Source organism: Cinclus cinclus, chromosome 3 (genome assembly GCF_963662255.1).
Source record: "Cinclus cinclus chromosome 3, bCinCin1.1, whole genome shotgun sequence".
Classification (NCBI taxonomy): Eukaryota; Metazoa; Chordata; class Aves; order Passeriformes; family Cinclidae; genus Cinclus; species Cinclus cinclus.
The window spans coordinates 2,682,467-2,826,645 of NC_085048.1; the positions used below are offsets into that span (position 1 = coordinate 2,682,467).

General features: G+C 45.4%; 2 protein-coding genes across 3 annotated transcripts; both read right to left on the reverse strand.

Annotated features, from left to right (window-relative positions):
* Nucleotides 1-47,335: 47,335 nt before the first annotated feature.
* On the reverse strand, nucleotides 47,336-50,395 carry SOX7 (SRY-box transcription factor 7). Its single transcript, XM_062488384.1, has 2 exons — nucleotides 50,170-50,395; nucleotides 47,336-48,237 (listed from the first exon to the last, which is right to left on the reverse strand). Exons 1-2 carry the CDS (start codon nucleotides 50,393-50,395, stop codon nucleotides 47,336-47,338), a joined length of 1,128 nt encoding a protein of 375 aa, XP_062344368.1.
* A 7,774-nt stretch (nucleotides 50,396-58,169) lies between these two features.
* On the reverse strand, nucleotides 58,170-118,344 carry PINX1 (PIN2 (TERF1) interacting telomerase inhibitor 1). 2 transcript variants are annotated; one of them, XM_062489601.1, is made up of 7 exons: nucleotides 117,687-118,344; nucleotides 112,587-112,696; nucleotides 110,772-110,864; nucleotides 110,351-110,429; nucleotides 106,514-106,606; nucleotides 103,939-104,015; nucleotides 58,170-59,326 (listed from the first exon to the last, which is right to left on the reverse strand). In XM_062489601.1, the coding sequence occupies exons 1-7, from the start codon at nucleotides 117,751-117,753 to the stop codon at nucleotides 58,730-58,732; spliced, it is 1,116 nt and encodes a 371-aa protein (XP_062345585.1). In that variant the 5' UTR covers nucleotides 117,754-118,344; the 3' UTR covers nucleotides 58,170-58,729. The 2 variants fall into 2 exon arrangements, with proteins under 2 accessions (XP_062345585.1, XP_062345586.1); XM_062489602.1 differs by lacking the exon at nucleotides 117,687-118,344 and adding an exon at nucleotides 113,523-113,639.
* Between the last annotated feature and the right edge of the window lie 25,835 nt (nucleotides 118,345-144,179).

Genomic DNA, 144,179 nt, shown 5'->3' on the forward strand with positions numbered 1-144,179 from the left:
AAAACTTTCCAGAATGGAGTCAAAAGAGCATTTGATGGAGAAGATAACCTATAATCATTCTTTTTATTGAGATATCCGCTCAGTTCTTTTCTTAGTGTAGAACTGATGTTCTCAGTAAAAACTGGGATATACGTGTTTCCCAACAGTCTCATCAGCTAATGGATGCAAAGTCCTGTATTTGTGTTTGATAATATCTAAATATCTGTAGTACTTTGTAACTAGTATGTGAAAACTTTGGCCTAGCTTAATTTACTAGTCTCTGTCAGTCTTCCTATGTTCTATCACTGATAAAGAGGGTCCAACAGGCAAAATGTACCCCCATCCCACAGGCCTCATAAGACAATCAGATTTAGATGAATGAATGAGTTGCATCCAGGATTGTCTATATTTTAGTGGAAAAATGTGCACAGAGTTTCACTGGCCAGTTAATTGCCTGTCGATGTTAACTTAAATAACAAATTTCTCTATTTGGGCAATAAATCCAATTATTTCCATTTAATCACCTGGAAAACACCAATGAGGGGCTTGACCTGAAAAATAAAAACCTTTATGAATTACACTTCTTTTCTTGCTAGAAATTTAACTGATTTTGCTTACCTAAAATTGAATAAAATTTTTCTCCAGTCCCATAGTCATAAAATTTATAGGCAAGGAAAATCTTGGTTGATTTGGAAAAATGGGCTATTTGCCCTGATGAAATGAGTGTTAAAATACTTCACATCTACTTTCTTCAGTGGGACTAGGATTTCCTAGTAGGAAATCTGCTTGGTGTTTAGGATTAAAAATACTGGTTCCACCTCACTCAAGGTTTCAGGAGCTAGAAAGAAAATGCAAATATGTAAATACCTATAGAACCAAACTGGATATACTTCCATGGGAATTGGGGCTTTAAAATTCTCAGATTCTATGATTTACCTTTGAGTTATGATTGAATTAAACTTAGAGGTTTACTGGAAAATTTTGTGGACTATAAAAGGAAGAAATCACTTTTCTCTGCTTTTTCAAATCAATACTCCATGAATGGAACACAAAACAAGCCTGTTCCATGCATGCCTAAGTTTATACCCACATAGAAATTTGTAATTTTAATGCATCCTGAATTTACTCAACAAAATGTTAATAATAATAAAATGTAGCAGATCAAAGCAGAGCCACTGGGACAAGGTGATTTAACTCATTTTAGGATTTAAATTTAGATCAGGAATTACAGTAGTAGGAGAAACAAAAGGAGATGGAAGAGCAAACACTCTGAGGTCTATGAACATCTTTTCCATTGATGGAAGGTTGATTAACATGGAGGATAGGAGATTTTTCCCTTTTTTTTGTGTTTGGTTGTCAAGAATTCAAGGAAAAACTGGCTGGAAAAGAGACATTGTTATTAAATGCTGCAAATTTTGTTACTCTGAGCTGGACAAATGCAAAGTCAATCCATCAGCAGTCCAGATGCATTGCTTAGGAATTATTCTGCTGATCTGTCAAAATATGGGAATAAATATCAAAAGTTACTGTTCCATTCAATCCCAGCCCTCTTTCCCAGACAGATCTCTGTGCTAAGTCAAGGGGGAAAAAATTACATAGATAAGTGGGAAAAAAGAAGTTTATAAAATTATTTAAAGAGAATCTGAATTATTCTTCAAAGAGAATAATGCAAGAATAAAGGAAATACCCAAGAAATATGAAACATCCAGATAGCTTTGCATGATCATGGAAGAATGGAAACTTCTTTCCATTGTCGTTAACAGAAATGCAAATTTAAGTATAAAGACAAGATGTGCAGTTAAAACTAAACTCCAGCACCACTGGAAGGAGTTTATTTCAGGAAAGCTCAAAATTGTGTGTTGAATTAATTATTTTCATTCCTCAGTGAAACAATTATATCTGATAAAAACTCAGAAACAATCATCTGTATCAGAAACAGAGGTCTCGAAGCTGAGCTATGACAAAAAACTTAGAAGATGAACAGGGATAGATTAGAGAATCCATGTGAAAGGAAAAAATTGGAAAATCCAAGACAGTGAATTTTTGGTGGTTTAAGAGCTTTGCACCCAAGCCCAGAGTAGAAGGAAACTGTTAAATGAACTGTAGTGAACAGTTTGAAAATTGGAGGTTAATTACTAAAATTAATAATGGTCAAAAAACTCACTGTAAAAAATTCCCAGGAAAGGTATTAATAATCACATATCTCCTAATTATGGGGAAGATGATGATGTTGCTGAGGTTGGACCCCTTGTTACCTATCACTGTGATATTCTGCACAGGAATTAAAGGAGTGAAAATGAAATTATTAAGGTATAGAAAATAAATTTCTTATTGACAAAACAGTAATTAAAATTTTCATATTAAAAAAATAGAATCTGAAGGGGGCTTGGAGAGATTTAGTGATGGCATTTGACCCCACGCCCTCATTTCTGCTGATGGAAAACATGGAGAGGTTGGAAAAGACTTCCAAGATCATTGAGTTGAAGATGATGTGTTTACAGAGTGCATGTTTAGAACATATCTCACCTAAAATATTGGTGTTTATAATGACTAGAAGCAAAATTGTGAGGAATTACAAGGGGAACATTAAGACTGCACTAAGAAGTAAAAGGCAATACTTTTCTATTGAGAAATCAGTGAAAATTCTCAAAAATTGAAGAAGAGGAAGCTGCTATCTGTTCATAAGATTGTCATGTCCATCTGGACTGGAGTCCAAATCTTGAAAACTGGAGGAATCAGTGGCAAAGTCAGCTATCCATAGATTATAAAATATCTTGTCAGCAGGATTTGGTTTGCATGGAAGCTCTTTCCAGACTGGTGGGAATAGCAGGAAGCTCTGTGATAAGGCACAGTGCTTCCACCAGGAAGGACAGCTTAAATGATCCTCTCCCTCTCTCTCTCTCCCCTTCCTACTGCACATTCCTCTCCCCATGCCAGGTAAAAATGAGTTTATTGCAAAACATTCCTGCATTTTTCCCCCTCCTGGATAAAGGGTCATTTGAACCTGGGTTATTTCAGCCACCTGGCTCAGAAAGTGACACCACAAGTGGTTGTGGTTTTACCACTGAGGAACTGGCACTCAGACCTGTAAAGCTGGGAAAAGCGGCAAAGGAGCTGAGAATCTCCATTCACTGCAGGGACAGGGACAAGTCAGGATAACTCAAAAGATCCCTTCAAAAAAAAAAATGGAGGTAAAGCTTAGTTAGCTAAAATGAGATGGAGAAGAAGTCAAGAGAATCTCAGGTTTGTCAGGAAATTCCTTTGAGAATAGAAGAATGTAGGGATTGCCATGCCCTGAATTTATTATAAGAATTCCCCCCATCTCCCCAGCAGATTCACTAATTCATCAATGCAAAAGTGTCTCTCGATCCCATTCAAACCTTAATTTTTTATGCATTAGTTGGTTATCTTATCTTTTCTCTGCTGAGGATCCCATGTCCCTGTTCTGTGGGGAACGGTGCAACCACAAGGTGCTACCTAAGGGCCACCTTATTCTGTTGAATTCCCAGCTGTCAGGTATGGAAAAGTTGAAAGTCTCTCTGCTGGGACATGCCTCCCCAAAAAAAGTTGAGAAACACTATAACTAGACAGGGTTTTGCATCTGACTGCAAAACATTAAAGCTCCTATTGACCCAAAACAATATTTGGCATGAAGTTCTTGAATGGCTGAACAAGATTCTTGTACATCAAACTATTGTGTAATTAATGGGAAAGCGATTAATGTAACAAAGCCTGAAGGATTAAGGTAATGTGGATAAACTTTTGGACCCGTGAGCTAAAGGATTTGCATCACAAGGAACATGATGGCTCCTGTTTGACCAACTGACCAGCATGAGAGATATTTACCTTCTTCCCATCAACAGTGTAGAGCTTCTTCACCGGGAACTGCAGGATCTCCGTGATCTCATCCAGGAGCGTTTTGAAACTCCGGGCATTTCTGCGGTTCAGGATGATGGAGCGCCGAAATCCACTTTCCCCATTCTTAACCAGAGTGATTTTCTTGGGTATTCTGGGGCCATGGTGAGTGAAAGGTGTGGAATAATCTTCCAGCTTGCTCTCCTGAGCCGCTCTCCTCACGGTGCTGGAGGGGCGGCTGTTCCGCGGCGGCGCCGGCCGGTGCCCACCGGAGGTGATGCTGATGGGCTTCACAAACTTCTTGTCAGAGCACAGGTAGCACCCTCCATCCTCCAGCTGGTCCAGCTCACTGATGCAGTGTATTCCTTGTGGGGTGGTGATGGTCCGGACTCCAAATGGCAGCGGGACCCGATGGGAGAGGTCATCCATGAGCGCATTGAAGCTCTTGAAGCTCCGCTGGTTGATGGCCATCTTGACTCCTGCAAACTGAGGGTCTCCACTCTTGAAGAAGGTTATTTTTTTGGCCGGAGGGACCTTGGTGAGGGTGCTGGCCCGAGCCACGGAGGGGAGGGGTGGCTCATAGTTGTAGGAGCTGGTGGTTGACAGGTGGTCAGCAGGCACCTGAGTCATCCCTCTTGCTTAAAGGTAACTACAAAGAGAAGGAAAAACAGAGTGGGGTTTGTTGGAGCCTGGAAGGATCAGAGCCTGACTGGTGTGAGAGCAAGGTCTGTGCTCCTCACAACAGCTCCATCATGAGCAGATTGTACCAGTGACTCTTAGGAATTCAGGTACAGGGAAGCACAGCAAGGAGAGCATCCATAACCCTGCTCCTCACAGTCCAACCCTCCTGATCCTGCAGATTCCAGTGGGAATCCAGTCAGTGTCAGTCACCCCTGAGGCACAAAAAGTATGAGTCAGACTCCAAGCAAAACCCACAAAAAGTGCATTGTTTTCCTTTGGAGTTTTGTCTCTTCCTTGCTTATATTTTTGAGGTTTTCTCTGAAATTGTCAGAGCCAGTGATTACTTCAGCTTTATTTTTACAAGCACAGAACTGAGATTCTCATGTAACCCCTTAACCCCGTGGACAGGAGCACAACAAAAACCAAAACAAAGTTGAATTTCTTCATGTTGTGATTACATTTTGTTGCACATAATCAGTCCTGATCTCACTGAGGGACAGAGCAATCTGGTTTTAGAACAGGCCATGCCATAATGTGCTGAGTTCTGGATGAAAAATTTCTGGCAGTTATGCAAACAAAGAACAAATAACACAAGACATCAAATAGAACTACAAAACTTGTTTCTCCTAAAGAGTGGGAAAACTGGAGATCGTTTGGGATCATCTGAACGATTTTTGTTGGTGTCCTTCACTTTAAAAGAGAAACTTCATTTAGATTTTGATGTTTCAGTCTGGTGGTTGCATGCCACATTTTCAACACAAGTGATTTTAATTTTATTGTCCTGATGAAGACAAGACTCTTTGTTACTTGCCCTTAACAAATCCATTGTCATGGAAATTCACACCTCACATGGAATGAAACTATTATGCCCGTAAAAGAAGACACTTTGATTTTGACATGAAAAAAATAAAAAAAGGATTAACACTATTTTTACGACTGCTAAAATATTGGCTGTAATGAGCACAACACATTTATTTCATGAATGTGAGCAGTGATTCCCCAGTTTACTCTGAGTTAATTACTCAGTCTTCAATGGAGACTCTAAAACTGGCACTTAGATAAGTCATCTTCAGGTCATTGATCTGCTCACAGATAGAAAATTTGAATTGCTAGTAAGGAATCAGTAGAATTGTAACTTGCAGAAGCAGGTTCTGGCCACAAACACCTCCATCCAATTTATTTTCCAAATTCTGCTCTTAGTTGATATCAGTTTTCTATGGTAACTTTCAAAAAACACCTTACAAGAAAGAACATTTTTCAGTACTCACAAATGAATTAGAAAACATATAATAAATACAGACAAATACATATAAATGTATTTATAATGAAATGGTTCCTTCAGTTTGCTCCTGGTTGCCTCTCTTGCAGCAGTTGAATGAAGTTCTTGTTTGAATAATTGTGATAATCATGAGAATGAATTTGGTGCCCACAGCCATTAATGGGAATTTTGTCATTGTTGGAGCATTCAAAAAGCTGTAAATGCTGAATTTCTCTATATTTTAGAGCAAAATCATTCTATTCTTACCATGGTACCCACAAGTGAAATGTTTGTGCATGTTGTACTACAGCAAATGCTGCAAAATAAATGGAAGTTTGAGCTCAGCTAGGTGAGAAAAGATATTAGGCATCATTTGAAAAAACATTATTGCGACAAATCCCTGAATCCCTGCCCTTTTTTTTAATTATTTTTTTTTTTAGCATCCAGGCACACCCCAAAGATTTCAGTATGATTTACTCTTTCCGCGTACACACTTCACCAAGCAATTATTCACTTATTTATTTCCCAGTTAAAGGTCAATCCATTACTCCAACTCATCATTTCCTTGGAAAAATTATCTCATTTCTCTATTTTCCAACAGGTTCCAGAAAGGTGGGCTCAACTTTTTCTTTACAAGCCCCACACTGGACCTCTCAAACAGCAACAGCATCATTTCCAAACAAGTCCATTATCCAAACTGTAGTTGCTGGACAAATGGTAATGAACAATATGCTGACTGCATTTCCAGAAATCTAAACTGCTTCCCAAGGATTTATTGTACATTTTTCAAGGTTTACATCATACTGTAAGAAGTACAGAAAAAAATGAAATACAGGACAAACCATAACGCGCTTCCCCAGTACTACTTTCCTTGGGGAATAATTTCATAGGATTGTTATGGGATTTAAAGGAATATTATTCCTTGAGTTTTGGGTGATAGAACTGATTACCCATCCCAACCTAGAGGGTCTGACAGATCTGCTCTTCCTATGCCATATATCCACTAAAAAAAGGGAAATATTAACAGTTCCCATACAGAGAAATTTAACATTTTCCATTTGAGGGCCCTGAGTTGGAAGGGAACTCTGCTATTAATCTGCAAATTAAAATGCTCATCTTGCCCAAATACACCTTTTTAGAGAAATAAGTCTCAATGCATATTTTTGTACTTACATTGAAATACTTCATCCCTCTGGCTCAAGATGACTTTTTCTTACAGAATATCCAAGGGATTAAAAGTAAAATCAACCAAATAATAATGATTTAGAAAAGCAACACATCCAACCAGCCACCTACGGGATCAAACACACTGGAAAAGGCAGGGAAAAATGTTAACAGGTTACCTGCTGTCAATCAAGCTGGCCTCAAAATGACTTAGCACAGCTTGGAGGGTTAAGCAGGGCTGTGTTGCTAAGGATAGAAAGAAAAGCTACCTAAGCTGCTGGAGAGGGCTCTCAAATCCACTGGGGTTTTAGCCACAATTTGTCCAATCCCTCTCTTCCTTGTGGCCATGTAACTCCAGTATAAATCTGACTCCGCTCTGAAATCACACCAGTACAACGGGAAATGTAATCCAGTGTATATTCCTCTCTTAACTAAAGGCCTGCAGACACCTGGAAAGCTTTCCTGCTCTCAACCCATTCATTAAAATGCTTTGGAATCTTATTTATCATTTGGCAACTCCAGGGAAATCAATGGGACTGGAGTAAGGATGATGGTGGCTCTGAAGGATTTGTGTGGGTCTGTCACTTCTCACCAGGTTGATAGTCCCTTACTCAGGACAGAGATGGGTGAGATACATAACTTTTTCAGGGAAGTATTAACAGGTAAGTCTGGAGAGTCCTAACCCCAAAATTTTCAAGTTCATGGCAGATGTCAAAGTCACAGTCTCAGAATGATGCTTGACAGCTGGATCATTGGGATTTGAGCATGAAATAGGGACAGACAAGCAAGTGAATGAAAAATAATGGGAAATTACTTGTTCTGTCATCATTCACCTGTAAGAGCCTTGCTGTTTTGTCTCTCAGTTCCAACTTGCAAAAAAAGAAATGCAAACAAAACACATACACAAACACAAACACATACAACAACAACAACAACAAAATAATTTTGATTTAGGTATAAAATCAGTGAGAAATCTCACTCCTGCATGGACTGGAATTCTTGAAGATTGGACCTGATGATCTTGGAGGTCTTTTCCAACCTTAGTGGCTGTGGTTCTGTGATTCCATTACTTCCACAGCCTGTGCACCTTTCTCACTCCCAGCACTAAGAATATTCTTTTGAAGAAACAAATTACTTGCAGACAGATCAGGGTCATAAAGGGTTTCTGTTACAAAGGCAGCGATCAGGGGAACCTGCAAGAATAAATTCAGCAAGGTTTACATCTCAGATCAGTAACAGGAATCTTGTGAATGTAATGCCAGTGTAGGAGCCATTACAGTGCTCTTCATACAGCACTGCTTTTCCAGCTGTGGACACATCTTTGAGGGTCCAGAGGCCATTCCTGTGGGATCCTTGACCCAGAGGACCAAGGCCATCTCTTCCTAAGCTTGCATTGAGTATCAGAAGTCACAGCTCTACAGGATAATTTGTAGAAGTCCATCCATGGGAAAGACTGAACCCATCATGGAGGCCTTTCTACACACTCAGGGCTGTGCCAGGGAGCTGGTCCTTGTTTTTCAATTTCCATCACAGTTTGAAATGAAATCGCAAAAAGACTAAAGTGTAACAGTCAGGGAAGTCCTGGACTTCTCAACCCTATCAAACCTCTGTTGTTTGAATTCACACAGAGGAAGCTGTGTGACCCCTTACCCAAAACCTAATGGAATGGTTTGGGTGGGAAGGGACATTAAATATCCTCTCATTCCACCCACTGCCATGGGCAGGGACACCTTCCACTGTCCCAGGTTGCTCCAAGCCCTGTCCAGCCTGTCCTTGGACACTTGCAAGGATCCAGGGACAGCCACAGCTTCTCTGGGCACCCTGTGCCAGGACCTCACCACCCTCATAATCAAAAATTCCTTCCCAGTATCCCATCCATCCCTGCCCTCTGGAAGTGGGAAGCCATTCCCTGTGTCCTGTCCCTCCTGTTCCTTGTCCAAAGCCCCTCTCCAGCTCTCCTGGAGGACCCCTTCACTTGCAGCACTAACATCTGTTCACATCAGCCTTCTGTCCCTTGCACTGCTCTTACCCTGGAAAGTTTTTTCCCCTCCTTCTCTCTATTGGGGGTGTAGCAGAAGTAGAGGAAACCAAGTGTCACCTAGAAAGTGCCTGAGCAAGCTGTCCAAGGAAGGAGAGCTGTCAGGGAATGTGACTCCATGAATGGAACACCAGGTCTATAACCACTGCTCAAGACCTTAAAGAGGAGCTTCTTGACTTGACTTAAAGACTTTAAATTATCAAGAATCCATTCCATCCAGCAGTGACAGCTCGTTAATCCCACTTAATAATAAAAATCTGTGTCTTTCCCCTCACCTGAACAGTCCCAGCGTCAATTTTTTTATGACTTTTCTTGCTTAATCAGGGTGCAGAATTTTGCTGGAAATTTCTCTTCCCGTACAACTAATTGTAGCTTCTACTTCTGCAAAGTCATTTCTTGCAGAAGAAAAAATTACAAACCACCACTAACATTTCAATTGCAGCTGGTTGAAAACTTCAGGTTTGTCTTCCAGGGAAATCATAAACAAAATGATTTCATGTGGAATTTTTCCCAGAGTAGGTGAGAGTTTCTAGCTAGGAAAATTAATCTGTTTGAAGAATAAACCGTGGGGGTTTTTTTCTAGAAAAAAGCTCACTTATTTTGCCCTGTGCTCTTTTTGATAAAGAAAAATACTTTTTAAATATCAAAGTGATCTTAATTAACGAGGAGTATTTATGGTCTGAACAAGACAAAGTAACATACAGAAAATTACAAACTTGGAGAAATTTGATTCATAAAAAGATAAAAGCATTGAATTGGAAAGCAGATTATCTATTTGCCTATGAATATATAATAATTATAAAAAAAAAGTAGAGCAAAATAGATAGAATACATATTTTCTCCTCAATTAAATTTTTACTTAAATTACTTGGAAAGGGTTATCAAAAGGACTTTAAGTTTTCATTGTTTGGGAAGAAGATTTCTGATAGCCAATGTGTCATTCTATTCCATGGATGAATGAGCCTTAACCATTCCTTGCTTTTCCTCACCCAAGTCCTTGTCGGAGCTGGTCTTAAACCCAAGGAAAATCACCTCCAGGTAGAACAGTGTTGGAGATTTCAGGGATTGACACCATTCCTTGAACCTCACTGCTGGATCAGAAAGGAAGCTGGAGATGCAAACTCTGTCTTCTGTGCCAAAAATCTTGATTTGGCAGCACCTACAGCTTAGAACATTTTCATCAAGTATTTTCTGGGAGAGTTTGGATTCACTGTATCATTTATTTCTTTTCCTTCTTTTCTGGGATTTTGTCAGGAATTTGCAGAGTAGTTGGATGAGTAAAGGCTCCATCTCTGGAAACATTCATGGGCAGGTTGGATGGAGCTCTGAGCAAGCAGGTCCAGTGGAGTGTTCCCTGCCCATGGCAGAGGGCTAGAATTATGTGATCTTCAAGGTCCCTTCTATGATTCTAGGAGTGCATGATGTGGATAGAGATTGATAAGAGCACTGAAATTGTTGAACCTGGAGAAGGACTTGGAAACATCCACATCCTTGTCTATAACTACCTAGGGCATGGAAAAATTAGAAAAGACCTCTGAGACCATCAAGTCCAAGCTGTGACTGATCCCCACCTTGTCACCCAGCCCAGAGCACTGAGTGTCATTTCCAGACCTTCCTTGGGCACCTCCAGGGATGGGGACTCCAAACCTCCCTAGGCAGCCCCAAGGACATTGTGAGAGGATCCAACAGCAGTGGCCATGCTTGGTTGCTTCAGAGCCTACATTATTTAGCTCCAGCAACAGGGTAGAAATACCTCTAGGATCAGGGACAAAGCTTTTGCTTCAGAGGGTATTTCTAGTGCTGAAGCCAGGCATTTCCCAGTAATATTGTTATAGGTTATCAGCACTGCCCCTTACTCACATTTCTGGCAATATTGGGGAAAATAACTTTGTATTTCCTTCTGAGGTGAAGTTTGATACCCAACCTGCTCTGCATGTTTGTACCAGGAAATTGATAAACAGAGGTACTATTTCTCTTCTCTCTAATAACGGGGGATAGGACCTGAGGGAATGGTTGGAACTGTGTCAGGGGGAGGTTTAGGTTGGATATCAGAAAAGGTTCTTCCCCAAGACAGTAGTTGGGCACTGGAACAGCCCCAAGGCTGCCAGAGCTCCAGGAGCATTTGGACAATGCTCTCAGGCACAGGATGGCATTGGGCAGGGCCAGGAGTTGGATCAATGATTTCTGTGGGTCCCTTCTATCTCAGGAGATTCTGTGATTCCATGATTCTATTCATCAGACAGAGGAGAGAGCATGGCAAAACTGGAGCAGCTTGCCCAACTCAAACCTAAAATTGTACAATTAATTACACGAAAGGAGCATGATCCCAAAACCACACATGGATCACAGAGATGAGGAATGAGCCAAGAAGATGTTAGCTGTTCTTTTGCCTCTCCACAGAAACTGTCTGGTAGGGATGTCCCTAGATTACATGACCACAGCCACACAAGGTGGCTCCTTGTACCTCCCACCTCTCATCCCAGCTAAGAGGAGGAGCTCAGGCACACAAGGAGTTTATAGAGAAGCAGCTGAGATCTCCTAAGCTGGTGAGCTCCTCTGTAACAGATGGAAGCAGCTGAGAAAGTTCAGCATCCAGGGAAACAAACCCTGGACTTTGGAGTGAGAAGCTGAAAAACCAGAAATATGCACAAAACTCAGGACCTGAGGCAAGCCATGCCTAAAAATTGCTACCCAAAAAAACCTATTGCTGAATGAAGAGAGTCTCCACGAGCCTTGGAGATGTTTCAATCTGCAGCTGGATCTGGCCTGGCAGCTCAAGGCTGTATGTCAGGAGAAGGAACTCACCACAGATCCCAGAAACCTCAGCAGATGGAAGGTTTTTTATTTTCCCGGTTTCTACAAAAAACCCCTCCAGTCCTTCCTCAGGACACCAGGAAACCTTACAAATACACAGACACTTTATTGCCCAGACCTCTGGACTTCAGCATGTGGCTCTCCCTATGTCCAACAACCATTTGCATCCCAGTGCCTCTATCTCTGTAAGGCACAAGTCATTTTCCTCTACAGCACCATCATTTCCCTATTTTCCATTTTCAATAAGACATTTACTTGAGATTATTAAACCTTTGAATGAAACATTGGCTTTTTTTTCCTCAGTATATATCTCATTTTTCTGACCATTGTTAACATTTCCAGGCTCCTTTATATGATTTCTCTTTCCTTTCTTATACCCTCAGCTCTTTTTTTTTATTATCAATTTTGATTTTCAATTATATGTCTTTTATACTCTTAAAAAATTATTTTAAAATATATTAAATCAAATCAGCTCCCTCCACATTCCAACACCTATATCCTTTCTCTCTCACTTTTTCAATGTGGATTATTGAATCCATGGACAGCATTTATTCATCCAACAATGTCTCTTTCTGAAATGCTTTTAAATAATTTTCCAAGGCAAATCCAGCACTGTGCAAAATCTGATAAACAGTAGAAACAGTGAAATTTTTCTGGAATCATGTTTATCTGGCCTTTTGTCTGGAATTCTTCTGCCCTACAGCTGCACTCTTATTTAGGTCTCAACATTTGCTCCATTGTATTCGAAGACATAATGTCTCACCTGGAATGACTCCTTTTGGCTTGGAGCAATAAGAGAAAAAAATTATCAGGGATATTATCCTATTTTTTTCTCCTTTATTCATCCCAGTTCATATCAGCTGCCTTTGGGTAGTGACAGAGTTGGTTTCTCAATTCATGCTCTAACATCCAACTTGTCAACATCAGCAAAAGCTGATCTGTGTTCTTTCCACTTTTTTTTCCCAAGAATTCCTCCATTTGCTCTTCACCAATACCATTCTTTTATAGCAACTTTCTTCCTCGCTTCAAATCCTGTCCAAACCACTCTCTTAGAGTTTTCTTCTTTGGGAGATTTTTTTTTAATGTGTTCAGTAACTCAGCCCATTTTGAATTATTGCCCTCCTTATTAATTTATTATTAGTCCTACTTTTTCTGCTGCTTTTCCCTCTACCCCCAAGATTTATATCCTCCCAGTTCTTACTTATCCTTGATATTAGTTCATGTCAGCAAAACTTTGACCTCTCATGCAGAGCAGCATTGCTAATACAGGCACCCTGGCCAAAGTCTCAATTTGGAATTTTCTGTGATTTTTGCTTGCCTACACTTTTAGCACAATTAAACCGTTCTCAATTTCCCTCATCTATTGAATCCCAGAGCCAGACTCTGATCAGATGAGCCAGCAAGAGCTCACAGGAGCTCCTGGGATCTCTTGGGATTGAACACCTGCTCTGTCCGGGCACTGTGCAGGAGCTAAGGGACAATGCTTCCCCTCCACTGCCAGCTGTGGGACAATGGGGGGTATTTCTGACACAAATGCTCCTTCCCAGATGTTTTGGAGCCCTTCTGGGAGGACAAAGTGTCCTGGTGAGGTCATACAGTCACTTGTGGCCCCACAACTGCTCAACCCTAAACGGGGTCAGGGAGATGGTGTGAAGCCAGGGAGCTGGGACAAGGATCAGTCAGTGCCTGGATAATGTGAGGCTAATAAATCCCACTGGGAAGGGTGCTGGAGGCTGGATGTGATGTCTCTAATGACTGCAGAATTCCAGCTCTCCTTCAGAGCACCAGAAAGATGCGATGTCTTTCATCCCTGTGTTCAACTCATGGAATGGTTTGGGTTGGAAGGGACCTTAAAGCTCAGCCAGTTCCACCCCCTCTGATGGGCAGGGACACCTCCCACTATCCCAGCTTGCTCCAAGTCCCATCCAACCTGGCCTTGGACACTTCCAGGGATTTAGAGACAGACACAGCTTCTCTGTGAAACCTGTGCCAGGGCCTGTGCACCCTCACAGCCAAGAATTCCTTCCCAAAATCCCATCTATCCCTGCCCTCTGGCAGTGGGAAGCCATTCCCTGTGTCCTGTCCCTCCATCCCTTGTCCCCAGTCCCTCTCCAGCTCTCCTGGAGCCCCTTTAGGCTCTGGCAGGGGCTCTGAGCTCTCCCTGGATCCTTCTGTTCTCCAGGTGAATACCCCCAGCTCTCCCAGCCTGGCTCCAGAGAGCCAGGATGCCCCTGGAGCATCTCCATGGCCTCCTTTGGACTCATTCCAGCAGATCCATGTCCTTAGTCCTGAACTGAAGTCTCAAATGAAGTCTATCATTGAACTATCGCTTCTCTCCACTGTCTGGAAAAGAAGCTCAAGGTGATGAACACAGAAGGTTACAATAAGGTTGTTTCATCCTTTGTGTCTCATTCCCTGTGTCCTGGCTCTAAATTATGAGAAACGAGTGCTTGAATGGATCCTTGTTGACCCTTCAAAGAACATGTTTAAAATATATATTTTTAAAATTTGATTGAAAAGAACTACTGAGAATGAGCACCTGAAGTACTGAGAAGGAAGGGGGGAAAAAAGCTCCCAAAAAGAACTGCATTTCCTCCAGAACTGACCCTTCAAATAGCATTCCTTTGATATTCTTGAGAGATGAGAAAGTAAAAAAAAAAAATTAAATTAAAGTTTTGCTTCACCTTAATTACTCCTTCAAAACATTTGAAAGAACGCTTGAAAAAGAATAGAAGTGTCATATTGAGACATAGTTCTGGTTCTTTAAAAGATTCGACATCTGAACTAGTGATTTAAAACCAAAACAGTTAAAATAGTCACCTCCTGCTCCTCCTCCACGTTAGCTTCAGAACTGAGATCCAGTTCTCCTTCACAGCAAGGGACACCACATTTTTGACACTTGGCCTGCTCTGCTGCCTTCACCCCAGGGTAGGACCTGAATGTCCTAGTGCTTCTTCCTCATCCTCATTCCCTCCCTGCTGACATCATGATCCCTGTGATGTCAGATGGTGACACCAGCCGTGATATTCTTGGTGTCAGGTGCAACTCTCCACTGCTGGGTCTTTCCTTTCCTTCCTGAGCTTTCTCAGAGTTGGTTCTGTCAACACTTTTCACAGAATCACAGAATAATCTGGGTTGGGAGGGACCTCTGGAGGTGCTCCAGTCCTACCACACCACCAGGGCAGGATCACCTTGGAGCAGGTGACAAAGGAACTCATCCAGGTGGGTTTGGAATGCCTCTAGAGAGGAAAACTCCATGAAATCCCTGGGGAGCCTTTTATCACAGTTAAAAGAACGCCTCCTTATCTCCCACCACAGCTCCTCCCTCCCTGCTGGATTAACCCACAACTCACCTAAGCTCACGACCTCCGTGTCATGTTCAACACCTTCATCTCCTTCACACCAAACACTCCCATCTGGACTGTTGCCAAATCTTACACACTCCTGGCTGAAACTGCTCCCAAACCCCCTGCCATCCCTTCCTGTAAAACACCTGTTTCTGAGTGACCTTATCTCAGCCCACATAAACTTCTGACAGTTTTCACGATATTATACAAGATCCATTCCAAATCCTGCCTACAAAATTCTTCACTTCTGCGGTCACAGAATCCCAGAATCATTCAGGTCGGAAAAGACCTCTCCAAGATCACTGAGTCCAACCTGTCACCAAACACCATCTCCTCAAGGAGATCACAGCACTGAGTGTCACATCCAGTCGTTTACTGACCATTCCCAGGGGTGAGGACTCCACCACCTTCCAGTGCTTAACCTCCTGCTTTTTCCCATGTTTTCACCTTTGCCCTTACCATGCTCAGCTGATCTGAAGATCTTTCTTGCTCCTGCCTGTCCTGAGGACTGCAAGGGTTGGCCAATCCAGCTCATACCTCTAAATCCATGAAACAAGCAAGTGAAGGTTTAGGGAGAGATACAGTCCTTGCTGCCATTCACCTCCTTTCCCTGGCTTCACACTCATCCCAAAAACACAGATGATCTGAAACATGTCAGAGTTAAAGCTAAGCTTATATAACACTGCAGTGATCACTCGGCTCCTCAGCTCCACCATTTCCCATCTTATATCAGATCCTGACCTGAATTCAGATGGGAACGCTGTCCTTTTCTCACTCAAAGGCAGATGTGATAACGAATAGCATGATTATTTATTAAGAGGCTTTGCATGCCTTTGAGAAATCTTGAAGTGATAGTGGGTTGAAAGGGGTGAGTGAATCGCCAGCAGCATGGGAATAGGTCTGGAAAAGTACTGCAAAAAATACCTGGGATTATCTGTGCTGATTTTTTTTTCCCATGGGTTGGCCAAGGGCCACATTTTTCTGACTTCAGTGTTCACTTTGCCTGAACTTTAATGGCAAGGGCACCTGCCAAATGTGCTCGTGGGCTCGCTGAGGTGTTCGTGGAGGGCAAGTCAGAACTCCCTCCCTGCCAGGCCTCGTGGCCACATCTCAGTGACACGAAATTGGCTTGTGCAGTCAAGAATCGAGGATGACACCTGGTGAATAAGTCTGGTCAGCTAATGCAGAAAGAATGCAAAATGCAAGAGAAACCTGGGAGCAGTTGGTATGGGACAACTTCAAACAAACTTTTGATGCAGCTGGGAATGTTCCCAGAAGTAGGGCAAAAAGTTCCACCAGGCTGTTGTAACTTATTGAAGCAGCTGTAGTGGCCTCATTATTCTTAGGTGCAGTTTTAGTACCGAAAGTTGCTGCAAATGTGTTTCTTCCTAGTAACTCTTGATCAAATATTCTACATTTAGGTCACAGAATCGTTTAGGTTGGAAAAGCCTTCAAATATCATCGAGTCCAACAATTCCTCCAGTACTGCCAAGGCCACCTCTGTCCCATGTCCCCAAATGCCACAACCACAAGGCTTTTAAGTCCCTGCAGGGATGGGGACTCCACCACTGCCCTGGGCAGCTGTGCCAGGGTTGGACAACCCTGTGGGGTGAAGAAATTGTTCCTATTCTCTGATCTCAACCTCTCCTGGCACACCTTGAGGCTGTTCCCTCTCATCCTGTCTCTGTTCCCTGAGAGCAGAACTAGACCCTCACTCTGGCTGTCCCCTCCTGTCAGGGAGTTGTGCAGAGCCACAAGGTCCCCCCTGAGCCTCCTTTTCTCCAGGCTGAGCCCCTTTCCCAGCTCCCTCAGCCACTCCTGGGGCTCCACTTCCCCAGTTTACAACTTTGCAGGTTATTTTTATTACCTGCCAGAGCCCCACTGCTCTCTCAGGCAGGGTTTCCTCTGCTATCACTCCCAGAACTACCCAGTTGAACCCAGCACAGAAACTGGAGTTTAACTGGCACCTGTACACATGATTCCATCAGGCAACAAAGAGTCCTTTTCCAATTCTGACAACTTTACTGGCTGCACCTGGGTAAAAAAAAAAAAAAAACAATTAAAAAAACCCCATGTTTGCTTAAAGAGTAAAACTGGCACAACGTGGCTCTGGGATGAGCATGGTGTCTGTTGAGCAAGCAGGTATAATTTCTACAGATTTATTGGTCTGTTTGATTCCGGCAGTGCTCCAAGGCTGGATGGGGAATGCACATGTTGGGACCCAGACATGGCCAGGCAGCACAGGCCCAGGCCTGCTGGCAGGAACAGACTTGCTGTGATCAGGTGTGAGCACACAGGGAGTCACTTCTGCTCTTGGGGTGCTACAGCGTGAGCCAGCCTCCCTTTGCTGGCAAACATCCAGGTCGTGCTGCATTGCCATCACTGGGTCATGGAACCATAGAATCATCAGGGCTGAAAGACCTTCAAGATCATCCAGTCTAACTATCAGCCCAGCACTGCCACTGTAACCCCTAAACCACATCAGCCAGATTCAGATCCTCTTAAAACCTCCAGTGATGGTGACTCCTTAAACACCTCCCTGGACAACCCCTTTCAATGCCTGACCACCCAAACAGTGAAAATATTTTTTTTCTCATATTTAATCTGAATCTCCCCTGTCTCATCTTAAGGCCATTTCCTCTGGTCCTCTCAGTGCAGTCATGGTAGGAGAGACTGACCCTACCTCACTGCAGCCTCCTGTCAGGGAGTTGGAGGGGGTGATGAGGATGCCCCTGAGCCTCCTCTTCAGATCGTGGAATCAGAATGGTTTGGGTTGGAAGGGACCTTAAACCTCATCCAGTTCCACCTCCTGCCATGGGTGGGGACACCTCCCATTATCCCAGGCTGCCCCAAGACCCATCCAACCTAGCTTTGGGCACTTCCAGGGATTCAGGGACAGACAGATCTTCTGTGGGAAACCTGTGCCAGTTCTTGATCATCACAGCCAGGAGTTTCTTCCTAACTTCTAATCTAAATCTATATTCTTTCAGCTGTCCCTCCATCCCTTGTCCCCAGTCCCTCTCCAGCTCTCCTGGAGCCCTTTTAGGCTCTGGAAGGGGCTCTGAGCTCTCCCTGGATCCTTCTCTTCTCCAAATTCTCCACTCTCCCCATATCCATGAATGGATCCTTCCAAGCACATGGTGGATGCTGAGATCCAGCTGAAATCCAGCACATACCACAGAAAGTTTGGGGAGCCTGAAGGGTTTAGGGTCTCCTCATCTCAGAGCTGTGGAGACAGAAACCTAAGTGATAGTCATAAAGTCCTGGAATAGTTTGGGTTGGAAGGCACCTTAAAGCTCATCCTGTTCCATCCTCTGCCATGGGCAGGGACACCTGCCACTATCCCACATTGATCCAAACCCTGTTAAACCAGGCCTTGGACACTTTGAGGACTGGGTATCCACAGTTTTTCAGAGCATGAGACAGAAAACACAGACAAAGGCTAAAGGGAAAATTGAGGTTCTGGTGGATCAAGTAATTTGCCCAGTACCACTTGCTCAGCCATTGGGACAGCAGTAGGAGCACAACCTTTGTCCCCTTGGCCCTGATATTTTGATTTACATTTCTGCATTGAAGCAAAGAGAGAGACACAAACCCAATATCTGACACAACTGCACCGTTTCCAGGTGAGCTGCTTGGAAACATCCATGGGAGGTTTTTCTCTCCCTTCCCCACAGCCCACCTCTCCCTCTAATCCCTGAAGCAGACACAGGACCCTTCTCATGCCATCCAGGGCACCAACTTCAGTGGAGACACTGAAAAAAGTCAGGCAACAAACTCGACTTCCATGCCCTGCAGGAAGAGGAAAACTGAGGGTAGCACTGGACAACCACAAGCCTGCAGGATGTTGCCAATTTTGGGAGGTTTTGGAGAGAAGCACCAGAGTGATTGAGGGGTTGGTGAGATGAAGGAGGGAGAAAACAAAATGTTGAAAGAACTAAATATACACTGCTTGGCCAACTAATACCCAAGGGAAAATTCAAGAGCTGGCAGGCAGGAGGGAGCCAAGAGCCAAGGAAGAAGTGGATCTCCATTGCTGAGAGCTCACAGCCCTTGGAAGTGAAAAATGAGGAATGACTGGGAGCCAGGAGATAAGTTAGGCTGAGGGGAAGCAGAGGAGTGGAGGCACTGCACAGAGAGATGAAATCAAGTCCTTTCTGGAACAACATTTCTGGCAGCAGCCAGGCACCAGGGTCCTGATTTTCTCCTGCATTTTTCATTCACTAAGTGGTCAAAATGTTAAGGCTCTAATTCTTCCTCTTCCCAGGCGTGCAGAGGAACAGGTTAATGTAGAGCAAGAGGGTAAAAATAGATGTGATAGGATAAAACTGAGAAAAGGGCAAGTGAGGTCATTTAGATTGGAATAATCTTCAAATGAAGGAGCGGAAGCTCCTTCCCACAGGTTATTTAAAACTAGACTGAGTGGGGAAAAAGAGATTGTTTTGTTTTTTAGCAGGGGGGAAAGAATCACACTGTGAATGGAAGAGATTAAAAGATGCATTTTTTTATCTCAAAGAAATTATTTTAAATATATTTAAATTACCTAAGCCTTATAAATGTCATTTTAGACTCAAATGTGCAGTTTGTGCCTCTTCTGCATTAATGGGTACAAATTACTTGTAACAACTGATAGCAATAAAACTTGCCTCTTGGTCAATGGTTTGTGTTTCTTCAAAGCAAAATAAGAAGACAGCCACAATTACAGGTGAATAAATTAAAAGAGAGGAGAAAAAGACCTACTGAAGTCCCAGAGGACAGCCTAGGGACATGCTTCATGGGGAAAAACCCCCAAATCAAAAAAGCAGCAAGAGGTGGGAACATTATCTTGTGCCCTCTGTTGCTGTAAGGAGCAATTTGGGGGGAGTAGAAGATGCAGAAGGTAAAATCAATCACCAGCACAACCAGTAGTTCATAATGGCTGCAGCCAGGCCAAGAAATCGGAGTTTCAGATGTTCAAAAGCAAACACAAATCTTGATCCAAACCCTAGACGAGTCACAGAGGTGCAGAAATTCCCAGATGAGGGGTATGGCCACCAGAAAACATCCTTCTAACAGGCAGGTGGAACCAGCTGGGTTTTCAGCAGAGGTAACCATGGACTGCCAGGTTCTTCTCTTCAAAGTCTCAGTGGGATGCTGACCTGTGGCCTCCTGGTGAATTTATATCAGTTCTCACCTTCCCTTCTGTTTTAATTCAGTTTATGTAGTCCTGCCATGAGCTTCTCAACACAATGTGAAAATATCAGAAAGCAAAGGACCTACAGGATGAAATTCAATGCCATTTTCTATTCAAATGGTCACATTTGATGATCTTAATGATCCTTATGCCACAAACAGTATGAATCTCTGTTCAGCCCAAGAAATGAATTCATTTTTTAATAGTAATTCATTAAAGAACTGTCAAGGCTTAATGAGACTCATATTAGCCAAAAAAACACAAGGCCCCCTTTTAGCTTGTGCTTAGAGAGACTGAGGGGCTGCCAAGAAAAGAAAAGGGGGAAAACAGCCTTGTCGTTATTCCGTTCTTACAGAGAAAAATCAGAGCAAAAATTCTGGTTTAGACTCCAGCTGGGGTTGTGGTGACAGTGACATCTCTCCCATCAGGGCCTGGAGCAAACCTGGCTCCCTGCCTGGGCAGCACTGCTTAAAATGAACAGAAGTCCCCTATTCATGCACAGGAGCATGGATCTTCTTATGGGATTGATCCACTCAATCTCCTGCTGCCCCTAAATAGCAGCAGAGACTTGAAGTGGCCGCAGCAAGTTGCATCAGGAAAACCAGAATCCAGCTCTGGTCAGAAAGGAGACCTGTTTGCCTGGGAAATGCCTCAAAAAGGATGGACCCAGAGCCCACTGCAAAGCCTCCCAGGAAAACACAAACACAGCCCTTGGAGGCCTTCCAGGGATAACATCTGCATTGCTCAACAGAACAAAGTACGGCCACCAGCTTTGGCTTGTTCCCATCAGAACCTTTCCCTGTAAGCAGAATTCCTGTTATTCACAGGCACCTATTTCTCCCACGTAACCAACAACATCTCAATTTCCTAGTAAGAAACAAACTAAAAAGCATAACAGAGCTGCTGAAAAAATACAATCAGCACTAACATCAGTCCTCCAGCACCTCCCTTGTCATTCCTTTTCCCAGTGTTGCTTCAAAAGCTCGTAGGGGGACAGGAAGAGGCAGGTTCCACTCACCACAGCGAAGGTAATCCAGGTACATAGCTTTGCTCAGGTCAATAATCCATCCCAGGTCAGGCCTTCCTCGAGCGCTGACGGTGGAGATCAAAAGCCAAGCGAAGAACTCCTCTGGCTCCTACTGCTCAGCCCCGCGACGCTCCTGTTCCGTCCCTGCCTGCACAGGGAGCTGGGCCCCCACCTCCCTTCCTAAAACTTTACATCTCTGCCCTTCCCGCAGCTCTCCCCACTGCCAGGTGCTCCCATTCTCCACCACTTCTCCAGATAACAAAGCCAGCAGGCTCCTCTGCCAAGGGGAGCTGCTTGGAATGGGATTAGGATGAGCAGAAAGGAGCTTACAGCTGGGCACCATCTGCGGTGACGATGATTAACTAATGAGGTTTTAGAGTTTCGGGTTGTTTTTTTTTCCTCTTGTTCCCCATGCAGGTTTGGTGACGGAGAGTTTTGCATCACTGTGAGCAGCGTGGTCTCTGCTGCTCACCCAGTCTGACCCAGTGTCCCCTCCTCTGCCCACACGTATTCCAGCCAGGAGCTGGAGCACAGGGAAAACTGGCTCCTGGTGGCAAAGGCTTTCCTGCCTTCTCTGATCACCGAACACATGTTTTAAGTCTCCAGCCTCTGATATGCAATAATTAAATCAGATTAAGTGAATGCAAAAGCCTCTCCAATCCTGAAAAAAAAGTCTCATGGATGGCAAAAAGAAAAATTCAGTATCCAGGACAAAGTTTCAAATGTTTCATCAGGGACTCTTAAATTGTATTATAACTTATAAGAAATGAGAAAAATCACCCTAGAGAGTTGAGGGTAAGCATTCTTCTTCCTTCATTAGTTTCATCCTTTCAGTGAAGAAGAGGCATATTCAGATTCTGGTATTTTTCCCCACAGTAAGTGGGGACCCAAATGTCCTAATGCCGAGCTCAACACCCTCACTCCAGAGGCCTCCATGCCAAAACTCTTGTGTTTTCTTAAGCTTGGCTTAATAAATTGCCATTTGGGCACTGAAGAAGTTCCCCAGGGAATGGGCAGGACCCCAAAGCTGCAGAGCTCCAGGAGAGTTTGGACAATGCTCTCAGGGATGCACAGGGTGGGATTGTTGAGGTGCCCGTGCAGGGCCAAAGGTTGGATCCGTGATCTTTGTGGGTTCTGACCAACTCAGGATATTCTGTGATTCCATGATTCACCCTCAAGAATGACTTAATCTCTCCAGGGAATAAGTGGAATTTGAGATTTTAGTTCAGATGCTGACCTCTGGAATGGACAGCTGGAATTACATGGGATGGGTGCATCCTCTCATTGTGCATACAGGAGGATAAGTACTTTCCAAAAATCTTTCTGCATCCTGGAGAGTGAAAACTGACTGCAGCACAGAACAACTATCACAGAATCCTAGAACAGTCTGGATTGTGAGGGATCTTAAAGCTCATCTTATTCTACTCCCTGCTATGGTCAGGGACACCTTCCACTATCCCAGGTTGCTCCAAGCAATATAATAAGTGGTACTATTCCTTCCAGGGCAAGACAGACATCCCTGGAATTCCTGCTTTAGAGAGAGCTGAGCCATTTTCCAGGCCCTGTTGACCACATCTCCTCCAGGAGGAACATCATCATATACAAAACAAATGCAGTAGAAGCATGAACAGTTCAATATTTGAGTTTATTCAATGAATCCTATAATCCTAAATGAGGATGGGCTGTGAATAAAAAGTCCCAGCAATTCTTACCTACATTCAGGTGCTTCTGTTTCTTCTAGGGGGAAACAGGGAAAGCTCAACCAGCTCTGAATTATCCCTGCAAGTCACTCTTGCCCTACTGATGACAGACTGGAGGCTGCCTGCAATCATCCAATGGTTGTAACCACAGAAAAATCTAAAATTCTGCACGATTGGCCCAAAATAACACCGCAAAAAGATGAGGCCACAAGAAGTGCGGTGTAAAAGGATTCTCCCTTAGTGTGTTACACTCCCACCTCCTTCCTCGCCCCATCCCCTCTGAGACTCAAAAAAAGGAGCTGATTTCAGCCATGTGTGAGGATTCCACACGTTGCAGGCTGCAACTGCAGGCAGGTGTCATGTTAAATCTCACAAGGGATTGGTGGCTGTTTAGCATCAGAACAGGGGGAATCTCTCCAGCTTTACCTCATGCAATGGCTTCAGCACCTAAAGCTGCACACGATCAGCTTGACCTCACGCTGCCATGCTTGACTGGGGTTTTTTCCAAAAGGAGATTACACAGAGTTGCTCCAAGTGGGATTTTCCAGCATTTTTCTCCTCCGAGACACTCTCAATAATTAATTGCGTTTTGGCAGCCTCTCTGGATTATTTTACCTGTAAATCTCTGTGTAACTTCAAGGCATTAATGAAAATAGACTCACCCACGAAGGTGGCTGAGTAGTTTTTATTAAGTGTTAAGGGAGAACGCAGGGGGAAAAAGGCATTTTGTAAAATGTGTTAGGCTTGAAAAAACTCCTGCTGGGACCACTGCTCAAATTCAAGGCTGAACCCCAGTAAAGTCTACAGGGGAGAGAAAACACCACAGTGGATAACTATTAACCCAGATTTCAGCCTTTTTAATTAATTAAAGCTGTAGGTCCCAGCCCCTCACCACAGTGGCTGTTCTGACACTATCTTCTTCTCAGAGAAAGAGTTCTGTAAGATCTTCAGCTCAAACATCCAGTGAACATGACACAGCAGCAGGTCATGCAACAAACCCCGGGGTCTCCTTTTCTAATCCCCTCCTCCCCTACTGAACACCTCTTGCCCCTCAAGGAGAAATTTGCTGACTGACAGACAGGGAGAACCTAATCCCTTTGACTCCCATAAACCCCTCCTTATGTTTGGATATTATTAGCACCTGTTTCTAATCCATTACTGAAAGGTTTTACACTTAACAGTGAAATTACCAAGGGTGTTGGGTGTCACTCAGAAAAACTGGGATTATTTTGGGGAAATCACTTAGTCTCTGTTCCCATAGGAATATGAGCCAGCCCCTCATTTCCAGGAGATGTTTAACCTCCTCCTGTGTTTTCATCTTCTGAACTGGGCCTCACTTTCTCCCTATGGAATTATTTTCCATGTAGCGAAAGAACCTCAGTCCCAGCCTCCCAGAGGTGTTCATCAAGAGGTGACTCTGTTGCCCAGGAAAAGAGAAAAAGCCTAGACCTCCCTGTGTCAGTGATTATTTTCTGCTCTCTACCAAAATACTTTCCAGAGCAAATTAAGTTCTTATTGTGTCTATGGCAGCACATCAGAATTGTACAATTTTAGGCAGACTGCACTTAAGGACTGCTTTGCTCAGATGATCCCAATAGTGGGTGACCAACTTGTAGGAGGTATAAAAGCCTGGGTGTTACCAAGACTGTCCTGATCTACTTGAAGATGTTCCTGTTTATTGCAGGGGGTTGGACTTGATGAACCTTGAAGGTCCCTTCCAACCCAAACCATTCCATGGTTCTATTCTACATGGAGGGGAGTCAAGAAACTTGAGAAATGCAGCTTCAGGCAGTCTCCCCTTTACCATCAGACTGAAGTTATTTCTTTGCCAAATCTCTCCTCTCTCCTCACCAAACACACATCCTGCTTCAGCCTTGCTGGGTCACTTGAGAAAGCTCTTCATTTGCTCTGGAATTTTATAAAAATAGAAACACCTGAAAACCAAACAAGCCAGAAAACCATGTTTTGTCCTGAATTGCAGCTGTATAAATTCATTAAGCTGTGTGGGTCAGTGAAAGAAAGGTGGTTGGGCACTGAACAGGCTCTCTGGGGAATGGCCAGGGTCCCAAGGCTGCCAGAGCTCCAGGAGTGTTTGGACAATGCTCTGAGCCACAGGGTGGGATTGTTGGGATGTCCTGTGTAGGGTCAGGAGTAAGAGACCAAAAAACACTGGTCTCAAAACACTGACTGTGTGGAGGTTTGACTGGCAGGACAGTGACATTACCTTGCTTTTGTCCATCACAGATGTAAGAGACCACAGATGTGGGATGCTCGAGCACCTCCCAGACCTCAACTCCTGCCTGGCCCCCTCTTTAAAACCAGCCCCAGGTTCCCCAGAGTGGTCTGAGCAGAACCCTCCACCAGCAATAGCTCTTCCAGGTGAGCCTGAAGGAGAGCTGGAGCTTTGCCAGGCTTGGCTGCACTCATCTCATCTCTGCACAGCATCTGCCATCTCCTCACTGTCTTGGTGCTGGGACACGAGCAGCAGGGTGACACCCCTGCCCTGGCCATGCTCTCAGTGTGGTGGGCTCTGAGATCAGAATCTCACCTTGCTGTTAGGAGCCAGCTGAGCCTTGCTGGGCTGAGGATAATTCTCTGGCCTTGCCACAGTTTTACCTGCAATGGGTAATTCAATTTCAGGACTGCATTTTTTCAACTTCCAAGGGGCAGCAGGTGCAAGGAACCCTGGGTGCACTGCACAACACAAGCACAGGAGATGAGAGACCTTTTGTCCTAATCCCCTTGGACCCAAAATTGGTCTAAGAGAGAAGTAACTGCCTTACGTGCTGAGGCATTAATGGATTAGCACTAAGAGCATTAGGGACTCGATTAATGATGCAATCCTCCATGCCCCTGCCCACCACATTGCCAGTCTTTAAAGGGCTCCATCCTTGCCTGCTCCTTATGCCTTCCAGAACTCATTTCTCATCCTGAAAGAATCACAGAATCATAGAATGTTGGATCCCAGAAAACTGGGATTTTGGAACTTTCTGTGCTTTCTGTCACTGACCCCCTGGAGATCACTGCTTTTGACCTGAGGCCTTGGAGAAGGCTTCCAAATTTGAGTGATGAAGTTGGGATCACTGGTGTGTAGTTAAAATAGAAGTGTGTAATTTCACATGGTGAAAGGTTTTAAGTTTGAGGATTTTATAATATAGTAGTAAGTATGGGACAAAAGAGAATATTTTGAGTGTTGCCTCCTTTCTTCCTTCTTCATGCTTTCAGGTAGTAGCTTTTTGGCTGGACAATTAGTGCTGCACTGCAGATCACAGAAGTTTAGTTATTGGGTCAAAAGTATAAATAATATAAGTGTTAATTCTCTATTAGACTGTTTAGCTTTAAGAGACCTCGTAACTAGCTAAGTTCCCCTCCATTTTGCTCACTTTTAATTGGTAGCTAGAAGTGTTGCAGAACTCTCTGTACTTCAAATAAAATTTAATAAACAACCAAACCCGAACATGAAAAAATTAATCTCCTTTGTGTTTTTTAATCCTAACTCTAAATAAAAGCAGGGGAAAAAAAAGAAAAAGAAAAAACAACCTATGAACAAGCCACTAATTAAGTAGTACAAGTAACACCTTTACAAGTGGTGCCCTGTGTGAGGATGGAACTCACAACCTTCAGATTGAGACTGAGAATTGGTTTGGGTTGGAAGGGATCTTAAAGATCAACTCTTTTCACACCCCTGCCACTGGCAGGGACATCTTCCCACTATCCCAGGTTGCTCCAAGCCCTGTCCAACCTGGCCTTGGACACTTCCAGGGATCCAGCAGCAGCCACAGCTTCTCTGGGAAACCTGTGCCAGGGCCTCCCCACCCTCACAGGGAAGGATTTATTCCTAATAATCCATCTAATCCTCCCCTCTGGCAGTTTGGAGCCATTCTTCCTTGTCCTGTCACTCCATGCTCTTGTAAAAATTCCCTCTCCATCTTTCCTGTAGGTTCCCTTCAGGAAGTTGTCAATTAGATCACCCAAAATCTGCACCTACACTCAAAAACAGACATTTGCCAGCTTGGTGTCTCCCATTCTCCTCAGGGGATACAATTGCCCAGCAGGAATCAGCTGCTGTGGTTGATTGCTGTAGCCATAACCCAACACTTCCACTTTCAGGTCTTACCTTCAGTCCAAAGAGAATTTCTGCAATGCAGAGCTTTTAATGGCTCGTTCTTTTTCACAATTTCAGCTGCATCAGCCTGAATTCATCTAACCAAGCTGTAAGTATTTATAGAACAGATGGAGATCTTCCTTAGGGAAGATATTTGCTGGGAAAAACTCAGGCCATGCAGGGGAGGTGGGAGAAATGTGGAAATATCTGTATTCTGAAGAATGATGCAACTTCCTTAAATCTTAAACTGAAGATCTGGCCTATCGTGTCAGCACATGGGGAAACCTCTCCCGCTCATCCAGGAGCTGCTTGTTTGAGCACTTTAACATCCAAAATATGGTGATGGAAATAATGAGTAGGAAGTTTAAAACTCTGGTGCTCTCCTGGCTGTGCCACAGATTGGGAATGTTTTAGAAAATCCTCTAAACCTGGGACACAGACTCTTATTTCATCTCACCTGATCAGCAGCCATGGTTAACCAAAGGATGTAGGAGTTGAAGACAACTTTGGAGAATGCTGGAGTGTGTCCTGTGTTGTCTGGGATTGTCACACAGATGACCACAGGAAGCTGGGAAAGGAAACGTGGGTAATAATCTCAGAATTCAGAAAAAAACACTACAGGTTTTTTTGGTGCAGAGTGTTTGGGTGATGACAACCAGGATTTGCTTGCTCAAGCATTTTCATACCTTGGTTTTTAGGATGCAATACTACTACAGGACGGGAAGGTGACATCTCTACCAGGAAATCAGTCAGTGCTTGGAGTAATTTTCTGGTCCTGATGACAAGTGTCAGGGCTGGCAATGCCCACGGTATTCAATTTCCTCCAAAATTAAGTGAATGCTTCCTGTCTGGGATCAGGGATGGGCTTTGGTACCAGTTTGGGCCAGACCTGGGATTGTGGTAAAACAGTTTCTACAGACCAGTTAACCCAGTGCTTGTCCCTGACTGTTCTTCTCAGAGTCATCATTTTGCTGGATTCAGAGAGCAGAAAAAGGCTGGAGACTAAAGGAAAGCCAGGAACATGATGGAGAGGGTGGAGAACCTTGAGGAAAAGGAAATCTGACTCTGGTCAGGGTCTCAAGCGCCAGAGGGGATGTGAATCAGGGCAGAAACACTTCCCCAGGGAAATGACACTGTGTGTAAAAGTGGAGGTTCCTTCCCTACCCACCACCCAACTCTGGTCCTCTTGGAAAAGCTTTCAGGGCATGAGATGTAGAGATTTTAATCACAACTGTGGGACTTGACACCTCCAGGGAAAGTGGCTTGGATTTCTCCTGGCTTTGCTGAAAAGGGAAATGCTTTAAAACTCCCTAGCAAGACAATGTCACAGGATGCACCGTGTGTCCTTTTGGGCTTCAAAATCCACTCTCCCAACTACTTCACTCTGCTCTTCCCAGGCACTCTCTCATTTATTTTTTTCCCCTCCCTTTCACTATTCTTTCACCTTCAAGAATGAATTTATTTTCTTTTCCCTGGAAGTAGCCATTAGTGAGTGCCAATAGTTTTCTAACAGGGTTCCAGATCTTTGCTCTGGCTTCCCAAAAGCCTCTTGCAGAGCCTGGACACCTCCCAAGCACAAAAGGTGCCACTGCAACCAGATTTGGGATCTTCAGTGCTGTCTTCTACAACAGCACTGAGGAAGATGTAAAGCTCCTCAAGGAGATGGAGAGCCATTCTTTTTTGGGTCAACATGAGGTGTTTGGCTGTTGTGTCTCCTGAAGTGAGGGGAAATGGGGAGAGCAGATGGGAAAGATGCCTCCAGAGAGGTTTTACAGAAAGAGTGTGGAGTGTTTAGTTCAAAATCCAGGCCATAGAGGGTGGATGCCCATGGGAGGGAGTTTGGAACGAGATGGTCTCGAAGATGGTCACACAGAATTAATTAGGCTGGAAAACAACTTTGAGATCATCGAGTTCCACCTGCGACCAAACACCAGCATGTCAACCAGACCATGGCACTGAGTGCCACACATCCGGTCTTTTCTTAAACACCTCCAGGGATGGTGACCCCACCACCTCCCAGGGCAACCCGTTCCAATGCCCGATCACCATTTCCATGAGGAAATTCCTAATGTCCAACCTAAATCTCCCCTGATGCAGCTTAAGGGCTGTGTCCTCTTGTCTTAACCCCAAACCATTCAATGTTGTTTCAGAGAGGAAGTGTAAATTTCCATGGCAGGCTGAGAGTGGCCCCAGGCTGGGATAAGCCCGGGAGGGAAGGGTTTGTTGGAGCTGTGGTTGCTGGGGACACCAGGAGCAGTCATGCTCTGGGTGAAGTGTCTGGGAGCACAGCCCTGCAGAACGAGTCTGGTGGGGTTGCTGGTGCGTTCACACTGCTGTGACTGGTATGAAATCCTGCCCTCACCCTACCTCCCAGTGAGCTGTGAAGAGCTTCCCTGTGTTGTAATAGGGATGACAACATCCATCTGTGCCCTGCTAAGCACGGATCTGAGAATGGCAAGGAAAACATCCCCGTGGTGCTGAGCTGGAGGGGTCCTGCCCACGGCCCCTGCACGTCTCTGAGTACCTGTGGTTTGTGCTGCAAGGGGGTCTGCTCAACACGCACACACTTCCCATACAGAGATCCTTGAGGATTTGCTCCTGGGTAAAACTGACTCTTTAACTCCAGCTTTGCACTCAGGTCTTTTTGTTTTACTTCCTTGTCCCAGCCTTTCTCCCAGCCTTTCCAGAGTACATTTACACCATGACAGAAACGAAAAATTAAATAAAATCCCCAAGACTTCAGTCCCCTCTGTGGCACTAAAAAATACTGCTGCTGATTTTGTTTGTATCTTATATTGCTTTGGACTTAGAGATTGTCTTGGGCATCAGGTCTGGATACAGACTCTCCATCACAGAAGCGTTGACCTGATCAGATTAAAGATGAAGGAGCTACTGTGGCTTTGCATCATTAAAATAAATCCAAAATTCATCCTCTCACTTGATGCTGATTATTATATTCATCTTGGGCATTACAGTCTGTCCAGTGGAGAGAAATTTGCTCTACTGTGTAGAGTTTGCAGAAGCCTGGATATACCACTGCTGCAAATCCCAGGGCAGGTGGGTTCTTCCCAGAGAACAAGGCTTGCCTTTGCACTTTTTCTCTTCCAAATGCCGTGTCTTGATCTGCTGAGCCTCCATCCCTGGTGCTGTAAGAATGTCACCACCTTGCCCAGTTCTGACTCTCCACTGAAGTGGTCCCAACTCTTTAATGAGAGGTGGGATGATTCTAAATGGAGCATTTTCTACTCCCTTCCAGTAGTGGAGTCCCCCGAGGATCATTGGGAATGCACTGGTAATTTTAGGGAATGAGTTAGCCCTGAAGTGTGTCTGTGCCTGTGCACGGATAACCTGACTGCTGACTTGAGTCACTGGGAACATTGGCTCCCTCTAAACCCAGTGTCAAATTCCTCTTGGGTTTCAGCATGACCTTGCACCACTCTCAGGAGCAAATCCCAGGTGTGGATCAGGAGTCAGCACAGGTCCACCCTGTTTTGAAGGCTGAACTTGACAGGATGGACATGTCCAAACCATGGCAGGTGGATGAAGTCCCAGAGAATGGAAAAGGCACTATTTTATAGATATTGCAATAAAGGGTTTTTTAATGGTGCCTCGGTTGTTTTGTGGGTTGTTGAATAAGAATATCTTAGGCACAGACAGATAAAAGTATCCTGAGGGCTTCCCTCTGCAAGAGCCTCAGTTTTCTTATGTAATGTCTTCAGACTGAATCCACTCAGTCCTTCAGTGCTTTGAAGTATCTGCACAGTTAGGACCATTTAAAACCATCAGCAGTTTGATTCTCTCTCCCCTGCACTCCAAATAATTCCGAATTAACACTTCCCTTGTTTGTCTGTGAGGTAACAGAGCAGCTTCACAGCACGGGTGTGCCCCAGCTCTGCTCTCTGTGGTGATGGGGAGATCACCTCTGACCCTGGAGCCTGGTGGGAGCTTCATTGGAACTCCCTTGGAGCTCACCTCACCTCCAGGGCTGGGCAGGACAGGTGCAGCTGGAGCCATGTCCAGGCTCCTCACAGAATCACGGAGCAGTGAGGAGCAGAAGGAAACTCAGGTGTCTGATCCAAAACCCAATTCAAAGTCAGATGCAAGTTCAGGGCCATACTCAGCAATATTTTATCTCCAAGCATGGACGCCCCCCAGCATCTCTGGGTCACCCCTCTCATTTTTTATTCTTTTCATGGTGGGTTTTCCTCATCTTCAATCCCCTAATGTCTAACTGGGATTTCTGGTCTTGCTATTAAAGTCAATTGTCTCTTTTCCTTTCACTCTGGACATCCAAGGAAAATCTGATTCTACATGCTCTTCACTCTCCCACAGCTGAACAAACCCAGATCCCCCAGCCTCTGCTTCTAAATCCTGCTCTTTATCTCCCTAAACATGTCAGTATATATAAATAAATAAATAATTTATATATATTATAAGTGTCTATGTATATGTATATGTATATGTATATGTATATGTATATGTATATGTATATGTATACCCTGACCTTCTATCTGACTCTCTTCAGTTTGTGAATCCTCTCCCCGTGGAAAAGCTCAAAACTGACAAGTCTCTGACCAGGCACAGTATTCTGGATGTGTCCCACACGTAGCAAAGCCTCCCATAAAAAGGAGAAAAGTCTTCTATGACACTCTGGTGTTGTTCTGTTAGCCCCCATTGCACCCCAGAAGGTGTAATAAGGATTCTCCTCCTCTTGGAATCTTTCATATCCATCTCCTTGGTATTTTGAATTTTTACCTTATTTAATTTGATGTGTGTAAGGCAGGAATCAGACCCAAGCTAAGAGAAAGGTGAGGATGAGCATTTTTCCCTACATGCCTCCATGGAGAATGAGAACAGAGCAAGTGATGAGAGGAGCCAGTGATGCTCCATCAATCAATTCAAAAGATTTCCACAACACAGCTGGGTGAGAAAACATCTCCTGCACTGAATGGAGAGGAAAGAGGGAATCGTGCTACAGCACCATGGAATTTTGCAGAATATTCTGGTTTTCTTCCCATCTCACCCACATTTGGGAGGTGGTCCATGTCCATGGCATGGCTAAAGAGAAATAACACGGGTTGTGCTGATGCTGGGTTAAACCTTTGCCCACTAAACTTTTAGGGCTCCTCCAAAATAAAATTAAGATGCCACTAATTCATAACTTGACACAGAGTTGGTTCCTCTCCCTAAAAAATGTGCTGGGACCTTCTAAGTCCTAAGGATCGCTCTGGAGGTGCAGGGCAGAGCTGAAGGGAAGGTAGCAGCCTGTCCTGGATCAGGCCTTGCTCAGGGAAGCCAGATGAGATATTTTGATGGTTACAAAGCTGTTTAATCATAAGATAACATACGCAGCCTGTTCACACAAATTAGGGTGGGTCCTGTTTGCATAATGTTGATTCTAGAGACAAATTAATCTCACAGACTACTTGTTGCTGCTGCAGATTTTATCCATTCAGCATATTTGATACGGGATCAGCTCTCAGGCTGAGGAAATTGTCACAGGGTGAATTTTGAGAGGGAGGGAAAAGGGAAAAGCATCTGGATTTCACTGTGGTAGTTGGTCCTGGATTGCTTGGTTTAGGAGGAATTTACCCCAGGCTTTATAACTTGAAGGGGATCTTTGCTTCTTGCTGATGTTCCTAATTAAAAGATGCTTAATAATCATTCACCCCTTATTTATTTTGCAAATAACACAAATTCAGTCATGGATCAAACATCCCACCCCCAACCCTTCACCAGGTGCCTCTTGCCTCACTGATCTCCCAATTCTTATTAAAAAGTGTCCATTCAGTACTTTCCCAGCACTACACAGGATCAGGACACCAATTCTCAAGCATTCCCTTTGAAATAAAAATCTATTGAGGACATCCACTGCTTCTTCAACAATTAATTAAATTTTAATTAAACGTCACTAAGAAATTACATCTCCCTTTGCAGCCAGCTGGGTCAGGAAGGGCCAAGGGGCATTTTGACAGAGCTGCAGCTTTTCTCAGCTTTCCAAGGGGAGGGATCTATGCTGATTCATTCATAATCAGCCCACTGAATAATGCATGAGATGCTAATAAAGTCCAAAGTCCTGCAGAGGAGACAGGATGTACTTCCATGACTGCTTTCTTCTTGAGAGGAGGTGGAGAGATGGCAATTAAAAAAAAAGTAATTTTCAGTTTAAGAAACAAGGATGGAAAGCACAGTCTTGGAGACTTTGTGAGTTCCTGATGAATTTCTGGAGGTGCATTTTTTTGGGAGTAGTTTCAGAAACCGCCTTGTGGGCTCTGACTCTGGTACTGCACTTCCTCTGCTGTAGCAGAAGTGTTAAATACTTGAAAATAAATCCTGAGGCAGCTCTTGCTCTCACACATCCCCACAAACACAGGGACTGGTGGAGGGGGCAATGGAGAATGTGGAGTCCTGGGAGTGAGAGAAGCTCTGGGGAGTCAAGAGCAAAGAAAATTGGGAGTTGGAGAGCTCTATCCCCTCTACAAGCCTAGGAATTGTCCCTGTTTAGAAGGGTTTTTAAACAGAAATCCTGAGGTTAATAGCTGTAACCACAGTGCATGGCTTTGATTACATGAATTTTAAGCCACCCTAAATTATTTCATATTTAGAGAGCACAAAGGCTCTTTCTGCTTTGCTCTAGTGAGTGAAATCTCCAGTGAGAGGCTGAAAGACAAAAGTCATCTGGAGCACAAGAAGCTCAAAGTTTCCAGCAGCCAGTGTTTAGATGAAAAAGGAGATGAGTGAAAAGTAGAAACATAAAATTTCTGGTTAATTCCCTGATCCGTGATGTCTTCCTGCAAAGGAAAGGCAGGATGATCAGTCTCTGGGGCGAGGCTCATTAAACTGTCCAGTTCTGGGATCCTCAGCACAGGCAATGGAGCTGTTTCAGTGATTTTGGAGGAGGCCACGGAGCTGCTCCAAGGGCTGGAGCCCCTCTGGAGCCAGGCTGGGAGAGCTGGGGGTGTTCACCTGGAGAACAGAAGGATCCAGGGAGAGCTCAGAGCCCCTGCCAGAGCCTAAAGGGGCTCCAGGAGAGCTGGAGAGGGACTGGGGACAAGGGATGGAGGGACAGGACACAGGGAATGGCTTCCCACTGCCAGAGGGCAGGGATGGATGGGATATTGGGAAGAAAGGAGATTTAGACTGGATATTAGGAGAAGTGTGCTCCCTGAGAGGGTTGTCAAGCCCTGGCACACCCTGCCAGGCTCTTTATGTGTTGGGATTCACTGAACTGCAGGAAACACCCAGGAGCTGGAGAAATCCAAGCTCTTGCTTCCCTTTACACCTTCTGGAGAATAAAAGTGAAGAATGGAGTAAGAACGAAGGTTGCTTTTCAAAAGGACAAGTTGCCTTATTTAAAAAGCACTGTATAAAACATTCTGACCATGTCTGGAGATTGTCAGTTCTCCTCTTGGACTAGAGGCAACTTAAATTAGCTGAGACCTGGATTTTTTGGTAATTCATTTTTCATCAAACCAGGAATTTTCAAGTCACCAGTTCTGGAGCACTGTTGTCCCATCTGATAGAGAGATAAAGCATCAAAATGTTTTTTTTTCTTGGAAAACCAGAACAGTCCCAGTGTATTCCTGTACAGATTTTGGGAGCTTGCATTTCCTAGGGTGATTCCCAACAGGCAATATAAGCATACCATCCTAAAATCTTTAATATTATGATTATGTGGGCAGAAAATAAACATAATAAAATCATAGAATCATAAAAGGGTTTGGGTTGGAAGAAACTATAAAAGACATAGGCAGGGAGACCTTCACCTAGAACATTTAGACAACTAATGGAGATAAAGCTCTGAGTTTCCACAATTCATGTGGGATAAACAGCGCCCTACATTTTATTCTGTGCTCACAGAATCCATAGAATCCTTAAGGTTGGAGAAGACTTCCAAGATGGTGATCACAAGACAGATGCTGAGGTTTAGCCTGTCATTTCCACTACAAGGGAATTCACCAATGCTGTGCACAAATCAGAAGCAGGGGCTGGATCTCCAGGCTTCAGTTCCCCAGAAATAATATTGTTCCTTGTCTGCTGGGAGATTTGTTCAAAGCTGCAGGATCTGGGGACTTCAGTCCTGCAAGGTGTTTTGCTGTATAAATGCACAAAGAAAGCAGACTCCACTTTTACTCCTGAACCTATAATTGCAAAAGGTTGGAGAGTAGCAGCCAGGCACTTTGCACAACAATAACCTGTTCCTCTTCATCCCACAGGATCCCTGAAAGATTTTTCATGCCTAGGCAGGATGAGGCGTACCCAGTCAATTCCTGGTCTCACCCCCTAACCCCATTCCCGGGACATGACTCACTTTTGGACATCCATCCCAAAGAAAGTCCAGGAATGAGCCTCCAAGTGAAATCAGTGGGCATCAGGCTCCTCCAGCCTCCTGTAATTAAGCTGTGTCAGATATTCCCCACCAAAAAGGCACCGAGGGAATGCTGGGTTTAATCACCACATCAGTTTATCCAACACTTCCCCAATGGGCTGGGCTGGGCTTTTGCCAGGTTTTGCCATGGATCTTCCTTCCTAGACAAATATTTCCATGCTAACAGCTTCGTTTCCCAAGGCTCAGCCTATTCCTACAGACATTTCTCCCTCAAGACCCTGAGCTCTCTCCAACTCGTTCGCGTCACCTTGGAGGAAAGCAACAACAGCATGTGCTCACTTTAGGGTCTTGCAGGGAATAATAGATGTTCCCAGGTCCCTTAAGAGAGGAATTATCATCCCAGCACTGCTGACAGGTTGGACAGAGCTCACTGGGGTTAAGGGACCTGGCAGAAGGTGTGGAATGATTCACTGGCAGGAGCAAAATCATGTAAAGTCAGAGATCTGGTTCCATTCCTAATTATTCTCTTCCATTAACATAATGCGGACTGCAGAGTTAGGAAGCAGATCCCTGTTTCCCTTCAGCTTCCAAAAATATTTTTTATGACTATTCCCTGATTCTATAAAAGTCTTTATCCAGTTTGATTTAAGGGACAGGCAAAATCAGCAACAAACAACTGGAGAATCCCAGTTGTTCTCCCAGCTGAGGTTCTCATCTTTCTTTCCTCAATAAAAGAAAAAAATCCTTTCAGAAAAAAAATAAATCTTATTAAAACCTTCTCCTTTTTTTTCTTAGAGGGAAAATCACTTTATTTCAGTTTTACCTTTGTTTAATTGAGAATAGTAATCTATCAATTTTATTGAAAATCTCTTATTTTTAATCACAGTTATACACCTGAATATAGTTAATATTAAAGCAGAAAAGGTTTAAATTACAGAATCACTGGGCTGCAACAGATCTTTGAAGATCATCTACTCTGACCCCTACAACTAAATAAGTCTTCAAAGTGGTAGAATCTGGTGATGAAGATGAAGTTGAACTTGACCAAGAAACTGTTAAGTACAGCTAATGGAAAGGAAAAAGTAGAGAACATGAAAAATAAAATTCTATGGATGTTTTGGGGACAGTTTGGCTATTGCTATGAAAAACATTTAAAAAAATAAAACTTATTTAAAAATATCAAACAATCCCACTCTGACTGGTCCCTCATCACTTCTATTTTTCTTTTCTACAAGAAGAACTTGAAAAGTTGCATAAAATACACTTTTTTTTTTAAAGTGTGCTTAAGGGAAACAAAGCAAAACTCTAATTTTTCCTTAAGTTACTGGGCTTTTTATTTTTTCCTTAGAAGGATGTTTTCTGCAAGGAAATCATCAATGGAAAATGTTTGACCAGCTGTACCCTTATCTGCAGATCTGGAAGCACAGGCAATACATGGAAATCCCCACCTCACTCGAAGTTTCAAGGGGGTGACTGGTTTTTTTGTGCTCGTGCCTCTTTCGATGTGAATAAGTGCTCCAGTATTCGCTTTTGTTTGCTATCCATCCACTCCAGCCCAAGGGAAAACACAGGGAAATTTCACCTTGTGCAGGATCCCGGCGCAGGGACCCGCGGAGTCTGTGCCGGGACAGTTTTGTGCAGTCCCCTGAACAAGGCTTTGGTTTTGGCTCCTTCTGGAGCCTTCAGGGAATTGGAATCTGGAGATCAACTTGCAGCTTGCAGGAAATAACAGAGACAAACCCGGGTATGTCTCGATGTGGACTGGACGTCGCTCCTTTGCGCTCCTGGCTTGGGTTTGAATCTGCTGGGGGAGCCCAAATGATCCCAGCCATGGGTCAGGAGTCAGCACGGCCCAAGGTCTATTCCTGATGGTTGTTCAGATGCAGCCACCTTGCTCTGGAGAGAGTTTTGACCAGACCAGGACAACTGGTCATCAAGCAGAGGATGGGCACATGTTCATATGAGAAGCTGTGTCTTTCCCTGGATCCCTGGAAGTGTCCAAGGGCAAGCTGGAGGAGGCTTGGAGCAACCTGGAATAATGGAAGGTGTCCCTGCCCATGGCAGGGGGTTGAACTGGGTGATCTTCAAGGTCCCTTCTAATCCTCACCCCTCTGATTCTAAGACTTGTCATGGATAGAAAGGGATCTAGTTTTGTTTGCCATCCATTACACTTGGTCCCTTTTGCAGAACTTTGATTGTGGGAATTAATCTGAGGGTGAATTCTAATTCCTGACCACTCTACCTCCTGTTCATATCCTACAAAGGGATTGTAGTGCAAAATCTTCCTGCTCTTCCAGGAGAGCAGCAGGGAAATTTTAAGTTGTTCAGCCTAGAGAAGAGAAGACCCTGGAGGATCTTCTTCCAGGAGAACGGCATTCAGCAGGAGTGGCAAGAGCAGAATGTCTGTTCAGTTTGGCTTTTCTTCCTAGTCTGAACTGGATTTCCACCTCTTGATTTCCACCTCTGGCCTGCATTTCTACCTCTGGCTTTATTTCATACCGCAGCCATGAAGTGTTGATAACACTTTGGGGGAATAAAGCTGCCCCAAAAGCCCAGACAGACAGACAGACAGACAGACACACACACACACACACACACACACACACACACACACACACACACAAAGAGACAGACTTGCTTGGGCTTGCACTGCAGGCTCTCCGCCCGGGAGCAAATCACTTGGGAAATTTAATTAAAGTTTAATGAGGCACTTTGATTGCTGGGCCGTACGCCTGCTGGAATTAATGTACAATGAAGGGGTGTCTCGTCACGCTGCTGGCAGGAGCTGGCAGTAGCTGGCAAGTTCATGTAGAGCCAAGCATGTCATCCTAAATCACCTTTTGAACCCGGGAAGGCAGCAGGGACGAGCAGCCAGGAAGGTCTGATGGGTCATTTAGTACAGCAGGTCCTTCACAGGGGAGTCCCATACCTCCGAGAAATTCCCTTGGAGTGGATTTTGGGACTTTTCAGGAGGTTGGGGATGGAAGGCAGGCAGGGTGGTGGGGGGGGTCTGGGTTGTGGGTTTCCTTCTCTTCTTTCCCTTGAACAAAAGAAGGGAAGGGGAGCCTGGGTTGGAGGGAGCTCTGGTATGGGAAATCCTGGGAGAGTTGGAACCTCCATGGATCCTCTACAGGACCACGGTGCCGAGATACCCAACCTTTTGTTTCTAGTGGAGATGTGGGTTCTGTTTCAAGTGATCTGTCACAGTTCCCATATGGGATCTCCAGAGGCCCCTTAGAATTCTGTGAGAATCACAGGACCACAGAATATTCTGAGTTGAAAGGGACCCACAAGGATCCTCAAGCCAAACTTCCCACACAGGAATCACATCCACAACCATAGCATTATTGGCACCATGTTCCAACCAACTGAAATGAAAACTGCACCAGGATGGATTTGACCTCCAAATCAGAGTGGAGACAGCTGGACACACCTGGGAGTTAAATCCCACCTTTAATCACTGATCAGGCTTGGCCAGTGAAGACACTGGGAAGGGAACTGGCTGGCCTTGTTAAAACTTAAATATTGAGTGGATGCACCTAAATCTGCCTGAGCTGAAGAGTGGTCCAGGGAGGGAGAAAAGTTCATTGTGATGCTGTAACCACGAGATCAGTGCCTTCCAATGCACTGTCACATCCTGGGAATTCCTGCAACTCCAGCTCTCCTGCAATGCCTGGCACTTGGAAGGAGCAGGGAGGTTGCACAAACAAGCTCCAGCCTGGACTTTCCTGCTCCTGGAGCACTTGGTTCTGCAACTGCAACACATCTTCCATCTTCCTGGGCATGGGGGAGGGAAGCAGGAATGTTTTCTAAGGTGGTAAAAGCCCAGCAGACAAATCCACACTCCAGAAGAACCCATCAAGGAATAGGAGCAGGGTCACAGGCTTCCCAATGACCTTCTAATTGTTTACGGTGATTTTGGCCCAGATCAAGTGGCAGGGATGCAACCACTGCTCAGGTAAGGTTCAAGGTTTGCAAAGGCCAGGGGTCATTCCCAGGACACTCTTTGTGTGCTGTCATCCTCTATTGAGAGGCTGAGAGGATGAACCAGTTGGATTCAGAGCTGATCCCTTAATTTTCCTGAACAGGTGCATCCATGAGGGTGGTTGGAGCCTCTGGAACCATCAGGGCATCGAGGCACAGTCAGAGGCTGTCACCTCCCTCAGGCCAGCGCTGAAGAGGATAAGAATCACAGAATCCTGGAATTATCAAAGATCCTGATTTGGAAGGGACTTGCAAAGATCATCCAGTCCAACCCCTGGCCCTGCACAAACACCCCAACAATCCCACCCTGTGCATCCCTGAGAGCACTGTGCAGACACTCCTGGAGCTCTGGCAGCTTTGGGAATGTCACCATTCCCTGGGGAGCTGTTCCAGTGCCTGACACCTTCTGGGGAAGAACGTTTTCCTGATACCCAACCTAAAAGGACAAGTGAGACATGGACTCTGCTGAGAGTTCCAGCGGACTGCTGAGAGCGGTGGGAAAGGAAACCAAGGGATGCAGCTTTCTCTAAGCCCTATGTCCTCTGTACACACACGCACACACACACACACACAAACAAACACGTATAAAATCATAAAATACAAGAACGGCTTGGGTTGGAAGAGACCTTAAAGCTCATCTCATTCCACACCTTCCATTAGACCAGGTTTCTTCCTTATATTTAATCTAAATCTACTCTCTTTTAGTTTAAAACAATTACAATTTTTCCTATCATGATGGCTTTACTAAAAAGTTTGAACTCATTTTTATTATATATATATATATATATATACATTTATATATATATATATATATATATATATATATATATATATATATATAAGGATCCCTTATACATATATATATATACATGTATGTGTCATATCTCCTGTATGTGTATATTTTATATATATGTATATCTCTTTATATATTTATTTATATTTTATTTTTTTATAGATGTATATTTGGTATGTCCAGTAAATGAGAAGGGTAGACTTGGGAGTACCCATCTGTTTATATTACATATATATACATATAATATTCTTATATATAAACACACACATACATATAGCTATATCTATCAGCAATATTTATCTACATCTATATTTATGTCTGTATCTATTTTTATATCTATGTCTATATCTATATCTGTATCTGTACAGAGATATAGATATAGATATAGATATAGATATAGATATAGATATAGATATAGATATACATATACATATACATATACATATACCTATACATGTGTGGGCTTTTTTTATTATTATTTGTATTTTTTTAATCTACAGTAAATGTGAGGGGGAGAGTTGGAAATGTCTGAGTGGTGTCCATCACAACCACGTGAAGCTCTGGACAAGAAGATTGAGAGGAGAAAATCAAGTAGATGGTCCCAGGTCAGAGGTGCTGAGGAGCCTCTTTTAAATTCAGGTTTTTGGCATCCTCCCTGAATTTTGGCCAAGGCCCAAAAGGGCAGTGTGAAGATTCTTCCCTCGACAGGGAAGAAAATCCGTCCTTTCCGACTCCAACATAATGAAAAAAAAAAAAACAAACAAAAACCCACAAGCTGTGTTTTGCTTCCCAAAACAAATAAAACGGGGTGATGGCGGTGGTGGACAAGGATTTTTGGTGGCCCTGGCATCCCTTGATCCCCAGTCCCACTCCCTGGGATGCTGGGAGGAGCAGCGGGATCGTGACTCAGCCCCACATGAGCCGGTTTCCTTCCTGCACCGCCAAGCCTGGCCTTCTGATGTTTTGTTTGTGGAGCTCTGGGGGCCAAGTGGGAGCTCCTGGAAATCAAAGGGAAAGAACAAAATCTCAGGCTGGCTGAGGCGGGGTGCGGTGTCCTGGCTGGATGGGACACGGGGGAATTCGGGGTGCTAAGGGAAGAGGGGTGGGATGCACTGGAGGAGGGCACAGGTCATTGTTCCAGCATGAAACTTGTTAAACCAAAATTCTTCCCGAAGGCAGCAGTGCTCCCTGGATGTCCTTCAGGTGTTGGTGGGAGCCCTCATGGGTTCCTCAGGCTCAGAGGAGGAAGGACAGGGCTTTTCCTCTCTCCTTTCTTCTCAGGTTGTCCTCCAGTCCTCTCTTGGACCTACGGGGTGGGTGATGGGACCTCCAGCAGTCTTTTGGATTGAGATGGGGGGGGGGGGGGGGGGGGTGGTGGGGGGCAGCTCAGCTCTCATTAAGCACCCTGGACAGGAGATTGCCAGATTTTGAATCTAATTTCAGATTTCTCCCTGTTGATACCAAAGACAAAACTCTCCATGAAAAGCTGTTCAATATCTGGACCCATCCAAATCAGGTGACCACATCCAAACCCTCACCAGGAATGTCCTCAATGTCCCTGTTCTTGGCCTGGGAAAGGACTTGTGGTCTGGGCATGGCTGTGCTGGGATCTGGCATAATTTCAGTGGGAATGGTAACACTTCAGGGCTGGGGTCTTCCCTTTCCTAATTTTTTGACCAGTCTAAGTCTAGTGCAGGTCTCTCCATGTCCCTTACATCATCCAGAGGTGGCCCTGGACATGTACCAGCCCTCAGGCAGTGCGCAGGTTCTGGCTTGAGCCTTGGAGATGTTCCCAGAAGGGTTTTAGGAGAGCACAGTTACAATCTGAAGAGGAGGCTCTGGCCAGCACTGGATTCTACTTATTCATTGCAAAAAATATGGAGAAAATCCATGTTTTCCTCATTCCCTTCATACCCACTGCATAACTTCCCCCTCCTCCCCAGCCAGCTGGGCTGCCAGACCCAACTCTGCCACTGTCCTCCCTCTGCCATCATGTCTGATTCCCTGGATGACAGAAGTGGGCAGGATAATTCTGATGTCCAGCTGTTGGGGCTGCTGTGGTTGGCCTTGGCTCTGGCTTTGAAGGGGCTCACCTGCAGGATGAGGAGAAATCCTACCTGGGGGCTGGATCTGCTCCAGGTGATGAGCTGGGTTGAGCCATGGTAACCCTGGATTGATGATGAGCATCATCCCACAGTGCTGAGCGTGAACTATCCATTCTCAAGCTCTTCAGACCAATCCTATCTCTGCCTTGGCACATCCCCATGCAGCCCCAGCGAGCAGGGAGAGACCCCCAGCCTGCCCACAGCCCACCTTGTTCCCCATCACTCTCCTCACCCCTGTTTTCCTATTCCCAGCATTTACCCTGCTGCACGTAGCCCTGGGGGAGCCAGAGGATTGTACACAGAGGGAGAAGTTATTTTTCCTTGACATAAACATCCAAGCCTTTCCTCGGCCCCTTCTCTTGAAAAGTGGAGGTAGGACTTGGACTCATAACATCCGGCAGGAGGGGTTGGCCTTATCTGCCAGGAAACACTCAGCTCCAGATACATCCTCCCCTGCTCCCGGCACCCCAAGCAGCTCCCATTGGCAGTGCTGGGCAGGAAACCACTCAGCAGCTTGTCTCATTCCCTCCTCTGGAGAGATGGGAGGGAGGGCCTGATCCTGCCCTCCCTGCTGTGGGGTGTAGCGGGGTTTGGAGTCAGGGTGGGGTAGGGTGAAAAAAAGGATGGAGGAGAAGGTGAAAAAAAGTGTGGAGGAAAGGGGATTTATGATGTGGGGATTTGGGGGGGGTTGGCTGTGTTGAGGGTCTCTCTAGGTTCTGTCACTGATTTGCAGGCTGAGCTCGGTCCAGTCACTTCTCCCCCTTCTCTGCCTCTACTTCCCTCACCTGGTTCTGCCTTGAAAAATCAGGGATAATTATTATCTCCCAGCTGATTTTGTAGCAAGATCCCGATCACTCACATGGGGCAGGGACCCCTTGTGCTAAAGGCACCACAAGCACTTGAGTCTGCTCAGATTCTGGGGAAGAGACAGGTCACATCCCAGCACTGGTCGGAAAAAGAGCAGGAGGGAAGGAAGAATTTATCTGTTTTACAGACAGGGAAACTGAGGCACGGAACATCCACATGACTGTTTGTCACCCCTGCCCAGTGGCACTGGGACAAGCAGAGAGAGGACAGAGAAGTCACCACCTGCTCAAGGGATGTAGAGGAAATCGTCCAGAGCATGACACACACAGCAGCTCCTGGCCAGCCCAAATCCCAGCTATCCGGGAAGGTGACCTCATCCCTGCTCCCCACGCCCAGCACCATGACCTGCATGGCCATGGGGGCAAGGACTGGCCAAGGCCACAGGACCCCGGGGCAGAGGGTTCACACCCTGGTCACCTCGTGGCAAGGCGATACCCCTGTCCTGGTCCAAGCTGACATCCCCGAGCAGGAGCCCAAATGTGGTGTGAGGCTGTTTTATCCCTTCCTGCAGCCCTGATTTGATTTTCCTGCTGGTTCCCAGGCTGGGGACAGCAGGCCACAGACCACAGGACTCCTCAGCATGCACAGAGACAGCCATGGGCTCCTGGATTTGGGATGGGGAGGGAGGAGAAACATGCCCAGGACTGATGCAGAACGAGTCCTGATTGGGGTGGAGACCTTCCCCAACATCCATAAACAGTGATGGCCAGCAGTCTTTCATATGTATATCCACTTTCCAAGCAAAACCCACTCATTCCCACCTCCACCAGCCACTTGCTCCCTGCAGAAACGCCCCACATCCCAAAAAATTGCCGTGGGTAGAGGGGATTGACCCGTAGCATCTCATTTTCCATGCCACCAGAAGAAGGGGCGGATGGTTCTGCTCCTGAATTCCATCTCAGCAGTGTCCTGGAGGTGGGAGCCGGCTGCTCCCGGCGCTGGGCGTGTGCCCAGATCCGGCCGTGGCTCCCAGGGAGCCGCACCTCGCCTTGGCTGCGGCTCCCAACGCCCTCGGGGGGCCCCGGATCCCCGTTGGGGCCTGTAGCTGTTCCTGGCGTGCAGAGAGCACAGGGACAAGCTCCCACCTCTCCTCACGTGGCTCCGGGTTGAGCAAGTGGGGACAGGCTTTGCTGGCGGGGCTCTCCGTTTATCCTTGGGGATGGGGTGTGTGGAGAAGCCCCTTTTCCTGGGGAAGTCAGAGTCTTGGAGATGTTGGGAGCTCTTGGAGAGGGGTTTGTTTCCACCAGCCCTGCATGGGATGGAAGCAAGGAGGGAAAAGGCTTATAGGGGGGTGCAGTTGATCCTGTTGTTCCTAGGGGTATTGGAATAAGGAGAAGGACCTGTAGGAGCAGCCAAGGTCCTGTGGGAGAAAGGGTCCTATAGGGTAAGAATGTGACATCCCAGATCAGGCTGGTGGCAATAGACAGAGCTGAATTTCTGGGGGGGGCTGGGACAGCTGAACCTCTTCCCCAAGGGAATTTCACTGTTCTCATCTGCCTCTCGGGCCTGGGGCACCACAGGGACTGCAGGGAGAGATGGAGAAGGGAAAAGCGGGACTTCTCCAGCCCCACTCCTGCTCCTGGCATGGTCCCACATGAGTCAATGCTGCTGGGTAGAGAGGCCAAACAGGATCCTGGCACCTCCCTCCCTCCCTCCCTCCCTCTCTCCCTCCCTCCCTCCAGCTCCAAAATCCTCTTGCAAGAGTCACGTTTGGGCTGAGCCAACACAGTACCTGGGGCTGGCAGGACACCCAAAGGTATCCATTCCTTTTCCCCTAAAAAAGAAAGGCCAAGGGTCAGTTGGGATGCCTGAGAGGTAGAAGAAAGAAGAGGCAGGATAGAAGAGCTGAATCCAGGGCATATGAGTGGGAGATGGAGGAGCACAGGACAGGAGCAGGCTGGTGTCTCCCCAAATGCTCACACAGCCTCCACCTTCTGGGACCATGGGCTCCATGGATCAGAGATGTCATCTGTGGGACAGGATTGGGTTGGATTGGGTTGGGTGAACTCTGAAGACCCCTCCCAGACACCACACATTGGTGGCATCACAAAGTCCACTTGGAAATGTGCTCCTCCACTTTTTGGGGCCAAGCAGGAGGACCCGGCGTGGGAGAGCACTGCTTTGGCAGGTGTTTACCCTGCCTTGGGTCCCCAGAGGTCTCATCCAGCTCTGACAACTCTGGGATTCTCTGTGCATTGCTTGACCTCAAGGACAACAAGGACTGCCTGATTTAATGTCTGGCAAGAGCAGGCTGTGATGTTTTTTTCCACGGACAACAACATGGATTAAGATTTTCTCTTTGCTGGCCAGGCCTGAAGACCATCACTCAACATCATCTTCATATGGCTCCCCAAATTTGACCCCCACACATTTCTGAGGCCTCATTACCTCAAAATGCACCTGAAACCAGAGCCCTTTTCAAGGTCCCCACACTGTGGAGCACCTTAAAAGGTGAATCAGCCCAAACTGTGAAAGAAAAGAGAGCCTTAAATGTGACTAAAACCCACGCTCCAGGCACTGGCACTCACTCCATAAATTGCCAACGTCATTTTTGCTCACCAAGACACCAAAGGCAAAGCTCTTGACTTCACTGTAATATGGAACAGGATTACAAAGATCATATCTGAGAGATGGCAAAAGCAGTATCAAGGCCAGCACAGTGACCTGAGCCCTGAGATGCTCCACAAAAAGTGAGGGCAAGCACTCATCATGCCCTGAATCCATTTGTTAGAAAGTAATCCACAATCTGTAAATATATCCACAGATCTTTGTTTTATTTATAAAAAAATGAAAGTAGAAAAATTTGGCTAAAAATACCAACAACAATGACAACAACAAAAATACAAAAATATAGCACTTGCACGGGAAATGTTTCTGTTTTGAAAACTGTTGTCAATAGCGACAGCAATTTAAATCATTGAACAGTCATCATATAAAAACATATTTATTTAAATTAAATATTTTATGCAAACTCGTATCTACACTCATTCAAAATGCATAGATTCACACAGAAGAGATGGAATGTATTAGCTTAAAAACCGGTGAACTTTTGGGGTTATTTTCTAAGTTTTCTTTGCAATTATTATTAATACATTTTGGGGACTGTAACCAGGAAATCATAACCATGTTACTAACTAATCATTACCAAGTGCCATACAGTAAACACTAAGATTAACCATGTCATATAACTGATTTAAAATAAAGCTTCATCTTTATGGAAAGGAAGAGAATTCGAGCAATACAAAATCCGAGGTGTGGGGGGGGGGGAGGAATAATGGAAGGAATAAATCAATGTACAGCTTTATTACAAGCAATAAAACGCCAGAGTTAAGAGAGGCATTGGGCACTGTGGCTCCAAACACAGAACCTTCCCCTTCAAAGGATGTTTGATTAAAAAAGTGTCTGCTACATCATCACCTCTTGGCCAAAACGTTCATCCCAGAACCTGCTCCCAGGGGTGGATGCCGGCCGGATCCTGCCTTTCCAAGCCCTGATCTTACCCCGCTCCAGAACAGGCTTAGCACCCTTGGAGCTGGCTATCCCTCTCCTGGCTGGTATCCCATCCCCTCTGGGGTTTCCTGAGGGATGAAGCCCCCAATCCATGCTCTGGGGTAGGGGATGGGGGCTTTAATCCCCATTGGAGTGGTCAGGCAGGTCAGGGTGGCTGCAGCAACGCCGCCACCAGAACCCAGAAACAGCTCATAGACCTTCACCAAAATCTTCTCTTCTCCCATCCCTGCTTTTCCCCCTTTCAGGGGGAAATTCAGACCTGATGTTTGTTTGGACCTGACTCCAAAGCAGAGCTGGGGATGCCCCAGAATGAGGGGCAGCCTTGTTGCGCTCCCAGGAGCATCCCCGCTTTGGAAAAGAGACTTGGCCAAAGGGCTTTGGTGTCAGGAAGTGTCCCCTGGCCACAGTCGGAACAGAGCACTCCAGGCTTTGCACGGTGGTGACCCAACAACCCAAATCCTTTACCTACAGCACCGAGGAGACTCCAGGGCCCTGTGGTTCTGTCTAGGTCACCCTGAGGGGCTGTGGGCGATGTCACCAGGGATCAACGCCTCGGAACAGTGTCGGGTCCTTCCTCGGCCGGTCCAGGCGGCCCCGGCTGGGCTCCTAAGACACGCTGTAGTTATTGTAGTAGGTGGCCGTGGCATCAGCCAGGACGGAGATGAGGCTGTTCTCAGAGCTGTGGGAGCTGCCGGATGCTGGGACGTGCCCATTGGCCAAGGCCCCGCCGTGGTGGTCACCGTGGCCAGGGTTGTTGAGATACTGGTCAAACTCATTGCGGTCCATCTCCCCCAGCAGCTCCGCTTGGCTCAGCTGGTCCAAGGTGTCGAAGCCGTGGTGGTCAGGCGGTGGGGAGAGCTGGCCCAAGTGGGCATGGAGGTTGGGAGGGGGCAGGGAGGGGAAGGCGGGTGTATAGTAGCTGGGAGGAGGAGGAGGAGGAGGAAGGGGAGGGCAGCTGGAGGCCGGGGGAATCATGCAGGTGGCCGGCTGCGGCATGGGGCTGAGCGGGTGGTGGCCGCAGGGCAGGGAGCCTCCCGCGTACTCCGGGGAGAAGGTGGCACCGGCGAGGTGGGAGCGGTGATGCTCCTCGGGGCAGGGCGATGAGAAGAAGCTCTGCTCGGGGTCTATGGCATCCAGGGGGGACATCTCCGGCGGGGTGGGCAGCCCGTAGGGATAAGTGTCCACGCTGGTGCTGCTGCCGCTGCCCGGAGCATCCCGGTACCCCCGCACAGCCGGCAGCCCCGGGCGGGGTGGGTACTCACCCGGGCCCTCTTTGTCCCCCCCGGCCCGGCTGCAGGTCCGCTTCTCCGGCACAGAGTTCTGGTCCCGTGTCAGGCTGCCCAGCAGAAAGCCGGGATCCACCCGCTTCCCGATGCGCTTGACCTGCTTCTTCCGACGGGGCCGGTACTTGTAGTTGGGATAATCTTGCATGTGCTTCACCCGCAGCCGCTCGGCCTCCTCCACGTAGGGACGCTTCTGAGACAGGCTCAGCGCTTTCCAGGACTTCCCTGAAACGGAGGACACGCTCCCTTAGCACCCGCAGCCTCCCAAGGGTGCCCGATATCCCACCTGGCACGCGCAGAGGATGCGTCCCAAAAACCCCGCAGGAAGACGAGGCGGCAGCGGGTGGGAGAAGAGGGGGGGAATTGAGGCTGCTATAGGGTCTCTGCTCTGACTCCCTTCATCCCAAGTCCCCACACAAGGTGGGTTTAGGGTTAGTATCAAAGAAATCCAGGCAGATGAACTCTCACAGATCCATGGGCTGGGAAAGAGAGCCTGGCTGTGAAGCAGGGACAGCCAAGGCTGTGCCTGGCTGAGCAGAGGGTCAGGACGTGGTGTCCTTTAAGGTGCCCCAGCCTGTGCCCTGCCAGGACTTGCACCAGGGCACAAGGAGACCTGGGCACTGTGACAGCTGGTGTGGATGGTGGAAGGTGTCCCTGCCCATGGCAGGGGGATGGATTCGATGGTCTTTAAGCTCTCTTCCAACCCAAACCGTTCCATGATTCCATAATTCTATGACCTCACTCCTCCCTGTTTGAGATAAAATGTCCCCAAGACATAGGACAGAAAAGCAGCATTGGGCAGGGAGGTTTTATCCTACAGTGAGGCTGTCCCAGGCTGCTCCTCAGGGTGAGGGGGAGAGATGAGGATACAGATCAAAGCCTTTGATGCCTTCCCATGGCCTGAGACAGCAGAAATAACACTAATAAGCTGAGATGCTGCATGGCAAAGCAGCAAGGAGAAAACCTAAACCACCAAAGAAAACACCACAGAGCTGTCCAGGGAAACACAAACTTTGGATAAGAGGTTGGGCAGTAAAGCTGTGTTGCAATTCGAGCAGCTCTTTCTCAAGCTGTCTGGGCCGATAATTTTGGTTTGCTCTCTTGGTTTCACATCAAAATGGGGATTGGGAGAAAAGGAGAAATAGTGGATGCGGAGTGGGAAACAAAAGTGTGTTCAAAATGGGTTGTGATCTCCCAAAAGTAACAGCAGAAATACACACATACACAACCCAGCCATGTAATACTGGGACAAAGTGGGACAGCAAGGACAGGCCAGAAAAATTTGGGGGTCCCTCCTTGCACAGCAGGGCAGCACCCTCAGGGTTTGCAGCAGAGGGGCGGCAGGGTGCCTGTCCCCTGGGATGCAGGACATCATCAGGCTTTGCACCCTGAGGAGTGGCTGCAAACCTGGAGTGTGGGATAGTTTTGGGGTGAGCACCCCGTGGGTGATAGGGTGGGTGCACAGTGCTGCTCCCGGGGTGCAGAACTCCATCAGCCCCAGGGTGCTGCACCCGGGCTGGCTTTGCACCCCAAAAACGGCCAGGTAGGTGTAGGGGTGCCCTCCTGCTGTGTGCCAGACCGGGTCCCCACCTGGGCAGGGTTGGCACCCCCAGGGATGTCCAGTGGCGCCAGCATTCCCAATCCGTGGTGCTGCATCTGGACGGGATTTGCACTCCGGGATGACAGAGTGGGTGCACGGTGCCCACCCCGGGACACTGGATCCGGACGGGATTTGCACCCCAGGAATGGCCGGAGAGTGCCTGGATCCCCACCCCAATGCACTGAATCCCGACGGGCTTTTCACTCCAGGGACCGCAGGTGGGTGCCTGGGGACCAAGCCCGGAGCGCTGGATCCGAATGTGCGTCCCATGCCCGGTTGGGTGCCTGGGTGCCTCCCCCGGGCCGCTGGATCCGGGCAGGGCTTGCACCCCCGGGAATGCCCTGGCGAACTATTGGGTACCGAATGCGAACAAGATCTGCGCCCGCAGGGATCTCCGGTGGGTGCCCCCGGGCACTGAATCCCGAAGGCATTTGCACCTGGATGGGTGGGTGCTCACCCCGGAGCGCCGGATCCGGGCAGGGTTTGCACCCCAGGGGATGTCCGGGTGGGTCCCCGACCTCCCCCCTCCCCAAACCCGCGCCCACCGCGCTCCTCACCGAGCATCTTGCTGAGCTCCGCGTTGTGCAGGTCGGGGTTCTGCACCGCCAGCCTCTTCCTCTCGTCCTTCGCCCACACCATGAACGCGTTCATGGGCCGGCGGATGCGGCTCTCGGAGCCCTTCTCTCCCTGCGACGCCCGGGGGGGTGGCCCTGGGGACAGCCCCTCGCCCGCGTCCCCCTCCAGCCGCTCCGGCCAGGGGAATGTGCTGAGCAGCGCAGCCATGACCCCCCCCCCCCCCCCCCGGCCCCGCCGCGCTGCCCTCGGGGTCCCCGCGCAGTCCCAGCCTCCTGCCCGGCCTCTCCCGTATTTATGAGCTCCTTGGAAAAAGCCTCCTCCAATGACACCGAAGGGACTCGCTGCTCCTCCTTGTTTGCAAACTCCTCAGCCCCGGCCGGGATGGTGCTGGGAGAAAACTTCTCCCCACCCTCTGCCCGGCATCCCCCGGGGAAACAGCACCCCCAAACCCCCACCTTTCTCCTTCCCACACCCCCTTCCCCCCTCTTTTATTATTATTTTTCCTTATTTTGCCCTCTGAATGGGAGTGAAGAGAGAGCTGGAGATGTCCCGCCCCCAAACAGCCCCGCTGCCTCCCTGCTCCTCAGAGACCTTAACATTTTAAAGGCTGGGGGGGCGGGGGGGTATCACAGAGAGAGGAGATAAAGGCACTGAAAACTTGGAAAGAAAAGGAAAATGGCACCGAAAGGAAGATCCCACTGAGGTGCAAAAAGCCCCTCCCCAGGCTTTGACAAGCTGCAGGACCCTCTTTGCCAAGGGAAATCAAGGCACGGATCCCACGGGCAGGGACACCTTTCCCCCACTTCTCCTGCTTTAACCCCCAGCCCAGGCTGTGCTTTGCCCATCCCATGTGGGTTTTCACCTCAAATTTCCAGGTCCCCTTGCATGGGATGGAAACTGGGACAACATGAACATGCTGGTGGGTGCTTGTCCAGCCTGGTCGGAATCCTAAGGGAGCTTTTAGGGGAAAACAAGGCCGGGATGGGGCTGGGCACAGCTCAAAGACGTTGAAACATTCCCAGTCAGTCCCCACTGCCCATCTTTGGACACTGGGAGACAAAGGATCTTTTCCTTGCTGCTGCTCTTTATGGAGTGCTGCCCCATCCCAAAAAGGCTGGTGGGATGGAAGTCCCAAAGCCACACAATTGTGCTCCCCACTAATCCCAGCTGGGTGTTCACGAAGGTGGGAAAGTCATCCAAGCAGCATTCCTCTCACTAGGACAAAGGATTTCCAGGAAGGTGATGGCACCGAAAATCCCCATCTGGCTGCCCTTTCCCGGCTCATTCCTGCAACCTGCCCCGGGGAATATATTTGATGTCTGGATTCTTTTATGATTTTGACCCGCGGGCATGGGGCTGCGGGGCTGCAGCGGCTCCGCTTTTCTGCCCGTGGGTTTCCTCTCCGTGCTGCCAGAAAAGCGGCGGGACGGGGTGCGGGATGGGCGGGCGCTTCCTGGGGCTGGCCAAGACTGCCCCATCTGACCCCAAGCCAGGGGGGAAAAGCCCGGTGCAGATCCCAGGCCGGGGAGCTGGGGCAGGTTTCCCACGTGCCTGGGTGTTCCTATTGACTCTTGTCAGATTAGGAGTGATGGAGAGAGCGCATGTAAACGTGAGCCGGGCAGGATCCGCCTGGGCTTCCTGGTCTCTCCCTTCCCTCTGCTCTGGCTCTGGTTTCTTGTGGATTGCAGCGATTTTAGGGTCAGGAGAGCTGGAATCTGCCAACTTCGCTCGCAGCAGAAGCAGCATCTGCCCTCCCCGAGTTTTTCCCCGGGACTGAACTAAAACCCTGCGGAAGCAACAACATTTTCCAAAGGAACTGATTAAATCTATTAAGCTATTTACAAGTGGGTTCCATCAGAACTGTGTTATCTGGGAATACAACAGGAAGGCAACTTCTCTTAAATCTAAAAGGCGCAGGAGATTTCCTGGTCTCGGGACAGATTTATAAACCCTTTCTACACACACACACAAATACACACACACACACACACGGAAGAGCTGTCTTTTATCTGGGGTTTGGAGCCGGGCACGCTCCTGGGGACAGCTTGTTCTGTCCCAGCAGCTCCAGATCTCTCCCAAAGTCCCGTCTCACGCCTTGAAGTGCCGGGATGGGGCAGGGAGGGAGGATGCCAAATTCTCCACCCTGCCCTCACAGGTCTCCCCCGGTGCATTTTGCAGGCTGGAGCTGCTGCAGAGGTTGGCAGCGAGAATTTGGGAAGAACATCCTTAATTTTGTTCAGTTCCCGTTAGGAAGGGTGGAAATGCCCTGAAAAAGAGGCTGGCAGGGGTTGCAAGGTTTTATCTTGAATGGGGTGGTACTTTGGGTATGGTGAATATGTTGCATGGCTCACTTTTACCTTTTAACCCTCAGGATGCTCAGGAGCTGGATATCATGAATATAAAAACACCTCTGTTGAGGCCCCAGAGACCAGGAATTTTAAGCAGTAGCAGCAGAATTTCCTCTCCTGGGAAAAGGAAAAAAGATGGATGAGTTCCATTTGATCCCTTTTGCAGCATTGCTTCCACCTTGTCCTGTGTTTCCACACTTTTCAGGATGGATGGAAAGGTCTGGGAGAGGATAAAACCCTGAGCAAGGACAGGACCTGCACCACCTCCTGCCTCTGCTGCCAAAGCCTGGAAGCTCTCGGAGCACCTCTCCGGGTGTTCCCGATCCTCATTATTCCCTCCACATCCTTGGAGTAACATTTGACCTCCCAAAGGTACCACAGGGGTCAACTCGTGGCTTTTCAAAACCTCCTGAGACACAATCTGGGGCTCCTGTGTGGTTATAGCACAAAGAAATCCGGCAGAATATTCCTCGTTTGGATTTCCTCCCTTCCCAGGGCCCCCACACAGAATTTTAAGTGCAAACACTGCTGCTATTATTAATAACCACTTTTTTTTTTTCCCCTTCTTCCCCTCTCCTGCAGCACCTGGCATTCTGATGGCATTAGTAGGGAGGGTTTCATTCTGCACCCTGCCTAAAATGCTGGTCAAACCTGTCCTGTCGGAAGCTCCCACGTTACATAAAGGAGGCTGGGGCCATGTGAAAATGCCACCTCTTAATTGCCACCGGATCGGGGTAATTAGTCTGGAAAAACCTCGGGATTACCTGTTTTTTTTTTTTGGTTTTTTTTTTTTTTTTTTGTGTGTGTCTGTGTGTGTGTGTGCTCACCTTCCCTGCTCTGCTGCGAGGCTTCACCTGTATCTGGGGCACAGGAAGCAGCAGAGCTCTCCCAGGGCTTTGGGAACAGGGAAATTACGGCGAAAAGCCGCGAGCGAAAATAGACGGAGCAGACAAAGGGGGGAAGAAAGCTTTGTTCTCCCCCATTTTCACGGATGGGGAACAGTGGCAACAACTCCCATGGGCCAGGCAGAAAATGAGTGGCTGAACCCTACATGGAACGACCATCTCTTTAAAAATATCCCTTTTTTTCTTTTTCTTTTTTTTTGGAGGTGGGGAGGTGGATCCGACATCTGGAATTTTACCCCTGCAAAGGGAGGGTTTATTTTCACTCCCCCCAACCCTCCCACTTCACACCCCACCAACCTTCAGGGAGATTAAAATACGTGAGAAAATGCAAATCCTAAATTAGCTCAATATTCACATGTTCCTTAATTATTGATGAAACTCCTGGCTCCCAAGGGAAGTTTTTGCAGAGAGAGCTGGGGGTTCCCAGCAGAAGATTCCCTCAGTGCTGCAGTTCCCAGCTCTGCCCACCACCCATCATCCCGGATTCCAAAAGGTTTTCCCCAGGGATTTCTACCTGGACCATTTATTTTCTAGGTAAAAAACCCCAGAGCTTTCCCATTATACAAAAAAAAAAAAAAAAAAAGCAGAAAACCTCCCCCTTCCACCCCCCAAAATGCTAAATTTTTCAGCATGGTGCTGAATATTTCTGCTCTTACCACTTTTAAATTGCAGTTTCAAGGTTACAAAAACATATATTTTAGTGCCTTTAGTTTAAAAGTAACTACGAAGAGTTTCCCTCTTACAGCTTTAAATTTATAAAGATGGATTAAGATAAGAAAAACACGTATTTGAGTGATTCAGAAGCAGAATTTCACTTGCTGAGTAATGGAGCTTCAATTTGTTGTACAATATTCCCACTTCTGCCACCACAAAATTGTGCGTTCCTCAGTCCCACATCACTAAAATTTTGCTGATCCAAGAAAAAATGGGTTTATCCTTGGATGGAACAGGTACAGAGCTAAAAACCTTGGTTATTGTCCCAAGCTCTGAGCTCTGATCCTTCCTGGGGGTTCCTGCCCAGGAATGAGGGGGGATTAGGTAATGGCTTTGGATGCCCACAACCCTCACCCTGCATCCAATAGGACACACCATTCCCAGATGTTTTTTCCAGCCAGGTGTGATGCTGGGCAGTGTTTCCAATAGACTTTGTGTGGTTTCCCTCTCTTCTTGGAGCTTCCTTCCTTCCCTCAGCCTTGGCAAGTTCGGAGGTTCTGTGATGTAAATTGTGCCTTTTGAAGGGGGATGCTGCAACAACTTCGGGCTGGTGTGTTTAAACGGGAGAAAATTGGTTAATTACGCTGATGAATGCAGCTAATTGTCCTTGCTGAGAGCTGAGGAGCTGGAGGCAGAGAGCACCAGTGCAGCTGAAGAGAGAACTGCAGCCATGGACATGATGCTGAGCTGTCCCCAAATACTCCAGAGCCACAGAATGGTTTAGGGTGGAAAAATCCCTGAGAGATCATTGAGTCCAGCCATCCCCCAGCACTGCCGAGTCCACCTCTGAACCACGTCCCCAAGTGCCACATCCACAGGGCTTTGAAATCCCTGCAGGGATGGGGACTCCTCCACTGCCATGGGAAGCTCCTTCCAATGCCTGACCACCCTTTCCATGGAGAAATCCCTCCTGATGTCCAGCCTGAGCCTCTCCTGGCACAGCTTGAGGCCATTTCCTCTCCTCCTGTCCCTGTTCCCTGGGAGCAGAGCCCTGACCCCCCTGGCTGTCCCCTCCTGTCAGGGAGTTGTTCAGAGCCACAAGGTCCCCCCTGAGCCTCCTTTTCTCCAGGCTGAGCCCCTTTCCCAGCTCTGCTCCCTTCCCTGGACATGCTCCAGCCCCTTCAGTTCTCAAAAGTCACAAAGCAGCTGCTTCTCAGCGGACTCAAATTCACTTAAACACAAATACAGGTGGTTCTGAAATCTTTAATGGTGTCTTGCATTTATGCTCTAAAAACCCTGGTTGTTACTAAGGGGCACTTGGGGACAACATGGGCCAGTGGTGGCCTTGGCTGTGCTGAGGAAATGGTCCCAGAGGGCTTTTCCTACCTCAGCAATTCCATGATTCTACAATTCTCCCTCTGCTTTATGCTGGCTGTGTGTGAAGCATCAGAACTGGAACATCTTGGGAGGAATTGCAAGGAATTCTGCCTTTACCTCATGTCTGGGCTGTCACTTGGGGTGCTCCAGCGCCATCTCCCACCTCTGGCTCCAAGAAAAGCTCCACAGTCAGACAAAATTCCAAAAGCCCGTGAAGTTCATGCAGATTTGGTGTTCCACAATGGTACCAGGACTATTTTCCCATGGTCTCTACTTCCCAGAGTAGTTTGGTACATGCAGGTGTTTACAAGCACAATTCAACCTCCATTATTGCTGCTCTAACATTGCACTTGCCAATCACGTCCTTGGCCATGGATCCCGCAGCGAATTCCGAGCCTCAAAGCCAAGAACAGCCCCTATCCCTGCAAAGAATGCAACAGCTCAGGAGAAACCAGTGTTGGAAAGCTCCCAAAGCAAAAAGGAAAATTTCCTTCAGTCACTGCTGACCTGGGGTTACCAAAACTGAAAACATTTTAATATCTGTGCTGCTCATGTCTCGCTCCCCGCTCAGGAGCGGCAGCAGAGCAGGGGAGTCTCATTTTCCTTGGTGTCCAGGTAATTTCACTGGGAGCCACCTCATTCTGTGAGTACAATGGATGAATTTATAACAAAAGGCCTCGGAGTTTGAAAGTCAGATTTTCGCGGAAATGAAACCAAGTCGTTCCTTTGTGCTCACATTCTGCTAATTCCACCATCTGGGCACTGACGTAATTCTTTTTCTTGTGCTTTCTAAAAAAGGCCTTCTTGCCAAACCCAGAGTTGGGTTAAAACCGAGCTCAAAACCCACTAGAAACAAAAACCCAAATATATATATATGTAATTTATTACTCTGAAACATGTTCCTCTTGTTCCAGTCATCCATTTCACTGGACAGTATCTGGTATGAAGAGCTTCTCATTGAGTAATGCTGACCACAAACACAGAGCAGAGCAGTTAAATCAATTGCTTCTGTCAAATACAAGCAATTTATGATTTATGATTATTTATTTATTATGATTTTCCCCTCCTACAACCACATGCAGAGCTTGGGACACATTAAAATTCCCCATTTCCCGGGATAAAGTGCTGTGCATTTATTGCAGAAATAGAGAATCTTCCATTGGTAGCTGATTCTTCCATCTGAGCCAGATTTAAGTCTTGGGTATCCTGAATTTAACAGGAGCAACAGTGCAAATTTAAAGGTTTATTCCTGGTTTTATTCTTCCTGTAACTGACACTGGAATGTGGCCAAGCACCCACAAGAATCAGCACACAGAAACACATGAAAATTCACACAGGGAACAAACTAACAAGCCCAGCAGCATTTGGAGAAGGAAACCTTATTCCTTGACTAGCACCTTTTAAAACTGAAATCCCAGAGAGGCTATAAAGTTTAGTTGGCTTAAGAGTTAAAAAATAATAATTGCAAACAATCAGGCTTTTGGATTCTAATAATAAAAATTGACTTGTGGTGAGCAGGAAATCAGGAGGGATGCTTCAGTTTAACATAAAACATTTTTTGCTGTCTTCTTTCTATTGAGGAGATGATTTTTTCACCTCAAGCATGGAGTTTCCTCCCAATTTGACAACAACTGATGGTATTTGGTGGTATTTCACTTAAGGAAGCCAGGGACAAGCAGATTATGGTGAATAATAATTGTACAGCCTGAAAAGGAGATGCAACAGAGGTTAAAACCCCTGGCATGTGAAATCCAGGGAAAGGCATCTTGTTCTCCCATACAAGAAGTGAAACTTCATTTTCCTGCAGTGAATGAGCATGTCCAGAGGGCAGGGAAAATAAGGTGCTTTGGAAACCAAGAGATCTTAAAAAAGTAGGAGTTGAGCTGCAACCAAAGCATCCATGTGGTCTGGGTGCTGCAGATGGAACTTCCTCCACTGCACAATAAAGGCAGCTTAAGGAAATTTTTTTCCCTATTAACATCTGCATCTTGACAATGCTCCTCAGACCATGTTAAGCAACTCTGCTGAGCTGAGACAATATAAAAATGTACCCATTTTCTTCAGCAGAGCAGCCAATGGGATGTTTTAGATTTACACTGATGAAACCCAGCCTGGATGAAATGAGCAGCTCATGGATTTGGATTCTGGATTCTGCCAGGATAACTGGCTGGTGTTCAGGGTTCTGCTGTCAGTTTACTGTGGCCAAAGAAATATCAGGACAAGATACCAGGAAGGTGAATCCTTCTTCCCAGCCCCCCACTTCCAAGCCCACCCATCTCTTCTGACAGCTCTGAGTGACATTAAAATGCCAAAATTCATGCTGAATGTTTCAGATCTCCCACAAAACTGCTTGTGGCAGTGCCCAGTTCCAGCATTCCTTATTTCCAGGCTTACAATGAGAAACGAGCTCTAGTTTGGTTAGAAATCCAAAATGCAATTTTTCAATGTGTGATTTGCAATAGCAGTCTGACTGTGCTTTTAAAATCTATTGGTCTCCCAGTTTCAGGAAAAATACCTTGCTCTATCCACTCGGCTTTCTGGACTCCAGAGGATCCTGACTATTGCCTGGAAATCAAAGATTTAGGTATGGTTAATAAATGATAAGGTTAATACACATTTCCTTTTGCTTTGGTGCAAAGTTACAGTCGTTCAACAATGATTTGGAGGCACAGGGAGGTCTTTTTATTTAATCCTTTAGTGCTGACACTCAGGAGCAAACTTTTAATCAGAGTACACATTTTGGGAAGAAACAACATTCATTTTATATGTAAAAAGAGACGAATGTAAAAATTAGACACCACTTTGCAAAAATAAATGAAAAAACACAGACAGCTTTGCAAACTCCCTTCTGCTTCCAGAAGCAGAGCTGGGCTTGCACAAGTGAAAACAATTTTAATAAAAAGACAGTACTAAGGTGATTTTCAATTTTTTTTTTCCTGGACTGAAAACATCACAGTCAGTGTGAAGCAGGAGAAAGTCATTCCCTGTCTTCCACATTCTTGATGTGTTAATCCTCCAAGTGGATCCCTTTTGAATGTGGCACTGAAGCTCCTGCTGGTCCGTTACCATGTTTTCCCTTAGGAGAACTCGATTTAGATCCAGTCTGAGTTTAGACCCAGCCTGTGTTTAGAGCCAGTCTGAGTTTAGACCCAGCCTGTGTTTAGAGCCAGTCTGCTGGAGCAGTGTCCAAGCCTGGACTGGTGCTGTGTTTACACAGAGCCTCCTCTAACACAGAATCACCCCTGAGCCTGAAAGGGTTAAATGTTCTTGCAGTGCTTCTTTTTCTTTCTGGGTGCTCCTTCCCCACACTCCCCTGTCTCCTCTTTTTGCTTTTTGTGCTTCTTCTTATGGCGTTTCTTCTGCTTTTCCTCCTGCTCCTCTGCACTGAGTTCTTCCCACTCAGACATTCCCACAGAAAACTCTCCATTGCCTGTATTTTCATCACAACTGATGTTTTCTCCTTCCTTCTCTTTCTGTTTCCTTTTTTTATTCCTTCTGTGACATTCATTTAGTGGATCATCCAGTTCTTTTTCATTCAAGTTCCCTGTATGAGGCTTTTTCCCTGTTTTCTCACAGTCCTCTGTCCTCTCTACCTCATCATCTCTTTTCTTCTTCTTTTTCTTTTTGACTTTGGTTTCCAGCTCTTCTGAAGGCTCCACAGCTTCATCAGCTGCTGGGCTGGAATGATCCACCTTTGTTTCTGTTTCCTTCTGGGATCCCTTCAGCTTTGCCATGCGCTTGGCAAAATATTCCTGGACAGTGAGAACACTGTTCACTGTTTTGGAAACATCTCCAGGGCTGGAGAGGGAGTTGTTCCTTTCCTCTTCCTGGGAGTCAGGATCAGTAATATCCTCCTGCAAGGGAACAGAGATGAGCAGGAGTGAGTGAAGAGTCATGGCTTTAAACATAATGCTGGTATTTTGCACATGAATAAGGAAAATACTGAAAAGCATCGTGATGCTTTGAAAATTAACTGTGACAGTACAGATTTAGGTGGAAGTGAGGCAGACCTTAATGTGAAAGATGTAGGTTTAGGGAAAAGAGGTGGAACGAGGGAAGGCAGCAAGAGAACACAAACCAAGACAATTTTCAGTTGTTTTGAGTTCCTTACATAACTCATAACTCTACATAACTCATGTCTACCAGTGTCATACTCAGTGGATTACACTGACTTTACAAAGCACGTGTCCCTGCAAGACATAAACCAGCAAGAAAAATTATCTTCTACAATCCATTAGCCCATGGCACAAAGGAAATCCCATTCCTGGAATAACTCTTCAGCAAAGAACTTGTGATCCAGGGAGCAATCCATCTCCTCCATCTTATCTGATCTTTGGAAATGTTTGTTTCGGAGCTGCTCTGCTGACAGGGTGTCCCAGATGTTGTTATTTAAACAGGCTCCATTTGATCACACGTTATCAGATGGTACAAACAACATCACAGGTTACATCTTACAAGGTTTCTGCAGATATGAAATAAAGAGATGCTCAATACTCCAGCTGCAGGTGAAGAGTCTCCTTTCTAGAAAGGATATATCAAACTAAAAGCAAAGTATAGCTCTGGAGAGGGATGTTATGGATGGCATGAAGAGAATTGACTGAGAAAGCAACAAATGCCACAAGATGGAAATATATAATTTGTTAAATTATCTGAGATTTACAAAAGAAACAAACCAGAAAGGCAGCTGAAATTAAGGCTTGTTCACATACATACCAAAGCACTCAAAACAAAGCCTTTGTGGTATAGCCTTTTGCTTGGCAAAAGTCACAAATGACTCTTGGAAACGTCCCAGATTTTCACAGAATCACAGAATCGTTCAGGCTGGAAAAGAGCTCCAAGACCATTGAGTCCAACCTGTGACTGACCCCACCTTGTCACTGAGTGCCACATCCAGTCATTCCTTGGACACCTCCAGGGATGGGGACTCCAAACCTCCCTGGGCAGCCCCTTCCAACGCCTGACCACCCTTTCCATGGAGAAATTCCTGCTGATGTCCAACCTGACCCTGCCCTGGCACAGCCAGAGGCCATTTCCTCTCCTCCTGTCCCTGTTCCCTGGGAGCAGAGCCCTGACCCCCCTGGCTGTCCCCTCCTGTCAGGGAGTTGTGCAGAGCCACAAGGTCCCCCCTGAGCCTCCTTTTCTCCAGGCTGAGCCCCTTTCCCAGCTCCCTCAGCCTCTCCTGGTGCTCCAGCCCCTTCCCCAGCTCCCTCAGCTCATTATTTGTTTTTTTTTAAAGCCTTGTACACACCACAGGGAAACAAGTAACCCTCTGGATGGGAAAAGCTGGGAAGGATGGCGTGGAACCCTCACAGACATCTGCCCTACAACCCCTTCCTGAATGAAAGGGGATCCACAGGATTACAGTCAGACATAATTCCGTTTTTCCATTCATAAATGCACAAAGATGGGTAAGAGCACCCGCTCTGCCCACAGATCCTGAATCCTGCTTGCCCAAATCAGAGCAGTCATATTTCACAGCTGTAAATGGGTTAGTTGCACCACCTAATTAGTGGCTTGTTTCCATTTTCTTCTGTTTTTACTCAGAGCCAGGGTTAAAAACACGAAGGAGACAAATTTCTCATGTTCGGACTTGGGTGTTTATAAAATCTTATTTAAAGTACAGAGAGTTCTGTAACGCTTCTAGCTACCAGCTAAAAGTGAGCAAAATGGAGGTGAACCTAGCTAGTTACAAGGTCTTTAAAAGCTAAACAGTCCAATAGAGAATTAACACCTATATTATTTATACTTTTGACCCAATAACCAAACTCCCATGACCCACAGTGCAGCACTAACTATCCAACCAAAAACTACCACCTGAAACCATGAAGAAGGAAGAAGACAGAAAGAGCAACACGTAAAAACTTCCATCTTGTCCCATACCTATTATTATATTCTAAAAATCCCAAATTCAAAACCTTTCACCATGTGAAATTACACACTTCTATTCCAACTACACACCAGTGATCCCAACTCCATCACTCAAATTTGGAAGCCTCCTCCAAGGCCTCAGGTCAAAAGCAGTGATCTCCAGGGAGTCAGTGACAGAAAGCACAGAAAGCTCAAAACTCCCAGGTTTCTTGGAACTACTTTCATTGCCATAACCTGATATTCAGAGAAGGCCATCAGAGAGCTGGGAGATAAAACTCCACTCATCTCAACATTTTATAGTTACTGCATGATGCTGCAGATAAGGGACCTGGCTCTCTTGAGGGCATCGTTAAGCTTGAGGGCTCAAATGGGGTTTATTAGGGTTTGTTAGTAAGGTTTTCCAGGTCTGGCTCCTTATGCATCTATAACCTTTACTCCCATGAGCAGGAATGCACAAATTGGTGTCATTAGTGATGCATTATGAGTGGTGGTTTCCTCATCCATCTGCTTTCAAGAGAGCTATTCCAGTGGAACGAAAGTAAGGCTGCACTTGAGATTCCAGTGATGTTTGTGTGGGCACTTATCAAAATTAGGGACTTTTCTTGTAGGGATCTGTTGTAGGATTCCTGAAGGGTTATGAAGTAACTGAAACTATTTGACTTTTGGCAAAGAAGCATGAAAAGGGTTGTGGAACACTGGGAAAAACAGGATGTATCCACACACATCTCGACACAGGTTACATTTGAAAGGGGAGCTGCAGCAGAAGTTTAACAAGACAGAATTCCCAGGATAAACAGGTTGAGCTATATTTATATTACACCTGTTTTTAATAAGATCTAACCCAACAAGCAGAGAGTTCCATGTCATCACAGGATCATTTAGGTTGGGAAAGAGCTCCAACACCCTCAAGTCCATCCTGTGACTATCCTTGTCACCCAGCCCAAAGCACTGAGTGCTGTGTCCAGACCTTCCTTGGACATCTCCAGGGATGGGGATTCCAAACCTCCCTGCCAGCCCCTCCAGTGTTTATCAGACCTTTCCATGAAGAAATTCCTGCTGATGTCCAACCTGACCCTGCCCTGGCACAGCTTGAGGCCATTTCCTCTCCTCCTGTCCCTGTTCCCTGGGAGCAGAGCCCTGACCCCCCTGGCTGTCCCCTCCTGTCAGGGAGTTGTGCAGAGCCACAAGGTCCCCCCTGAGCCTCCTTTTCTCCAGGCTGAGCCCCTTTCCCAGCTCCCTCAGCCTCTCCTGGTGCTCCAGCCCCTTCCCCAGCTCTGTTCCCTTCCCTGGACAGGCTCCAGCCCCTCCAGGTCCCTCCTGTTGGGACAGTCCCAGAGCTGTCCCCAGCACTGGAGGTGCCCCAGCAGTGCCAGCACAGAGGGACAATCACTTCTCTGGCCCTGCTGAAGCCCAGGCAAACAGGGTCATTTTCCTTCCCCTCACAGCAGGATTTTGACACCCTGGATTGCAAAAGGACAAACAGGCTCCCAGGTTTTCAGCCAGAACCATTTCCCTCTCCACCCCAATATGTAAAACACACTTGGGCCCAGAACACCCGTTACCCCCTGGCCAACCAGGAAAGGATTTTCTCATTGCCTTGCTGACTTCAAGTCCTGACAACTTAATTACTGTAATTGAAGGCAAATATTACTTGAGCTCTACACATTTCTTTCTTTTCATGAAGTACATTAGGCATAAAACAAATGTTCCTTTGGTTAAGCAGAGGAGTTCCAAAGGTATGTATGAGTTTAGAAAATAAGAACCTTGCTCAGAAACTCCTTTATTGATAAGAATTTTAATAACCACGGGCCACTGAGCACAGAACTAACAGGGCATGGAGACAAGCAAAGAGGTGCCAACCTTAGAAAACCTCTGGGTTTAGGAAAAGCTTATGTAAAACCATAAATCACCTGGAAGGGCTGTTAAATGCCAAGGTATTCCTGCTTCTGTGGTGTACCTGTGCCAGTAGCCATGGGAACATTGCTAAACTCTAACCAGGGGTTTTCTCTAACCCCTCACAGTTTATGCAATTCCTCCTCTGCTCGACCCAACACAGAGAAAAATTTTAAAGAAAAATAGAGCAGATATCCCTAAAAGTGGATTGTGCTGCTGCAGCTTCTGAAAGGCCAGATAAAAGACAAAAATAAACATTCTTGCTCCAGAGAACTGATGATCAGGTAAAAAAGAAAAGAGCAATTGTGCTGTAACTGAAGGGAAACCTGAAGATTTGGCCTTGGAGAAGATGTTTGTCCATGACGCAAGTTCCAAAACTGCCCAAAATTGATCTGAGGAGATGAAGCTAGAAGGAACTGGGAACAGGGAATTGGTAGGATGGTCCCAAGCAAAAGAAAAGGACTGCTTGAAACGTGGCGTTAAATGGGCAATGAGTGAGAGGAAACAATAGGAAAATTCAAGGAGAGGTTGGGAAGTGCACAGGAAGAGACGAAGGTCAATTACAGGCAGAAGTCCCCTGTAAATATCATCTGCTTATATAATTAGTGAAATGTATGGAAAATAATCTAAAGGACGTAAAGCACTCCATGTACCATCGTGTTTTTCTCTGCCTTTCTTCGCTTGCTGATTAAATCATTAAGGGAGTACACTAAACTTACAGAGGGAAATCCTGGTTCCCTCGAATCCTGCAGGATCAGGATTGCATCTCTAGGGCATCCCAGTCTCAGAGCACCTTTCAGTGATTAGTGGAAGGGAAAAACAGGGGAGTATGGTCAATTATCAAAGGAATTCACATCAGTGAAAACAAGAGACGAAGCCCAAAGTGGAAAGGATTAAGGCACATTATGAAACCAAACAGGTTTGAAACCCATCCTGGTCTAGTGGAAGGTGTCCCTGCACATGGCAGAGGTGGAAATGAGATGAGCTTTAAGGTGCCTTCCAACTCAAACCATTCTGGGATTATGATAATTAATATTCAAAAATTAGAACTGCATCTGCAGATTACCCTGAGAGGAAAAGTGAGCTAGAACCCACGTGCAAAGCAAAGGGTGCTGGCAACATACAGGAGCAACAGGAGCAGCTGGATTCATTCAAAGAACCCTTCCTCTTCTGAATGCAAGTATTTTCTTTATAGCACTTAAAATAGGAGAACAAAAGAATCTCTTATACAATCTCTGTCTGCTACATAAGGACTACTATTACTTAAGCCCAGGAATTTCACATGACTTTGCCTTGCTGGTACTAATTCACAACAATTTTGTGAAATCTGATTCACAAAAATGACACAAAAGGTAAAGTCCAGAAGGGATGAGCAAAAAGGCAGAATAAAGCTAAACTGTTTCAGTAGGGTCTCACTTAAATTGCAGTAAGTGGGCTGCATGAAGCACATGGAGCCTGAGTTCCATGGAAAACACGGGATCACTCTTAGCTTTAAAATGCAGCCACCCCTGTTCTGCCTTTCTTACCAACTTTCTTGCTGAGAAACTGTAACAATTAGATTAAAATAATCCTGTTCTGTTTCTGCTGCTTCAGATCCTCACTGAGAGGTTGGTAGGACCTTCATGCAGTGCACAAAACTTGACAGGCAAGAGCTGAGGGCATCCCTGTATCTTTCCATCCCAGGAATGGCTGCAGAAAATTCCTGAAGAGTCACTCTGGAGCTTTGCAGACATCAGCTGCTGACAGAGCCTTGCTTTAAGGAGTTGACAACTTCAAGTTAAGTATGAACATTAACATTTGGATTGGGATCAAACAGGCGAGAGGGTGAACAAAGATCTGTAGCCTGGTGAGTTTAAGCAGGATTAAAATAAATACATGCATAAATAAGGCCACATACCATCAGTTCTGCAGTCAGTTCTGGCATCAGAACAGGTACCCAGGAGGCTCCAATGCTTTTAATTTACCTGATTAAAATTGGTTTATTGCAGACAGCATCTTGTGAAGCGCTGATGAGAATAGACTCCCAATAGAGAAAGGGCTGGTGCAGAGGGAAAACGGGACAATTTCCCTGGACAAGCAGCAGATGGAAGTTATCCACAGGAAAACTTTGCCAGTAGGAGAAATCAGTACCTTTGTGAAGCCTCAACAACCACAGAGAGGTCTCAACTACTGAAAGCAACTCAGACAACTACCAGGGAATTGTTAGGGGGAGTTAATCCTTGCTTGGAATGGAAATTGTGGGACCTGGACTCCAGAAGCATCTTTCAGTCCTGTAATGCCTCAAAAACCTAAACAGGGATACAATTTGACCTCCTGGTGATCACAGAATTGTTAAGGTTGGAAAAGCCCTCTCAGACCATCGAGTCCAAAGTTTCCTCAGCACTGCCAAGGCCATCACCAACCCATGTCCCCAAGTGCCAGATCCACACAGCTTTTAAATCCCTCCCGGGATGATGATTCCACCATTTCCATGGGCAGCCTGGTAAAATAAATGGGGGTTTAATGAAAGAGATGAGAAGCATGGATGCTCAACCTGTACAAAAGTGGTAAAAATTCAGGTCACCTGCAACTTCTATTTTTTGTTGGCCATGGTGCTGTAATCACCAGGACACACCACATATACATAGGAAGGTTTAATTTTACTATTATTTATCCTGAGTACCAATAGAACAGTGAATCCACTGATGGGAAATGGAATGAAAATCCTGAATGTCCAATACCTGGATGACATGACACTTGTTAAAATGACAAGTTCCAATTACTACAGAGAAGCACTTTCCTGTTTGACTCTGTTAAAATAAATTCTGTGCCAGAATTTATTGAAATATCAGCTGCTGTCTTGCAGTTGATATTAACTTCTACACTCCACATGAGCCATCAGCTGTCTCTAACCCAGCAAGGATGCAAAGAAAGGTTAGGCAGCAATTAATAGGAAGGAGACAAGGAAAAAAATGTTTTAAAAAATACAATGTTTTTCCATGGAATCATAAAAATCCATTTTTGCTACACTTGCAACTAAAAAAGAGCAGATTGCTACTCTAGCAATGAAAAGGCCAAGGAATTTTATTATAGTACATCTATGCCTAAAATAATCTGGAGGTTATTAATAGAATCATTGACCTCTGGAGCAGTACTACTGTGAGTGCTAGACCAGCTCCACTTTTTTTAGTGGAGTCATGAAAACCTCCAAAGACAGAGCTTTTACTGTCCTTCAGGATATCCCTATTCTGATTACAGAATCAGGGAATGGTTTGGGTGGGAAGGGACCTTAAAGCCCATCCCATTCCACCCACTGCCAGGAGCAGAGACACTGCCCACTATTCCAGGCTGCTCCAAGCTCCATCCAGCCTGGCCTTGGATATGGCACCACATCCTAAAAATAAGGAGGTTTTATCACCACATAACAGCATCCATTTCACCCCACTGCAGCAACCTACAGGTGCTTGATTTTCATTTACATTGTATTTGCTGATTCCATTTTTATTTCAGTTTCAAATTCTGTGGTGATGCGTTTCTGTTAAAACCACATCCAAATTCTCCCAGCATGTCTCATCCTTCTATTTCATATATTTGTTAAAAGCTCAGCCTGTACCTCAGCAAATGGCCAATTTGAGCAATTTTACTCATTCACACAACAGAAAGCCCCCATCTCTCTTGCTGAATACTCCTGGTATGCAAAATGCCACTTGTTTGCGATACAAACAATCCATTTTCGGGGGGTAGGATGAGCTGGAGCCCAGCCTGATCCCATCAGTGAAACAGGAGCTGCACAATAAAGCTGTGACACTCAGCCAGGTTTTGCCTCCAGCCTGCAAACACCAGCGGAACAGGAAACAGCAGGGTTGCAAAAGTGCAACGGATTAAATTTTGGCCAGGGACTTGATTGCAACGATAGTCCTGGGGATTCATTCCAGCTGTCCTGAGCAGATCCTGGTCAGGCCACAGCACCTGTATTTCCAAGGGCAGCTTGGGAATCCCAGCACTGTGTCCCACAGGGCACACACACATTTCCTCCTACTGTTCTTACACTTTTCAGGAAAAAAAAAAAAATGTTTTTGCACAACAAAGGCAGTGAGTAAAATCCAGGAGCTGAGGCTAAGGGGGAATACATGCTGTGGGATAATTCCCAAGAGGTGCAGAAGGCTGAAGGCACATAAGGAAAGAGTTAAAAAACTCGGCATATGGCAGAGAAAATCCTTTTCATATCTTGAGAGACACTTGGATATCCCTGTGACATCTCATTCCTCTCCAGCCCGTCTGCTGAGCCAACACAACCTCTCTTCCTTCACATTTCCCTGCAAATTACATCTGTGCCTTAGACTGGATATAAACAAAACTAAAGGAAGAGATTTCCCCTAGGATCTCTCTATTGGCACGATGCAGAGATCCAAACACAGTGACTTCATCTTCCCCAAAAGCACCTAAATCAATTCTAACTGTTCTGTTCTCACCTTGAATAACAGAGGAAGTACAGTCCAGCAAAACCAGCACAGGACTGGGAAGGTCACGTTTCCCAAGTTCTCTTCCCAGCTGGTGGGAAGTCCTGGAGAAGTTATTCCCTCCAGCTCTGGCACATATTATCAAAGCACAGAACATGCCTGATCAACTGCATGAAACTCACAGCAGAGCTAAGAGTTTCATAAAGTGTTTGTAAGGTGTCTTGAGATCTTTCACAGAGGTATCCCAGATCAACAAGAATAGAAATAACCCTGGAATTCCACTCAGCTGATGAATCTGTGAGGAACCAAATCACCAGGAGTCTCAGATACTGATGCTCAGATATTTTAAATGAGTGGGCAGGAGGAAAAACATGGAATGGTTTGGGTAGGAAGGGAACCTAAAGCTCATCCAGTTCCACCCCCTGCCATGGGCAGGGACACCTTCCACTAGCACAGACTGCTCCAAGCCCTGTCCAGCCTGGCCTTGGACACTTCCAGGGATCCAGCAGCAGCCACAGCTTCTCTGGGAAACCTGTGTCAGGGCCTCACCACCCTCCCAGGGAACAATTCCTTCCCAATATCCCATCTATCCCTCCCCTCTGGCAGTGGGAAGCCATTCCCTGTGTCCTGTCCCTCCATCCCTTGTCCCCAGTCCCTCTCCAGCTCTCCTGGAGCCCCTTTAGGCCCTGCCAGGGGCTCTGAGCTCTCCCTGGATCCTTCTCTTCTCCAGGTGAACACCACCAGCTCTCCCAGCCTGGCTCCAGAGCAGAGGGGCTCCAGCCCTTGGAGAAGCTCCATGGTCTCCTCTGGACTCTCTCCAGCAGCTCCATGTCCTTCTGCTGTTGGCCCCAGGGTTGGATGCAGCTCTGCAGGTGGGGTCTCATCTGAGAGGGGCAGAGGGACAGAATCCCCCCCCCCCTCCCCTGCTGTCCACACTGGGGGATCAGCCCAGGATGCAAATCAGTGCAGTTTGTTCTGTTAATCCTGAATCCAGAATCTAAATGTCTAAAACGTCTCCAGAAGAGTCATCCCTGTCCCCAATACTGTGGGCATTGTCCCATGGCACTGCCATGCTCAGACACAATCCTTCCTCACATGTCCTGTCACTCCCCAGGTACTTTTTTATTATCCTTTTGTAATTTGTTGAATGTGAAGATGCTATTAAGGACCCAGAAGACCAAATCCTCTCTGATTCTGGAGTTCAGGATTTCTTCCTGTGCTCCACAGATAACAGAAGAACCCCAAAAGAAGTAACAAGTGGGCTTAGCCACACTGTGAATACAGTCAGAGATATCAACGAGGGCTCTGAAGATTTGGGATGCCGAGAGAAAGAATGGAACAAAATCCATTGGGAGGATTTTAAACCCAGAGGAGAGAAAGGAGTTCTGGTAGCTATTCCAAGAGCAAGCACAGTCACAGCATCACAGCTTTGGCTTCTGGCAGAGGAAACCGCACGTGCTTCAAAATCTGAAAACAACACCTGCCTACGTCAAACTCCTCTTCTGGCTCTTTTCTAGTAATAAATGTAGAAAAGCAGATCTGGCTAGAAATAAAGTGCTTCCAGGAGCCCTCAAAGCAGGTAATTTAAACCAAAGCTTTTGCTCCTTTCCCCTTCCCCTCAGAAAATGCTTCTCAAAAGGAAAATCAACACTTGAGCCTCTTCCATTCTCTGATCTGAGAGGGTGATTTGTGGGAGAGCTGATCCATGGATCCAAACCAGCTCAGACTCTGGGCAAGGGGACAGACATTTCCTGTTTTTCACCACCAGCAGTGGCCCAGGAGCCCCTGAGAAATACCCTGTATCTCTTTGTTGTCACTTTTTAGTGTGCCTTCCTCAGGCTTAGTTCCTCTCCTCTAAGCAGGTGCGAAGGGGGACTCAGAGCACAGGGAAATGAATCAGAACTTCACAATTTGGGGCAGGACAGACCAGAAATACCATAACTACCAGCAGGGCCTTCCTGTGTAGGCTAAAAGACAGATGCAGAAACACAAACAGCAATAATGAGAATTAAATATGAAATACAACAACAGGGCTGTGTATGAACATTTTTTTCTTTCTCTCCCATCTATAAGGATCTGAAGAAAAGAGTTTGTCTGAGGAATGGGGTTTATTTTTTAAGGAATACCATTCATGCAGTGTGCCTACAGCTCATAAGGATCTTATCTTTGTTTTCCAGGATTCACCCAGCACTGCCCAGTGACTACAGCCCAGCAAGGTACAACCTCTCTGTAGCCTTTTTTCATAAATTCTTGCATTTCTTCTTCATTTCTGCCTTTAGTTTCAGTGCTTCCTTGACTCTTCTGACAATCTCCTCAAATCAATTCCAAATGGGACTCACCCTCCCCTCCAAAAACCAACCCAACTCTTCTCCTCTCAGCTTCAAAATGCTGCTCCAAGTGTTTCCTTACCCATCTTGCCCGTGTCCTACCTTACCCTCTCGCTATCTGAGATGTGTAACATCCTGCCCTTGTTCTGTCCATCATTTCCTTGCAAGCTCTCTGGGGAAGCAATTAGCCCACTTGTGAGCACTCTACAACATAATTAACAAATAATAACCACTGAGAAATGTAGGCCAAAAAAGCCAAGTTATCACAGCCCCATTTCTGCAGAGACTTGCATTGTTCCGTGCTCGCTTGCAGCTTCCAAGTTCCTGGAGGCACAGATTCTCCTCCAAGGTAGCACAAAAGCAAAGGTGAACACTGTGTTTTAAAAAAGACATAAAATGTTCTGACTTTATTTGGATTTCCAGACTTCGCTGCTTTCCCCCGCCCATTAACACGACCAGTTGTGAGTATTTACATAGAGAACATTACAATCAATCTCAGAATTGGAGGTGAAAGGCTGATAATTTGGTTCTAAATTAACTCTGGCAACAGGAGCACCAAAGGAAGGAAAGACAGGATGATTGTAACCACGAGCAAGATGCAACACCAACATAATGACATCATTTAGGATGAAAAAACTGCTGGAGGAGAACAAGGACAGAACCTGTTCTCGGGTTTCCATCCACATACCCCACAACAGCAAGTAGGGAATGGTAACAGTTACCAGGGAAAGCCTAAAAACTCACTCTTATTTCAGCAGCAAATAAAATATTTCTCATTCCTGAGGCTTCCTACCATAATCCAGCTCTTCCAGGCTCCTGCACACTTCCTAGGAAGTGTTATGAGTCCTGGGTATCCCTTCAACACTTAAAAATAAGGTGCCAAAGCAATTAGACAAAGGTTTCTAATAAGGCTGAAGCAGAATTCTGCTGGAGAGCCAAAGAAGCATAAAGGAGGATGAGGAAAGGGAAGAAAATGATAAATGATAATGTGATAAATAATCTGTTTGGAGTGGTTATTGGGATGGAGAAAGATGACATTCAGAATGTACAGAGAAGGAATAATGTTGAGGAGAGGGGAGGAGAAAGTATGTGGTTAGATCTCCATATTTTACAGTCTTTAGTAGGTCAACAATGATGACCACACTCTGAAATTCTGATTTTAGATCCACCTACCACCGATCCTGTCCTGAAAGACCAAACTGAAGTGATCCCCACTGAGAACAGTACAATGAACAGCACATTTCAGCCCAAGAGATTACAAAGCCTGTAATGGACCAGTTGGCACTAATTTATGGATAATCCCAGGAGCCTGAGAGTGCCAGAATGTCTCACCCAGCCCTGCAGCCTGAGCAAGACAGAGCATGTCTGCTGTGACCTGGGATAAAGGATCCTCATGGTCACTTTGTGAAATCTGCCATCCCTGGCACAACTTTGGCTCTGCCAACCTGCAGAACAACTCACCTGGTTTAACCTTAGGTCATTTGAGGAGAGAACAGCTCAGATCAGCAGGTACAGAATAGACATTTCCCAGGCTTCAGTGGCAAAGAAAATTTTAAATGTCCAAGAGGAGAGGTCTTGTCCTTTAAAACTGATAAAAAGGCACGGCATGGCTGGAACTCAATGATCTTTAAGGACCCTTTCAACCCAAACCCTTCTGTGATTCTCTGATCCTTGTAATGTGAGACACTTTGTGGCCTCACAGTCAGGATCTTATCTCAACTTTTCTGCTCATAGGCAATCCAGTCCTGATCTCCCAAGCATTAAAGGTGAAAACATTTGATTTATTCTTGTTTCACATCCATATCTGTCCAGCCTGCTCTTGGGTTTATACTGAATTCCTCTCCTGGGAGTAAAGAGCCTCATTTTCTACCTTCAAACCCATCCCTGGACTTCTTTTCCTTTGAGCTGCTTTCCATGGCTGACCTTCATGATTCTGCTCTGCTTTTCATGGAATCACAGAAGGGTTTGGGTTGGAAGGGAACCTGAAGCTCATCCAGTTCCACCCCCTGCCATGGGGTGGATCCAAGTCCCATCCAACCTGGCCTTGGACACTTCCAGGGATCCAGCAGCAGCCACAGCTTCTCTGGGCACCCTGTGCCAGGGACTCACCACTCTCCCAGGGAATAATTCCTTCCCAATATCCCATCTATCCCTCCCCTCTGGCAGTGGGAAGCCATTCCCTGTGTCCTGTCCCTCCATGCCTTGTCCCCAGTCCCTCTCCAGCTCTCCTGGAGCCCCTTTAGGCTCTGGCAGGGGCTCTGAGCTCTCCTTGGATCCTTCTCTTCTCCAGGTGAACACCCCCAGCTCTTCCAGCCTGGCTCCAGAGAAGAGGTGCTTTCCCCTTTTTTTTTATTGTTTTGGTGATGATTGCATCCCTGGTTTTGACCTACTTGAGTTTTAAAGGCACACTTGTCTTTCATTACACCACGTGTGAGCTTTAGGGAACTGCATAAAGATTCCTCAGCAACGCAAAAAAGAAAATCCCCGTGCCTGCAATTCCAGATAGATTTCCTAGGATTTTATTATTAACACTTTGTGTAATGCCCCGAGGGGAGTGAAGAGCTCTGTGGTTGCCCAGTGAACCACACAAAACAGAGGACCTGTGCCCCAAGGGACTTGCAGGTTAAAGCTCTGAGTGGGTACAAAACAATACAAATAATTGCCAGGTAGGCGATCCCGCAGGCAGCGCGCCTTCCAAGCCGGAACGTCTCCTGGCACAGCAATTCTGGAAAAGGAGTGGGGATGGGATGCTTATCACAGCTCAGCAGCAAACTGCTCCAGGAATAAGCACCAAAACGAAGACTCAAGAGGAAATGTCAGATTAAAGGGAAGACCAATTTGTTCCCAACGTCTCATTTGCTCCTAATGCTCTGCTGCGTGCAGGTAAGCAAAGGAAAACAGAGGTGTGGAATCACTGAGGTTGGAAAAGCCCTCTGAGATCACCGAGTCCAACCACTCCCCAGCACTGCTGAGGCCACCACTGACCCATGTCCCCAAATGCCACATCCACAGGGCTTTGAAATCCCTGCAGGGATGGGAACCCCACCACTTCCGTGGGTAGCTGTGACAGGGCTGGACAACCCTTTCCATGAAGAAATTTTTCCTAATATCCAATCCAAACCTCCCCTGGTGCAGCTTGAGGCTATTTCCTCTGTTCCTGTCACTTGTCACCTGGGAGAAGAGCCTGACTCCCACCTGGCTGCACCCTCCTGTCAGGGATGTATCAGCCCAACAGAACTGGCTGTCCCCCTCCCATTCCTCAGCTGTGGGAAGCTGTTCTGTTGAGAGGGAAGTGATGTTGGTTGGGGTCTCAAATCCATAATGGAAGGCTCAGAAGAACTCACCAAGAAGTCCTAAACGCCCTGAAGCAGAGGAAAAAACAGATGGTAAACAGCAAAGAAATTCTTGCTTGATGCTGAGCATTAAAACAGCATAAAGGGAAATAAAGAATCACAGAATGGTATGGGCAGGGACACCTTTCACTACCCCAGTCCAAACTGACTTAGGACACTTCCAGGGATGGGGAGTGTCCCCTCAGCCAGCAGACCTGAGTGGCCCCACATTTAGCAGGAACACAGAAGCTTCAAGTGATGTTGCTTACCCCCAGTTACACTCTAAAATCCACCTTAAATTTGCTTGCCAATTTTGCTTGGCCTCCTTTCAGTTAATCCTCCACTGCCCTGTTCTTTCCTTGGGTTTGCCCTCTGCTGATCCCTCCTGCTGCCTCCAGAGCTGGGTGGTCCCTCCATCACCAATTCATCCCATCTCAAATCCCTGCAGTGACTGAGCAATGCCAGCTCAGGTTCATTCCCTTCACTGCCCTACACTTAATGCCCTGAGAAAAGCAGGAGGGTGGAGCCACAGAGTTCTCCAAGAAGTCATTCCAAGCACAAGTGAAGGTCACAGCTGCTCTGAGGTGGGAGCTCCGTTTTTCATTCAGAAAAGGATGGTTGTGGTAACTTGAAGCAGGGTACACTCCACTTCCTATATCTTTGGATATTGTGGCTGGATGACCCTGGACGTGATAAAGCTTCTAAAAGGTTGTGATAGAAGCTGTAACTGTGCTTATGGAGTTTTTAACACCTTTCCTCCGTGTGGATTCTCTGATGTCAAATGATACAGTTTTCCCAGCTGGGAAAACAATTTTGTCTTTCCTTTTCATGCAACCATTTATTTTCACAAAGAGTAGGAACTTCATATTTGTGAGCCTGCTGTCTGACTGTGGATTGTGCCTCAAATCAGTGAGACGGTGGAATAGACAAAAAAAAAAAAAAATCACAGAATCACGGAATCATTAAGGTTGGAAAAGTCAGTTCAGCACCACCACGACCACGTTCACCCATAAACCACATCCTCAAGTGCCACATCCACGTCTTCCAAACACTTCCAAACATGGTAAGTGTTAAAAAAAAAAAAATCTATTATTTAACTGACTTGGAAGTCAGACTAAATAGAAGCAGTCCTTTAAGTAGTTAAAATAAAACCAAAATAATTCACTGTCGATAAATAGAAAGAAATGTGCTTGGGTAAAACAGAACCTAATAAGAAGTAGCATAAACTTAGAAAGTCAGGATGTATTTAAACAGTTTGTCCAGCCTGTTACTGGATGTTATTGATGCTTCTGCATGTCTAAAATACCATATCTAAAAGTAGCTGGACAATTTAGAAAGCAGTATATCACACAAATAGAGGCTGAAAATAAATCCCTGTAATGCTGATTGGTCCAAAGCTCCCCAAAATCAAGTGTGCTAGAACTATTTACCATTAATTCCAACTACCCTTAATTTAATTTCTCAGACATTTCTCACCTCCTTCAAGCAAACATGATCTTTGCTAAAACGAGGTGTTGATTTAGGATGGAATCGAGGCTCAGTGAGAAACAGGAAAACAGTACCAACAGAATAAATGACCACTAAAGAGCATTTAGAACAATATTTTGAGCTGAAGCAGACAAGCAGCAGCCACAGACCCTCTTCCAGAGAGGAAATCACCTCTGGAAAGGTGGCAACAACATCCAAATGGAAGCAGTGAGAGTAAGGTGCAGATGGCAACCATTAACACGACTATTTCTGGAGCAATCAACACCTCCTGAAGAAGAAGGAAAAAAAAAAAAAAAAAAAAAAGAAAAAAGCAAGAATCCATGCTAAGTCATAGGTGGTAAGAAGCCAACACAGCACTGAAGAGGAGGAATTGTTCAATTATTAACCTAGGTATGAGCATTGCAAATGCAGGCACTGACATCCATGTTACAACCTGTTAGCCACTGCAGCATGTTGAAGGGATTAAGAGCTAATGACAGGCCACCATCCCTCTTAAATTCCAGTGCCAGGCCAGGGGCTTCCACTTTCTCAGCTGAAATATCCACAGTTGCAACATCAGCTGGCGTTGTTTGTTCCTAATGAAAGAGGTGATTCACTTTCTTTCCAGGAGATGCACTGTAAAGTGTTGATTAGAGCTCCAACTGCCCCCAAAATTTAAAGCAGAGGGGAAAAAGAATACAAAGTGAGGTGTAAAAGGAGATGGGAGTCGAGGGGGAAATCAAAGCAGGGAATTCACCAGGAGGTAGAGATTTTATCAAAGCGATTGGTTCATTAGGCAGAAAATCTGACTGTCATTAACAGGGTGCTGCAGTGCTTTTTGTTAGTGAGCTCTTCAGGGCAGACACCTTTGCATTTCTACTTGTAAAACACCAATTAGTACCTCGGGCAGACTACAAACAAATCAACATTAAAACAAAGCAGTGAAACCGAACCATTTGTATCTCCTGCTAAACCTGGAGTCACCGGGACAGATTGAATTCTCTGGAGAAAGACCCCATTTTTTCATTCCCTAATAGTCTTCCCCTCTTTGCTGCACATCTGTAGGAGCCAAAAAGCACAAATCTGGATTTATCTCTCTGCTTGGGCTCAGAGGGAGTTCACCATGGGACCCTGCTCTGGGAATTCTTGTTACAAGTTTTTTGTGTATGTATTCAAGATGGTTTTCAATTAATAACAGTGTAATTGCTGCAAAGCCCACCCAGCACAGCCAGGCATCGCTGCTTTCCCAACGTCGTAGTGAAGAGACCTGCTCCACATCCTCTGAATGCCACATTTGGGAATTGAAAAATGGCTGGAAGGTGCCACAGCTGGTTCTAATCCATATGGCAGGAATGGGAAAGGTTCCTGACACTGTCTCCAGAAATTCTGAGGGGGCTTGCTCATTCAATTCCAAGCAGAGTTTGGGCGGGAATATACTTCTGTGGAGGATCCATTTCCTCTGATCCTGGTTTTTGTTGCCTGGGAGAAAAGCCTGACCCTCACCTGGCTACAATCTGTTCTCAGGGAGTTGTGTAAAGCCAGGAGGTCCCTCCTGAGCCTCCTTTTCTCCAGGATGAAGTCCCCCCAGCTCTCTCAGCTGCTCCTGGTGCTCCAGCCCCTTCATCTTTCAACCTGCCCTACCCATCTTCTCCCCCCTTCCCACACACACACACTTTTCTAAACAATATTAAATGTCTTTTCCGGTTTAACTCCCTAAAATATGTTCAGAGGAAAGGTCAGGCACAGCAACAATCTGCTGTTTCAGGGTCACAGTAATGGTTAAGATGCCAGACTACAGATTCAGAGTCTGAGCCTGCCATGATTCACACTGAGGACTGGTCAGGTTATACTCTCTTTAAGGAGAAAAATGGTAATTTAGCCTTGATGATTGAGAAAACCTGAAAATCTGCCAGCCTCATCTCTGCCTGGAGTGCCAGTAGCTATTAAAGCTTTAACCAGGGACACAGGCAGGAATGCATGATTTGGGGTTTATGACTCCTGGAGCAATGTGAATGTCAAAGGCTGGGAGAGAACAATGGTCTCACCTCCATGTTCTACTCCCTGTGCTAGAGAAATAATGATTGTAAACACAAGCGACTGAGATCTATTTTTTTAAAGAGCTGGAGAAGCCTTTCCATGTTAGTCAGGCACACAACAGCCTGTGGGATCGATGTAAAAGAGCACCCAGTTACAGTGGGATTTTTAATACATCTGTCAAAACTCCCAGGAGCAGAGCTGATCCCTCTCGGAGAAAAAGTGATGGATTTCATGAGCTCTTAGGTCCTCTCCTAAACTACCTCCTGTGTAAAGAAACCTGGACAGCAGCTTGGAAACAGACTGAGAGCTCTCTTGAAGGAGTTAACCATTCGAACAGGTAATATCTGAATTTTGAAAGAATTTGGCCACCGGAGCTATTTCCCTGCAACAGTTCCAAGGAGCTGCTGCCAATGTTAACATCGGGAGGCAACTACTGACAGGTTTCATTTTGCCCAGTCTGATGCTGCCATTGACACTCACGCAGATAAGCCAGCACAAACAGGAATAAAAGGCCACCTTCCATGGCAACACTTCTCAAGGAACTAAGGAATTTACCAACAGCCCTGAAATCCCTGGCAGGTGGTGGGATTCGCTTCCCAAATGTCCTGGGGCACGGAAAAGCTGATGGGACTCACGGTAACAATGGCTCCCATCAAAGAGCTGGGCAGCTCCAGAGATGAGTGACAGCCTCTGCAATATCCAACAGGAATTACTGGGTCATGTGGACTTTCAGGCAGTGGCCAAGTGATGTGGAAGGTTGGGGATAAATTCCAGTTGCAGGTCAGGGTCCTACTGAGAGGACAGAAATTTTTGCAGAACCAACAGCCACTTGGAAGTTTTTTTCAGGCTCGACAGCAAATGGCAAATTTCTTACACAAAAGTTACTGGACGGGGCTTGGAGCAACCTGGGCTAGTGGAAGGTGTCTCTGCCCACGGCAGAGGGTTGGAATTAGATCATCTTTAAGATCTCTTCCAACCTAAACCATCAATAACTCTTAATTACCATCCAAATTTCTACCCCAGTTCACTACCTAACCAGGCAACTCTGTGCTAGTGCAGAAGGTAAAAGTGATTCAGAGGGAGGAAGCTGAGCTCATTTTGCCAAGTCCAGGGGAAGGGTGAGCTGTGTACAAGAATGTTCCCTCCCAGACTGGGATCTTCACACCCTGTGCTCAGACCAGTTCCCAGTTTTCCTGCCTTGGAGAAAAGGGGATGTGGGTGTAAACTGGGAGCTGAACTCCCAGCTCCAGCTCCTTTGCTTCTGAGAAAACTCAGCAGAATCCCTTTATTTAGATTTTGAATCCAAAATTTAGGCCTTTAGTCCATCACTAGATTGAAGACAGCAGAAAACCCTTAATCTCAGCAAATTTAACCCAGTCTCAGATTCACACTACTTTAGGAAAAGCTTTTACAACATTCCCCAGAATTTGTGCTTTCTCTTTAAAGCAGAGCTGACAATAACATGAATCCTGGAGAGCTGAAAGCTGTGGAAGAACAACAGTGTAAAGGTTTGAGGATGATTTTGGAAGCACCAGAAGACCTGCAGAGGCAGCTGAGATCTTATCAATGACGGATTAGTCAATCCCACTGGGTACAATTTGCATCTGATTCACAGGGACTGGAAGAGAACTAGAGAGTTGGGTAATCACATGACTCCAGGGATCCCACTCATCCTGCTGCTGAAGGGTCCTAGAGCTGCATTTGGGAAGTTATTTGAGGTTTGCTGAGACAGGAATATCAGATTGGAAGGAGGGAAGAGATAAAAGCTTGCTGGTTTTCCACTCAAAGCCAGCCTTTATCAAAGTTATGTGACCACGAGCTGAGATTAAGGACTGTAGTAAACCTCAATCCCCAGCCTAGAGCTGAAAACCTTTGGGATTTAATGCTCCTAATTCCTCCAGCTCTCACATTTACTAGTAGTGACTGTTAAAAAAAAAAAACAAAACAAAACAAATCAATCATTCTGGAGGAACTGCTGTGCATCCTGAAACAAAGGGAAAGGATGAGATCATCGCTGTTTCTTCAGCCTTGGTGAGGTCTCCAAGTGAACATATGAAGCAGATGAGACTTGCCTCAGCAAGGCCTGCCAATGTCAGAGCAATAAATAAATGTTCAGAGAGTGAGGCTGCACCTTCAGCTGATGCGAGCTGCTGTCAGAGCTGGGAGACCTGCAGAGTCCCAGGATTTCTGGGAAAACAAAGATCTGGAGCTGTGCTTCCCTGAAGGGACACTCCAGAGCAAAGGCACTCTGGAAAGGGTCAGGCTGTCAGGCAGGCACTTAATTAGAACAAAAACACTTCCAAATATTCTTTCCCATTGTGATCTTCTGTGTTGAACTTGGCATTACCATGGAGTTCTTGGGCTGTCCTACACCAGGGACACCAAGGCCTGGGAAGCACTGAAGCAGTTTGTCCCAAACTGTTCAGCATCAATATTTGATGTGGGGACTCCTGGTTTTCTTCCTGCATTTGTATTCCTGGGCTTTGAGGAAGATTTTCACATGGAGCCAGAAAAGCTGGGACTTTCTGTGCCTCTCTTAATGGTGAAAATTAGGAATGAATCCTAACTGTTATTAAGTGCAACAAATGAGCTGCTCTAACCAGTTCCTAGCTGTGTTTGCAGTTTTCCAAGAATTGATTCCCAACCCAGAGTCACAGCCCAGGCCTTGGCACAGCTCCAGGCACACCGAGGCTCAGGCATTCCTGGTGGAAGGTTCTCTTTGCTCCAATTCCCATTCCCTCTGCCTCACACCCTTCACTTTTAGGTCACATAAAGACAACACATAAAAGAATGTTCATCTGTAACAACTGTCCAAATAACCCCTTCTGTGAGGGACAATTTTTGTCTGACCTTTGTTCCAAATCTGACAGCAAAATTCTGATTCTATGAAACTCCCTTGGAATACACTTTTTTCTTTCTCTGCTTTTGAACTTAATTCACCTTCAGGTGAAAGTCTAAACAAACAATTAGGACTCAGGCTGAATTTATGCCCTTTGGGGAAAAAATATCACCACAAAGCACCACAATATCTCCAGAGATATCTAGTGATCCAGCAGTTATCAGAAATGTGGTGGGGCTTTTTTTTTTTATTTATTCTTTCTGGCACAAACCCAGCTTTTTAAACAGCTAGTGACCCACTTTCACCTAGCTGGCCTCTGAAGTTGAGAGAAGATTCCTACCCTCTGGATGCTGGAGGCTCTGTTTGAAGTCCCTGCTGTCAGGAGATGGTCAGTTTACGTCTCCTGTCCTAGGACAGGAAAAGGATGCACTCTCAGCTCCATGTGTTGCAGGGAGATAAGCACAAAGATTTCTGTCTTATGCCCTTATCAGCTTTTCCTGCTACTCTCCAGAACAGACACCACCAAGGCTGGCAGTAAAAATTAAACTTAAGCAACAGGAGAAAAAAAAAAAAAAAAAAAAAGAGAGAGAGAGAAGTATTTCTCATAACTGTAATTGAAAGGGTTGAAGTTTTTTGGAAAAAAAAACTGTGCTAAGGTTTTCAGGAGCACTGAAAACTACCTAAAATCTTCTGTATTCTCAGTGTAAACTGATCTACTCTGACAGACCCTAAGTCAGATGACTTAGGGTTTAAAAGATACCTCACTACATAAATAATCTTTACTACATGAGCATTATTCCCCTTGCAAATAAAACCAATTAGCTGGCAAAAAGACATTCCCTGCATGTGGAAATGATCATGGAATTACAGAATGGTTTGGAAGAGACCTTAAAGATCAACCTGTTCTACCCCTTGCCATGTGCAGGGACACCTTCCACCACTAGACCAAGTTGCTCCAAACTCTATTCTATAAATAAACACTTTTATTTCATGGTTTCTTTAGCTCATTCTATAAAGTAATATTTTTTTCCTGGTTTCTTTTGCTCCAAAGCCCATTTTATAAGTTAATATTTCTATTTCATGGTTTCTTTTGCTTTTCCTTCTCTCTCTGCTGCCCTGTCCTTCTCTTTATGTTCCTCCAGTCCTGCCATTTCATTTCCTTAGTGTGCAGAGGACAGGCTAGACAGAACCTCCAAGGATTTTGGGTTATCTGCCATCTTTCCCTCTCCTGCCCACGTAGGGTTTAATTTATGGGTGCTTCAGTCCCCACCCTCTATAAAACTGGAGCCACTTCTTGTTAAAACATTGTCAGCCATAAGTGAGATGGACTCAACATCATTTTAGGAGGCACCTTCAAGTAGGATTTGAACATAGAGCTGATAAATAAGCATTCCAGATGGAAACCAAGTGTCCAGCTCTCCACAAAGTCCCCCCTGGATCTACTGATGCAGAAAAAAACAAAAATCATCCAGCAAGTACCTACATATAATTACCAAATGGCTGTTTTAGAAACCTCAAGAATTGCTCCTATGCTCCTTTCCAGCCCTCAATATCATTATTAAAATCATGGCTGCACTGTCACTTTACAAATTGAAGCAATTTTAGAAAACACCCCTCATTTAACAGCAGCAGCTGTTAAATCCACATCACAGATGTCAAAGATGCCAAAAAATGGGGGGAGAACCTTACAGATGTGACAGGGCAGAGAAAGCCCCTGAGCATTTCAAGACTCCCAAATTCTGGACTTACTTCTGCTACCGATTTCTTCTAGGACAAAATGTTTGGGGTGACATTTAAAAGAGGCAGTTTAATTTTTAAAAGTACACAAGGTCCTAAAATATACTAACTTTCCAGGTGATTGAAAGAACTTACTCTGTATCTATACAGAAGAACACATGGAGACCCAAAATGAACAGAAGCCAATATAGAAATAATCGATGTATTGGCATTTTAGGCAAAGCAGAACTTCCCTCTTAGAAGTCCCTGTTCCTCTTCTTCTTTAAATGCTTCTAAAATTTTGCTTTTAAAGTAACTGTGTTGCTGATACATTTTTACCCTTAAACATGACTTAGTATCCCCATTAAATGAAAAACGTTTTTCTGTACACATGAACATCAAAACTTATGTTCTTACTGCCATGTAGTAAAGAATTCAAAAGGCAAATCATGAGAGCTCAGCATTTCTCCATCTTCATTCTGTCATTTCTCTTTAAGTTTGTCCACAATAAAGAAAAATTTCCTCACTCAAACCTCCTGCAATAATACAAAAATAAGGAAATGATGATGAAATGCTCTTTGGTCAAGACAGGAATTACAGTGAAGGCATCAAAAATGTCAAATATTCTTTCAAACTGGCATGAAAGAAGTATTTTAAGACTCTAATCACATGAAAGCAGCACTGGGGCCAGGATTCTGGATAAACCAGCATATCTGTGTGTGTGTTTCTGTGTGTGTGTCCCTGGGTGTGTTTATCCCTGGATATCAGACAGGACAGGAAAGGAAGAGCTGAAACACTTGTCCAGAAAATGCTCAAAAAGAAAACACAGCCAGGACAAATTTAGCAGCTTTACTTAGCTGGGATATCAAAGGCAGAGCTGACTGGAAAAGCAACCACCTCTCAAGAATGGCAAAATAAACTCAGCTGAGTCTCAGGAGGAAAACCTGGATCAGAGGCTGGATTTTGTTAACTGTTGCTGTTTTGGGTAAGTCAGGTCCTTTCTGACACTGCTGAGATAATCTTGTCAAAGAACAACAAAAATGAAAAGCCCCCCCCCCCCCCCCCCCAAAAAAAACCCCAAACAAAACAACAAAAAAAGCCCCCAAAAACAAAACAGAACCAAAAAAAAAAAACCTAAAAAGAAAGCCATTTCAGGGGGAATCTGTTTGGTAAAGTGGCTTTGAGGTGGTGTCTGAAGAAACAAAACTTGGAATGAACTTCCTAAATTTTCTTTTTTTTTCCTTTTGGTCTCCTTTCGAAAAGTGAATTTCAATAGGCTGATTGGCAACTTCTTTGTTGATCAAAGCAAAAGTCTGAAACACATCTGAAACAGATTTTCTGAATAAAATAAAAAGCATTTCATGCTCAATTCAGAAGAAAGTTTCCCCAGCAAAAACTAGGCTATTTGAATTTTTTTTTTTTAAAGGAGGATTCCATCAACTAAAATGAGCCAAAAGTGACATATTTTAATAAATTCTGTCTTGGAGACATTCAGACCTATTACCTGGATATGATACTGAAATCATGGCTTGGAAATGTAACTTTCTATCCAAAGTTCATTAATTTGCTTGTATTAACACAGAATAGGATTTACCTCAGACTGGGAAAAACATCTGGATCTTACAGTGACCAGAACCACAATCTGATGCTCAGAAATAGTCTGGGATTAGATGGGAAGAGGGTGGCATCTATCTACCTCTGGCAAAAAAAAAAAAAAAAAAAAAAAAAAAAAAGCAGAGAAAGAAAAAGGGGGGAAAAAGAAAACCCTCAATTTTTCAAGCAGCTGCGACTTCACCTGGGGAAGTCTTCCTGGAAGATTTAGTACAAGGAGCAAAGGAAGTGTGTCAACATGATCTGTACCATCCAATGGATAAAACTGGCTTTGGAATTCACCTTCCCAGTGCCAAACTCCCGCTGCAGAGAGATTCAGAAATTGAAGTGATGTCAAACAATTTCCCTTGGCTCCCAGTCATGCCAGAGACAGACACTCTGACGCCGAGGGAGGATGATGGGGAGATAGCAGGTCCCTCTCATTTTCACAAGAACTCCAGGGAACTGCTCCCACATCTGGAGCAGAATTAATCAAGATAATGTGTGATAACATACATCTGAAGGGGAGAAAACCTGGACAGCTCCTGCCTCTCCAGGAGTAAATTTAATGGCTCTTCAAGAAACACAAAGCTGTCCTTTTCTGCCCTGATCCACCTCAAAAGCAGAGCTCAGGCTGGAGAGTGGGAAAAAAGGACGAGGTATGGCACAGGAATGTGACACAGTAGAGAAGCATTTCATAATACTGACAAATCATTGATGCTTTTACACCCTGGCACAAGAAACTTTCACCTGACCCACAGATACTCCTCCTGCTGCTACTCTTAAAATACTCCACACTAATAACAAGTAAATGGTTTGTGCATTCACAAAAATGGGTATTTTGAGGTATTATAGCGAGTCTAAACTCTGCATGATTGCTACATTGCCACTGTGACATGTTTCATATTAAATGAAAACATCAGAAATGATTGGGACACTGGAATTCTGGGGAAGATGGGAAATGGGAAAAAAGTTTGGGTGGCAATCCATGGAAACTGGAGTGTGAAGAGACCACTGAGCAAACACACAGAGAAGCTTTTCTGTCTGTAACCCAAGTGCATCAAGCAAAGCACTGCCTTCCAAATCACAAAATCCCAGAATGGACTGGGTTGGAAAAGACCTTGAAAACCATTCAGTTCCCCTCTGCTGTGGGCAGGGACACCTTCCACTATCCCAGCTTGCTCCAAGCTCCTCCAGCTTGGCCTGGAACATTTTCAGGGATGGGGCAGCCACAGCTTCTCTGGGCACCCTGTGCCAGGGCCTCCCCACCCTCCCAGGGAAGAATTTCTTCCCAATATCCCATCCATCCCTGCCCTCTGGCAGTGAGAAGCCATTCCCTGTGTCCTGTCCCTCCATGCCATTGTCCAAAGCCTCTCTCCATCTTTCCTGTAGCCTCACTTCGGCTACTGGAGGGGCCAATTAGATGACCCTGAAGCCTTCTCTTCTCCTGACCAAGCCAAATTCCCTCAGGCTTTCCCACAGCAGAGCTGCTCCATCCCTCTGAACATCCTGGTGCTTCCTCTGGACTCTCTCCAGCAGCTCCAGGTCCTTCCTGTTCTGGGTCCCAGGGCTGGAGGTACTTCTGCAGGTGAAGTCTCACCAGAGTGGGGCAGAGGGGCAGAATCCCTCTCATACCTGTGCACTTTTATCCATCCCAAACGAGGCACTTTGCAGACTCCAGAAGCCTTCAGGCCACACAAGCACATGGAATGCACCAGAAATCACACACATGCAATTCCAGCCTGGTGGAAGTAGAATCTGCATGGAGCACTCTGAAGTGCTCACAGGGAATTCCCAATGAGTGCCATCGATTGGATCTGGTTAATAAACCATGCCAGCAAGGCACAAGCTGTGAATTTGTGCTCACGGGCACTTCCAGGCACGCAGACAAGCACCAGGCTTGTGTGTATTACACACAAAGACATCACTTATACCCAGGTAGCCAAAGGCCTCTGAAAATATCACCTGGTATTTTTACAGGAAATGCTGTTTGGAAAGCTCTCATGTTCCACTTTTCCACCTGCACTGTTCACAAGGTGACATCCAGCAGCAGCATCCCAGATGGATGGCATGAATTAATAGAGCAACTCTAGAGGATGAGTTCCCAGCCAGGTATTTATATCCCTTCCCTTGTGAGTGAGCTGACTCTGTTTATCTAAGAAACTGTAACCCCTCCCAGAAAAGGCAGAAGTGTCAATACACCAAAAAAAAAAAAAAAAAAAAAGAATCCAATAGGGGGAAAAAAGAATCCAAAGTTGTCTGTTTTGTTTGCAGACATGTCAGATATGAAACAGCCTTCTAAATGGAAGGTGATATGACCAGCCTATTTCCCTGAGGTATAATTTGCCCCTCTAATAAAACAATAACTTCCCACTGTGCTGTCATGAATAATATCACCTGAAATAATGCTTATTCCTTTAATCCAGTAGTAGGTGGAAAGATGAGAACAGCATTCCCATGTATGACAAACTAACAGCAAAGCAGCAGGGCTGACATCAAAAACTGTCTCTTCTTTAGTACTTCAGCTATCTCTCACCAGAGACTGCTAGTGAAAAGACAAAATCTTTCAGCTCCAGATTTGTGAATTTGGGCTCAAACTCAACCACCATTTGAAGCAATATGAAAACAGAAAGAGCTGAGGTCTCACCCTGCCAACCTAAAATCAGTAAATATCTATACTGCCTTGTGGGGCAGCCGTACCCAAATTCCAGATTTTGATTTGTTCTTCAGCATCTAACAAACTGTCCTCTACAAGTACCCAACACCATCCCCAGACCAGAAAGGATGAAGATACAATTGCAGTAAACAACACAGAAAGAACAGTCCCCAATTCCCAGCAAGAATATTCCCAATCCTGTCTTCTAAACAGCATTTGAATTGCATGTTGTAAATAAAGACCAAGGGCACGCCCTGAATGAAAAAAAAACAAAAAACTCAATAGCTGTTCATAATGTGAGTGCATTTCCAGAGAAATGAACAGTACATAATTATGTAATTAACAATTATGATTGACTAAATAATCTCATTGTAGGGTTGGACCGAGTCGAGTTACACGATCAAGCTCAGATTCAGCATTTCCAGGGGGTTGTTTTGTTTGGTGTTTTTTCTTTTTTTTTACACAAATTGCTATTTGAATGAGGTTCAGTATAGTATGTGGAGAAGTGACATTACAGAGAGCATAAAAAGGATTAAATAAACCTTAAACTCCTGACTGTACAAGAAGGGCATTGTATAAAGGCCTCTAGGAGACATGGCCTGATCCACTCAACCAACTGCAGCACAGGCAGCCCAAAATCTTTCTGGGAGAACATGCAATTCCAGCCTGATGGAAGTACAAGCACTGAAATCCTCACAGAGGCTTTAACATTCCTTGTATGATATCCTAATGTGTCTTATGAAGGGGAAATCCCCCAAAATTTTGATGGATTTTATTAATTGGTGTCCAAGGCACATCTTGATGAGGCTCTGAGCAATCTGGGATAGCAGAAGGTGTCCCAGCCCATGGCAGAGGAGTGGAATTAGAGGAGCTTTAAGATTCCTGAAATCCAAATAATTCCAGGACTCCAGGATTGTCTTTATTCAAGTATTTTCAAGACAGCCAAAAGGCATAAACTTTTTTAAGAGACAGGTCTTTCAAAAATGTGCCATAAAAACCCCAAAGTAACATCCTCTCCCTCAAACAATTAATTTTCAAACACAGTCCTTAATGACACCAGGGAGAAACAGTGAAAAAAATTCAGAATTTTGAGTTCAACTATAACTCAAATATGCACTTTACTAAAAATTAATTGGAGGAAATTTACATCCAAGGCCAGGTTGGATTTGGCTTGGAGCAACCTGGGATAGTGGGAGGTGTCCCTGCCCATGGCAGGGGGTGGAACTGGATGAACTTAAGGTCCCTTCCAACCCAAACCTTCCTGTGATTCTGTGATTTCACGTTAAAGCAATAATGGCTTTTTACATGTAACTATTTCATTGTTTGCCTTACAAATGGATTCTTTTCATCAAATGCTCCTTTAAGAACTTTCTGATGGAAATAATGTTTTTACCTGTACAGTTTCAGAGTGGACAAACCCCAGGTTTTCCTTCAGCCAGAGCCACAGCTTTTCCTCCAGGAGCTGACATGACCTCTGCCCCAAGCAGGCAGTGCTGAAATCAGTGTTGCAGGGCTTGTAAAACAAAAAGTCCCTTCCCACTCAGACGGTTCAAACCTGTCTGCAGCCCGCTGGGACTCCTTGGAGCCACTGGATGCTCCAATAGTTTTGGCAATGCAAGTTCCCATTTTCACTCGGGTCAGCCAGAACAAGATCAGACCACATTCCTGGTGGCCAGCAGGTGATCTGTGCTTGTGTAAGCTCAGGCACAAAGGCACAAGTTTATCTCTGTGTCCGAACGCAGCCAGCTCGCTCTGCAGAACCACCTGCAGTGAAAAGAGCAGCTCAAGAACAGATTCCAAAAAACCAGCAGCCCACTGAAACAAGGTCTGGATGGCAGTAAGATCCTGGCAATGGAATTCATCCACCCTGGCTGCTGAGCCAAGTAAACCTCTTGCACCTTCAAAGAGCTCAATGGTTTGCTCACACATCACCAGGTGAAAGAGAAGAGTAAGTTATTTCTTCTCATTTAATGAGAAAGGATTAAAAATGTATTAAACTTTACAAGTGTTCAAGAATTATTTTAGCAAGAATTAGGGGGAGCACTCCAATTTCCTGGGGTTGATCTGCCCTTCAACCAGACAGCAGCTGCCTGGAAGGTATCAACCCTAACAATGTTGTGACTAGGAAGTTAACCAATAACAGAATCCCAGAATGGTTTGGGTTGGAAGGGACTTCAAAAATTATCCAGCTCCAGCCCCATACCATGGGCAGGGACGTCTACTATCCCAGGTTGTCCCAAGCCCCATCCAACCTTGGACACTCCCAGGGATCCAGGGGCAGCCAGCTGCTCTGGGTACCCTGTGCCAGGGCCTGACCACCCTCTGAGTGTCATTATTAGGTAATCTTGAATAAGATAATAATATTACAGTAAGATGTAGCAAATCCTTCTAATGCTTTTGAATGTGCCTCTTTGCTTCTGTACCTGAAAGATGACTGAACAGCTCGGGTCCCTCCCAGCTGGCTATAGGGCAGAGGTACAGGATAGAGCAAGGGTCATCATAACTTAAAATTAAATAAAAAAAAAATGGAAAAGATATTTGGTTCCAATTAAAGCCAGAATGACCATCTTTGTAACCAATTAATTTAGTGAGGCTTTTCTTTTAGAAAAAGATTTAGAAGCAATAGTCTCCTGTTACAAGCCCTGAATCAGTCTCACATCTCTATTCTCTCAACTGCTATTTGGGACAGCTTTGGGCAGCCCCGGGGATTAATCCAGCATTCCTCAGTTTCCCTGGTAGAGGGAACTAGCAAGTGTATTCCAGGGCTATTCAAGAGTTAATTAGGTAGTGCTTTGTGCATCGCAGCTTCACTGTTTCAGCAAGTCTCCGGTGACACCTAATTAACAAATCTCTGATGAGCTGTTTCTTAGAGAGCTCAGCTCGGTGCTCCAGGAAAATCTCCTTTATCATTCCAGCCACTCAGCTCCAATGTCCTGCTGCCCCTCTGCCCCTCGGTGAGGGGATATTCGTGATTCTCCTGGCTGGCTCTAAGCTGTCAATCCTGTCCCCCCCACCCCCCCCCAATAAAATTTTATTTACTAGACTTGGGAGCATTCGTACAAAGCAAAAAACAGGCAGCTACATCAAAGCCTCCCTATTATCACTCCCTAGTGAACTGTGAAAATATAAATTCAAAGCTGACAAGCTAGTTAGACTTTTAACTAAAATCTGAGGGCAATTAACTTTAACCATGCCACTCTGCTACTGTACTCCTGGCACCAAGTTTGAGAAGTGGCCCAAATTCCTCTGAGGAACAGAAAGACCATTTATCTCCTCTATTTATTCAGGGCAAACCTCCTCCTTCGTGTCAAGCTGGGAATGTGGTGTTGCTGACTGTGACTGGCAGTGATAAAGGAGCTGGTATGATTTTCAAATGAGCAGCATGTCCTGCTTTCCCAAATATTGAGGAAAAGTGAATAATATGCCCTCCTAAATAAGAGCCAGGTACCGACTCAGAGCTGCACACTGGGGAAAAGGTGCCTATAAATTCCTGGACACATAAAGCTCCTGCCTTAAGAAGGATTTCTGCTTGTATCTCCTACAGAAAGATATTTTTATTTGCAGAACTTGGGAAAGGAAAGCAATCAGAAGTGGCAGAAAGATAATTTATCTAAGGATAACTTAGGAAGTGGCATTAACCTCCAGAATAATTTCTGTACATGTGGTCCCTTCCAATGTTCTTTGAAGCCCTACCATGTTCTGGGACTGAATCCTTTTAGCAGCAACAAAAATATGAGTCCCTGCCCATGGCACGGGGCTGGAACAAGATGATTTTTAAGGTCCCTTCCAGCCCAAACCATTCTGCAATTCTGTTCTATGAAAAATATAAGGCAGAATCTGTCAAAAGCATATTGTTTTGCTAAGTACCTATGTGGAAAGGCAAACAGGATAAAGCCTTTATATATTTGCAATATATGCTTATAAACCAAGAGCTTTGTACCTAGAGCTCAAAACAAGTATTTAATATTTAGTGGAAGCTTTACATCCAGAGTCTCAAATCTTCATATCCAATGGAGAGAGGTGACCCTCAAGTACACAGCTCACACCTTAAGCAGGTTAAATGGCCCTTCACTGCAGCTTTTCTCTTCCCCTACTTCTTAGATGTTACATCACTATATTTAACCTCTCAGCTGGGATTAATCTCCCTCTCCTTTAGGCATTTAGCTTAACTCTGAAACAACTGGAGAATGTTGTCTTGAATCCTGATGGATTCAAGCAAATCTCCACAGCAACAAGATACCCTGAAGGACAAAATAAGAAGCCTAGTGTCATGCCTCCTGAAGGTGATTTTGTGTCAGGGCCCTTAAGTGGTGTCAAACCCCACAACTCCCCCTTGGGTGCAATCTCATCTTTTCCTTCAAGGACTTCAGACCCAGGAAAACTGAATTCTCTCACCAGCCTGACAATCCAGGTTCCAGAAAAACTGGTTACTAATTAGGACAAAAGAGTTTTGCAGCTTTCAGTCCAAAACTTTCAACCATAAAAACTTATTGGAAAATTAAGTACGAAAAGTGCTTTACAGATGTCAGGGCAAAATTCTAATCTCTTGTTGCCCGACATGAACTTGAGATAACTTTTCCTACTTGCCAAGTTTCCTCTGAGAGTGTGAGTAGCTCCCATCCCTTCAGCCACTCTGTGAAGGTGAAGGGCATTTTGTTCTGCTGATACAGGAAAGAAAGGAGTTTCAAGTCTCAAAATTCTGCGATTGGAAGAGGATCTGCCACAGCCCTGCAAGGCTTTAGGTCTGTGGAGATACAGATTTTTGGAGCAGAAGAGCCCACTGTGGGTTAAAGCAGAGGGGCAGCATCTCCTCAACCCTGGAAGATTCCCAGAAAGCAAGAGCAAGCCTGGACTGGGCAGGGAGCCCTTTATTGTTATCAGTGTTTTTGTACAGCCAGTTGCCAGGAGTGACAAAGCTCTGTTTTCCAGGAGCAAGTGCTCAGATCAGAAGCCCCAGCCCGGGCTGTGCTGAGGAGCGAGGGCTCTGGGCGTCTCTTGGAGACACCCATTTCCCTACGACAACGCCGGAAAAAGGAACGGGCCACGCTCCCTGCCTTTGGATCACGTCCATCCCAGTTGCTACACGCAGCATTCCTTTGCCATTTGGTAACTGACAAACACCAGACTTATTAAAAAAAAAAGGGGAAGAAGAAAAGGTGACCCCGCAGTTGGGGAAGAATTAAAAAAAAAAAAAAAACAACGTCGAGCTTGCAGTGCTCCAATTGGGAAGGGCAGAGGGGGAATGCTGGAATGAGAGGAGGGCAGGGAATCAGCAGCATGAGGGATACATGAAGTCCTGGCTGTCAAAACAAGGGCTGCTGCTTCACTTGACCACTCACACAAACACTCCTGCAGGTGAGATACTCCTGCACTTCTTGCCTGACCTCAGCTTCCCAAGATCCACCAATCTCCCCCAGCATCAGCTGTGCCCTCAGGGGATGCTCTGGAGCATAGCACCCCTCTCCCATCCCCATTTCATGTAAACAGCCCTGCTTTTGCAGGGATTTCAGGAAAGCTGGAGACAGTCACGCTCCAGGACTCTCGGAAAGTTTAATTAAGTTGCAATGTCTTAAAACCACAGTATGGGTGCCGTGGCTGTAAAGTTCAAGAGGCAAACAGGGAAGCAAATACAGAACACTTGCAACAGCTCTTCTAGAAATAACCATTGGGAAAAATCTGGGTGATATGCTTTGACCTTCAAAATTCTCAATTATCATCTCAGCATTTCAATGCACTTCATGACGAGCCACACACACCACGAATTAGGCTGGTACCACTTGCATGGGACTTGTGAATCAATTTGTATTTTGTATCAATCAATTGTAAATCAATGAATTGAGTGGTTGGGAAATTGGGATGGGGACGTGACCCAAGGCTGCACAGCAGGTGGTGAAGGGAACCAGAGAGCCCTGACTAAAACCTGGCTGTGCCTCACCTGAGCCACATTCCTGGGATCCACTACAGACAAATCCCATCCTCCAAATCCAGGGGGGCTGGGAGAGAGGAGTTCAAAAGCAGTGATTAATAGGAGGCTTAGCAAGGCAGAAGTTAAAATAGGGACATTGTGCCTTCTCAGTGTGCAAGTTCCAACAAAAAACTTCCTCTTCCAGCCGCTTGCTGACATGTAGGATTACCCAATTTTCTCTCATCACCTCAAAGCTTGGCCCAGCATTCTCACTGCTCTTAAAATGAAATGTAAATGAATGCTTAAGCACACACAGAGATATTAAAAGGCTGAATTTAGGTCATTTTGGCCAAGGCTGAATTGCTCCCCACAGAACATCCACTCTTTAAGTCAGGAGAAACGTTTTTAGGGGGAAGCAATTTGAGAGCTGGGTAACTCGACAGTCACGTGTTTTGTTATATCACTGCCCCAGATTGGAGCTGAGCAGCACCAGGTTTATATAATTTCTATAATTTGTATAACTTATATATTATGGTGGTCTTCATGGAACAGCTGGAGTTTTGAACTGCTGCTATCACTGCACAGACTTAGAAAAGGGAGATATTTAGAAAACTTAATAATCCACTGGGCTAAATGTGGTGTTTACAAACTGATCAAGGAGCTGATACTGGGAATGAGCTGAGCCAGGCAAGTCAAGAAGATCTGAAGTTCTAAAATAATTTGGGAATTGTTGGAGGAAACAGCTTTTGCTTGGATGTGACAGCAGGAACATGGAGAGTCAGCTAAAAATGCATCAAGCCAGAATGTGGGATTTTGTCTTTTGACATATTTCATATCAGATTTCTTAGTGGCTTAACCCATTAGTAGTTGGAGAGAAATTCCACATTCACTGATACCCAGAGGACCTGACCAATATTTCACTAAACCTGAGAACTTTTCCAGGCACTTGGAGTGTTTGGTGCTTTTTCAATATATTAAAGAGTTTAAGCAGTAGATGAGATTTGGAGAGAACCAACAAAAGCCTTCTGCTTATTTACTTGAACTGTTCCTCTTTTTTTCCACTAAATATAAACCCTGTATCCATATTATGAGACATCAAAGAATAAATACATTAATAAAGGGTTTCCTGAAACAACAAAATTGCTTGATTTTTTTTCCTCATCTAAGACTTTTTACTCCATTTTGAGATATGGTGGTTTAATGAATAATAAAAATGTACTTTCAAGCTTGTACTTGACCACAGCAAGATGTTTGTAGCAATTACTATTTTTCTAACTGCAAATATTCAATGCAAAATACACAAGCTGACAATATGAAATTAAAATTTATTTTTAGAAATTTTAAGAAAAATAAATTGTATTTTCTGTGAACTAGAAAACATTTCCTAATTAGCATTAGCCTTTGACTACCTTGTACTACAGAAACTTTCTTCTGCTCCCAAGCTTAGGTATTTCTTTGTAAAAAAGTATTAAGAATAAATAATTTTCTTTCAAGTATTGAAGCACTGAGTGACATTTAAATTCTTCAATATTCTGGAAAACAGGATTTTAGGGCATGCAATATTTTTGATCTTCCCTTCATTTGTTAAAATAACAACCTGTACCACACAGGTGACACAGGATCAGTGTTACTCTCAGCTGGGTTGGATTCTGCTGTCAAAAACACTTCCCAGCACATGGGGAAAGTCAGCTCCTGGTGAAACAGAGCAGGTTTAAAATAAATCCCAGTAAATAAAGAATTAAAAATTGAATGTTGTAGACTTCTCACACTTCTCACCCTCTGTCCACTTTACTATCCATGGTGAAATCATCCTCAATCCTGACTTTTTGTGGGAGCTTAAAGTTTATCCAACATATGTTGGTTTTTAACTCCATCTGAGCTAGTTGCAATGTGGCCACCAAACCTCCCTGGGAATTCTGGATCCTGAGTGACACCAGAACTTTCCACCGGGATCTTTGAGGCAGAACCTTCTGGAGGTCCATCCCAGGTTACAACCAAAAAATTTCTGAGGAATTAAAGATCACAGACAGCCAGCACCTCCTGCTCCAAAGTCTGACCAACCTCCAGCCTCTCCTCCCCACACCCATTGGGTTTGTAGAGCTGTGAGTCTGCAAATCCAACCACCCGAGGGCACAACCAACTGTCCCCAAGGGGAGAGGGACAAACCACACACCACAGATGGATTCACATCCCTTAATCCAGTGCAGGGAAGGATTCGGACCCTGCTGCGTGCATGGACATTTTGGAATCTGTTTAGCAGAGTATCCAAACTCTGCCCAAGACAGCAAAACTCTTGAGCTCCCCTTGGCTGCCTTTTCTGTGGCCCATTTCAGTCGTTATCATGGAATGCATTGGGTGGGAAAGGACCTTAGATCATCCAGTTCCACCCCCTGCCATGGGCAGGGACACCTTCCACTAGCCCAGGCTGATCCAAGCTCCATCCAACCTGGCCTTGGACACTTCCAGGGGCAGACACAGCTTATCTGGGAATTCTATTCCAGGACCTCATCACCCTCCCAGGGAACAATTCCTTCCCAATATCCCATCCATCCCTGCCCTCTGGCAGTTTGAAGCCATTCCCTGTGTCCTGTCCCTCCATCCCTTGTCCCCAGTCCCTCTCCAGCTCTCCTGGAGCCCCTTTAGGCTCTGGCAGGGGCTCTGAGCTCTCCCTGGATCCTTCTCTTCTCCAGGTGAACATTCCCAGCTCTGGCTCCAGCCCTGGTGGGAGCATCCTTGTGATTCTAACATTCTAACAGATCCACAAGTCCCTGCTCTCACCTCTCAACAAATCAAAATGGGACAATACTCATCCTTAACTCCAAATCTGAGACCTTTCCCACTGTGTATTCCATGAGGAAGAACAGCAAGTCCTCATCACCAGGATCCTGACAAAGGACACATCTTTCAAAGCTGATGCTGAAGTCCACCTGAGCACTGGAGGCACCAACTATCCCCCTGCACAATTCATCTTCCCCATCATCCTCTTCCTCTTTCCTTAGCTGAGGGATATGCACAGTTATTATTAACAGATGGTCAAATTAATGACATTAATCAGCACTTTTGTCACGTTTGTCCCTCTCCCTATGGCAACACCATAATTGTTCAAAGGAAACATGCTGGGATTGATGGTGGTTTGAACAGGGAGGCTGCAGATGTAGTGAAAAACAGACACTGAATTTCTTAACCTTGTCTTAACCTTGGGAAAACTCAAATAAGCCCAAACTAAATTCAAATGGCCACATTTGCAAACATGCCAGTGAGCTGGAGGGAGCTCAGAGAGACAGAAGGAACCAGTTTGGATACTGGTGGGGAACTTTACCACCAAGTCACTCTCCAGCACCAGATATTTCTCCTGACTGGAGAGCTAAAAAAGCAAATATTCACAGCTGAAGAAAGAAAGATCCAGCAGAGAAGCTGAAATACTGGACTGGGAGTGGAAAATCTTGTTTCTTTAGATTTTAAGCACTTTCTCAGGCTGAATCATTTCTTTTGCTCCAGCTTCTGGTTTGTTTAACCCATCTGAACCAACCAGCAGTTTCATAACCAGTTTGATGAGCCAAAAATCAGAAGACACCCTTGGAGGAAGGTTATACACCCTTTAATGACACTAAGCCAGCAAAAATCAGATTGCTGTGAACACCCAGTCCTTGCAGGCTGCTTGAGCAGATCCAGCTGCCACCTTGGAGGTGATAAAATATATCCTAATCCCTGATTTCTGAGAGGGACCAAACTGCTGTCTCCCCCTCATTCCCATAGCAGCATTATCCCAACAAATTGTCAGCCCAAATCCCACTCCTCCACACACAGGAATAAGCAAATTCCTGCCCCAGGGAAAGCAGGCAGGGAGGGAGACCAGCTCCATCACCAAGAACTTGCCCACCTGGCTTAAAAATCAACAGGAAACCACCTGCTTAGTACACACTTCCATATACAAATCCTGTTATGATAGGATCAAAAAAAGGTACTTTTCCTTGTTTTGAACTGCTGCACTGCAATTTTTTTTTTTTTTTTAAGGAAAGCTCTTTGATCAGACAAATATTTTTAAAAGGATAAACAAGAAAAGGCTGGTTTATAAAGCTCAGGCCCATGGCAAGGGCTGCTTGGGAGGAAGGGATTACACAGGACAAAAATAAGGTGAGGTTTATACACTAAAAGCCAAACCCATATTCCTAGATACTGGTGTGTTGCTTTCTCTCATAATACACAGTTAAAAAAGAAAAAAAAAAGGGGAAAAAAAAAAGACAACTGCAAGAAAAAAAAGCACAATTAGGATTTGTTTTGAGCACCCAGTTAAGCAGCTATGCCAAACATTGTTTTGTGGTCCCTTACATGATTCCACTGCTTTTAACCCTATTTACCCCATGGATAAAAGTGTTTCTAGATCACATTTTTATGCAATTTAATTTAGAGCTGGAATTCCTTCCTCCCCTTTTCATTTTCTTTTTCCTCTTTTTTTCTCTAAATCTCAGTGAAGAATCCCACTGGAGAATGACCCTTGCAGGATAAGGTATTACAGATATACAGATATATAATATATAAAATATATATACAAAAAATACAGATGGCAAGGTCCAGCAAAGAAATGTCAAAATCCAATAGGAAATCAGGCCAGTTAAAGCCTTTTACCAACACAGACCTGCCTCTTTCACCATACATTTCCCCCAGTTATTTCATCAGACCCATTTATGGATCTATTTTTTTGTCCATGCAGTGCCTGAGGACTGGATATGACCAAATGAGCAGCCTCAGGATATTTAAATGACAAAAGCAACTGAGCCATCCTGATTTCAGACCCACTCAATCTCAACACAAAGCCATGTCAATGATTTCCTCTTTTTGAAAGGGGGAAAAAATTTCTTGAGGGTTTTTCTTTTCTTCCAGTTCTGAAAACAGAAGAACTCCAGTCGTGACGAAGTTCTGACTGGCCTTTTCCTCTTACAAACTTCCACAGCCTAAAAGCTTCCACGATGCAAAAAAAAAAAAAAAAAAAAAAAAAAAAAAAAAAAAAAAAGCAAAGGCAGCAAAAATCCACCTCCAAAAAACACAGCACAGCTTTCACACCAAGTGCAGTTAAAAAATGACTAAGTTTTCTTGATATATGAATTTGTGGGTAAACCATTTATCAATGACCTGTTTACCTGTGCAGCAGAGTCCCTCAAGCCGAGGGCCATGTCATTCCCCTTTGACTGATTAATTATCCAATCAAGGGATATTTTTCACTGTGAGGCATGATGGGTTATTCCAGCTAATGCCTGGTCTCTAATGGTAACACATTAAAGCCAACTCGGCTCTTTAAGCCTCTGGAAGTGACCAAAAAGGAAGGAGAGAAGATAAATCAAAAAGAGCTACCCCCAGTTTTGTTTCTGTTCCTTAACAACTCCCCAAAGGAAAAAATGTGGAGGCAAGACTTCTCCAATGTAGAGAGGAAGAAAAAGCACCTTTACTTCCAGACTGGGAGATATCTCCTCCTCTCCTGATATGTGAACTGCAATAATTTATCCTCCAGCTGATTAACAAGGTGCTTGTAAAATAAGGCAACACAGCATCAATACTTCGCTCTTCCTCTTTTTTTTTTATCAAAAGCCCAACTAGAATGCTGGGTAAAAAGGAATTCTTCCTGGTGTTTTGAAACAATCTCATCTGCATGGAGAAATATTAAATATATGCCCCAAATTAACACCTTGAGCCTGATTAATTTTCTGATTTGCTATGTAGGATGTTGCAAGTTACCAGCTCAAGGCAAGAGGGCTTTAGATCCACTTTCCATGGGTCTGTGCTGCCAGATTTGCTCTCCTGTACCACCTGTGCAGGGGGTTGGAAATGGATGAGCTTTCAGGTTCCATCCAACCCAAACCATTCTGCGGTTCATTCAGCTATACCATCCTGTGTCCTCCTTGTGATGGTCCCAGTTGCTCCTCAGGTGCAGGCAAAGGCCTGGCACTGCTCACTGCTGGCAGAATCTGGTTCTGGGTTGGTTTTTTTCTCTTCTTTTTGACCCTTTTGGCTGTTAAGAGTCCATGGTGGGCTGCAGAGCAGAACTGGAGAGATCAAAGAAGTTCCTGCAGTACTACAGAGGCTGTAAAAATCCCTTGATAATCATCACAGAATGGTTTGGGTTGTGAGGGACCTTAAAGCTCATCCCATTCCACCCATTTCCATGGGCAGGGACACCTTCCACCATCCCAGGCTGATCCAAACCCATCCAACCTGGCCTTGGACACTTCCAAGGATCCAGAGACAGCCACAGCTTCTCTGGGAATTCTATTCAAGGGCCTCACCACCCTGAGAGGAAATGATTTTTTCCTCATATCTCATCTGAACCTCCCTTCCCTCATCTCAAGACCATTCCCCTTCTCCTATGACTTGAGATTAAAATTCTGAAGCAAGTAAAACATGCAGGTTGAAGCAGCAGAGATTTCAAAGATATTAATACTCTAAAATATTTAATGAGTGAAGATCCAGATGCACATGAGCTCATCTCCCTCATCTCCTTTAGCCACACAGAATCCCACACAACCACAGGAATCCAACTTCAGTACTGAAGCTGCTCACAGAATGGCTTCTGGGAGATGTTTTACTCAAACTGATCCATCTCTGCCCATCCCAACAGGTCTGAAAGTGTTAAATTCATCTTTTTTCTTGGCATCACTCACTGAGGAGCTGGGATTTCCCTCAGGAGACTCCTCCAGTGCCCCGTTGACATCACTGTGAGGAAACCTGCTGAAGAGTAAGTCTGTGTCTTCCTTTTACTAATTGAAGTTCTCAGCCCCCAGTCCCATTCCTGGCTTTTGCCTACTCTGATTACTGTCCCTTCCCTTCCTCTGCTCCTCCCTCCCCATGACCCCCAGATATTTATAGGCAGAGAGGTCATCTTTTTTTTCTGCCTCTTCTCTGAGATGAACGTATCCAGTTCCTCCACTCTCTCCTTCGAGGACATGCCCTCTAACCCTGTCTCCCCTTTTACTAAATCCTTTTGGACCCTCTCCAGGTTTTTGATGTCTTTTTTTTTTTTTTTTTTTCCCTGTTCTGCTTCTCAGTCCCAAATACCTCATGCTAACTGTGGTCTCCAAAGCAGAACGGTGAAAAACCTATGTTAATTTGTAACTCATTTTTCTCTTCTGGAGGTTTTTTTCCCCCTTCCCTGACATTGCCAAAAAAGGGAGCAGTAAATTAATTTATGTGCTAACCCTGCAACAAATTTGGTCACAGGTAAAAAAACCAAACCTAACATTAAACTGGCAACTCGACTAAAAGTCACAACTATGGAACCCCACAAACACCAATATCAGGACTGGTATTTTGCAGAGAGAAAGCTGAAGTGCAGGAAATGGTATCAGTTTGCCCATAACTTCAGGGAGCCCATGGCAGAGCCAGACTTTAATGGATTTTCAGCTATGTCCCTTAAGATTAGCCAACATGCTTTTCTGATAAGTGTTGGGAAATATAAATCAGTTGAGGAAGTTCTGCAAAATGTGTCAGAAGACAATTTCCTGATTTTAAAAAAAAAAAAAAAAAAGTGAAAAAGCACCAGGGGTGGACAGCTCCATTTCTAATGCCTAACAAGGAAGAAATCACTGCAAGCCTGAGACTTTCGGGCTACTTGGATTGGGTGGCTCAAGGGAACTTACGCAGGTTTATATCCAAGTTACACAAACTTGGAGGAAGCAGATTACTCATGGAACAGCTTGAGCCACGCATGTGAGATGGATACAAAACACTCAGGTTTTTATGCATCTCCAACAGGGTTTGAGCAAATCAGAGCTGCTCCCCCTCTCAGCCCCCAGAGCAAAATCAGTGCCAGAATCACGTTGTGCAGCAACCAAGCTGGGACTGTCTGCAACTCATTCCCAAATCCTCAACCTCGCTCAAGAGCATTTTCTCCAGTGATAAGGCTCCATCAGGAAACACAGCTGGATGGAGGAAGGAAATTCTGAGAAGCAAAAAAAATAGTGGGGGTTCCAGGAAGTTCAACCAGATAGGAACTAATGGAATTTGTTTTTCTGTCTCCCCAGCTCCCAGTGTTCCTAAGCAAGTGAGAAAAATCACAGGGAAAAGTGGGGGCAAAAAACAAGTCTGGCAGATCTTACCCTGCAAAACAGGTCCTCACTGCAGGTCTCCAGAGAGCATCATGATTACAATTCAATATTTTCGATCACTTGCTCTCCCTGGGAAAAACTGCAGACGTTTTCAATTTAGGTCCACTCTGAAGCCCAGCCATTGTTTTCTTCCCCACCTCGTTTTTTTTTTTACTTGTAATTTTTTTTTTGTTTTAAACAAAGGTCCCTGTGTAGTTTATTAAGGAGGTTTGAGTTGGACACATGATTTATCAAAAATAATTTTATAAAAAGGACAATTATGTTGAACATCCAGGAGAATTAAAGGTTGCAATTGCTTCTGATTAGTAACACATATCCCAGAACCATCAAAACAACAGCATTGTAGTTTTATTACTTCTAGAGAAACTCCTTTCGACCCTCAGGGGCAAACAGCATTTCCTTCCACATCCTTTGCAATTCCCCTCTTCTGCAATCTTTACAGTCCTCTGGCCAACTCCCTCTTCCTTTGATAAGGTAGATAATCCAAGTTTCAACATTCCCCACTTACTGCTGCAGAGCTGGTGTGGAACAAGAGAAAGGATCCAATACCAGCCCAATCCTTGGCCACTGAGGCAGTTAAAAAAAGGAGTCTGAGATCAGCCCTACAATTAAGAGAGCTAAGATTAAGCTCACACAAAGAATCTCCTGCCAAAGGCTACTTGCACAGCCAAGACCATAGAATGCTTAGTAATGACCACACTGGAAAAGAGTGGACAGGACTGACTGGAACAGTGACACATCTGATTTATTGAGATGTTGTTTATCACTGCAGCAGTTCAGGGGTGACAGATTTTTGACAAGCACTTCAGAAGAGCCAGGATTATCTTGCTGGTCCAGAGACCATCACTGAGAGCCTTGAGTTCTCCCACTAATTCCCCTTGGAACATAAGCACAGATGGAATTCCCTGTGTTTTGCTTTTTTCTTTTTTCCTAACCTCTACAGGCAGTTTGGTGTGACACCAGCCAACCACCAGACCTAATGCAACAGTGGGGAGGTTTAGGCTGGATTTAGGAAAAATTTCTTCATTGTCTAGCACAGGAACAGGCTGCTCAGGGAAGTGGAGGAGTCACCATCCCTGGAAGTGTTCAAGAAACACATGGCTATGCCACCTGATGCTATAAACTATATGGTTTAGTGATGAACAGGCTTGGAGTTGAGGATGGTAAAGGTCTTTCCCAGCCTTAACAACTCCATGGTTTTGTGGTCCTTTCTGCCCCTTAAGTGATCTTTTTTATCCACCCACTGAAATTTTGTCATGGGCTTAAACTGGAGGCTTTAGGGAAGGCTGAAAATCAAAACTCTGGACAAACTCCTGAAGAAGTTTCCATAGCTCACCCTGCTTTGAGCAGGGTGACTCCTCTGGAGACCTCCAGGTCTCCTCCAGTCTCAGCAATTCTGTGCAAAGCAGTTCCTGCATCTTCCTACGAAGTTACACCCAAGTTTTTCTGATCCCAGACTGGAACAAAATAGAAACAGGGGAAAAAGAATTAAGCTGAAAATCTTTGTCAGAAGATCAAGAGTGGAATGGTAACTTCATTGGGATCACTCAGTGCACATCAAATGTGTGCTGAATGCTTCTCAAACTGCATCTCTGAGAACAGAGGAGGGAGATGATACCTCAGAAAGAGCCTCAGAGACAGGACTTACAAGCTATAAAATCATGGAATGGGTTTGGGTTGGAAGGGATCTTAGAGATCATCCAGATCTCCCCTGTGCCATGGTCAGGGACACCTTCTACTATCCCAGGTTGCTCCAAGCCCCATCTCCCAGGGATCCAGGGGCAGCCACAGCTTCTGTAGGCAACCTGTGCCAGGACCTCACCACCCTCACAGGAAACAATTTCTCCCCAGTATCTTATCGAACTCTGTCTTCTGTAAGTTTGAAGCCATTCCCTGTGTCCTGTCCCTCCATGTCTTTGTAAATGGTCTCTCTGCATCTTTCTTGTAGCTCCCTTCAGGTACTGGGAGGCCCCAATTAGGTTACCCCAAAGCTTCTCTTCTCCAGGCTGAACAATCTCAATCCTCTCAGCCTTTGCTCACAGCAGAGCTGCTCCATCCCTCTGCTCATCCTGGTGCCTCCTCTGGACTCTCTTCAGCAGCTCCTGGGGTTTCTGGGCTGAGTCCTGTCCAGCTTTCACCCACCAGCACCCCCAAGTCCTTCTCCCATGGCTGCTCCATCTGCTCATTCCCAGGCTGGATCAGTCTTGGGGGTTGCTCTGATCCACATGCAGCACCAGCACTTGATCCTTTTAAATCCATGAAATTGCTGTGGGCCACTGCTCCACCTTTTCCAGAATCAACAGAGGCACTTCCATGTATCATCTCCATTGCACCCACAGCTGAGAACCTGCAATCAGATTCATGGACAGGAACAGTTCTGGCTCCTATGGAAGTATGGAAGTCCTTATCCTGTGACCAGGGAAACCAGCCCAGGGTTGTAGGAGCTGAAATCTGAAGGGAACTGAAGCCTACCACAACCTGCAGGCAAACCCAGGGCTCTGCTGGACACCAGGGCCCTTCCTACCTCATCTTCATGAAGGAACAACTCAGTTCGGGAGAATGGCAGCCCCTTATTGCTCCTGCAGTGAGCTCTGTGCCACAGCAGGGAAATGCCCAGAGCTCAGGGATTTCAAACCAGAAGGCAAACACAGAATTCCTGCACTAGCCTTCATGCCACCTTAAGGACCAGGCTCTGGAACATGATGGAAAGGGATCATAAGAGTTCATGGGTGCAGTGCAATGAAACTGTTCAGAGCTGGAGGGCCTGAGCAATGCACTTCTGTTCTGTGCAAACTCCACAGATCTCTGATCCATGAAGAGAAGGAGAAGGGGGAGCTGGGGGAAGCAATTGTGTTGCCTCTGGCTTCCTCTCCCTGTGGCTGCTCAGCAGCAGCCAGAAGACAACAATGCAGCTCCAAATCCTGTTCCCTCCTGCCTGGATTTGCATGTGGAAATTTGGGTGCTTAGGAGGGAACAGTCTGTGACTTTTCTGCCAGAAGTCTCAGCCATTTCAGGAAATCTGCAGAGTAGCCATCAGCCAACCACTGCATCTGTCAAGGGATTGGCAAAAACGTGCACAAACTTAAGACACCCTTCATAAAATCCATGTGATCTGCAGTGTTTATCCATAAAAGAGCAAATGTTCTGCAGGAGAAAGTCCCAGAAGAAGCAACTTTTCAATGCTGAAGCTCAAAAGATGTAGAACATAGAGAGAAAACAGTACCGACTACTCATGATAACTCACGAGTGGGCAAAATCTGCTCCCTCAGCCCCAGCAGAGCTGAACTGCTTTAAATCCCAGTTTGTCCTGCTTCCCATTGATCTGACAGCAAGGGAGCCAAGGAGAAGATCCAGGGCATATTTAGGTGATCAGAACCAAGAGCCCTCCCTGGCACAAGTTTACCCACAGGATGTGAGACTTCCAACAGCTCTCAGAAGTTCCCAAATCAGACTGGAAGTTCCCAAATCCTTATTTCAGCTCCCAGTGACCTGCAGTGAAGTTCCACAACAACTTCCAAGAGCACAGGGAGAAAGGTATCAAACACTATAAGGTATTCCAGAAATTTCCACTCCATGTCAAGCCCCATCTTTCCCTTAAAACCAGAGATTTCCAAGAACTTGGAACCAACAGGGCAATTCCTGCAAAATATTAATTTGTGCTTTTCCAGGTGTTATTTTTTCCAAAGATTTTTTTTTTTCTATATGGTGGTCACGTCACAGTTATCTTACCCACTGACAGAGCTGGTCTGTGCTCTGCAAGTGCAAAATGCTAACGAACACATAAATAAAATAAAAGCTGGTCCAAACCTGGATGCCATGACACAAAGTCAGGGGAAAGGCCTTCTCATCAAATATTTCTCACAGTTCAGGTCCCCTCTGAGTCTTTTGCAACTGCTCAGCCTTTCCCATTTTTTGTGAAAACAAGGGCAGTTTGTGAAGACTGCCCAGCTGCTAATGAATGTCCAATTTTATTTTGGATATTCAGAGATCTTTCACAGAATCATTTAGGTGGGAAAAGACCTTTGAGAGCATTGAGTCCAACCTTTCACCTTTTGGGTCAAGCAAAATTCTTCTTTGTGATGAACATTTCCTACCAAAAAATTAAAATAATGGAGTTCCCTATTTCCAAATAAGTTCCATCATGATAATCCACAAAAACACGGATTAAATTTACTCTTATTTCCTCACTGTTCAAGTAAGGCACTTCAAGTAGAAAAAAAAATTGTCAGAAGACATTTGGTTATTTTGTTATAAGGGATAGTAAACAAAGAAACAAGAGAAAGGAAAAGATTCTTCTTTACCTGGGTCTTGGCACTCTTCTGTCTTCTCCCAAAAATGCAGGACAGGTCCTGTTCAGTGCGTGATGAGAGATCCTTACCTGGAAAGGGTAAAGAGAGGGAAAAACCCCAAAATCTTCACATCTGAGGATTCATTTTGGTAACAGTGTGACCCACAGAGAGAGAGGAATTCCTCTTGGAGATAAAACAAAAACCAGGAAGTCCAGGTTGGACAGGGCTTGGAGCAACCTGAGACAGTGGAAGGTGCTCCTGCCATGGCAGGGGGTTGGAATTAGATGAACCTCCAGGTTCCTTCAAACCCAAACCATGCTGTGGTTCTATGCTAAAGCTGCTAAATTAAGATACACAAGAGGAAATGCACATATGCATTTTGATCTTTGGATTCTGATGAGGATTCCCCATTTCTGACAGAATTAGGGAGTTATAGCTCCTCCACACAATGAAAAAAGAAAATAAATTTTTACTCAGTGGGGACTTTTCTCTGACTTCTGACATTGCTTCTGAAAAGCAAAATCTCCACCTCTGCCAGACACTGTGTTTTTTCCAACTGAAATCCATTTCAAGGGTGAAACAAGGATTTCCAGGAGGGTCATTATTCCCATCTGATTGTTGTGTGGTGAGCTGGATATCAGACATGAGGCAAGGAGGGGGAAGCGGGAGGGTCTGATGTGATATTCAGAGATACAGGCAAAGGTGTAGCCAATTCCACAGTGCAGGAGTTGATGAGCTGTCCACTGCCTCTGTCAGAAAATTCTTTTGGAAAAGGTCAGCAAAAGTTAAAGAAACAAAATTAACCCAGACAGGTCAACTTGTTAAGACTCTGCTGGGGTCTCATCACTTTATTTTCTCTTCCAAAATCAGTGACCTCAAAATGAATCTTGTAACGGCCAAAAAACCCCAAAACAAACCAAAAATCCCCAAATCTGACTACTCCTTTTTCCTGGGATCCTTAACTGCCCCCCGTGGATAAAGAGACACAGCGGCCTAGAGAAGCAAGTGTTCCCCAGCTTCCTGCTGCCTCCCTGCACCACCTCTAAATGGCCTTGTCCAAGCAAGCTGGAAGAGCTGTTTTCAGCTTTTTCTTGGCCAAGGCTTGGAATGTGACACCTAAAATCCTCCTGCTCCTGTTTTCATGCTACGCTTCCTTTCCCTGCTTCCCCCTGGATGTATTCCCCATTTTTCCTCTAGCAGAAAACCAGCTCAGCTGACAGCCCCGACCACCTGCAGCATCGCAGGAGAGCAGCTACTAGAAAGGCAGCTGAAATCAGTGTTTTAATCTGAGGTTGGGGTGTATTTGCCAGATCCAGGGGTGGCTGTTCCTCCAGCAGCGAGGCTCCAAACCGGCCCCGGGAGCGGAAGCCGCGTTTGGTGCCATCGCTGTTCCCTTCTCCCGCTTTTGTGTGAGCTTGTCTTGTTTAGTCTGAAAGGAAGCAGGACTGGACTTCAACAAGGGCCACGACAACATGAGCCTTTCTCAAATAACTTTTCCTCTTTCCCTGAAAAAGGACAATTTCCCTGTGTCAGGCCACAGAGGGTACAAGTAAATGAGGGGCTGCCTTGGGGAAATGTGACTAAACAAATCAGGGATATTGTGAATATGAAAGCCCTGAGCTGTATTTCACACGCTCAAAAGACACTTCTTTTTTTCCTCTATATTTAGTAAAAGGCTAAATCCAAATCAAAATAAATCCTCTTTTCTCAAACAGGCCATGGCCTCTGTACTTGCAAGCCCTCAACCAATTTAATTGTTTAATGTCATAAAGTGGCAGGCTCATGTTAACAGCTTGGACTTCAAGGTTGAATTATTTCACCAAAAATCCCAAACTCTGACATGAAAATCTGGCCTCCATTCAGATATCAATTAGCTCTGTTTCAGCAGAGGCATTTGCTGTCAGAAAACATTACACAGAGCTTTCAGTTTAATAAATCAGCCATTAGTGGAAACTGATCCTATCCATGCCCTGAAACGGGCACACACACCGTGTCAAAGGGGAACAGAGCAAAAGAGAAAGGACTGAACAACTGTCAAGGGCCAGAATCTGGGCTGACTGAAATAATGTCATCACTCTAAGAAACAAAGAATACTAAACTCCACAAGTTCTTGATAAGAGTTTTTCTGGCTGCCCTAATTTATTCCATAAAGTACCTGGTCAATGTAAGAGGGCTTTCCTATTCCTTCATGCAGGTTTAATCTGATCCCTGATCTCATCCATATGATCTCTGAGCAGGGGTTACTGGGGATTGCAGGGGTTAGTGCCATGCAGGTCACTCCCATCCCACCTTTGTGTCCTGTTCCCATCCCTGCCCATGCCCCGACCACTCAGAATATTTGCTGCTCCTTTATTCAGCTCCTTCACTAAGGAATTGTTTTATTCCCAACATCTGCAGCCTAAGGCCATCCAAAATTGCCCAAAATAAAGAGGAACAGCACCTTAGAGCTTTAAGCAAGTAGCTGCAGGGCGTGTGTCTAAACCCAGGTTTTACTTGCCAAATTTAGACTCCACAAGGCAACAGATCACCTTGAGCAGGGTTTGTTCTAATCTTGGCCAGGCTTACGAAACAACAAAACTCCTCTTACCTTTGGCAAACTTCATATAATGGACACGTTTCTTGGAGGATTTGGATTTTTCTTCAAGGCTGAATGCCTTTTTTTGCTTTTTCACAGAGGACTCTAGAAAAAACAATGCCCAAGCAAACAGGGTCCAGCTCTGTTAGAGGCATTACACACCAAATTCAAACATCAGTGTAATTGACTTTCTCTCTCAAAATTCAGTCAACAACAGAAGTATTACTGAAGGAAGCATTCTAAGTTTCGTCTGAAATATGTCAATGTTTGTTTTTTTTTTTACCCCATCCCCTTTCTTTCCCATTTCCAATCCAATGTAATTTGAAAAGGCAGATACAGGTACTCCACATCAAAGGCAAATCCAGCTCTGTAGTAAAAAAAATAATAGCGCTGTTTTTCATAGAGTACCTCCAGCACCAGAGTCTGAAAAAGATGTAAGAAATAGTAGGAAATGAAATACTGATGGAGCAGAAAGAAAAAGGGGGGAAACCCCCTCCCACAGGATTTTCATTTCTAACCCTACACAAAGTATCTTTATTTGGACATAAGCTGATACATCTGTGTAAGGAAACTGAATGGTGACAAAGCTTTTCTGTCCCTGAGGCCCTAGAACAAATTGCCACATCCCTATTAACTCATTTTCCAGGCTTCCAGAAGAGGGACTGCATCTAAACTGTCCTCTGGGAATGGTCTCTGGGACTGGCTGAGTCCCAGAGCCACTCAGGAGTACTTTGGGAGATTGTGAGCAGGTTAAAGCCACGTGAAGGATTAACCTCACTATTTAACAGCACAGAGATCACGTTCCTGTGCTGTGCCAGGTTATTTTGGGGGTACAAATGCTCTCTTTGCAGCCACAGAGCCTGGGAATTTACAAAACATTACCAGAAAGAGAGAATTAACCTGTTGCACAGTTAATTACTGCCTTACTAATCCTGAAAAGAGGCACCACAGCAGTCTCTGCTCTGTAACTCCACAGAAGGTTACTATGGTGAGGTGTTTTTTTCCTCCCTGTGGGATGGGTAGGGAAATCAACCCATACCCCAAGGGCCAAGCTGAGTCACCTTTTTTATAGGATCCCACCCTGGAAAGCTGTGCTGCCCAAGCTTTTCTGACACTGGAATTGCAGCACGGCCCAGTTTGACAGGCAGTGCCTATCATATATAATCCCTGAACTAAAACTGAAATCCTCAGTCTGCAGTGGGAGAGCTGAGGGCCAGCAGGCTGAGATCCACTCTCCCACTCCCACACTAATGGGAAGAGAAAGGACCAGCAAATCCAGTTTTCAACATAAAAAAATCCTCAATAAAAAGGGTCTCTGGGGAAAGTAAGGATCACAACTAAAATATCCTGACAGCGAGCAGCACTTTGAGCCTGGTTTCCCATCTCCTGGTAGCAAAAGGAGCATTACACAGCAAAGGGTTTCCACAGAGCCTTTCCTCCTCCACGTTATTCCTGCAGGGAAAGGGGCAGCAGCACCGCCTCGTGCCTGCAGGGAAGAATTTCACTACAGAACGTGCTGGCACTAGCAGTGGGCAGGGAAATAGAAATACATCCCTGTGTCTTCCAGGGACTGCAAAATCCTCTGACAAACTGAGCAAGCAGTGCAGGAATATTAATGTACTTTTTTAGGCAATTTAGTCAGGGCAATGAAGTCACCAAAGTGGCATTTCTGCAGCAAACATGATAGAGGTGGACGTCCCAAAGCACAGCCAGGGTGTTGTTCCCACTTTTTATCCGTGGGAAAGGTACAGTCATCAACACTGAGGATCCCAGTAAAAGAGCCAGGAATTACAGAATGGTTTGGATGGGAAAAGAACATGTAGCTCCAAACCCTTCTACTATCCCAGGCTGCTCCAAGCCCTGTCCAACCTGACCTTGGACACTTCCAGGGATCCAGGGGCAGCCACAGCTTCTCAGGGCCTCAACACCAGTGGATTAATTTCTTCCTAATATTTAATCTAATATAAACCTGCTTTCGCTGCATGCTCAACCAGAAAAAAAAAACAAAACAAAAAAAACAAAACAAACAAAAACAAAAAACAAAACAACAGCTAAAGCTACATCCACTGAGGGTATTTCAATGTTGGCATCAACCCCTACAGGGCCCTTCCTTTCCGACCTCTAATTGCAATCCAGCTCTGGCAACTGCACCAGTTCTTTAAGAACAATGAAGTTTTTCAGCTGATTTTTAATGCAGTTTGAAACTGGAGGTTGGCCAATAATGTAACATTTGCTCCTGCAGCACAGCTGCAGGCAGTTTTTTCTAGATTAATTTTGCCAGCTTCAACAACTGCCAAAATAACAAGTTTCAGAGTGATGTCTCTCCGTATCACCAAATGTGACTCTGACATGGAATTTTCAAGGTGCACCCAAATTTGCTCTCAGTTACTGTAAACTTGTCCCAGCTCCTAAAAGGACCAAAAGAACTGAGTGAAACAGGGAGAAATAAGAGCTCTCAAGGGTCACTTTGCATGAGGTGATCCAGGGAAGAGTGCAGAGCTTAGGACCAAGCCTTGCTCCCCAAACCTACCTCTGCTGACTCACCATGGCCCTGGGCAAGTCATTTCAGCTCTCTCCTCATCTGTCTGCAGGTTTCCCACCAGTTACACCTCCCTGATCTTCCCAGGGCTCAAGTTGCAACTTGGGTAGGATTTAGTTCTGAAGGGAGACAGGAACTTTTGGAATTTCCTCATGAAATGCTCTCCTACCTCTCCAGCAGCTGAGTGACAGTACTGAGTCCTTGGGTGGCCTCGTGACCCCACAAGAACAACTTGCACAGCAAGTTAAAAAAGGTGTTTTGAGGCATCAGGCATAGAATTTTAATCCTAGTACTCCAGGATTAGAAAATTTCCTTGCTATCTGATTTTCCTCCTGTTCTTCCTGTTTTCTCTCCTAGAAATTCTTCTGTGCTCAAAGGCTGGGAATGAATGAATGAATGAATAAATGAAAGAATGAATGAAAGAATGAATGAATGACAGAATGAATGAATGAAATTAATTAATTAATAAAGAGTTGCTAAATTCACTAATCTGGCAATTCTGCCCCAGCAGCACAAGGAAAGGCTGTGTCCAAGCAGGTTTAACAACACTCCAAAAAGGTGTTCAGATACACCTCAGATAAACTCAGAGTTTAAACTGTGTTTAACTAAAGGAAAGATGATAAATCACTTGATAAACCAATTCCTTCTCTAAGCTCACACCCACCCCAACTTCCTAACTTCACTTGTACAAAGCAAGGTCAGTTTGTAAGAAACTTTTCAAAAATAGAAAACTTTAAAAATAGCCCATTTGGAAAAGTGTCCCCACTTGTGTGCTACAAAAATCACTTTATGCCACACTCAAAGCAGAAATGAAGAACTTTGAAGCAAAAGCTACAGAGCAGCTCTTCAAGGACAGGAAAAGGAGGTATTTCAGAAGCCAGTGGAGCATGGAAGCCAAGTGTGACAGTTCATCAGCAAAAGGAAGGCAAAGCATTACAGTGATTGTTGTGAGCCTTCAGACAAATTCTGGGTGCTTTATAAAGAAATGCTCCTCTAGGTACAACGCAGGTGAAGTGTCCCAGAAATTGTGATCCTGGATGAAATGAACAGATTTAGCATTTTATGTTTTCTTTCCTCAACAGAATGCCTTTGAGTCCTGAGAGCAAAACTGATGCACTGAGATCCACAAATCCATGGTCATGGATGGCAACACACCCTGTGGCTCTCAGTGATTTTGGGGAAGAAGGAGTTCTCAACCTTACCAAAGATGTTATTTGCATCACAAACTGGGCCTCAGGAACTTTTTTAAGGCACAGAATGGAAAACTCTGCTGAGCTTCCAGCATCTGGTTGAGCCAAGCAAGAACCTACCTGTTTCACCCTGTCCATGGCAGTTATTCAGCTCAGCCAGAAGCTGGTTGAAGTCATCCTGATGAGCAATCCAGTTGTCCTGTAAATATCACCCACATGAATACAAGGCAGAAGTTTTCAGAACTAACACAAGTTTTACAAAACAGCTATTAAGACTCTTAGAAGTAAATTATTTGGATGTATCCAATCTTTGTTGGTGAGAGGGACCCTGGGAAGCTCCACAGGTGGTAACACCAACCACAGCTCCTACAGTCACCCAAGAGTGAAGTGAAATTAAAGGAGTTGTCTTGGCAAGTCCTAAGCAATCCAGTTTGGTACATGCTACCACCAGCTGTGACAACAGATTTCACTAATATTCCATTCAAATAATTGTGCTTTTGCTGAAATGGGATCCATTCCCTGCCCTGGGTCTAGTGCTCACCTCATGATTGATGGCAGCTCCTAATCCCAGCATGTCGTTTTTCACCTTAACCCTGATGTGTTCTGGATTTCCTTGCTCCTGAGCCCCGAGACCCTAAGGAGAATTTGAAGGCAAAAATGTAAGGATTTTACATCAGCAATTGAACCTTTTGGACTGTAAGACAGTTCACAAGGAAATACAGCAAGAAATCACAACTTCCTATTAATTTACCTGCTTGTAGCTGAATTTATTCCCAGGCATTACCACACAAAAACACTAAGTTTTTAAATTCACAACTTAAGCCTCCAGCAAAGCATTATAAACACTAAAACAGCAACAACATTAAGTAGTTGGGTGATTAATCAGGAAGCCACCTGACATTCCTAAGCAAGTTACAATTTTCAAACAAGACACTACACAGGAAGAATGTGCCTCTCCCCAAAAACGTTTCTGTCACTGGGAAGGGTAATGGGAATAAGGCAGATCCACATGGAACACACAATCCAGATCAAATTTATATGGGAGGAGAGCAGGGAGGGACAGGGGAGAAGCAGACTGGAGCCAGCAGGACATTCACAACTCCTTCCACCTCATAAGTGGATGAAAATATTGGAGCAAACAACTCTGGGGTTGTTTAAATGAAGCAATATTCAGGTCCAGGGTTATCTTTCTCAGCTTTGTGGTCAAAGCTAAAAAATTAAAAGGCAAAGCTTTGGGTTTAAAACTTTGTTCCTGGTATCTACGTGCCTCATCTGTCACAAATCATCAGCCAAATGTGTTAGAATTAATAAACATTTATGTGGTGCTGCAGTGGAGAGAAGCCCTGCAGCACATTCTGGGATATCAAATATTTGAAAGAATGAGGCCTATTTGGAAAAGGCTGTTGCTATTACAAAGAAGAGTTTATTTGGTCAATGGGGTGGAAATTTTGCCTTGACACTTCTGCTGACCAAAAAGTATGGAAGCAAGCATGACACTTAGACACACATCCTTCCCTGACCCAATTCCAGTACAATCAGTTACAGGACTGGTGTTAAGCAGTCTAATTTCACTGCCCAGATGGGCTTTTGCCCCTTAATTTGATCAAGAGAAAGTTCCATTTGTCCAGGTTTGTAGGGGAATGGAGACATAAATCCTTTTTGTACAACTCCTGACAAGGAAGATCCAGTACCTCGAGTGGGAAACATTGTGAGACAACTGAGGCAACAGTTTAAATCCAAAAATAGGCTTTAGGGCATTTAGAGAATTGAGAATGATCCTAATTTTATGCCTTTTAAGGAAAGTCTGGAAGAGGAAATCTAGAAGAATAATTAAAGGTAGTGGGGGTTTTATGAGGATTCTTATCACTAAACACCCTGATGTGCAGCCCCAAATGTCAGCTTTGCTGAGGCACCTCTGTGGAATTAAACAAGCAGTTTGCAGGTGTCTGTGCTGACCTGGGGGTTTTTATTAGTGCCAGAAACCAGTCCCCTCACCCACATGTCCTGGCTGGAGCTGAGAAGGGACACAGAAAAAAAATCTTAGACAGGTGAAAGACTAAAGCAGGTCCTGGAGTTGCTTTAAAGAGTACCAAAAGCAGGAAAAGAATTGAGGGTTTAAAGGCAGCTTAAAACCTTTAACCTGATTTAATGTTCCAACTCCTGCTCTCACTTGGAATTTAGATTGTCAAAGAATGGAGAGAAACTGGAAAGCAGAAGAGGCACAAACAAGACTTTGCAACAAAGCGTAGAAATCTATCACTGCTCAAATTCTCTTTACTCTTAAGACAATAAATCAAAGGAGAGTCCCCTGGCAGTTTTAAACCCTTCAGTTACACAATTCTGCTTTAGACCATACCTTTCCTTTGGACCAGCCCATCTTTTCCAGCATCTTCTGGCCAAATTTGGAGTCATCATTGCTCCAAGCACTGTTTCGTGGATCCACAGACCACTTCTGCTTTCTCCGGGCTGCAGCAGAAAGGGAAAATTCAAACACGTTCTGTTGGCATTTCCCAGAGGGTTCTTGGTATTGAATTAGTTCAAACAAAGCCCTTCATTGCAAAAAAAATACCACTCCAGAACTTATGCTAGACTGAACATATTTTGGGGGTTAATTTTACTAAATAAAAAACTCAACGACAATAAAAGCCCAGTGAAATTATTAATTATTAATGGCAAGATGCCAAAGTAGGATTGCTATGGAATTTGCTGTCCCTCAGGATGGGCTGCAGTTCAGGGAAGGCTTTAAGGATTACCATTTAGGTGTAAATTCCATATTTATTCCAATTTTGTTTTACATCTGGCTTCAACATGGAATCTACAGGGGAAGAGATTATAATGCTGCTTTCCCAGTTGTGGACAAAATCAATTCTCCAAGCTTCCCTTTAACCAGAACCCAGAAATTTTAATATTTGCCTTCTTAACAAAAGCAAAATAAAAAATCCAGTGTAAGTGAACAGAGAAAAGGAATGACAGAACACAAACCCATTGCAGTTCAACTTTTGGATTTCTCAAAAATGGTTTATGGAGAAACTGGAAAGCTTCCAGAAATTATTTCAAGAGTTAAGAGGTGCAAAGGAGAATCAAAACCCTTTTGTCCTATGTGGATTCCTAAAGAAATTACAGATTCCCAGTTCCCCACATTGCCTTTCCCACCAAGAACAGCTTCCTTGAAATCAAGGAAGAGCAGCCAGCCCAGTTAACCATTCACTTGAAGTGTGCACCTAAGTCCAGGCAGGAAGAGAACCTAAATAAAGAAGACAAACAAAGAATGGGAGACAGGAAGATCACAAACTTCATTAAACACCATGGGAAATGCAGGATCAAAAATCACCGGGTAACCCAAGGCCACACAAAGGCAGGGAGAAGCCAAAGCCAACGAGGTGTTTTCAATGTAATCAGGAAGTCATCGTTCCCTAAAAGACAAGATTGGGATTTGGGCCAGAGGGACTGAATATTGCAGGGATGTTTGACTCATTTTTTGCCCAGTTTTGTTTCATTTTTAAGGAACTGAGACTGTCAGAATTCCAGATGGGGGCTTTTTAAAAACACTTCCAAAACTTTGAAGCTCCAAACAGTCCCTAAACAGTGGGTTAAAGGCCCAAGGGCTGTGAAGGAACTCCAAACTTTGCCTGGTTCACTTCTCTACAGGAAACAACTTATTAACCTCAGAGGTTATGGCTGCCCCTGGATCCCTGGAAGTGTCCAAGGCTAGGCTGGACAGGGCTTGGAACAACCTGGGATAGTGGGAAGTATCCCTGCCCATGGCAGGGGGCTGGAATGGGATGAGCTTTAAGGTCCCTTCCACCCCAAACAATCCTGGGATTCTGTGATTATTCCCACCAGGAAACCTTGAGAGCAGCAACTCATCCAAGCCCTGTCCATGCTGCCAACAAAAGATGGGGAAGCAGCACTGTGGTCTGTGATTTTAAACTTCCAAACAAACTGGGATTCTCTGCTGCCCCATGGAGAACCACAGGGCTCAGCCTGGAGAAAAGGAGGCTCAGGGGGGACCTTGTGGCTCTGCACAACTCCCTGACAGGAGGGGACAGCCAGGGGGGTCAGGGCTCTGCTCCCAGGGAACAGGGACAGGAGGAGAGGGAACGACCTCAGGCTGTGCCAGGGGAGGTTTAGATTGGACATGAGGGAAAAAAATTCTTCATGTAAAAGATGGTCAGGCATTGGAAGGAGCTTCCCAGGGCAGTGGAGGAGGTTCCATCTCTGGAGGGATTTCAAAGCCAGGTGGATATGGCATTTGGGGACATGGGGCAGTGGTGGCCTTGGCAATGCTGGGGGATGGTTAGATTTGATGGTCTTGGAGATCTTTTCCAGCCTCAGTGATTCTGGTTCAAGGATTCCAACAGAACTTATGCTCCTCAGCTGAGCAGCTGCCCTTCTTTTCAATCACAACTTCAAAAGTGAATTTCTGTTTTCTCCTGAATATCTCTCCCTGTGGAGAAGCCCCTGAGATGTTCTGCTCCTAGGAGGTTGGTGGTAACAAAGCACAAGGGCACCTGACACAAATATTTCTTTAAATTTAGAGACCTTCCATTTCCCAACACCTTCAGTCTAAGTATTGCAAACTTATTAGCTACACTGTGCGGCTAATCCTCACACTTCTGCCAGGTTAACATACTCTGATTTTTAAATAGGGTGAATTAGATGCAGGAAAAAAAACAAAAATGACCTCTCTTTCATCTTTAGAGAAATATTTAAGAAAGCCAGGAAGAGCTCCATGCCATTTACAGAAAACATAAAATCATATTCCCATTCCAAACAAACAACAAAATCCACTAGTAAGTCAATAATTTAACAGAAACGTTTGTTCACTGATGTCTTTAGAGTAAGAGAGGAAACAAGGTACAAGAAACAAGGTACACTCAAATTAATTTGACACCAATTTTCTGGGCTGCTTCAGAAATGATGCCACAGATGGTGATGGAACTTTGAGAGAGCAGCACCACCCAGTGGAGAAAATCCCAATTTCTTTAGGGAATCACAGAATCGCTGAGGTAGGAAAATACCTCTAAGAGTCCAACCATTCCCCAGCATTGCCCCAACGCCACCACTGAGCCATGTCCCCAAGTGCCACATCCACAGGGCTTTTAAATCCCCTCCAGGGATGGGGACTCCACCACTGCCCTGGGCAGCTGTGCCAGGGCTGGACAATTTGAATTTTTCACTCAGATATTCTACAATTTGGGAAAGATCCATTACTAATCCCTTTTCCAAGATTAATTTTATGCATGGAACATGTTTCTAATTATAATTTCTGAACCAAACCCCTGCTGTGTGCCCAGAGATGGTCTGGAGACACAGGAAGGACAAGGCTCTGGAGCCAAGCTGGGAGAGCTGGGGGGTGTTCACCTGGAAAAGGATCCAGGGAGAGCTCAGAGACCCTTCCAGAGCCTAAAGGGGCTCCAGGAGAGCTGGAGAGGGACTGGGGACAAGGGGTGGAGGGACAGGACACAGGGAATGGCTTCCCACTGCCAGAGGGCAGGGATGGATGGGATATTGGGAAAGAATTTTTCCCTGTAAGGTGGAGAGGCCCTCACAGAGGGTGTCCAGAGAAGCTGTGGCTGCCCCTGGATCCCTGGAAGTGTCCAAGGCCAGGCTGGACAGGGCTTGGAGCAACCTCAGACAGTGGAAGGTGTCCTTGCCCATGGCAGGGGGTTGGAACTGGATGAGACTTAAGGTCCCTTCCACTCCAAATGAGTCCATTATTGACATGTCCAACTAAAATAAACAAATTCTGAAAAAAATGATACCAAAGTTTGCACCAAAAATACCAAAGAATTCCATGTGCAAATACAGATTTGTTTTCCTCAAATCATATCTTTATTTCCCACTGTAAAATATATTTGTTACTTGTATTGTCCATATTTCCTGCAGCCCAGCAAAGAAATTCCCCATACCCTGAGCTCTAGGTCAAGGGTGTCCTGTCAGAAATGGGGAGCCCAAGTTCTCAATCACCTCAGAGGCAAAAGTGAAGCTCTATGTTTCAAATATCAGGGAATTTGAAAAAAAATTCACAGTCATGGAATATCCTGAGCTGGCAGGCACCCACCAGGAACATCTACTCCAACTCCTGACCCTGCACAGACACTCCAACAATCCCACTCTGTGCATCCCTGAGAACACTGTCCAAACTCTCCTGGAGCTCTGGCAGCTTTGGGAATGTCCCCATTCCCTGGGGACCTGTTCCAGTGCTCAAACACCCTCTGGGGAAGAACCTTTCCCTGATACACAACCTGAATCTCCCTGATGCAGCTCCAGCCATTCCCTGGGTCCTGTTCCTGCCACTGGGAGCACAGATTGGAGCTGCCCCTCAGGAGGAGCTGCAGCCCCAGTGAGGTCTGACCTCAATCCCCTCCAGCTGAACAAACCCAGGGCCCTTGGTCACTCCTGGTGTGGCTCTTCCAGACCCTTCCCCACCTCCAAATCCTCCTCTAAGAAGGAGGGTCTCTAAAAGCTGGAGACTGGCACAGGTTGAGCTTAGCTCTAGCAATGCCCCAGAAATGACCCAACACCAACACCTGGCCCTGCCATGTCCCCTGGGTGTCCCCAACACCCAACAGCCCTGGGCTGCAGAGCTCCCCTCAAATACACAGAGATGTTCCTGAGCTACTGACAGGATGTGCTGTCTTTAAATGTGTCCAAGGGACATTTCTGCTGCTCCTGCCCTGCCTGGGACATGTCAGATCCCACAAAGAATCTGCCTGCATCCCCTCATCTTGCACCAAGATCCCCTGGAACCTCTTTCCCGGCCATCCCAGCCTCAGACCCCACCTTTGCCTTAACCCTTGGACCCTCTGGATGCCCCTTCCTGCCTTCCTCAGACCCCAGATCCCCCGCTTTTCAGCCCCAGGGACCCTTGAAGCCTCTGCCACAGGCCTGGTCTCACAGCCCCCAGCCCCCCTTTTCCTTCACTCTAGGATCCCCCACACCCTCATCCCTGCCTTTCTAAAACCCGAACCGCCTCATTCTTCAACATCGGGGACTCCCTGAGCCCCTTTTGCCGCCCCAGCCTGGTTCTCCCAGCTCCCAGACTCCCCGTTTTCCCAGACACGGGGACCCTCTAGACCCCCATTCCTGCCTTTCCAGCCCCTAGCTCTTCAACACCGGGAGCCCCCTGAACCCTTTTCCCGGCCATCCCGGGGTCTCCCTACCCCATGACCCCACGTTCCCCTGACACAGGGAACCCCATTTTCTGAACAGAGGGATCCCTCATACCACCTCTCCCAGCCCCGGCACTCCCCTTTCCTTAACTTTGGACCCCCTCCCCCGAACTCCTTTATCCAGTCCTGGGACCCCCCCCCTCGCATCCATCGGGAGAGGCGGGGCGGCCCGGACCCCTCAGACAGGGCTGTGGGGAGGGTCTGAGGCCGCTCCCGGGACACCGGCTCGTCCCCATTTCCCCCGGCATTAACGCGGCATTCCCGCCGAGATCGGCACTCACGCTCCGCCAGCATCGCCATCTTGGGGGCCTCCCTCCACACAGGGGACCTTCGTGACCTCCGGCGCATAAAAAAAGGCGGCCCGAGGAGCGCCTGATTAAAAAAAAAGTTTTAAAACAGGCGAGCGCGGCCGCCACCAACGTGAACGTTAAAAAAAAAAAAAGTTTTTAAAAAATAAAGAAAGTTTGCAAATTTGCTAAAATTCTAATAAATATCTCAAAACACGTCTCGGTTATGTATGGGCTGTTTCCGAGTCGGAGGAGGGGCATAAGCAGCGCTCGCTGCGTATGGTTGGAAATAAGGGGCATGGGCAGGGTGAATATTCCAGGGAATTTGGGGTGTGGATGTCCCTGGATTTCCCCAAATCCTGCTGTTGTGGGAGGAAATATGGTGGGGGGGGGAGGGGAGAGAGGTTGCACAGAAGCATCTTGAGAAACATCTGGAACATCCCCTTCCTGCTTTTCTGTGAAATGTGTGTGTGGGGGGAAATTATTTTTTCCTTTCTGCCACAAATTTTGTTTGAGGAGTGAAGCAACCCCACTGATGAGATGCTGAATCAAAGCTCTTCTATACAGGAATATTTTTTTGTAATTACTTTCTTGACCCCTTGGTCTTTCATATTTTCTGAGATTTTTAGCATCTCTTCAGTTGTTTCATTTGAAGAACAGCACCCAAAATATGACTGAGTTCTTCAGGCAGCTTCCTCTGGCTCGTCTCTGCCTACATTTTGTAATACTTAATATAATATATAATTTAATTTAATATATAAGTGCAATATTTTCTTCTTTGTTATCCCTTTTGTAGGAGTGCTGTGTAGAGGTTTTACATTATGTGTTTGTGGTGTGTGTTAATTCCGTCTTTTCCCCCTTGGTGATTCAGTATTTGTGCTGTTCTGAATTGTGGATATTTCGTGTTTCTCCCTCTCCTTCGCAGCTGGAGTCTCCTGGAAGTGCCCCAGGTGTCCTCAGTACCGTCAGTGCAGTTATGATGGGAGGATTGAGCCCAGAACCCCAGGATGGGTCAGGCTGGAAAGGATCACAGTGCCACTATCAGTGACATCCCTGGTGCCACCTCCCTGCTCCAGCAGGGCCATCCCAGAGCTCAGGGCACAGGATTGTGTCCAGATCATTCTGGAATATCCCAGTGAGGAGACTCCAGACCCTCTCTGCACAATCTGTTCAGTGCTCAGTCACTGCACAGGGAAGAAGTTCTGTCTCCTGTCCAGGTGGAACTTGCTGGGATCAGTTCCTGCCCGTTCCCCTGGTGCCATTGCTGGGCCCTGGAGCAGAGCCTGGGCCCTGCTCTGAGCCCTCCCTGCACACAGGGACACTCAGGGACACTCAGGGACAGACAGGGACAGACAGACCGGGACACTCAGGGACACAGAGGGATACACAGGGACACTCAGGGACACACAGGGACACACCAAGACACACAGGGACAGACAGGGACACTCAGGGACAGACAGGGATACCCAGGGACAGACAGGGAGACACAGGGACACATGAGGACAGACAGGGACACCCAGGGACACCCAGGGACACTCAGGGACAGACAGGGACACTCAGGGATGAGGTTCCCTCTCAGGATCTCCTCTCCAGGCTGAGCAGCCCCAGCTCCCTCAGCCTTTCCTGGGCAGGGAGATGCTCCAGTCCCTTCATCATCTCTGTCACCCAGCACTGGACACGCTCCAGGAGCTCCATGTCCCTCCTGTCCTGATGATCCCAGAGCTGGACACAGCACTCCAGATGTGCCTTCCAGAGCAGAGGGGCATAATCACTCCCTGGCCTGCTGGAAATGCTCTTCCTGATGCAGCCCTGGATCCCTTTGGCCTTCTTTGCCCTCCAGGCACTGCTGGTCAAGGACACCTTCTGTGTGTCCCAGGTTGCTCCAAGCCCTGTCCAGCCTGGCCTTGGACACTTCCAGGGATCCAGGGGCAGCCACAGCTTCTCTGGGCAACCTGTGCCAGGGCCTCAGCACCCTCACAGTTAAGAATTTCTTCCCAATATCCCATCTATCCCTCCCCTCTGGCAGTGGGAAGCCATTCCCTGTGTCCTGTCCCTCCATCCCTTGTCCCAAGTCCCCTCCAGCTCTCCTGTAGCTCCCTTCAGGTACTGGGAGGCCACAATTAGGTCACCCCGAAGCTTCTCATCTCCAGGCTGAACAAGCCAAATTCCCTCAGCCTTTCCTCACAGGAGAGGATCAGGACAGATTTCCCACTCCTCTTTCTCCATCCATTCTCCCATCTGGATGGCAGCTGGGTTCCAGCTCCCCTGGCTCAGCTTTTCCCACTGCTTTGCCTCTGTGCCTTTGGATTCGTGTCACAGTTCCCTATTTGCTTTGGGAACACTGTGCAAGACAAGCTTTTTACATAGTTTTTTGTCTTTTTTTTAAACAGACAAAGCAAACAAACATTATATCTTTGTCTATTCCTCTCTAAGGCTCCTTCTGTCTGTCAGCAAAGTTACATTGGTACGATGGATCTTGATCCTGACAAAACTCTAAATTTATAATTAGCTTGGTGATTTATTTTTAATAGTTCATATTCAGGCCCTATTAAACTGGCTGCTCTGGCTGGCCCAATTCCTCCTTTAAACAAGGGTATGAACTGGTCCTTTTATACTTTTCCCACTGCCAGGAATCCTCACAGGGCTTGTTCTCCCCAGACTTTATTGCCAGTTCTTTGCACTTTCAGGTCACATTCATCAGGCTCGACTGATGTGAAAACAAATAAATACTGCCCAGACCTTCACTACGTAGCAAAGATATGTTCCTGTTCAAAAGTTTCACTTAACACTTTTCTCCAGGAGGAAATCCTTGGAGATCAGAATCAGCCATAGAAGACCCTTCTTTCTGTTTTCATAGAGTCACAGAGGATCACAGAGTCATGGAATTATTTAGGTTGCAAAAGACCTCCAAGAGTCCAACCCTGTGACCAATCCCCACCTTGTCCCCAGCCCAGAGCCCTGAGTGCCACATCCAGTCATTCCTTGGATACCTCCAGGGATGGGGACTCCAAACCTCCCTGGGAAGCTCCTTCCAACGCCTGACCATCCTTTCCATGAAGAAATTCTTCCTGGTCTCCAATCTAAACCTCCCCTGGCACAGCTTGAGGCCGTTCCCTCTCCTCCTGTCCCTGTTCCCTGGAGCAGAGCCCTGACCCCCCTGGCTGTCCCCTCCTGTCAGGGAGTTGTGCAGAGCCACAGGGTCCCCCCTGAGCCTCCTTTTCTCCAGGCTGAGCCCCTTTCCCAGCTCCCTCAGCCTCTCCTGGTGCTCCAGCCCCTTCCCCAGCTCTGTGTCACCTCATCTGCTTTCCAGTGCTCACAGGTCACTCACCAGCATCCTCATAGACTCACTCAGGTCGGAAAAAAAATTCCAAATCCAGGAAACTTCTTATTTCCAAATCCAGGAAACTCAGCACTGCCAGGGCCACCACTGCCCCATGTCCCCAAGTGCCACAACCACAGGGATTTTAAATCTCTCCAGGGATGGGGATTCCAGCACTGCCCTGGGCAGCCTGTTCCAATGTCTGACCACCCTTTCAGTGAAGGAATTTTCCTCATATCCAATCTAAACCTCCTCTGGCACAACTTGAGGCCATTTCTTCCCCCTTTCAGGGAGTTGTAGGAAGTTTCCTCCTTCCCTTCCACCACCACCCAGGCATTCTCTGCAGTGGCCACTCTTTGCTGTCATCTGGATCTGAAATAGAAGGATTTATCCCTCCTCTATCCTTCTACCTGTATTCCTTGATCCAAGTGCCCTTCCTGGCAGTAGCAGCTGTTTCCATGAATTATAACTCTAAGATCTCTTTTACATCAATGAAATTGTACTGTCACCCATGTGTCAAGCGTTTGGATGGTCACTTGTGTGATTCATTTCACACCAGCCGAATTCTGCTCTGTTTTTAATTTTGGAGAGGTTTAAGTCTCCTGGCTGAGAGCTGAGTGTTGTATTTGATCGCTCCAATAGGGAGCAGCATTCCCCACGTTTGGAACAGCTTCGCTGTGGTATAAAGACATCACTGGAGGTGGAAAATGTGAAGTAATTTCTGTTAAAGGATGCCTTGAGGTTGAGATTTTTCTCTTGTTTGATTTTGAAACTTAATATTCGGCTGCATCAGAGGACTTCTGCCTCCAGAGCTCTCACTCCATCTGGCAAAGAATCACAACTCAAAACACAAAGGAGGTCATACTTGATTTAATTATTATTTAATATTTGCTTAATGGGTAGCTCGAGGTCAAGGTCCAAATTATCCGACAGAGTTCTTGCAAATTAGGAGTTTATAAAACAATTAAGTGCACGAATATGCATAGAGGCAGTGAAATTAGGCAGAGAAGAGGTTCCATCCAGGGGCAATGTGTGTTTCCCAATTACATTCCTGACTAAAAGCTAGTGTCACAGGAAAGAAAAATATATGTATGCTTGAATATATATTTTCTGCTATGGGTGATTCCAGCCCTCTAAGAAATTAGCCTAAAATCCTGTTTCCAGTGTGCTTGGGGAGGTTGAGATGTAGTTCTGCTCTGGGAAATAAAGGGATAAAGATGCCTGGTGGGCATTCCTTTTGGAGCTCTCCAGCGATTCCTCCCGAGGGTCGTCTTTGGAAAGAGGAATTTCCCGGGAGCCAGCCCCGCAAGGATCACCCAGGGCTTGGAGTCTGAGCTGGGAATTTTCCTCCCAGCACGTCCTTATCGACTGCTGTCAGCTCCAGAGTCCCTTCAGGCTTTGGGGAATTCCTTTGGTGCCACTCCCAGGCTGAGCTGGGGTATCACAGGGAAAGATCCAGCTGGGATGAACAGAGCCAGCAAGACGTGAACTGAAACAGCAGGAAAGTGAAGGAGGAGGGTTGGAAGCACATCTGAGCCTGATACTCACCTTGCTGACCCTTTTCCACCTGGAGGAGACCCTTGGAAGGAGAGAATTACATTCCCAGCTAAGGAGCAGCTCCACGCCCTGCATAAGGGCCCCATTCCAATGCCCCATAAACCAGGGGGATGTGAAGAAGAGAGAGAGGCAGCCAGGGGAAAAAAAAAAAAAAAAGTGGGGGGAAAAAGGAGGAGAAAATCGAGGAAAGAAGTAGGATGTGAGTCCCAGTTGTGCAACAAGTCCTTTGTGAGACAAATCAGCCTCTGTTGTGTGATAAATGGCTTGAGGCCAGGCTAGAAATGCTTATTGAGGGAGTCCTGGGAGAGGTGTGATGGAAGCACTAGGGACAAGGACTGCCTGGAGACCTTAAAACGACCAGACAGTTTTGATTTCGGACACTGATTCGAGGGAGCACACGGATTAGAGGTGAGCTCTGGTGGGAGAAGCCACCCATCAAGAACCAGGCAGGGAGCAAGAGATTAACAAGGTGTGACCCACGGAGCAAAGGATGTCACAACGAGTGCCCGCAGCCGGGAGATGAGGGGGTCAAAGAACAGCTACTGGGGCACTGAGGAGCACAAACAGGCTCAGGGAGAGGAGGTGTTGTTCCTGGAAGTGCTGCCAGCTCAGAGCTCGGCTGGGAATGCTGGAGGGAGCATGGCAAAACAGGCAACAGAGAGGAATTCTGATGATTTTCCTTCTATTCCCAGTGCAGTGTGTTTATATTCTTATTATTGCTCTTATTATTTCATCACTCTGGGCATTATGGGATCATGGAAACATGGAGTGGTTTGGAATGGAAGGGATCTTAAAGCTCATCTCATTCCAGACCCTGCCATGGGCAGGGACACCTTCCACTATCCCAGGTTGTTCCAACCTGGCCTTGGTCTCACCTTGATGTAGGTGAGGAGGTGGAAAGCCCATAAGAAGCACTGACAGGACATTGAAGGCTTTGCAGGTTTCTTGTTTTCAGTTTTTTGTGGAATCTGGAGTGAATTCAATGGTGAGGGTTTGGGGGTAGGAAGAAAATGGATGTTTCCCCTTGGAGGTTTGTAACTCAGGGAAAGCTCAGCCTGGAAATTTTGAGGACTGTCATGTAACAGCCTTTGAATCAGTAGTGATCATAGTGGAAATCAGGGAATCATGGAGAAGCCACTTAGCCTCCAGTCCCCGGGAAAAGCCTGCAGAAGTTCTTCCATAAATGGTTCAATATTTGTGCACTGGAGGATAACAGAGTGATGAAAAAAACACCTGAATAATTCACTGGGGACAATCCTCCACAAACCAACCTGATTTTTGTCTCTGACTTTTTGTGACTAAGGGCCAAAAGGGTGTAGAAGTTTTCACCTGGGCACCAGCTGAGTTGGGAAAGTGGGAATGACTCAGAGGCACCAACACTGGGGGGAAATAAAAAAAAAAGGAGGAAGGAGTAAAGCTAGAAAATAACACTTGAAATGAGAACCTTAAGTAAAAAAACTGGTTCAAAAGAACCTATTTTTTTCTGGACCCATTACCTGTAATGGAAGAGGATAATTGCTGCCAGTCTCAGATGGAAAAGCCCCAGAGCTGTAACAATGTGCCCATATCTGGCCACTGCACTTCAGGAAATCAGGGATCAACTGGGTATGGAGAAGAGAAGGAGAGGAATGGACACAAACAAATAATTGAAAAAGATGGTCTGAGGAATAGCTTAGAAGAACTGGGATTCTCTGATCCAGAAATGAAAAGCACACAGGAGCTCCAGCAGTGCAGGCTGCTGGGGATGGATTGGTTTCCTTGTGCACTGCCACCTGGAGAAGCAGGAATCAACATCATAGAACATGTTGGAGAACAGGCAGGGTACAGAACACCTGGGAATGGCTAAAGGGTGCTGGGATTGTCTTTTTTGAAGGTCACATTTGTCATGGATGGATTGTCTGACCTGACCACAGAATGGGAAAGGGATATAGGTGACTGCTCAAAGGCTCCTCCAGATCCTCCAGTTCTCCAGATTTTATCACTGTATCAGTTAATTCAGGAAGCCCTCTGAGAAGGCATCTTCCCTCAGGCCTGATGCAATGACTGAACCACAAAACCAACCCTGAGCTAATTGCTCCTCTGTAAAGTGCAACTCACTCTGCAAAATGAAGTGTCCCATTTAATCCCATGAAACACCGCTTTGCTCAAACTGAGATGGGAAAGGAAAAAAAAAAAGGATTTAGTGCAGATGCTGGTTCGGATTTCAAAATTAATCCCCTTCCACCATTGCTGTGTTCTTTTTATGAGAAGCAACTGGGCAGCAAATTTCATTTGCACAAGACATTTGTTGTCAGGGGTTAACGTGTTATTTACCACACACGAGAGATAAGAAGAAAATGGCACTTTTGTAGATACAAGAATCACTCCTCTGGTCATGAAGCACAAAAGGAAATATTGAGCAACACAAAAGCAACACCAATGACTCACTTCAACAGGTCCCACAAAGAAATATCAGGAAGAAGTTGATAAAATTAAACAAAATGTCCCTGCCCCTGATATATATATTTTTTATTTTTTTTTTTATTTGCAAATGGTTGCAAGGAAAGTTCATTGCTTTCCACAAAGAGGAGGAAATGCCAGGCCCAGCAGAGCATGTTTGATATATTATTCATAACGAATTATGTGCTGAAGACTTGTCAGGATCCAGCAGCAGCAAACAGAGGTCAGCAGTGAAGAAAGCAAATAGAGCTGCAATGGGTTTTAGACTGTTTTAATGCAGCCAATTTCTAGCCCGTTTTATTCATTAGCCCTGGTTGTCTGGGATGTTCTTGTGTCAGGATGGAAGTTCCTTCTGAACATTTCAGAACCAGTACTGCTCACAGTCCCAGCAGGGCTCAGCTTTGTAAACACAGCAAATTAGATTTAGGGCTTTTGAACAGAAATAAAGAGGGAAACCCACAAGGACACTGCTCACTTTTCAAAGTGGAGATGCACTTTCAAGGCTGACCCAGTACTGTCATTTCAGGGCTGTTTGAGCAACCACTGGAAAATAAAAGAGCACTAAAAATAGCCAAGATGGGCTCATTAGCTCTTTAATTACACATTGGTTTTCTTTTCTCTCATCTACACTTTGTCCTGTGAGCTCCCCATTGACAGTGACTGGGGAATGCCAGGTCTGGGGACATTGCTGTCATTCACTGCTAGCCCATGTTGCTGTCCTTACCTTTCCCACACTTTGGAAGAACATGAAGCCCATGGCAGCACAAGGAATAATGCTGAAGGAGTTGGAACTGTTCATAATGGATAAAATAAACCTTCAGGGAGACCTCAGAGCCCCTTCCAGAGCCTAAAGGGGCTCCAAGAAGCTGGGGAGGGACTTGGGACAAGGGATGGAGGGACAGGACACAGGGAATGGCTTCCCACTGCCAGAGGGCAGGGATGGATGGGATACTGGGAAGGAATTCTCCTCTGTAAAGCAGGAGCTGAGCTGGAGCTTTCCTTTGCTCACCCATCATGGAGTCAACAATCCAGGGAATTAATTGTGGCACTCTTATCCCACAGACACTTCCAAATCCACAGCTAAATGAAGCAGCAGCACTACCAGTGCTTGCAAATACCATTGTTTGTTTAAGGTTCTCTGGAGCACAGGGAAAGTGCCCAGCTTGAGAAGAAAATCTCCACTTTACTACAGTGCTCAGGTCTTAGCTTGTTCTAGGGAGAGAAAGAGATTCACAAACAGGTAATATGCACGTGCACACGTGGTCAGGGGTTTTCTAAGTAGAGAACTGGAAAAATTAGTTTAATCTATTGAGGGGTACCCCTAACAAACCCTGGAGCAGTGTCCACTCATGGCACTCAGGAAGTGGTTGCTGCCACAGGGCAGGACAGTGCCACCCAAACCAGTCCTGCTGAATCATGTCCAACCCTTTCTTCACCTCCACTTGGGAGGTGAATGGGGTTGGGAATGCTCAGCTCCCACCCACAGAACCTCCCCAGAGCCTGCTTACCCTACCAGGAGAAAGCGGCTCCTGCTCTCTCACCCCACACTTCTTTTCAATCCATTTCTTGCTCCTTTTCAATCCATTTCTTTGTCCTGACTCCTTTGTTATCTAGTCCCAGCATGTGGTTTGGGTGTGGCCATGCTGACTCTCTCCATCAGCTTTCCTACAGAACCAAAGACTGGGAAAATTACCAGGAAATTCCCGCTGAATATCTGATCAAGGTAGAGTCAGCTGCTACCTACCTTGTGCTGCAGCGAGGCAGGAGTTCACTCCTCAGGCAAGTGAGGGACACCACAAAATCCAGACATGTTGTGGACCGAGCTGCAGTTGTCCTCTTCAGAAGTTTTTCATTACCAGCAAACCAGGGAAAATTGTTAGGGAAAGTGCTAAAATTTGGAGGCTGGCAGATTGATGAAAGGGAACACTGAGCCTGTTTAGTCACAGGTTGTCCTGGGATTGCTGTTAGCAGGAGAGAAGTAATTGCCGTGTGAAGTAATTTCTTCGCTTGTTTTTTCCACACCCTAATAGGTGAAAGATGAGTCCTGTTCTTTTCCAGGGTTCCTGCTCTGCTCTGGTCCTGGTGCAGGTTGAAATCTCTTGGAATTCTTCCCTTGGCATTTGTTTCTGCCTCCCTTCCCACCCTTAAGGAGTTCCTGGCTTTTACTGTCTCCCCCTCAGGGTTCTTCTCAGATTCTCACACTGTCCCAGGACCTCTTTAACCTCATCCCTATATCCTACTCCTCTTCTCTCCCTTTTCCTCCACATCCCAGCCTCAAAGACCACATTGCAAAAGCATTTGCCTGAAGTCTGTGGCCCAGAGCTGCCATTTTCTATGGAAAAGAAGAGGAATCTCACTGCTCCTGATCTGGGGAGTCGAGGGCATGGAAAGGTAAGAATTTTTCATCTCAGGGCTGATCCCTCAGCCACTCCTGGTGCTTCAGATCCTTCCCCAGCTCCGTTCCCTTCCCTGGACACGCTCCAGCCCCTCAATGTCTCTCTTGTCAGGAGGGTCCCAGAGCTGTCCCCAGCACTGGAGGTGACCCAGCAGTGCCAGCACAGGGGACAGGCACTGTCCTGGTCCTGCTGCCACCCCAGAGCTGGCACAGCCCAGGTGCCATTGACTTCTTGCTCACCTGGGCACACGTGGTTCATGTCAGCAGCACCCCCAGGGCCTTTTCCAGCTTTCCAACCGCTCTGCCCCAGCCTGTGGAACTGCAGGGGTTTGTTTGTGATGTTTGTGACATCCCCAGGGAGGGAAATCTGAGTCAGAATGAAGGACACCGTGTGCAATGAGTGCCCACACTCACCTGGTTTTCTTCCAGATGCCTCCCCATAACCCATGAGCTCTCTTCTCTGATGTCTCTCAGGTGTGACATTGAGGGTGAACAGCCTCCCACCCCTTTCTCGTCCCTTTGCCATTCAGTATCTCCCAGACCTGCCTTCCAACCAAATTTTGGTAGTGTCCTCAAATCCAGATCCTGCCCAGAGCATCTGGGTAGCACAAGGATGTTCGTTTTGAGCTCTTGTTGTGTAGGAGACACCTCCTTTCCTACACTGTATACTTTGACATGCAATGAAATACTGGACCTTCACAGCTTTGGGGTCCTGCCTGCAGCAAACTGGGAGAGTTATGGTACAAAAAGTTGTTTTAGGGAGTTTTTGAAGATGAAGCTGACAGCTTCTGAAGAAAATAATCAAGATTTTGGGACTGTACCAGAAGTCCTCTTTCCCAATCGCCTCCCAGGATCAGGTACTTTACAACAGAACTGGTACCAAACTGGCTAATTTGATGAGGAACTTTCCTGGAGTCTCTACTGGGTGTTTATTCTGCTCTGAAATACAGGGGTGGAGTAATTTTGGGTCCGTATTTCCCCTGCCACAGAAACACCCACCAGAGGGAAGAGAACAACAGTTTCTTGAGGGGAACAGCTTTGTACTTCAGTCATGGCAAATATGATCTGCTTTTCCTGATAATACCCAAAAACTGCCACCAGAAATCAGCACCCAGTGGGGCTCTGCAATCAGGGTCCCCCCTGCCTTGTTTTTGTGTGCTTTGGTCCTCATTGCTTCTATCTACAACAATAAATTAAACAAATGCTGGTTTCCAAGCATACTCCTGAGCACAGCTTTGGACCAGGTCACTTGGAAATGTGCCAAACAATCCTTGGACTTGCCTCAGGAGTTAGAACAGACCATTCCCAATAGGTGGTTTGGTTATTACCCCTTCTGGAGTTTGGGGGCATGGACCTGGCCAGAGATCCCAGGATGGAATCAGCATTTCCCTTGTGGTCACAAATGGATTTGCTCTTCACATGATGCCAACCTCCAGCACCAACAGAGAGCCCTCAGAGCTGGCTTCTGTCCTCACAAGCAGCGTGTCCTGGGTGCCTGTGGACAAGAGTTACCAGGGCATGGCATACGCAGGTGTGAGGGAGGACAGCTTGCACAGGCTGCTTGATACTTGGGTTTTCCCTATGGAGTGATGGATTGAGGGATCAGTTATCATCAAATGTGTATTTGGGTTCTGATGTGGGCTGGGAGAGGGACTCAAAAGGAGGCACAAACTGAGGTCAGAAAACTGGAGAAGAAATAATGGAATGGTTTGGATTGGAAGGAACTCTAAAGATTATCTCGTTCCACCCTCCTGCCATGGGCAGGGACACCTTCCACTATCCCAGGCTCCTCCAAACCCATCCAGCCTGGCCTTGGACACTTCCAGGGATCCAGGGGCAGCCACAGCTTCTCTGGGCACCCTGTGCCAGGGCCTCCCCACCCTCCCAGGGAACAATTCCTTCCCAATATCCCATCTAACCAAAATCTCTCCTCTTTTAGTTTACAACCATTCCTGCTTGTCGAATCACTGTCTGTCTGTGTAATAAGTTGTTCTTCCTCTTTTTTAACCACAGTGAAGTTCCTCTGGATCCTTCTCCAGGTGAACACCCCCAGCTCTCCCAGCCTGGCTCCAGAGCAGAGGGGCTCCAGCCCTTGGAGAAGCTCCATGGTCCCCTCTGGACCCTCTCCAGCAGCTCCACGTCCTTCTGCTGTTGGCTCCAGGGCTGGATGCAGCTCTGCAGGTGGGGTCTCAGCTGAGTGGAACAGAGGGGCAGAATCCCACCCTCCCCTGCTGCCCCAGGACTTGGGGGGGTTTCAGGGATGGGTCATGTCCATCTCTCACCCACCAGCACTCCCAAATCCTTCTTCTAGGGCTGTCCTCAGTGTTTTCCTCTCCCAGGCTGTGCAGTGTGGGATTGCCCTGACAAAGGACACAGCAGAGAAGCCAAAGCACAGCTCGTGGGTAGCAGTAGAGGTGTGTCCCACTGTGTGTGTGTGTGTGTGTGTGTGTGTGTGAAAGATTTATGCACCTCCCTGGGCATGGGCTGGAGGAGCAGCAGGGGACAAAGGAGGGGAATGAAGAAAATCAGGAATAGGCACTGAATGTGGTGGAGGAGAGAGTCAATCCTTACTTAGGGATTGAGTGAGTGGGGATGAGGAGGTCCAGGACAGGTGTCAGACACTCTGTCCCTGTGGGAGTGGCTCAGATGGGGTCTCAGTGCAGGGATCACACCTGCCAGAGGATAGAAATGGGACACGTGGGGTGTTGGTGGTGCCATTCCCTGTCTGGGGACTCCACAGAGTGGCACATCACCCAGAGCCAGCAGAGGGCAATTGGATTTCCAGCTGCACCTGGGTTACTCTAACCATGGACCATTCTTATGCCCAGACCCTCTTCTCTCTCAGGACACCTCATCCCATGGTCTGACCCAGTGCCTCTTTGGTTTTCCTGGATCATCCTGCTCAAGACACACTTATGCTCTGGTCTAAAAAGACCTTCAGGATTGCCAGGATCTAAAATACTTCTTTTGATTTCATAATCTCTCTGTTCAATGTGGAGTAGAAAGGAAATAATAAGACACAGAACACTGCAAACATGTTATTAAAATGAACTGTTTATATTATCTCGGTTGAGTCAATACATTATAATGTATTAAAATGGAAAGGTACAAAATTGAAATAAATACTTTCTGATTCATGTATAAATCTTTTGTCAAGATGACATTTTGTTTCTTTTTTTTCTTTTTTTTTTCATCAGTACATGTTTCAATAAAACATTTAAAATGACAAAATATCATTTAAAATATGGTTCATGGAAGAAAAGGTTGAAATCAAACAACTTTTGGCTTGTTTTGGCATGAGATCTTGACACAATCTGGGTTCCCCAAAACCACGTAAATGGTGGTAAAATATAAATGCTCAAACTTATTTAAAAAAATAAACAGGCTTTACAAAACCCTCTGATCCTTGACTTAGCCACTTTTCTGTATAGTCTGCACTTACGATATATACATTCATTATTGTCCAAGGGAAGACAGCCACTGACGTTCATTTAAAGAGCTTGGTGGAGAGGCTTAACAAACATTTTGCAGCTGACAACAATTAAACACTGGTAAAGAAACTCCTGACAGTGCAAAAAAAGGAAAACAGCTCAGAAACTAAAGCATACAAATGGGACAAGGAAGAGGCAAATGCACAAGCCCAGATCTTATGCAAAGCTCCAGGCCAGGTCTAACAAAACAGCTTTGGTCAGGACAAGCTTCTTTTCCAAAGGGGAAGGCAGGCTTGGAGATCAGTCCTGATGACACCATTCTGGGCTCCCCTGCAGCTCCCAGGGGTGTTCATGATCCTGGGAAAATCCCCCCTTGGCACACAGGAACCTTCTGCAGACTCCTTCCTCGCTGGTGGTGAAGCAAGAGCTGAGCTCAGTGGAATATCCTGGAGTAAGCCTGGTCTGGGAGAGGGAGGTGATGTCGAGATGAGAAATCACAGAGCGAGAGGGGCAGAGGGGGAAGTGTGAGTGTGGGCTTGGGACCTTGGAGGAGAGGCAGTGGGGAATTCCCTCCTGGGCAGCAGGTTTTATCAGGATCCTGGAGCAGGCTTGGAGGTGTGCTTTAATCTCAAGTGTGCTTTTTGTCACTGTAGCCAGGGGCTGTCGTGGTCCCTCTAACCTGTACCATGTGCTTATCATCCCGGGCAATGGGCAGGGTCCTGCTGGGGGCTGGCTGTGGGAGAATGGGCTTCTCTGATGGATAATGGTGACTTCTTCCAAATTTCGGCATTCCAGGAACTCTTCGGGTTTCACTCAAAAGGGGAAAAGAAACGAGGTTGTCTTAAAATGGAATTAAAGAGAATCTTCCTCCAACCTCTGGATTAACGTTCTCAAGGCTTGGGTTGTTTTGCTGCCAGCCAGTGAAACTACACAGAGCAAAGGGTGGATTTTCTTTTTGTTTGCTTGGTTTGAAGGCAGTAGAAGACTTTGCCACCTCACAAAGGAGGGATAGCCCCATCCTGGCTGGGTTGAAGGGCAGGCAGGACTTGAGAAGGTGCTGCCTGTGCTGTTCTTGTTGCTCCACAGTCTGACTTTCCAAGTTTCTCGTGGCTGCTCCCAGCCTATGAGGAAGGATCTTGTGGCACCAGCTGTTTGCAGAGCTCTGAACTTTGCTGCAAGCTCCCATATCAAAGGGAATCCCGTTGTAAAAAGAACCCTGTAAAGATGTGATAGACGGCCAAGATTTGGGAAGGGAAATTGTTTCCTCTTCCTCCACAAAAAAGTGTCACAGTTAAAACTTCTTGAGAAATGCCAATTTCAGGCCTTTTCCTATTGGAAAATATCACATAAGTTGGAAAATGAATGATGTAATTTGAAGCTCTTGGAGGTCTTCATTGACATTTTCCTTCAGTTTGTTTTCTTTTCTTTCCAGAAAAGCTTTTGTTTCAAAATGCAGGATAATTTATATATTCAATTAAAAAAAAAAAAGAGGATGCAAACAGGCAAAGATCAAAACAATCTCCCTCCATGATAGCCAAACTGTTTTTGTTGGCATATGCAGTATTTTTCATATTTTTGTTTCATGTTTGCTGTTAGCCTTGAGGTTTCCATGTGGGTTGGAAAAATAAATTCACAGAAATTCTTAAGAGATGGAACAGTTCTTTCCTGTCCAACCCCCCTGTGCAGAAGACTTGATTCACCCGACCTAAACCTCCCCCTTTCTCTATTTTAGAATTTGTGACACGGATTTCAAAGGCAAACAAAGCAGAAGTTCTCTGAGTGTTGCTTTCCGGGGGGAGGGACCTACTCAAAGCTGCTCCAAGAATTTCCATGTGCCAGTGTGGCTGAAAGGAGGTCACTTGTCCTACTGTTCTCCCTGGATTGAAATCACATGGTGCCCAAGAAGGGTCTTTTGTGGGCTCCTTTTCCACCCCTGAGAGGGCATTTTGCTCTATTTTCTTTTATTTTTTGCCATTTTGTTCCCTAATCCAATTTTCTTAGAGCTTTCAGAAGTCCACATCAGTGGAGCTCTTGAAGGAAGTAGCAAAAATTTTGAGCAGAAATTCCTGCACTTTAACAGAATGGTTTTCACCCTGCTAACCATTCATTCTGATTAAGATAAAACTTGGGAAAAAATAGCATTTTTTGCTGACTATGGGTAGGCTAAGATAATGATGAAGTTTTCCTCTCCAGTACTAGTTCCTGGAATTCATGTCCTAAATCTTGTCTGCTGGAGCCTGAATCCATTGACTGAAGAGTGTACAGTCAAGGAGAGGGTGGCTGAGGGTGCTAAACGCCTGCCAAAGCTTAGAAATTATTTTAAATTTACTTTCCCCTGCACATCCTTTCAACCAGCAACCAGCAAATGTTTCCTGGGCTGCTCCTGCAGTGCTGTAGGACAGCCTGGACCGTGGTACCATTTATACAGACAAAATGTGCACTTACACCACTCTTCAGTGAGTTTTGCCATCCAAAGGATGAGTTTGTGGTGGAAAAGATGATTAAGTGGTGGCTTGGGAGTGTGAGACAAGACCCCTTTGTCCATGGCTGTGTTGGAAATTTCATGTATTTCAGGAATAAGAGCAGAAATTCCTATATCTGATGTCCTTCACATCTCACACCCAGCCTTGCTTGTGGAATGTTGACACAAATGCCCCAAATTTTGGCATCAGATGAAAGGATTGAATAAAACTCCTGACTTTTGCCATACAGATGTGTCAAGACAGAGTCTGGGAATGCTGATTGATCCATGAATGGTGGGTGTTCCTACCCCAACTACCAGACAAGGGTCTCACAGCAATATCTACCTGTGAGGTAGATATTGAACCTGGGTGGGCAAATGAAGTCACACGAAGGAGAGAGAAAGTGTGAAGAAAATTTATGGCAAGGATCCAGGGATCCGGGTTGCCAGCCTGCTGCTCCAGGGAGAAGAAGAGATGTGTCTGTCTGCTGGAAGAGGGGAGGGACACCAAAGGAGCTCCCTGGAAAAATGTTCATTTTCCAGTTTGAAGTCCAGTTTTTGGCTTGTTAAAGGTCAGAAAAGTGCATTGGGCATAAAACCAATGAAAGAGAGAATCCAGAATATTTGGGAAGTCAGGTATGGAGAGGGGACATGAAGAAAAGCACTTCCAAAAGGCTGCTCCAGAGGGACATCATTGGGTCTTCACACCCTCAAGTGAGCTTTGGAACTATGATGGAAAGACCAAAGGGATTTGCTTTCACAGATTCCAGTGGCTGCCAGGGGAAGCTCCTCATCACACAAGAAAGAAAGAGGAGGAATGAAAGAAAGGCAAAGAAAGAGGTTGAGACAGCAAGACTGAAGAAAGGGGGTTTTTTTAAAAAAGAAGAAAAATAAAAGAAAGAAGATAAATAGAGAAAAATTAGAGATAAATGAGTGAGACAAAGCAGAGGAAGAGAGAATGAGACAAAAAAGAAAGAAGGAGAAAGAAAGCAAAAAGAGGAGAAAGAAAGAGAAAGAGAAAGAGAAAGAGAAAGAGAAAGAGAAAGAGAAAGAGAAAGAGAAAGAGAAAGAAAGAGAAAGAGAAAGAGAAAGAGAAAGAGAAAGAGAAAGAGAGAAAAGAAGGAAGGAAGGAAGGAAGGAAGGAAGGAAGGAAGGAAGGAAGGAAGGAAGGAAGGAAGGAAGGAAGGAAGGAAGGAAGGAAGGAAGAAAAAGAAAGAAAAAGAAAGAGAAAGAAAGAAAGAAAGAAAGAAAGAAAGAAAGAAAGAAAGAAAGAAAGAAAGAAAGAAAGAAAGAAAGAAAGACAGGAAAAATGAAGAAAAAGAGAAGGAAAAAGAAAGAAAAAACACTAGTTTTCCCAATTTGCAATCTGCAAAGGGGGTATTTTCCCTTCCAACATTCTGCAAAGTGCTGTGAGGCAGGGAAAAAACAGGGAGACTGTCCCATGCAGAAGGTTTTGGGAGATAGCACCTGGCACAAGGTTTGCTACAATAAGTTGGTTATTCTTTATTGCGTTGGAAATAAAACAGTCATGGAAAGTCCTGCATAAATCCACAGCCATGGCCTGCAAAATCCCCGCCTCACCTTGAATTTGCTGAATATTTTCAGGGTTTAGGGCTTGAGGGTTTTTGTTGTTTTTAGGGCTTGAGCGTTTTTGTTTTTGGGGTTTTTTTTAAATTTGGTTTCAAGGGTGGAAATTAGAGCTGGTCATGGCATTTGCTCTTCTGAGGGCAGGAAGGGGAAATTCTGTCTATACAGAGAGATTCTTCTGATGTGTTTCTAGTGAGGATGAGCAAAGCACTGTGCCCAGCTTGTAACCCAGGGTAGTATTTTTTTTAAGAGGAATTTAATCTTATCCCAGAACATGTTCCTGTTGAGCAAATCAAAGCCTGGTGGACGACTGGAAGATGAACAGCTGGTGGAGAGCTGTGCCATGAGTTATTTCTGTGAGATTCTGGTAATTTATACCAGATCTATGGTTAATTAATCAAATGGAAACACTTTCATGCTGGCCTTGGGACAGGGAAGGAGGATGGACTGTTGGAGACTGACGGCAGGAGGCTGCTCTAAAAGCCAACTCCTCTTGATGTCAGTGGGGTCACAAAGAGGCAGATGGGCCAAGGGAAAGGGGACACTGCAGGTCCATAAATCCAGATGGCATCTCTCAAGGAATAAACTTTATACTAGCAGGGCACATCTCCTTCTCCAAGATGTGTTGGAGATACAGAAGGCCAGGTCTGCAGAAAGAAAATTGATGGGAAAAACTCTTGTAAGGGATTGAGGGCGAATATTCTCCATCTGAGAAATCTCCACAACCCTGAGGGGTCTGGAGCAGCTGAGCTCACAGCCTTTGAAAGCAAAACTTGGTTCCAGCACCAGCTTTTCTATAGAAAGAGCTCGGACTTGGGATCAACTGAATTCCTTCTGGGGAGAAAGATCCACCAAGAACCACACCATGAAACATCAACCACGAGATCTCCTCCTCTGTGCAGAAAGCCAGCGCTGAGGCATTTCCACTGTTTGACTGGAGTAATTCTGGACCTGGAACAAAGGAAGAACAAAGCTTACCAAGCTGGGGAGATGAGTGCCATGAGCAGTTTTGCAAAGCTGCAGCCAATCCTGCAACAAATCACAGGATTTGCAGTCAGCAGCAAGGCCAAAAGCCGGCATCCATCGAGCTGTAGGATTTGGCCACAGGACAGTGCCTATATCTGCATGCCAAGCAAGGATTCGTGCCAGTGCCTAGTGTCAGGCTGTTTATTTCTGTCTCGATTAAAACCAATTAGAACATCAAGCAGCAAAATCAGAGGGCAGCTGTCATTTAAAGATGTGGTGGAGATCAGGGAAGATGGGAAGTTAATTGGTCAGTGGCTAGAAGGAAGGTAAGCACTAGAAGGAAGGGAAGCAAAGAGAGAGGTGTGGAGTTGTTCTATTTCTGGAGCTGAGAAGGAAAGATTTGTTCCCTATCCTCCTGTGTGAAAAGAATATTTAAAAAGCTTTCAGGAAGGAAAAAGCTGATGAAAGCAAACTGGAAAAGTTTAGGTTACTCAGACCGCTTGTGGTGTAAGGACAGAAAATAAGAGGGAGGCTGCCCAAAAAAGGAAAATTCCGTGAATCAATCTGTCCTCTTGGGTCTCAGCATGGGTTTAGCTGGGATTTGTGCATATTATACTTTTGCCAAGTCCTCGCAAGGGTGTGATCCACACCGCTAGCACCAGACTGTTGCATAGAGTGGCCGTGAGCTGGCAGGGTCACCCCAGAGGTGGCTGCAGGTTGCTAACAGTGCTCTGCCAATTTACAGGCTGCACGAGTAAGATCGTGTTATGCTGGAAAAGCCCTTGGAGACCCTCTGGGATGAAGGACTTGAAGAAGCTGGATGTTCTATATATTCAAGCCTAGCTCTGTCTCATTTTTGGGAAAGGCCACCAGAGACTTTTCAGGCATTGAGAGACAAGAACAGGAGCATTGGCATTGCCCAGCACAGGGAGGGCAGTCGCACCAGCCATTAATGGTCAATAAACCCAGCAAATTTTGTTGCTTCTTGCTGGAGGCTTGGAAATGTCCCCATTCTGGTGGTTCAGCAGTAGCAAAGCTTGGAGAGAAGTGGGAAGAGGTGTGGTGGGGGCAGGAGATGTGAAAATGAACCATGACCTTTGCCCGCGTAGTCGCCTCTTGGACGTTTGGTCCTGACTGTCACGATATCCATCAGCTCTGCAGGATGGAGAGCCAGCTCCTCTGGAACATGGAATTTGTGCTTCTGGAAGGGAACATGGAGCTTATTGCGAGTGCTGAAGGCTTGTTGTGTTTCTCATAGTGGTGGCAAGGGCTGGTTGTCCACACTCCGCTGCTGCCGGTACCCTGTGACTTCAGCAGTGTGGAACGGCTGCCACAAAAGCCAAATTCATCCATTAGAGAGCTGGGAGAAAGCCCAGGGGATGCCTACTGCGATCCTGATAAAACACGTGCTGCCAAGAGGAAAAAACCCAGCCTTTGTTGGTTAAGGATGGACCAAATCCTGCCCTCAAACCCTTCTGTGGTCAGAGAGCACAGGGCCTGGCGCTGGTGTCCCACTGGAGACACACCCTCGGATCCTCCTTGTCCCAGTGGCACCCGCAGCCCGGCCTGGAGCATCTCCCCGCCGTAAGATCCCAAGGGAAAGTCAAACCTGGACTTCACAGCAAATCAAATGGAGCGCAACTGAACCACGAGCGTGATGCGAAACATCGTTTTGGCCGGACGAAACGCAGTTTCCACAACCTGGTTTTAAGGAACAGTATCACACAGAGATAGATACACTATGCTAGGTCTGGAGGAAAGAAAAGAAACCAATATGCTAAATAAACTAAGACATACAGTATAGGGGATATTCTGATCAACAAACCAATCACCATTAGAATCAAAAAGTAAACCAGCCTTTCACTTAGGACCCTAACAACATTTCTCAATGCACTAAGTACATTTTAAACCATGCAAGTTTACACAAACATCTTAACTAGGTTTTTTTTTTTTTTTTACTTTTTAAAACACCAACATTATGCATTTCTTTGTTAATTATATTGGTTAAAGTTGCAGTCGTTCACTGCCAAATATCAGATACATCATATACATATTTTTATACAGAATCTGGACAACACAACATTACACAGCCTAAATAGAGAAAAAAAGATTATTTGTTCCTTTGTTTGTTTGGTTTTTTTTCAGTTTTGTAAAAAATATGAAATGGTGATAGGAAGGAGGGAGAAGGTGTGGGAAATCTTCTACCAAATTAAAGGATTATATCAAAATAATTCCCAAATCACAATACAACAAGGAAAAAAAATGGTTCGAACTCAGCTCCACATTTAAGATTCTCTTAGTTAAGAAACAAGACTTTACACACAGAATGTGTCAGTATTTAAAAATAGAAAGAATTGCAACACCATGCTGTGATTCCAAATACATCTTAGTTCAAAAAAACGTTCAAAAGGGGAAGGTAAAAAAAAAAATATCGATAAACTCAGTGATTGTAAAGTTATCTCCTTGGTTTGGATTTCCTACCTACTCGCGATGCATTGCCGTGGGATGGAGCTGGAGCAACGCCAGGATAAAGGAATGACTCGGGAATCGCTCGCTGGGTTCTGTTGGGGCAGCTGGAACTCGGAATCTGAAACAATCCCAATGGTTTGGGGTCTTTGCTTTTCCTTCTACTCGGCTCTGAACGAGATCAGGGCGGGGACCTACGTGGCCCCCCAAAGCCATACCCTGCCCATCCACACGGAGCAATGCATGTGTTGGATTAGACAGAAAGGAAACAGAACCTGGAAATCAACCATGGAGGATGCTGTGGTTGACATGGCAAGTATACAAAAATGTTAAAATTTCAGATATAATCAAAGATACAAAATCAGTTCTGACAAGAGTTTGTTTTTTTTGTAGTTTTTTTTTTTTTAATAGCAACCATTACAGTGCAAGGTTTTAAAAGTTATTATTACAGTAAAAGGTGTGTATCTGGTTTTACAGTAACTGTAGCACTGATTTTTGTTATGTATAGTAGGTCCCTGATGTAAAGTGTATGCACCAGTTTGAGAGAAAACCCCGCACCATAACGGCTATTTAGCTTTAAATACATTTTTCTTTTTTTTTTTTTTTCTTTTTAAACAGATACAAAATAACACATCAAGTTCACAATTTCACAAGCACGGACTTTTGCCTTAATCAAAAGCATGAAAACTTGGTCAAAACCCCAACATTTAAAGAAATTTAAAAACTGTTCAATGAGGGACGTGAGTGTGTGTTTGAGTCACGGCTTTCTGCCACTCCACCGAGCTCCTGGATGAGTCTGTGCTGTCCAAACTGCTGCTTCTTGCTCACCCACCAGTCGGTTTTTTTATTTTTTTTTTTTTGGCCAGGCAAAATGGTGTTCAGCTTCTTGCAGCTGGGCTTTGAGTTTGTGCATTTAACATTATTAGCGATCTATTTTTTGTGTGGATGAGTTCTCAAAAAAGAAGGATCATCCACAAAGGGTCTGTGACTCCAAGCCACAGGTTCATTTGGGTGGCGCTTTTTTCCAAAATGATCAGGATGAGATGTAAATGACTGCATCCCCCCAATAATCCTTGGAAATTGGTTGGAAAAGACCTCCATGATCATCAAGTCCAGCCATCAACCCAGCGCCATGGTCACCATTTGACTGTGTCCTCAAGGGCCACATCCACTCTGGTCTCACTGCACCCAGCTTTGATTTTTCTGAGTTAAAGAAGCTTTAGAATCATAGAATCACAGAATATCCTGAGTTGGGAAGGACCCACAAGGATCATCATAGTCCAACTCTTGGCCTGCACAGGACAGTTCCAAGAATTCTACCCTGTGCCTCAAAGCACCATGGTAACTTGCTAATTTAGTCAAAAACATTGATTTTGCTTCACAACCAACCTGAATTTTCTGAAAGCAAGAAAACAGTAATCAGAAAATAGCCAGGAAAAGCTGATGCTGCAGTTTAAATCCCAGCTCCAAGAAGAGGGATCCAGCTGACTTCACAAACACCAAAAACACAGGCTTCCAACAGAAATGTTCCTGTCCCTCAACAGTGTTCCAGGAATTTATTTAGTACATGATTTTGCAATTTTTACCTTCTCAAGTTGCCTTTCCTCGGGTAAATAATATGTTTTTGTCTGATTTCAAATTATTGGAAGTTAGACCCAGCAGAGTGGTGTAGAATTTCTCTCCAGAGGTGCACATCTCCTTCCACTGATGGTAGAGGAAGCAGATGCAAAGAATTCAGACCAGACTCTTTATGGGAGAGAAAGTTAAGTGGGATTAATCCCTCATTGGACTTCTCTTCCTACTCTAAATGTGTGGGTAAGTAAATATGCAAAACTCAGGTGATAAAGGCTGCAGAATTACTTAAAAGGAATATCTTCCACAAAAAAATACCAAACATATTTTGAAAACTACATCTGTAATCCTTAGCAAAATGCAGTCCTAGCCAGAGGCTGGAAGAGGTTTGATGAACCTCCTTGTGAGGTCATAGGAGATAAGGACAAATGTTTTATCAAAGTTCTTCCATCTCTGCCTCCCTTTGGATTTTATCCTGGCCATTTGATGGACTTTTAGAAGCAGCAGGAGTCCAACACAAAAGTGGGAAGCCCTTGGCTGTGTTAGTCACCCTGTTTTAGTTCTGTCAGACACTACATCCTCCCAGCAGATTTCTGCAGTCAGCTCCACCACTGCCCCTCAGCTTTTCCTTGCCAATTCTGTCCATGTAGGAATCCCTCCTTCCCACAGCACACCTGCACCTTGTCCTGAGAAGCTTTTCTCTGTGGAAAACCTGCACCTGGGTTTCCTAATTTTTAAAGACTACCTGCATTTTGAGAAGAGCCTGGCTCTGCTGGTAGGATGCACCCAGCACTGGGGGAGCTCATAGCAGTCTAGTTCATGGAAAAGTAAAAAGCTTGACAAAATCCCTGGTCAGGAAGAATGAAAAATTTTTGAAATTAAATTTTCTTTAAAGAGGAAAGGATCAAGGATTAGACACATTCTCATCACAGTGCTCCTCTACCCTAGGCTTTAATTAACAAGACATTACTCTGGAAGCTTGATGGGCCAGTGGAAGAGAAATCCAAGCATTGAAGCCTGTGGTAAGCCAAGAATCCAAGCATGGAGGCCTCTGGTGTTGTGAGGTGCCCCATTGCAGGAGGGATTTCTTTATGATCATTATTCTAAAGCAAAAAAATCCCTTTAACAGACTAATTAAAAAAAAAAAAAAAGCCCCTGCAACTTTGTCAAAGGAAAAGCATCCCTCCTCCCAAACTCTGAGCAACAAGGCAGTGAAGCCCAAGCCTGACTACAAAAGGCTGAAAAGTCAGGAATTCCATGAAAACTTTATGGCCTGCCCAGAAAATACTTGGACAATTAAAGCACCAGCTTTCAAGCTGGAAAAGAAGTGGTAGAAACCAGATAAGCCAAATTCCTTCTATCAAACGATGTCAAGATTTGGGATCTGAGACTGTGAAGCTTTTTGAGAGGGGTAGTCTTTGTTATTCCAGGAAACAATGAAGAGCTCCACTTTTTACAGTGATTTTGCCCCTTGGTGTTAATGCCTGAACTTCTCTGATGAATTGCAGATGGAAGAAGGACAGCAGGAATGTTGCCTTATTCCCACACAAAGGAATTTGCTGCATGAGTAGTGAAAATGGCCTGTGATCTCTACATTGTGTTAGAGGATCACCCCTGGCTCCTTCTGTAGTCAGTGGAAGGAAATTGGCATTTCCAGAGCTTGATTGATCTCTCCTGCTTTAGATATCTCTGCTAGGAGGGGTGAGCTTCTCCAAGGATCAAAGACAAAGTTGAGCAGCACTAGTTTGAGTTTGGAGAGTTAACTTTTAGTTATCTAAGTCGGATATAAGTGAATTTTACCATCAATATTCAGTCTTAAAAGTTTGTGGAGGTTTGGATTTTTTAAAGCACCAACACATTTCAATGCTGGCTTATTCCATCCTGAAATTATTAATTGACATTGGAGCAACAGACATCTTAAATTTTTGTTCCTTCATTTCATGCCAAGGCAACACAGCTGCTTTTCCTCCATGTTGTCAGAACAGTTCCTCTCATCCCACTGCACCTGTAATTGTTTTCCTATTTGGGTCTCCCATATGCAGCCCCGGCCGGTGGCTTTGGGAACTGAGCACCTCTTGTTCTTTGAGTGATGCAGTGATTGCTGGAGCATCCTACAGAGTCCAGATTCCAGAGAGATGTTCACAAAGAGATCAGCAGGATCTTTTTGGAACACAGGGAATGTCTCAGCACTGGCTTATTGACATTAATGCTCTAAAATCTCTTTGGAAGGTGAAAACAAATGATGCCACTTGTTCTGCCAGAGAAAAGGTGTCAGCTCTGTGCAAGAGATGTGGGTACACTGAAGGATTCCTTCTTCAAAAATAAGGTACCAGACACTGCAGTTCAAGCCTGTGAATTGTTTTCGATGCTGCAATAAAAATCTAGAAGAGGAGCTGCAGGGTCTTACAGCATCCCTTTGGAATGGCTTGGCAAGTTGATCTTGGTTGTTCAAGTTTATCTGAATTCCCAAAATGAGCAAAATTGGCTGTGGCCAAATCTGGACAGAAGACCAAGGCTGAAAGCAGCTCAAGATTTTCAGCAGGTGACACTTCCCTACTGAAACCCTGAGCTGGGGAAGAAGATGAAAAGGAGGTTGCTTGCAATGAAAATGAAATTGTTTGGAAGTGCTGCTGTATAAATATGGTGTTAAGTGGCCTTTAAGGTTCCAATGAGATTTTTTTACAGAAATCAAACTTTTAAATATCATCAACTTGACTCACAGTGTTAAAAGGGAGAAGTTCTTTTCCTGCCATAAAGATTGGAAGAAACAGGAGATCACCTTGACAGGTGAGCACACTCTAAAAATTGATTTGATCTTGGGACACTGGGAGCCTCATTATCTGAACAAACAGAGATTGATGCCTGTGTTTGAGTTGGTATCTCGGACTCCTTCTAAAGTCAAGACAGATACAGACATTTCTAGGTCATAATTCACCTGACAAAGTGCAGGCAGCTGCTTTACAATGACAGGAAGTGCATCCAAGAAAGGTACATTCCTTCCTAAACGTGGCATCCATTCATTAATCTACACAAGTGGGACAACCGTGCTGTAGGTGTCTGAAATTGGGCGAGTCCAATTTCACCTTCATTGCAAAGTTATTAATTTTCACTTTTTTTTTTTTTTTTGGGGGGGGGGGGGGGGGGTTGCCTCCCAAAATAGACTGGATGTCATGAAGCAAACACAAATCTCAAGGACCAATCCTGTTTCTAGGGGGAGCATCAGAAACCTTAAAACTTGAGAGATTCCTACTGCATCTTTTGTGGGAGACCTTTTCCGGAAGAAGAGCAAGGGGAAGAAATAAAATTGCCCTGGAAGAATGGCAGGGAATCATTATCTTGCCTCACACACCCATCTAAGTTGTACAGGGGTGACAAATTGTCATGAGAATGTAGACGAAAGATACCTTCATAAAGAAGAGAAAACAAACCATGTGCTAAAAACTTATGTTGTTGATGCTAAGAGAAATTTTCAAAGGACAAAAGCAGTTGGGTATTCTCGCAGTGTTCTTCTTGGTTTCCACAAAAGCAATGATCTCAAAATCCTACCATGATAACCAGGCCTAAACACACCTGGGGAAGGACATCTGGCTGCTAAAGCCTGCAGGTTGAAGGGAATTATCTTCTGGACCTCCTCAAGTAGCTAAATGAATTATAAATGTAGCCAAAGGATGTGGAAACAACCAGATTTCAATAATTGTTTAAATATTCCCAGACTACACCAAAAGAGAAATGAGCACAGAATAGTTTCTTTAAATACCTGGTATAGTTTTTAATACTAGATTGATTCCAACTCTTTTTGCTTTATGCAAACCAGGCATTTCTTTTCATGAGAAAGGAACTGAGCTGCTCAAATAAAGGGTTACAGGTGATCTCTGCTGTTTGAATTACTAAAATTTGGCTGATGTGGATGGAGGTTGCTCTTGTCACAAGAAGATGGAAATACATTTGTTTTTTTTTTTTAAATGTGACATTTTTTTATACAAAACCTCCTAATATTGCAAAAGCATCTGCTGCATTGAACACAGCACCTGATGGAGCCAGCATTGAAGTGATACAGAGAGCTGTGCAGCCAAATCTGTGGACTTTTAACCCAATCTGAAGTTGCAAACACCTCCCCAGGCCTCACTTGATGCAAATTCTCCCAGTGCTCTTGGCTGTGAATTTTTAAGAAAGCCCAAGGCTGAGTTCTTAGAGTAAGCATCAGAGCTGGGGAAGGATCTGGGGAAGAAAACAAAGAATTATATTTTAAATCAGTCTTGGACTGGGGGAAAGCCAGTAAAAAATAGCCAGAGAA

What these genes read in the sequence shown, in the direction of transcription:
- SOX7 (XM_062488384.1), bottom strand. Translation starts at nt 50,395, where the DNA reads ATGGCTGCGCTGCTCAGCACATTCCCCTGGCCGGAGCGGCTGGAGGGG. An exon ending in GGAGCTCAGCAAGATGCTCG is followed by an intron (nt 48,238 to 50,169) that starts GTGAGGAGCGCG and finishes CCTCCGTTTCAG; the next exon opens with GGAAGTCCTGGAAAGCGCTG.
- PINX1 (XM_062489601.1), bottom strand. Translation starts at nt 117,753, where the DNA reads ATGCGCCGGAGGTCACGAAGGTCCCCTGTGTGGAGGGAGGCCCCCAAG. An exon ending in GATGGCGATGCTGGCGGAGC is followed by an intron (nt 112,697 to 117,686) that starts GTGAGTGCCGAT and finishes TTTCTGCTGCAG; the next exon opens with CCCGGAGAAAGCAGAAGTGG. An exon ending in TTATATGAAGTTTGCCAAAG is followed by an intron (nt 104,016 to 106,513) that starts GTAAGAGGAGTT and finishes TACCCTTTCCAG; the next exon opens with GTAAGGATCTCTCATCACGC.